This window comes from Eulemur rufifrons, chromosome 10 (assembly GCF_041146395.1).
Source record: "Eulemur rufifrons isolate Redbay chromosome 10, OSU_ERuf_1, whole genome shotgun sequence".
In the NCBI taxonomy this organism is placed as follows: domain Eukaryota; kingdom Metazoa; phylum Chordata; class Mammalia; order Primates; family Lemuridae; genus Eulemur; species Eulemur rufifrons.
The window spans coordinates 31,367,532-31,480,135 of NC_090992.1; the positions used below are offsets into that span (position 1 = coordinate 31,367,532).

The 112,604-nt window shown below is 46.7% G+C and overlaps 4 protein-coding genes and 1 non-coding gene across 6 annotated transcripts; 2 read left to right on the forward strand and 3 right to left on the reverse strand.

Annotated features, from left to right (window-relative positions):
• Positions 1 to 17,306: 17,306 nt before the first annotated feature.
• CSF1R (colony stimulating factor 1 receptor) lies at positions 17,307 to 42,878 on the forward strand. Its single transcript, XM_069483931.1, has 21 exons — positions 17,307 to 17,512; positions 21,282 to 21,539; positions 21,982 to 22,266; positions 24,009 to 24,145; positions 24,836 to 24,995; positions 27,651 to 27,837; positions 29,039 to 29,154; positions 29,298 to 29,418; positions 29,527 to 29,717; positions 31,107 to 31,222; positions 35,143 to 35,269; positions 35,382 to 35,486; positions 35,976 to 36,086; positions 36,627 to 36,789; positions 38,851 to 38,942; positions 39,050 to 39,147; positions 40,142 to 40,264; positions 40,335 to 40,446; positions 41,171 to 41,270; positions 41,727 to 41,835; positions 41,931 to 42,878. Exons 1-21 carry the CDS (start codon positions 17,455 to 17,457, stop codon positions 42,063 to 42,065), a joined length of 2,904 nt encoding a protein of 967 aa, XP_069340032.1. The 5' UTR covers positions 17,307 to 17,454; the 3' UTR covers positions 42,066 to 42,878.
• A 166-nt stretch (positions 42,879 to 43,044) lies between these two features.
• Positions 43,045 to 89,783, reverse strand: HMGXB3 (HMG-box containing 3). Of its 2 annotated transcripts, XM_069483932.1 has the most exons (20): positions 89,351 to 89,783; positions 86,246 to 86,384; positions 85,136 to 85,310; positions 81,204 to 81,701; positions 79,650 to 79,748; positions 77,970 to 78,101; positions 72,905 to 73,320; positions 70,779 to 70,954; positions 70,554 to 70,651; positions 67,685 to 67,783; positions 65,744 to 65,893; positions 59,497 to 59,798; positions 58,981 to 59,108; positions 55,320 to 55,451; positions 54,229 to 54,413; positions 49,947 to 50,166; positions 48,578 to 48,711; positions 47,711 to 47,827; positions 45,880 to 46,089; positions 43,045 to 44,434 (listed from the first exon to the last, which is right to left on the reverse strand). In XM_069483932.1, exons 2-20 carry the CDS (start codon positions 86,380 to 86,382, stop codon positions 43,970 to 43,972), a joined length of 3,873 nt encoding a protein of 1,290 aa, XP_069340033.1. In that variant the 5' UTR covers positions 86,383 to 86,384; positions 89,351 to 89,783; the 3' UTR covers positions 43,045 to 43,969. The 2 variants fall into 2 exon arrangements, with proteins under 2 accessions (XP_069340033.1, XP_069340034.1); XM_069483933.1 differs by lacking the exon at positions 81,204 to 81,701 and having other exon boundaries at positions 89,351 to 89,782.
• Positions 57,408 to 57,511, reverse strand: LOC138393291 (U6 spliceosomal RNA). The gene has a single exon (XR_011235121.1). It is a non-coding gene; the product is annotated as a U6 spliceosomal RNA (small nuclear RNA).
• A 207-nt stretch (positions 89,784 to 89,990) lies between the features above and the next one.
• On the forward strand, positions 89,991 to 95,435 carry TIGD6 (tigger transposable element derived 6). The gene is made up of 2 exons (XM_069483934.1): positions 89,991 to 90,049; positions 93,778 to 95,435. Exon 2 carries the CDS (start codon positions 93,861 to 93,863, stop codon positions 95,433 to 95,435), a length of 1,575 nt encoding a protein of 524 aa, XP_069340035.1. The 5' UTR covers positions 89,991 to 90,049; positions 93,778 to 93,860.
• An 8,508-nt stretch (positions 95,436 to 103,943) lies between these two features.
• On the reverse strand, positions 103,944 to 110,163 carry SLC26A2 (solute carrier family 26 member 2). The gene is made up of 3 exons (XM_069484376.1): positions 110,102 to 110,163; positions 107,357 to 108,080; positions 103,944 to 105,473 (listed from the first exon to the last, which is right to left on the reverse strand). Exons 2-3 carry the CDS (start codon positions 108,053 to 108,055, stop codon positions 103,953 to 103,955), a joined length of 2,220 nt encoding a protein of 739 aa, XP_069340477.1. The 5' UTR covers positions 108,056 to 108,080; positions 110,102 to 110,163; the 3' UTR covers positions 103,944 to 103,952.
• Positions 110,164 to 112,604: the final 2,441 nt, after the last annotated feature.

The window sequence follows — 112,604 nt, forward strand, 5'->3', positions numbered from 1 at the left end:
GCCAGCATGGGCCAGCGTTCTGGTCTCCGCTAGCCAGCCTGGTGCTGGCCATGGGCTGTCCTGCCAAGCCCAGGCCTGTGGGACACAGGGTCATGGGCGATAGAGCTGCTAGGGGAAGGGGGCAGAGTACAAGGGTCTCAGACCCAGGATGGGGCTTCCTGGGCCCTGTGGGAGGGTTACTTGAGGTGGACCCGGCGTCAGCCTGAGATCCAGCACCTACTCCGTGTGCGTCCGGACCAGCCCTTCCTCTCTCTGAGCTGGGGAAGGGGCATCTCTGTTTGGATCGGTGGGCACCTTCTTTTGGAGCCACAGGCTTCCCTGGACTGCCTCCAGGAGTCTGGGGCTGTGGCCACCAGTGGGGACAGGAGCAGAGCCGCGGGGCAGCTCTGACTCACAGGCCCAGCCACCAACTCAGGGGCAGCTGAGCCACACCAGGGAAAACCCCAGTGGCTGCAGGGCCTGGCCACACAAAGCCCACCTCCTGCGGGGGCTGGCTTCTGACAAGGCCCAGAGCCTGTGACCTCTGCTCCTCCCGCTGTGGCAGGCGTTGAGGAATGCCATGCCCAGCTCTGCCCTGTAAAGAGAAAAAACAGCCCACATTCCAGACAGGGATTGTGCTTGCTCCTGGGAAAGCCTCTGTCTGGAGGTCAAGAGGCCTCGGCTGCTCCCTGCGGGACCTTGGGTGGAGGACACCACAGCAGGCCTCCGTTGCCCCAGGGGTCAAGGGAGCTAACGATGCCACGGAGAGACAAGGGGTGATAAAGCTCCGGCTGGCGCTTACCCAACAGTTGCCACGAGCCAGGGCTGTCTTGTCGCTTTGCACACCTTTTCTCGTTGTACCCTCACGTCAATCCTATGAGCCAAGCCCTGCTGTCGTCCCACGTTACGAGTGGGGTTCCGACGTGACTTGCACAGGATCATCTAGTCGGTGTGGCGGGGACGGGGGAGCAGCCTGGGCCGGGCTGACTCCCAAGTGAGCACTCGGGGTGCTGAGGTGCCCACCCCACATAGCAGAGCCAGGGAGTGGGGGAGCCTGGGACGCAACTCCTGGCTTTTCTGGTGCCGTGTGTCCCCGAGAGAAAGAGTAGGAAAGGGGTGGGTGAGAGGGAAGAGCTAGATAAAATAACAGTAAGTCATTCGGGTGCGTGCTTGGCCTCTGGGGGCGCTGAGCAGAGCGGGTGCGAGGGGCTGGGGTAATCGCAGGTCGGCCCGGCTGGGCTCCGGCCCCCCAGCCTCCCAACCCGGGCCGGCCTAGGGAACATGGGTGAGCCGGGATTTTCCTCCCAGACAGATGAGCCACTTGTGCCACCCAGTCCTGCCATCTCATTCTCAGCCAGGGTCCTTGTTCCTGGAAAAACAGGGACAGACGGCAGGAGCTCTTCCTGCGGGGGCCTCACTCACCAGCCCCGTCCACCGCTCGTCTGAATTAGGGCACTGTCTCTACGAGGCCTCTGTATTTTAGCAATATTGGTCAGTTTTACAGCAATCAAAATTTAATTTTACCAGGCGTTAGGATATTTCCTTATGAATTTGAACATGCCGTTTGCTTCTAGTTTGTGTAACTGTAAATTCAAGTGAACCTCACAGATTGGCTTAGGCAAGTGGCTACTGTGTAATTAATTAGCAGTGATTCCACCTTACTGAAGTCCTGTGAGCTGAGAAAAGTAATTTTTATCAAAGTATTTATGTAATAGACACCTGTATTTTTAAAATTTATTGCCAAAAATATAATATAGAAAGTCCCTCACAGCTTAGACCCTCACAACAGACCTGGGAGAGGAGCAAGGGAAGGTCGGCCCAGGTGAGGAAGGCGGGCTCAGAGCCTAAGTGGCTTACCCATGGTCACACACAGGGAGCTATTGTCTGCCAGCCTGGAGTCCCTGCCACCACCTTCCCCGGGAGTGTCCAGGTCCAGCTCCTGACTCAGAGGGGCAGCAGGCTGAGCCTGGGGCCTCAGGGTGTGGCTCCTGAAGTTCCCTGCATGGGCGTCCCTGGGGTTCTGAGGACACTCTGGGCCATGAGAGTTTCCCAAGCTCAGAATAAAATCTGCCACAGCTGTTTAGGGACCTGGTAAGGGGGCCCTGGCCTGGCGCAGGGACTCGGGGACATCACAGAAGCCAGGCTGTCTCCCTGCGACCCCCTCCCCCCCCACACCCCAGCTGGCTCATCCTCCCCCTCCCTCCCTGTCCCCTCCTTGGCAGGCAGGTCTGCCCTCCCCAGCAGCCCCTACACCCCTCCCCTCCTGACGGGCCTCAGGGCAGCCCACCCCTGGCCCGGCTCCCTTCACAGTGCCGTAGTCTCTGGTTTGGGGTTTTGAGGGCAATCGTGGGAAGGAACTAGAAAAGTCACAGACATGGGGAAGTAACAGAGCTTCTGGAAAATCACAGAATTCTGAGTGCTTGTTTCCCTCTCTGAAGGGACAAGATGGAAGCTTCCATGTCTGAAAGTTTCTCTTCTTCATTCTCGATCTTCCTGAAGCACAGCGACGATCTTGGCTCTCCCTTGCTCATGCACCCTCAGTGGCTCCCCAGGGCCTGCCAAAGTGCAGGCTCCTTCCTGTGATCTTCAGGGACCTCCCTGACCTGATTTCAACCTCTCCTGCTTCCTCTCCCAGCCGCCCCTGCGTGGGCCATGAGCTTCTGGGCCTCTGGACCTCTGTTGGTGCTGTCCTCGCCACCTAGAAGGCCCAGCCCTCTGGCTAAAGGTCAAAGTCTTGCTCAAGTCCAGCATAAGCTACCTCCTCCAAGAAGCCTTCCTGATTCCTCAGCTGAAAGTGATTTCTCTTCCCAGTCCTTTGTGCCGCTTATGGGCCCTCACGTCTGTTCAGCACCCTTAGCCTCTGATGCCCTGTGCGTGCTCCTGCCTCCAGGCCTTTGCTGTGCTGTTTCTCCTTCTTGGAACACTCCCTCCTCCTCCCTGCACCTCCCCCCAGCTCCTTCTCATCCTTCTCGCTCCTTCTCAGTCCACATAGAGCCTTCCTTGACTCCTCTCTTCTGTGCTCCCAGGACATCCTGCAATAGCCCCAGTGGCCTGGTTCCTCTCCTGGCTTCACCAACAGACTGTGAGTTCCAGAAGGGAGGGACCACGCCTGTCCTTTCACCACCATGTCCCCAAGGCCAGGGACAATGCTTGAGCTGCATGAGCTTCACTTGCATTATTGTCTCTCTGGATCCAAGCCACCAGCCCCGTCCCCACTTTACAGATGAAGCAATGAGGCCGCGAGAGACCAGGGAGTGGTCACAGGGCTAGGAGTAGGGAATGAATTCCTGGTTTGTCTGGCTCCAAAGCCCAGGCTCTTCCCCTCTACCCTTGACCCTCGTGAGAGCCCCAGCCAATGATGAAGGCCAGTGGTTGAACTTGTGGGCTCTGGGTTCCTGGGTTCAAAACCCAGCTCTGCCAGTTACCAGTTGTGTGACACTGGGCAGGTCATTTACCATCTCTGAGCCTGTCTTTCCTCATCTGTAATGTGGGATAATTACAGCTGTCCCCGAAGGTGGCTGTGAGGGTCAATGAGATGATCTGTGCAAAGAGCTCAGTCCAGTGGCTGGCACAAGGAGCATGCCCAAGGGACAGAATGTCTCAGAAGAGTCCCCCTTCCTGCCCCTGTGTTAGTGCCATTATTAACAGCACCCCTTTCAGTCTTGGAGGTCCCCGTTTGGATGATAAATCACGCCAATGTCCATAGATGTCAGGCATCATCGGCTGCACCGCAGTCCTGCCACTCAGCTACTTGTCTCCCCTGCACGGGGACGTGAGGGCCCTGCCTGCCGGGAAGAGCTCAGAGCCTGGGCCCAGAACAAGGCCTGACAGATGAAGCATTCGCCAAATGAACTGCTGAGAGTGGAGAGTTCCTCACACTCTCCCTTCTTTCGGTGGTCGGTTTACACATCTATTCATGCGTCGGACATTGGCTGAGCTCCCATCTGCCGGGCAGGGCCAAGTGCTGGGAGGTGGGGAGAAGACCCGAGGGTGTCAGGCCCTGCAGGGAGCTCCTGCTAGGGGTCAGAGCAACATTATGAAAATAACTACCTCATCACGGGGCTTGTGCCAACAGTGAGAAGTGCCTGGAAGCTCAGGGGGCCATGAGAGCGCATAAGACAGGGACGCAGTCAGGCGAAGAGGGGCGTACGGTCCAGATGGAGGCAGGAGCATGTGGAACAGCAAGGAAGAGCGTGGTGTGTGCAGGAGGGGACGGTATAGCATTCAATACGGCAGGGAGGGCGGGAGGAGAGAAAAGAGGAGGCAGAGGTCAGACAGCACAGGCTCCTACATGCCCTGCCACAGGGTGTGGGCTTGATCCGCACTGGGCTGGGCTAGTGGATGGGAGCAAATACTCCATGGGACTCCAATTCAGACTCTAGAACTCATCTAATCCTCAACCCTAGGTGTGGCCTGGGGTCACAGTGGGACCAGCTGCCAAACTGCCATGGTGCTGGGTTCCTGGCTTCTGGCTTGGGCCCCCTCCGCTCCCTGGTCCCAGCGTGTGGGCTGCAGCTGGAATGGAGTGGGCAGGAGGGTAGGGGCTAAGCTGTACCTGACATGGGGTCTGGAGGTCCCAAGGGCCAGGAGCCAGGCAGGGAGACGAGGACCAGCCTCTCAGTATGTGCATAAACGTGACATGGCTCACACATTTGCTCCAGAATTTCCTAATCCTTGGGCTGACATGGAAACCCTTCTCAAAGTTCCTTTGCTACCGGAAGGGGTAATGCCAATCTGGGATCCCTGTTCATCACTGTGGCTTCCCCCCCACTGAGCCCAGGGCACCTCCACCCCCTGTCCACTGGTAGTTGGTACACTCGCTGCTGGGAGACCAGGGTGCCCCTGTGCAGAGTGGCGGTCACCAGCATGGGCTCTGCAGCCAGGCTGCCTGGTTCTAAACTCAGCTCTGTCATGTGCTAGCTCTGGGACCTCAGGCAAGTGACCCAACCTCTCTGGGCTTTGGTGTTCTCATCCACAAAGCTCGGGGGGTGGGGGTGGGAGTGGATAATTAATAGAACCAGCTTCATGGGTTAAGAACTTTAAATGAGATAGCTAAGCAAAGAGCTTGGCACGGTGCCTGGCACATAAAGAGCATTCAAAAAATACTGGGCTCCACATGCCATAGCCCCAGGAGGGCAGAGCACCGTCCTGCCCACAGGGCTTTGGGGTACAGCATTCATTCATTGACTCGTTCAAAGTCAGAGGAGCAGAATGGTTGGGTCTACCACAGGCACGGGAGGCAGAAATATTGCCACCAGCTGTGCGATCTCAGGCAAGTGATTTAACTTCTCTGAGCCTTGGTTTCCTCTTCAGTGAAACAGAGCTAATAAGCACACCTAACTCTAAGGTTGAGGATTCAATGAGAAAACTCCCGAGAGCACTTGGCACGCTGCCTGGCACATAGTGAGCACCTGGTAAACCTTTAAGACCTCCCACCCAAGGAAAGTGCTGGAATGAAGGTGAGCCCAGGAGGCCTGGGATACACAGGAAGACACCTGCCCATCCTGCAGGGACAGGGAGGCGTCCTGGAGGTGGAGAGTCTGAAGGAGCTGTAGGAGTTAGCTGGGTGGACAGAAATGACCAGGTGAGCAGCATCCTCTGATCTTGGGGACAGAGACAAGTCCTGCCAAGGTGGCCTAGGCCACCCCTCAGGGCCACAGTGGCCTCCGCCCCCCTTGCCAGCCACACCCCTCCTCCCCCTAAGTGTGCTCCACCAGAGAGGGGCTCCTGCAGCCTGGGTCAGGGACTTGGTGAGAACTGCACGAAAGCCGTGCACCCCATCCCAAGACCAAACGCGAACTTTGCATCCGTGTTAAGGGTTCTCAGGTTTCCTTGAGGCCATCCAGGGGCTTTCAAGGGCAGCAGCCTCAGCTGTGAGCAAGCAAGAGAATCTCCTAGAGATCTTGTTACCTGCTCAGGTTCCACCTCCCACGCCTAATTCAGCAGGCTGGGCTGGTTCTAGAATCTGCATTTTAACAGGTACCCCCGCGATTCTGAGGATGGGGTCCCTGAACTGTTCTTGGAGGTACAACCTTCTAGAGGCCTCCAGACCACTAAGAACCCAAGGCCTATAGGATGAAGCCTGCACACCCAGCCAGGTGGTCAGGAACCCTCTGCACTTGACCCTCACCCCCTCCCTTCTTCTCCCATCTCTGCTCCACCCCTTCACACTCTGGTTGGCCCCAGGGAGCCCTGACGTCACCCCGCTGCGTCATGCTATTCCCTGTCTTACAATTGCTGCCTGGAGGATTTCTGCTCCTCCTGCAAGGCCCAGCTCTAATGCCACTGCCCTGGAAGCCCTCATAGACTCTCCATCCTCCAGTCCCCCGTGGCATCTGATTGTGCCCATGTCACCACGCTTGCCTCCAAATGCATTGGGCCTTAAGAAGTTAATATCGCATGGAGGACCCCGCCTAAGTTGAAGATCTGATGAGAGTGAGGATGACCAGATGCACTTGGAAACCATGTCCCAGGAGGACTGCTAAGGGACCAGAGCGCTCACCCTGGAGAAGTGGTACCTCTGGAGACCACAGGGACTGTCCATATGGCTGGAGGCCTGCCGAGGGACAGGGAACAGAGCTGTCTGGGGGTCCATGGGAGCGACAGGCAGGTGCCACAGGGAGGCAGATCTGGTCCCCAACAGGGAAGCATGAGCTGCTGCTTCCGATGACAAAAGGATGCTCTGAGGGGTGCGGGGAATGGCATTGGCCAGATAACACAGGTAGCAGGAAGTGGTGACCAGCTACCCGGGCCTGAGACCCTGAAAATCCTGATTCTGCTCTTGGTCTTCCCCAAAGTAGCCGTGGGACTCGAGATAAGTCACTAACCCTTCCTGACCTTCCTTTTTCTTATCTACACAGTGGAGATAGTATGTACTTCACTGATCCCTATGACCTGGGCCTGTGTGAGAAAATGGAAATGAAAGTGCCTTGTAAACAATAAATGGTTCAGCCTTCCTAGCAAGACATGAAACCCGGAAGTCAGAAATGTAAATACCAACAGATTTGACTCCATGCAGAGTAAAAACTTTGTGTGAATATAGACACTCAAAGAACATTAAAAGAGAAGTGGCACCCTGGTAGAAAATATTTTCAATATGGATGGTAATAGGGTTAGTAGACATCATACAGATTATAGATGGTCCCAACAAATCAATGAATGAAAGACAAAAAACAAATAGAAAAATGGACAAAGGATATCTGTAGAAGAAATATCAATAGCCAATACATACATGGAAAAAAAAAATGTTCATTTCACCACTAATCCAGGAAATGCATATTAAAACTTCACTGAACTAACATTTTTTCTAGCAGTTTGGGAACAGGTTTTTTTGTTTGTTTATTTTTGTTTTTTGAGACAAGGTCTTGCTCTGTTGCCCCAAGCTTTAGAGTGCAGTGGCGTCCTCAGAGCTCACTGCAACCTCGAACTCCTGGGCTCAAGCCATCCTCTTGCCTCAGCCTCCCGAGTAGCTGGGACTACAGGCGCTCACCATCACACCCGGCTAATGTTTCTATTTTTTGTACAGATGGAGTCTCGCTGTTGCTCAGGCTGATCTTGAACTCCTGATCTCAAGCGATCCTCTTGCCTCGGCCTCCCAGAGTGCCAGGATTACAGGCGTGAGCCACCGCGCCCAGCCTGGTAAGTGTGTTAAGTATATTTTTAACTATATAGGAAATTGCCAAACTGATTTCCAAAGCTGGCATTTTGCATCCCCACTAGCAATCTATATATATACACGAGAGTTCTAGTTGCTTGTCCCCTCATCCTTGTCAGAACTTGAAATTGTCAGGTTTTCTGTGTTTTGGTTTGAGACGTTCCAGTAAGTATGCAGTGGTATTTCATTGTGGTTTTAATATGTATTTTCCCAAATATTGATGTTGAGTATGTTTGGATGTACTTATTTGCCATCTGTATATCTTCCTTGTTCAAATACTTTGCTCATTTTTATTGAAGTATTTCTTTTCTTACTGTGTTTTGAAAGTTCTTTATGTACTCTGGTACACACCAGGATTCAGAGCGACGGGAAATCTCAGTAAGTGTGTAAATTGACGCAGCTGCTTGAGAAAACAGTTTAGCATTGTTTACTTAAGTTGAAAATATGCATATTTTATAATTCAACAAATTCCACTTCCTGGCAGGCACACATACGGTAGAAATGTGTACACGTGTGTACCAAGATACATAGCAGCGTTTGTCATTACAGCCTCAAACTGGAAACTACCTAAATATCCAACAATAATAGAATGGATAAGGTCCTTTATAAGATAGGTGATACCAAATATTTCCTCCTGGGCTGTGGTTTGTTTTTTAATCATCTCTTTAAAAGAGTAGAAGTTTTAAATTTTGATGAAACCAAACTTATCAATTTTTTTTGCTTGTTTTTTTCCCTTTTTTTTTTTTTTTGCACACAAAGTCCCTCAGTAAAACCAGCTTATCAATTTTTTTTCCTTTGTGGATCATATGGATATTTTCAGTATTGTGTTTAAGAAATCTTTCCCTAACCCTCGAGGTCACAAGATCAAATCTTTTCTCTATTTCTTGTAGTAGTTATATAGTTTTACATTTGATCTGTGATTCATTTTGAGATAATTTTTGTGTCAGGTTTAAGGTATAGATCGAGAATTTTTGTTTCTTTGATTTTGATTTTTTGCTTTTTCGTATGGATACCCAATTGCTCCAGCACCGTTTTTGGAAAGGCTATTCTTTCTTCATTGAATTACCTTTGCAGCTTTGTCAAAAATTAATTGGCCACATATGTCCAGGTCTATCTCTGGACTCTGTTCTGTTCTATCGATGTACATGTCTATCCTTTCTCCAGGACCATACTGTAGCTTTGTAGGAGTCTGTAAACCAGGTAGTGTGAGTCTTCCAACTTTGTACTTCTCTTCTTCAGTTATTTTGATGATTCTAATTCCTTTGTGTTTCCATGTAAATTTTAGAATCAGCTTGTCAATTTCTACAAAAATTCCTGCAGGGATTTTGGTTGGAATTTTGTTGAATCTGTAGATTAAGTTGGGGGAGAACTGACATGCTTAACAATATTGAGTCTTCCAACCCACAGACATGGTCTATCTCATCGTATATTTAGGTCATCTTCAATTTCTTTTGCACACAGTATGCAGATCTTGCACATACTTAGTATGATATATAATAAGTATTTCATGGTTTTTTTCAGTGCTATGGAAAATAGGACTTTAGAAAAAGTAAATTTCAGTTTTAATTTAATTGATTTTTGTATATTGACCTTGTATCCTATGATCTTGCCAAACTTATTAGTTCTAGTAACTTTTTTTTTAATTTTTTTTTTTTTTTTTTTTTTTGAGACAGAGTCTCCCTCTGTTGCCCAGGCTAGAGTGCCATGGTGTCAGCCTTGCTCACAGCAACCTCAAACTCCTGGGCTCAAGCAATCCTCCTGCCTCAGCCTCCTGAGTAGCTTGGGACTACAGGCATACACCACCATGCCCAGCTAATTTTTTCTATATATATTTTTAGTTGTCCAGATAATTTCTTTCTATTTTTAGTAGAGATGGGGTCTCGCTCTTGCTCAGGCTGGTCTCCAACTCCTGACCTGGAGTGATACTCCCGCCTTGGCCTCCCAGAGTGCTAGGATTACAGGCATGAGCCCCCACACCCAGCCTAGTTCTTAGTAACTTTTTTGTGGATTCTATGGCATTTTCTATAAGACGATCATTTCATTTCCAAATAGAGACAGTTTTATTTCTTCTTTTAAAATCTGTATGTCTTTATTTCTTTCTCTTGCCTTACTACAGTGTCTAGGATCTCCAGTACAATGTTGAATAGCAGAGTAGACATCCTTGCCTTGTTTCTCATCTTAGAGGGAAAGCTTCACCATTAACTATAAGGCTAGCTCTAGGTTTTTCCAGATGCCCTTTCTCGTATCCAGGAAGTTTGCTTTAGAAATGGACGTTGAATTTTGTCAAGGCATTTTTCTGCATCTGTTGAGATGCTTATATGGTTTTCCTTTAATCTGTTGATATGGTAAATTATATTGCTTGATTTTTGAATGTTGAACCAACCTTTAATTCCTGTAATAAATACGTTTGGGCCTGATGTATTATTCTTTTTATATATTCTTAGATTTGATTTGCTAAGAATTTTTACATCTATGTTTATAAAGGATATTGGTCTGTATTTTATTTTCTTCTAATGTCCTGTGTGCTCACCATACCAGGATAGTGCTGGTATCATACAGTGAGTTAACAAGTGGTATTTCCTGTTCTGAAAAAGTTTGTGTTGGATTTGTATTATTATTTCCTGATTGGTAGAATTCACCAGCACAACCACCTGGGCCTGGAGGGAAGTTTTCTGTTAGAAGGTTTTTAACTAATAGTTTAGTCTGTTAAATAAATATGGGACTGTTCATATTATCTATTTCTTCTTGAGTGAGATTTGGAAGTTTGTGTTTTTTAAAGAATTTGTCTATTTTATCTAATTTACTGAATTTATGGGTATAGAATTGTTCATAGCATTCCCTAATTACCCTTTGAATATTGGTAGAGTTGGTATTGATGTCTACTCTTTTGTTCCTGATATTTGTAATTTGTGTCTTTCTTTTTTTTTTTCTTGGTAAATTTTATTATTTTTTTTTTAATAAAACAAATTTTGAGGCCGGGCACGGTGGTTCACACCTGTAATCCTAGCACACTGGGAGGCCGAGGTGGGCGGATCGTTTGAGCTCAGGAGTTCGAGACCAGCCTGAGCAAGAGCGAGACCCCATCTCTACTAAAAATAGAAAGAAATTATATGGACAGCTAAAAATATATATAGAAAAAATTAGCCAGGCATGGTGGTGCATGCCTGTAGTCCCAACTACTCGGGAGGCTGAGACAGGAAGATCACTTGAGCTCAGGAGTTTGAGGTTGCTGTGAGCTAGGCTGACGCCACGGCACTCACTCTAGCCTGGGCAACAAAGTGAGACTCTGTCTCAAAAAAAAAAAACAAACAAATTTTGGTTTTATTGACTTTCTCTAATTTTTATGTTCTGGGTTTCACTGATTTCTGCTCTTTATTTCCTTCCTTATGGTTGATTTAGGATAAATTCATTCTTTTTCTAGTTTCTTAATGTGGAGGCTTAGATCATTGATTTCTTTTTTTCATTCAATTCAAAATATTTTCTAATTTCCCTTGTGATTTCCTCTTTGACTCATAGGTTGTTTATAAGTGTTTTGTTCAATTTCTAGATATCTTTCTGTTAATGATTTTAAGCTTAATCCTGTTGTGGTGTAAAAAAATACTTTAATTACTAAAAAATACAAAATTTAATTATTTAAACATTTTAAGACTTATTTTATGGCCCAGAATATGGTCCATGTTGGCAAATGTTCCATACACCCTTGAGAGGATTGTGTATTCTGCTATTATTAGGTAGATAAATCATAATTAGGTCAAATAGGTTTATAGTTTTGTTCAATTTTCTCTATCCTTACTGATTTTCTCCCTGCTTGTACTACTGGAGAGGAGTGTTGTACGAGCTTTGTACATCTCTTCTTTCAGTTCTATCAGTTTTGTTTCATGCAGTTTGAAGCTCTGTTCTAAGGTGCATATACATTTAGGATTGTTTTATCCTCTAATTAATTGATTTCTTTGTCATTATCTGATGTCCCTCATTATACCTAGAAATATTTCTTGTTCTGAAATCCACTTTGTGCGATATAACTATAGCTACTCCAGCTTTCTGGATTTTGTTTTTAGTTTTATTTTATTTTTGATTGATGCATAATAATTGTGCTTATTTATGGAGTACAGTGTGATGTTTTAATACACATATACATTGTGTTACGGCCACATCAGGGTAACTAGCACATCCATCACCTCAAACATTTATCATTTCTTTGTGGTGAGAACATTCACAATCCTCTCTTCTGGCTACTTTGAAGTGTACAATAAATTATTGATTATAGTCACCCTGCTGTGCAGTAGAACACCAGAAAGTACTCCTCCCATCTAACTATGCCATTGTGCCTGTCCGGCTTTCCTTTGATTACTGTTTACATGGAATTCTTTTTCCATCTTTTTACTTTTACCCTATCTATGTCTTTATATTTAAAATGGGTGTCTTGTAAACAGATAACAGTTGGGTTTTGACTTTTTTTGATCCAATCAGACAATTTTTGTCTTTTAATTGATATATTTAGACTGCTTACATTTAAGATAATAATTGATACAGTTGGATTAAAATTTACTGTCTTGTTAGATATTTTCTACTTGTTTCATCTGGCCTTCTTTCCTTTCTACTCCTTGTCTATCTGCCTTTGGATTGATTATGTTTTATGACTCCATTTTATTTCCAGCATGGCTTATAACTTATACTTCCTACCTCCTTTAAAAAATTATAGTGGTTATCCTAGTTTTTACAACCTATGTTTTAAATTAATCCAAGTATACCTTAAAATGATATAATATTGCTTTAAATATAGTATAAGGACCTCACAATAGTACACGGCTCATCTTTCCCTCCCATCTATTGTACAGTAGTTCCTCCTACCCTTTTGCCTGAAGAACTTCCCTTAATTTTTTTTTTTTTTTTTTTTTTGTAATGCTGATGTGATGGCAATGAATTCTCTCGGGTTTTGTTTGCCTAAGAAAGTCATAATTAGCCCTCCTTTTTTATTTTGAGCTAAAATTCACATAACATAAAATTAACCATTAACCATTTCAAAGTGTACAATTCAGTGGCATTTAGTACTTTCACAATGTTGTACAAGCATCACCTCCATCTAGTTCCAAGACATTTTCATCAACCAAGCACAAACCCCAGACCCACTGAGCAGACACTCCCCACTTCCCCTCCCCACAGTCCCTGCTGTCTGTCTCTGTGGAGTTGCCTTTTTTGGTGTTTCATATAAATGAAGTCATACAAAATATGACATTTCACTTAACACAACGTTTTCAAGATTCATCCACATTGTGTAGGTTTCAGCAGGTACTTCATTTCTTTTTGTGGCTAAAGAATCTTCCATTGTATGGAAATACCACATTTTGTTTATCCATTCATCAACTGTTTCTACCTTTTGGCTGCTGTGAATAGTGCTGCATTGAACATTTATGTGCCAGTGTTTGTTTGAGTCCCTGTTTTCTATTCTTTTGGTTATACCTAGACGTAAAATTTCTGAGTCATATGGTATTCTGTGTTTAAATTTTTGAAGAACTGTCAAACTGATTACCATAGCAGCCGCATCATTTTACATTTCCACTAGCAATGTACAAGGATTCCAATTTTTTTACATCCTCACCAACACTTGTTTGTTTTTCTTTTTCTGTTTTTTTTTTATTATTATTTATTTGTTTTTAGATACAGGGTCTTGCACTGTTGCCTAGTCTGGAGCGTGGTGGCACGATCGTAGCTCACTGAAACCTTGAACTCCTGGGCTCAAACAATCCTCTTGCCTCAGCCTCCTGATAGCTGGGACTACAGGTGTGCACCACCACGCCTGGCTAATTTTGTTTTCTTTTTTGGTAGAGATGAGTCTCGCTATGTTGTTTAGGCTGTTCTTGAACTGCTGGCCTCAACTGATTCTCCCACCTTGGCCTCCCAAAGTGCTAGGATTACAGGCATGAGCCACTGTGCTTGGCCACCAACACTTGTTATTTTCTGATTTTTTAAATTATGGCCAACCTAGAAGATGTGAAGTCGTGTCTCATTGTGGTTTTGATTTGCACTTCCTTAATGACTAATGGTGTTGAGTATCTTTTCATGTGCTTCTTGGCCAATTGTATATCTCCTCTAAAGAAATATCTATTCAATTTTTTTTGCTCATTTTTAAATTAAGTTGTTTGTTTTTGTGTTTTTGAGTTGTATATTTATTCTGGATACATAGCCCTTATCGGATACATGATTTGCAAATGTTTTCTTCCATTCTGTGTGTTGTCTTTTCATTCTTTTGACAGTATCCTTTGAGGCACAAAAATGTTTAATTTTGATGAAGTCCAATTTACCTATTTTTCTTGGATTGTTTATGCTTTTGGTGACATATCCAAGAAATCATTTCCAAGTCCAAGCTCATGAATATTACTTCTATGTTTTCTTCTAAGAGTTTAATAGTTTTAGCTTTTATATTTAGGTCTTTGATTCATTTTGAGTTCATTTTTGTATATGGTGTAAAATAAGAGTCCAACTTCATTCTTCTGCATGTGGAAGAATGCAGTTCTTTTAACACTATTTGTTGAAAAGTCCAGTCATTCCCCGTTGAATAGTTTTGTCACCTAGTTGAATATCAACTGCCCATAGATGTGAGGGTTTACTTCTTGACTTTCAATTTGATTCCATTGATCCATATATCTATCCTTAGGCCAATACCATACTGTTTTGATTTCTGTAGGTCTGTAGTAAGCTTTGAAATTGGGAAGTGTGACCCCTCCAACTTTGTTCTTCTTTCTCAAGATTGTTTTGGCTATTCAGTGTCTCACAAAATTCCATATGAATTTGAGAATCAGCTTTTCTATTTCTGGAAAAAAAAAAAAAAGGCTACTGGGATTTTGATAGAGACTGCACTGAATCTATAGATCACTCTGGGGAGTACTGCCATCTTAACAATATTGAATCTTCCGATCCATGAAAACGAGATGTCTTTTCGTTGATTAAGGTCTTTCTTTCAGCAGTGTTTTGTGGTTTTCAATGTATAAGTCTTGCCCCTCCTTGGTTAAATTTATTCCCAAGCATTTTATTATTTTTGATGCTATTGCAAATAAAATTGTTTTCTTGATCTCCTTATTAGATAATTGCTGATATATAGAAATACAGTTTAGTATTACATGTTGATCTTGTATCCTGAAGCTTTATTGAATTCATTTATTTGCTCTAATAGTTGGTTTTTGTGGCTCTTTTGGGATTTTTCTTTATAGGATGACATCATCTGTGAGTAGAGATAGTTTTATTTCTTCCTTTTTAATTTGGATGACTTTTATTTCTTTTTCGCGCTGATTGCTCTGGCGAGGACTTTCAGCACAACACCAAACAGAAGTGGCAAGAGCAGGCATCATGCCCTGGTCCTGATCTAAAGGGGGAAGCTTTCAGTCTTCTACCATCGCGTTAGCCGTGTTTTTTCATATGTGTCTTTAATCAGGTTGAGACTTTTCCGTTTTATCCCTAGTCTGTTGGTGTTTTTTTAATCATGAAAGTATGCTGGATTTTGTCAAACGATTTTTCTGCATCAACTGAGATGATCATGTGAGACTTTTTTTCATTCTGTTATATTAATGTGACATATTACATTGATTGTCATGTGTTGAACCACCTCTGCATTTCTGAGATAAATCCTATTTCATCATAGTGTATAATCCTTCTAATATGCTGTTGGATTTGGTTTGCTAGACTGTTGCTGAGGATTTTTGCATCTATCTCCATGCATCTATATTGGGCTGTAGTTTTCTTTTCTTGCAATGTATTTGTCTAGCTTTGGCATCAGGAAAATGCTGGCCTCGTAGAATGAGTTGGGAAGTGTGCCCTCATCTATTTTCTGGAAGAGTTTGCGAAGGATTAGTGTTCATTCTTCTTTAAATGTTTGGTAGAATTCACTAGCGAAGCCATCTGGTCTTGGGCTTTTTCTTTGTTGGGAGGTTTTTGATCACTGATTAAATCTCTTTAGTTGTTGCAGGTCTATTCAGATTTTCTATTTCTTCTTGAGTCTATTTTGGTTGGTATTCATGAATACTAAAGGTTTAAAACACTTTCCTGAAAAAGAAAGTATACACACACACACACACACACACACACACACACACCTGAGTACATGGGAAGAATGATCATTTTCCTGGATCAATGATATATCGGGATTTTTCAGTTTCAAGAAGTTGCTTTATAGCCATGTTATTTAGAGATAAGAAAGAAAATATTAAAGAGACTCAACGAAAAGGGGTAAAAGCAATTGTCTCCAGGAAAGGAGGAACTAAAGGAACACCATTTTTTTTTAAAGAATTATGGAAGAACAATTAAAGTCTTTGTAAAAATGAATGAATAAATAATTTATCCATGAAAGACAGTTCTATAACCAGACTGCTTGGATCCAAATCCCACCTCCACCATTTGGTAGCTGTGTGACCATGGGCAAGTTCCACAGTTTTTGATTTCCTTGAGCTTCAGTTTTCTCAACTGCAAAATGAGAATGATGACAGTATCCACCACATAAATTTTTGCAGGAACCAAAGGAGCCGGTGAATGTCAAGGGCTTGGCTAGTGAGTGTCCTGTAAATGGAAGTTCTTGCCATGATTATCAGGCTCTCCCAGACTAACCTGCATATAGGAAAAACTCAAACTCGGTCTCTCCTACCCTCACAGCACAAAATACTTCTGACACCAAGTAATCAACCAGTTCTCCAGCTTGTGCAGCAGACACTAGCTGGGTGGCCTCCAATTCAATCCTAACACGATCTACCTGGAGACAGCATCAGATCCCACAGGTTGAGGGCTCAGTCCCACAAGACTGCCCCCCACTTCTGGTGCCAACTGCAAACCCTAGGTTGTTTCTCCTATGCTTCTGATGCACCAGCTAGAAATCAGGGTTCCTCTCCCTGACACTGCCTCGGGTTTCATTAATTTGCTAGACTGGCTCACAGAACTCAGGGAAACGCTTCACTTACTTTTACTGCTTTATTATAAAGGATATTACAAAAGATGCAGATGAATAGATATGTGGGAAGGGATGCGGAGCTTCCGTGCCCTCCACCACCCTCTTGGAACCTGCACGCTACGCGTTCAGCTACCCGGAAGCTCTCCCAGTCTCGTCCTTTTGGGTTTTTATGGAGCCTTCGTTACATAGGCACGATTGATTAAATCATTGGCCACTGATGCTGAGCTTAATCTTCATCCCTTTCCCCCTCCCAGGAGGTTAGCAAGGTGGAGCTGGAAGCCCTAATCCTCTAACCCTACCTGGGTCTTTCCAGCGCCCAGCTCCCACCCTGAAGCTACCTAGCGGATGCCAGCTACCGGTCAACTCATTAGCATAGAAGAAGACATTTATTGCCTTAGAGATTCCAAGGATTTCAGGAATTGCAAGCTAGGAAACATATATTTCACAATATCACACAATGTAACTTCTCTTCGGGCTCAGCCAGAGCTGTCTGGTCACTCTGGAGACCCCGTTTGGGCTACCACCTGCCTGCCTGCTCTTGCACATGTCTGTCCTCCCAGGGCCCCTTGGAAGTGGCTTCAGAAGGCCCCCAAACTTAGCCAGCTCCCTCCAGGCTCAGGCTGGCCCTGCCCCAGACTCAGACCCCTCCCTCTGGGGGCCAAGGCTTTGTTTTCTTCTAAAGACCCAAGATTTCCAAACTCTGTGGTTGCCTTGCCTAGTTAAAAGGGGAAGGAGAGGATCAGCCCAAGGAGGAGGAAGAGGAAAACAAGACAAACAGCCAGTGCAGCGAGAGGAACGTGTATCCCGTGTCCCGATCCCTGCGGGGCCAGTAGCTGGAAGCTGGGTGCCCTGGCCAAGCTCCGGCCCTGCACCAACCTGCCGCCTGCCCATGAAGGTCATGGATCCAGGGGTCCTGCTACTCCTGCTGGTGGCCGCAGCTTGGCATGGTAAGAACAGAACAGGGGATGGGGGGCTTTGGTGGAGGTGCGACAGAGGGGGCCCCTGTGAAGGACTCTGTGAGCCCCTGCCCCTCACTGGTGTCCCCACTCTGTGCTTCCATCTCCCCAGCACTGGACTGCAGGTTTGGAGAGGCCATGGAGGGAAAAGACAGTGTGGATGGGGTGGAACTAGCCTGGCCAGGGCTGTGGATCTGTCCCAGACTCTCCGTGTGTCCTGAAAAAGCCCCCGGTACTCTCAGGGCTTCAGTGTCCTCCTCTACTCAGCAGCAGGTGCTGCAGGCGGCGAGGGACTAGACTAGAGCAACACTTGTCTACTTTCCTGTGCACACAGGCTACCTGGGGATCTTGTTACAATGCAGATTCTGACTCACAGGTCTCAGGTGTGACCTGAGAACTTCTAGGAGATGTGAGATGCCGGTGCTGCTGGTCTAGACCTTCCCGCGGTAGGGAGGCCCAGGAGAGCCCTGATGGCTCTGCCAGATCTGACAGCCTGTGACACAGTGATTCTAGGTAGGACCTGAGTCCGAAAGGCCTGAAGGGGCAGTGGTCCTTCCTTGGAAGCTTGAGTAAGGGGTCGGAGGGAGAGATCAGAGGTCGGCCTCTCTGATCTAGAGCTCAGGAGAGGGGAATTGGGGAGGAGAGAGCTATAAGGCCAGGGGGAGGCCAGGGAGGGTTCTCTCAGCCAGAGCCCTGCTAGACAAAGGCTTTTGGGTCTCAGGAGGCCCCTAGGAAGCAGGAGCGGCTGCAGAAATTCCGTCTAGGAGGGTGCCTGGCCAGAGGTGAGGGGCTGGTGTGCTTGGCTTGTTGGCCCAACAAACACATCTCATGCTCTGTTGCCGGGTTATTCGGAGGGCCCTTGGGGGCAGATGGGCAGGAAGGGCGGCCTCACTCCAGCCTCCTCGCGGGAGGACCCTGGGAGTTGGCATATCTGATCCGTGAGGAGGAGGTGGCTCACTGAAGGTCTTTTTCTGGCCTGGCCAATCCCACTGGGCTTGAGTGTTTGGTCTTTTTATTGAGATGCAACTTACATACAGTAGAAAGCACAGAATCTTAAGTGTACAGTTCAGTGTGCACACTTGCATATGCACCATCCCAATTAAGACAGAGACTATTCCCCGCACCCCAGAAAGTTCCATAGGTTTGATCTCACTACCTTGTCCCGTCCTCACACCCAGACCTGCCTGTGGGCATTGTGTGTGTGTGTGTGTTGGAGGGGGGTGTCCAGTGTCCTGCCCCTGGGGAAAGAAGAGATGGAGGGGTGGCAAGCTAAGTTTTCAGCCCAGCAGACCACAGGTGATCGGGTGAGGGGCCACTGTGAGGGGCTCGGGGTTGGTACTGGGGCGCCCTAGAGACAGGGAGAGGCTCACTTCTCCCTGTCGTTGCAAGGAGGCCCTGGACTGAGAAGGGGCCATGTCCTGGGCTTCGGTGTGCAGTGTGTGTGCGTGTGTGTGTGTGTGTGTGTGTGTGTGTTAGGGGAGAAGACCGGCGATTGGGGCACATCCCGGGAGCGGATGGTGGAGGGGTCTGTAAGGCGAGTGGGAGGGGTGGGGCATGGGGAGAATTTGGGAGCTGAGACGAGAGAGGTGAAGAATGGACAGGCACAAAAGGGGATCTTGGTCAATGTTCATCAAGCCTGAGCAGGCCGCCTTCCCGCTAGCCAGGCCAGCAGCGGGGAGCTGGCCGGGGAAGTTGAGTGTCAGCCCTATCCTGCATGCATATCTGGGGCAGTAGGACAGGACAAAACAGGACAGATGCCTCCCCCGACCACATTTCCTGGAGGCCAAGGCAGGGGTAGAGGGACAGGCGGGAAGAGGGGCAGGGGGAAGCCCCAGTGAGGCCAGGCTGGTATGGAAAAGGAACACAGCGCAGAGCCACAGTGTGCAAGACTGGGGATGTCACAGTCGTAGCCCATGAAAGGTTAAAATCTTTAGATACCAATCGGCCCAGAGGGATATCAGAAATGGCGCAGATGAAGCAGCAGCCCAGGGCAGGAGCAGCCCTGCTCAGCATCTCCCTGCATCCTCAGCAGACGTCTCAGGTGGGAACCAATCACTCCTGTCCCACCACAGAGCCGCCTGAGGCTCAAAGGGGTGAAGCAACCAACCCAAGAAGCAAGTTGCAAACCCACGTTGGTGTGAGCCCACACTCCAGGCTGCTTCCTGCAATCAAACCCCGGCCCGGGGCCCAGGATTGCTACAGCAGTGATAGGGCAGCGCCAGCTCTGCTGAGATTTGCTGAAAGGGTGTTAGAAACGACACTTGTCCCCTTTCCTGGAGGTTGTGCTGCATAAACGGCGTGGGCCTTGGCAGTAGTCACGGCTCTCTCTATCCCTGCTGCTGATCAGACGTTCAGGCAGAGGGGCTGCACATTTCGGAGGGGCACAAAGCCAGAGCATAAATCAAGCCATCCTGGAAGCATCTGTGAGAGGAAACCTTTCCAACGCTGGGCTCTCTGGTTTGGGGGGAGGGGGCAGCGGATGGAGGAATTCCCATTTCAGGAGCTATCGTAGAGAACAGTGGAGAAGCTCTGAATTCACGGGAAGCCCTTGGGGCTGGCCTGTCCCTGTGCCCCCATCACCAGGAACAGGAAGGGCCAGAGCAGAGGGGTGGGACTAGCCAAGGTCAGCCTGGGCGTCAGTGGCAGAGCCAGGCCCAGCAGGTGGTACTCCCTCTCCTGGGCTCTGGCGCCCGCTAGGGAGCAGCGGCCAGGAGGGCCGAGAAGCAGAAGTGAGAACATCCCTGGTAGAAGGGCCGCAGGCCGAGCGGAAACCGGGGGCTGAGCCCGGTGCCAGCAGTGTGTTTCCGCCCACGCAGGCTGGGGGGTGCCTGGCAGCCCCTCTGAGGCTTGAGTCAGCTCTCACTTCCCTCCTTTGCCCCTATTTTGGGCCCTGGAAAAATGCTGACGCTGCAGAGGCAACGGGCCTTCTTCCCGGAGGGCCTGGCAGGGGTTTCGAGTTCTCTTTTCTCCTTCAAGAAAATTTTCCTTAAAAGAGATTGGCTCCCCAGTAAACGCAGCAGTGTGGGGGTGCAGGGGTGGGCTGCCAGTAGGCCCAGTAAATAAACATAATGGCTAATCCTTACTTATTTGGTGACAGGCGATATTGTAAAGACTTACCATGCATTTAAACTGCCTAGCATACCAGTGAGTGGGTACAATTATTGTTCCTGTCTTATAGGTGGGGAAACTGAGGCACAGTGCCTCTGAACCATCCCCCTGTGCTATAGACCAGACGTCCAGTGGTGGGAGTGGGCACAACAGGAGACTCTTGGAACCTCTCTAACTCTGCTGAGATCCTAGCTCCCTTTTCTTCTTTCCCTATGAATTAAGTCAGAGGACTTGGCCATGAACATTCCATTCATTTGTTTCTTCATTTGCATGTTTGAGCCCTGCTTTGAGCCAGGCGCTGGGCTCAGGGCGAGGGATACAGCCCACTTCGTACACAGGGTTGAAGGAGTCCACTCCTGGGGAGAAGAATGATGTGAGGGTGAAGGGAAGACTGAGGGAGGATGCTGGGGACCAGTGGGACAGAAGCCAAGCAAGCTCCCAGCCGTCTGTTTCCGAGGGGGATTTCCTGGGCATCAGAGACGTCAGTTCATCCGCTGGCAGGTTTAGGGCTGGAAGTGGAGCAAATGACCAGAGGGGCAGGGGCTTGTTCAAGGTGACCCCCGGCACCAGCACCACCCATCTCAGAGTGAGGGGACAGCCCAGGGGGGGCACACTAGGTCTCACTTCTGTCTGCCATCCCTGCCCCCACCAGGTCAAGGGGTCCCAGTGATAGAGCCCAGTGGCCCTGAGCTGGTGGTGGAGCCAGGTGCGACGGTGACCCTGCGATGTGTGGGCAATGGCAGTGTGGAATGGGATGGCCCCCTTTCCCCCCACTGGACCCTGGCTCCTGAAGCCCCCAGCAGTGTCCTGACCACAAACAACGCCACCTTCCAAAACACGGGGACCTATCGCTGCACGGAGCCTGGAGACCCCCTGGGGGGCAGCGCCACCATCCACCTCTACGTCAAAGGTGAGGACTCTGAGCCTCCTCCAAGAGGCCTGGCCCGGCAGGCCCCCCTACGGGCAGGAGGGCTGGGCCCCGACATCCACAGTCTAACAAACCAGCTCTGCCTTTACTCCGTGCTGCCCACGAGCAGGGACCTGTGGCAGAGCCTCCCATTTAACGCAGTCCCCACAGCAGCCCTGTGAGGGGGGTGCCGTTATCAATATGCTTGTGCCGCAGAGACTCAGAGAGGTTGCCAAGGTCACGCAGCATCACGCAGTGGGACCAGACTGGAGCCCAGGCGCACAGGACTCCAGAGTCCCCCTCTGAAGCATCCGCTGCAGTGCCCTGGGATGGCGTGACCTCAGGCGAATGACCAGCCTTTCTGAGCCTCCTGTCACCAGTGTCCAGGGGACCCTTGGCCCGGTGGAGGGAAGGCAGTTGTAACTCTGTGCCCCCTCTACCCCAGACCCTCAGCGGCCCTGGAACGTGGTAGCAGAGGAGGTGACGGTGTTCGAGGACCAGGATGCGCTGCTGCCCTGCCTGCTCACCGACCCCGCGCTGGGGGCGGGCGTCTCGCTGATGCGTGGTCGTGGCCGGCCCCCCAGGCGCCAAACCAGCTATTCCTTCTCGCTCTGGCGCGGCTTCACCATCCACAAGGCCTCGTACCTGGATAACGATTACTACCAATGCACTGCCCTGGTGGGCGGCAGGAAGGTGACGTCCGTGGGCATCCAGCTCAACGTGCTGAAAGGTGTGCGGGGCGGGGAGGGACCACCGGGCCCGGAGGGCAGGGACAGAGGTCTGGCAGCCGTGCGGGCAGCCACTGGGGACCGGGCCTGACGGGAGGTAGCAGGATGTCCTCCTCTCACGTCCTCCCTCCAAGCCATCCATGGGGCAAGGCGGGCAAGGTGCTGGGCAGGGAGACAGGCCACGTGCAGCAAGTAACTCAGGGGGCGAGGTCATGTCAGACCATCAGACACACGGGAAAGGACGGTAACCAAGGTAACCAAAGGGCGTGTGGGGTGGGGGAGCCCTGCTGAGAGGGAGATGTTTTATTCGCGCTACAATGCGGGTGGCGTGAAGGAGGCGGCTACGCAGAGATCTGCGTCAGCAGTGGGCACAGCAAGCACAAGCGGTCGGGGGTGGGGGACAGCTCCGGGGGTGGAAGGAAGGCTGCCACGGTCTCATGCCACTCAGGGACAGCCTAGGGCTGGGCACTGGGCACCTGGGGCACGGGGTGGAGCCAAGAGGTGGCGGAGGTACACGGGGTGGCTCTGGCTGTGGCCCGGTGGTGGCAGTGGGGGTGGTGGGATCTCACCCTGCTGGAACTCTGGTTTCTGCGAGGACTGGTGGGAGCAACAGGGCCCCGGGCTGAGGACCTGGGCTTGAGACAGGGATCGGCCCCTGTAGCAGGGCCAGGGTCAGAGTGGGGCAGCTGGCCCAATGGCCCTGGGACCTGAGGCTGCCAAATCTGCCCAGGAGGTCAAAGGACCCCAGATGTGTGAGCAGAGGAGGCTATTGGGGCTCCTTCCCTGGGGCTTCCTCCCGCGGAGCCCTGGGTCGGCTGAGGGCCAAGAGTCCCAGGCCCTAGCTCTGCCATGACCCCCTCAGTGACCTTGAAGGGAGTCCTTGCATGTCTCTTGGCCTTGGGAACCTGGATTAGATCGACTTTCAACAGCAGCAACAGGCGCAAATGTTAACTCAATGCCCACTGTGCGTGTGGATAGCGCCGCGTGGATTTCACATTCTACAGGAAAGTCAGACCACGGGGAAAGTACATGCAAATTGCAATGAGCAAGAAACCAAGCTCGGGAAAGCTGGGGGGAAGGGGGGGTGTCAGGGATTGGGGAGCTGGTGAGGCTAATTCAGCTAAGCTGGTCACAGAAGGCCTCTCGGAGGAATTTTTGAGCTAAAGATCTGAAGGACGAGAAGAGCTACTCGTGCAAAGACTGGGAGGAAAGTCCTCCAGGAGGGAGGGGCGTGCAAAGGCCCTGTGGCGGGAACGAAAGCCAGTGTGGCCGCAGAGCAGCAAACAGAGGGTGGGGGTTGGGGGACTGCTGGAGGGCTCAGTAACAGGTCAGGGGCATGGAAGAGACCTTGGCTTTTATTCTGCGTGATGGGAAGCCACTGATGTTCACACAGGAGAGAGGCTTGATCCAGTTTATATTTGTAAGAGGTCGCTTTGCTGCTGTGAGGAGTCTAGGTTGGGGGGGGCGGGGCAGAGGGGAGGCGGGGAGGCCTTCAAGGTGGCTGCTGCAGAAGTCCAGAGTGGAGAACGGTGGTGGACCGGGCAGGGTGGGGGTGATGGAGAACGTGGGCCTCCCAAGGCTCTCTAGGAGGCAGGACTTGCTGTGGGGGAAACGGAGGCATCAAGGCTGCCTCCCAGGACTGGGCGGGGGCGTGGAGGGGACCCCGGCCTGTAGCCCGGCCCATGGCAGGGGGTGGAGTGCCAGCTTCAGCCTGGGTGTTCAGGACTCCCTCCCCTGGCTTCAGTCATTCCAGGGCCACCAGCCTTGACCCTGGAGCCTGTGGAGCTGGTGCGGATTCAAGGGGAGGCTGCCCAGATCGTGTGCTCAGCCAGCAACATCGAGGTTGAATTTGATGTCTCCCTCCAGCACAACGACACCAAGGTCAGTCCCTGGAGGGACAGCAAGAGGAGGTCTGCCCATCCTCCCAGCACACCAGGCCCTGCAGGGTGCAGCCCCCAGCCCCACTCCAAACTGGCTGTCTGGGCAGAGGGCCCAGCGCAGGGCCAGAGAGGGGAGCTGACTCGCCCAAGGTCTCCCTGCCAGGCTGTAGCTGCTCCAGAGCCAGGACTCAGGCTCATGCTGCTGAACCCTGGGAAAGAGGGTGGGGGCAGGTGGTACTCTGTCCCCTTGACCCATGACCTTTGCCCCAGCCTATAGACAAGAGCCAGATGGGAGCTCACTTCTGACTTAGCAAGGGGTTCCTAGGCCACCTATGAAGCCCAGGAATATAAGGCCTATTTCAGAAAAACTTTGGGGGAGAGGGAGGAGGAGGGAGTATGCCCATGAGGGGATCATGCTAGGCTGCTTCTAAGAACCGCGCCCACTGCGCCCACAGCGTGCCAGGCACAGCCCTAAGCCACTGGCTGCATATCTCATTTACCCCCCGCTTCAGCCTCCGGGGCAGGGAACCAGTATTAGTCCCATTTTACAGATGAAGAAACTGAGGCCCCGAGTTCAGTCCCCTGCCCAAGGACAGGCAGATAGCAATCGTTAAATGCCGAGGATTTGAACCCAGATCTTTCTAATCCCTAAACAACCTTGGTATACCACCTCCATTCCTTCTGGCTGCAGCTCGAGATCTCTGAACAATCCGACTTTCGTGATGAACACTACCAAAAAGTCCTGACCCTCAACCTCAATCAAGTAGACTTCCAACATGCCGGCAACTACTCCTGCAAGGCCACCAATGCGCAGGGCACCCACTCCACCTCCATGGTCTTCCGGGTGGTAGGTGAGCATCAGCGTGGTGGGGGAGGGTCGGTAGGGATCCCGGGGGTGGGTGCAGAGGGGGTTTGGGAAGGAGGAAGTGATGTCAGGGAAGGAGACACTGCTAAGGACACCACTTCCACTGGAGAACCTTCCCGCGCCCTCTCCCAGCACCCTCTCCCAGCACCCTCTCTCCCTCCCTGGCTCCTACACTGCGTTGCCATGTTTCATCTTAGCACCATTTTTTTGTTTGTTTGGGGATTGGGGTCCAGCAGCTCCCCACTGGATTGCGTTTGTTCACTCATTCATTCATTCCTCATGGACACATGAAGAGACTGTAATCACCCCGTGTGACCCTGGGGGAAGTGCAGGGTTCCCGGGAACGCTGAAGGGGTCCCCCAGCCCGGGCTTGGAGAGGTGGCCTCTAAGCTGGGTCAGGAAGAGTGAAGGTGGTTAGCTGAGCAGAAGGGTGGGAGAGGATGGGGAACGGCACTTCTGGCAGAGGGGACGATATATGCAAGGCCCAAAGGCTCTCTTTCGAGCACAGAGTACTTGAGACGCGGAAAGAATCTGTACGTCACAGGGACGTGGAGTGGTGTGAGGAGTGGCCACAGGGGAGCAGAGACGAGCCAGGAGCCAGGGATACAGGCGTCGTACAGTGAGGGGGTATTTGATCTCATCCTATCGGGGGGTCATTGAAGGTCTCAGAGAGGAGAGTGACGGCATCAGATTGCACAGCGGAGACACTGCGTGGTGGTCGGGAGCACACACGCCCAGGCCACACTCCAACCTGGCTCCACCAGGGACTAGCAGGTTGCTTAACCCCCCATGCCTCAGTTTCCCTACCTGCACAATGGGGATATTAACAGTAACTGGCTTCACATGTGTGTGTACACACACATATATAAGAAGTGCCTAGAACAGGGCCTGGCGCAGAGGAAACGCTGCCTACACTGCACCAGGAGATGGTATCTGAGAAGGCTCAGTGAGGTGCTGCGAAGATCGGGCCTGAGACGAAGGGATGAGGAAGACAGAGGAGCTGAGGACGACCTTCAGGTCTCTGGCTGCGGAGACTGGGGTGGCCGCAGTGGCAGTCCCTGGACTGGAGCCCCGGGGGCAAGGCAGGAGCTCTTCAGGGTGCGAGCAGGCTCTGGGTCATTTCAGTCTCCTGTGACCAGAGGAAGGACAACAAGATGATGCTAGAATAGAAGCCTTTCCCCTGAAAGCTGGCAGACCAGCTGGAGGGAGCAGGCAGCTCCCCGAGGGGAGAGGCAGAGGCGCGCAGCAGCCAGACACGCTGCCCGATGAGTGTGTAGTCGGGAAGGGCAACAGGAGTCCAGAGGAGCGAGAGCTTCCTGTGGGCTGGGGTGGTAGGTGCAGACTCCCTGGTGGGGATAGTCTTTGAAGGATGAGGAGGCTTTACATAGAAGAGAGGAAGAGGATGGGGTTCCTGGTGGAGGAAATGGCTTGAGCAAAACCTCCAAGGTTGGAATGACCATGGTGTGTTCAGGGATGCTAGGAGACCCAGATGGGTAGAGCACTGAGAGAGAGAGAGAGAGAAGAGGGGAGATGGCTGGATGAGCACAGTGAGACCTGATTTGACCAAGAACAGTCTTGAATGCCAAGCTAAATAATGGAGGCAATGGGGAGCCGCAGGGGGCTTTTGCACAGGCATATGACGGGGTAGAAGAGCGAATTTTAGATTTCATAGAATTAAGTACAGAGAGGAGCCCTTAGGGATCGTCTAGGGCTTTTTGCAGAGCCCTGGGGTTTTAAGAAAGCATCTTGGGGACTCCCAGGAAAGGCCTGGAGAGGCTGAATGAATGGAGGTTCTTGCCACGATTCCTTTGCCTGAGGTTCAACCAGAGCAGCTTGATTCTAATTCATGCAGTATTTCATTAGATGAAACAACTAACAAACCCCAGCTCAAACTGGCCTAATCGGAAGGAGAATTTTTTGGTCCTATACTAAAAGGCCCGTGGCTATCTGCTTCAGGGACAGTTGGATCCAGGTGTCCAGACGATGCAGGCAAAAATCTGTTGCTGCCCAACTCCCAGCTCTACTTATTTCCTTTGGGGCTAGTCCCCCGGAAAGCTGTCCCCTCGTGGGAGTCCTAGTGGCACCAGGCTTGGCAAGGCCAGTGAAATGAAAGCTTCTATTTTCCCACACTTCCAACAAAAACCACGGGATTGAATGCTATAGACTCAAGGACTCACATGCCCAGCCCAGGAGGACAGATACTGACGGGCTGGCCTGGGCGACATGCCGACTCCAGAGCCGCATATGGAAGCCACACGGACTGACTTATTACTAGAAGGGAAATGGATGAGGGCATGTGAAAAAACAACAGATTTTTTTTTTTTTTTATAGCCAAACATTTTTCAAAAAGTTAGAAAATCACAGATAAATTCAGTCTCTTCATTCTACAAATAAGGAGATGGAGGCCCAAAGCGGGGTAGGAATTTGCCTGGGTTCTCCCAGGACTGGGTGAGAAGAGTTTTGACCCCGGGCTCCTGAGGCAGGTGGTGGGAAGAGGGGTGTCGGAGGCCCAGTGTTGGCTGGAGGTGGGGACTGCAGGTGGCACATCATAGGTGTTCAGGGACTGGATCAATGGGCAGATGAGCAAATAAACCAGGACATCTTCCACTAATGCCAGATGCCCCTGTGCTCTGCTTTCCAGACAGTGCCTATTTGAACTTGATCTCTGAGCAGAACCTCCTCCAGGAGGTGACGGTGGGTGATAAGCTCGACCTCAAAGTCAAGGTGGAGGCCTACCCAGGCCTGCAGGGTTTTAACTGGACCTACCTGGGACCCTTCTCTGACCACCAGCCCAAGCTTGATTTTGTCACCATCAAGGACACATACAGGTACCACCTACTGGCTCCCGTCCGCACAGCCCCACAGCCAGCTGGGGGTGCTTCAGCAGGAATCAGGACACAGGTCATGTCCCAACCTTGCTGTGTGACCTGGAGCGAGTCCCTTCCCCTTTCTGGGCTTCACCGTCCCTGACTACGCAGACATCAGTCATCTGTGTGTGAGACTGGGATCCCACTGGGTGACCCCTCTGTCCCACATCCTTGGGAGGTCCAGCGTCTCCTCCAGAATTCTACCACTTCCTGGGAGTGCGTGTTCTCGCGGGCCCACAAAGATGCTCCAGCTCATTTGTCCTCCTCCTTTGCGGCTGATCCAAATGTAGAGACCACCAATACTGTGGATTTTAGCCTACTAGTAGCTGCAGACATTTTGCAAGCAAGATCGGGTAATTTGGTACAATTTTTTTCAGAACTTATCTATTACCTAAACAATACATGTTCATTATGGACAAATTATAAAATGGAGATTAAGAAAAGAACAAAACAAAAAAAAATTCCCTGGAATCAGCCAAGGATAACTTTTGTTGCTAGTATCTGCCTCCAGGCCTTTTCTGTGATAAAGGGTACCCTTAAACTGAGTGGCTACCATGAGTCAGATTCTGTGTCAAACACCCTAAGCACACACCCCTTTAATCTTCAGGCCAAGCTGTGAATTAATAACCATCAGTATCACCCTGACAGCAAAGGAAGTAGAGGATCAGAGAGGTTAGGTACTTGTCTAAAGTCACACAGCCAAGAAATGGCGGCACCAGGACTTGAACCCCAGTCTCTATAGCAACACAGCTTAGAACCCAGCGCCCCGTATCCTGCCTCTTGTCCCTCTCACAACCCCTCTTGGCAGGGAGGGCACTTTAGGGATTTTCAGCAGGGATTGCTGCTCTCGTGAAAGCTTAGTCCGGTGACGATGCTGAAAGGAGGGGACTTGTGGTGCTCCCAGCAACTCACAGACATCACCTCTACTAAACGTCAGAATGAACCACTTTCAGATTAAAAAACAATCAAGGAAGTAGGGTTGGTGGTTTTCCCGTGTCTCAGTGGCACCCTGACTGACTGTTGGCCCAGCCAACGCCTCTGGGCTCTGGACAGTTTCCCAAAAATAAAGCAAATCCCTCTAAGGTTGTCGTCTGAGCCTCGCTGTCCTGGCGGGGGCCGTGACAGGCTGGGGCTCACCAGACTGCCTGCTTCTCCCCTGCAGGTACACCTCCACCCTCTCCCTGCCCCGCCTGAAGCCCTCCGAGGCTGGCCGCTACTCCTTCATGGCCAGGAACCCCGGTGGCTGGAGTGCTCTGACTTTTGAGCTCACCCTTCGATGTGAGTGATGGGATGGGGCTTGGGGTGGGGTCCCTGGGGCTGCCCAGAGAGGTGGGCTGGACAGGGGTGGGGGTGTTCTGGGAGAGGTTGCAGGGGAGCAGGCTCAGTGCAGGGTGGTCAGGAGAGGGGACTCTCCTCCTCAGATCCCCCAGAGGTAAGAGTCACGTGGACCTTGATCAATGGCTCTCGTGCCCTGCTCTGTGAAGCCTCCGGGTACCCCCAGCCCAACGTGACGTGGCTGCAGTGCAGGAGCCACACCGACAGGTAGGGGTCTCTGCCCACTTCCCTCACCCGGGCTGGGCACCCCCGGAGTGGGAGGGGCATGCCGGTGCCGGGGACCCCGAAAATCTGAGCCACATTCTGCTCTTCCAGGTGTGATGAGGCCCAAGTGCTGCAGGTGTGGGAGGACTCGCACCCCCAAGTCGTGAGCCAGGAGCCCTTCCACAAGGTGACTGTGCAGAGCCTGCTGCCCATCGGGACGTTGGAGCACAACAGGACGTACGAGTGCAGGGCCCACAACAGCGTGGGCAACAGCTCCCACGCCTTCAGGCCCATCGCTGCAGGTGAGCGGAGCCCTCCACCCCTCCAGGCGGGATGGGAGGCGGTCCTGGAACCTGCGCACCCCCCAGGGAGCCAAGGCCAGATCCCCACTGGAGCAGATCCCAGCAGTACTGAGTTCCACCTCTCAGGGCGACTCCAGGCCCCCGCCCCATAACGAGAAGGTCCCAGAAGGCACCGAGAAGGGGCAGAGGAGCAGAGGGAGGTAGACATGGGGTCCAGAGAGAAAGCAGCAGGAGGCACGCTGGCCCTGCTCTTGTCCCTGCACTCGAACTCATTCCTTAATTCACAAGGACATGCAGGCGTGTGGCGTACACGCTGCGAGCTGGCATGTGCTCGGTGCAGGGGACCAGTGGCTCTGCGGAGCTTCGAACAAACACAGTCCAGCCCCAGCCCAGGGCCAGTCGTGACAGCCCACAGCACCCCCAGGCCTTTAGGGACTAGGCTCCAGCACCCACTGCGTGCCCTGCTGAGGCTCTCTGGGCCTGGAGAGGACAGAGCATCCCGTGGGCTCTGCCTAGCTCAGAGGTGGTCACTGCTGTGCCCCAGCTGCTGGCCTTGGAGCAGCTGCCCGCGGCTGCACTCGGCTCTGCTGCTGGGGTGTGTATCATAAGTAACAAGGCCAACGTTCTATTGACTGCTCCCGCTGTGCCGGGCACCGTGCCACGCTCTGTACAGGCATCACCGCAATTAACTCTTACACACCCAGGAGCCAGGTACTATTTTCCTTCCCATTTTCGGGTGATAAAATCCGAGGCTTAGAGAGAAGTCATAGGTTCAATGTCACACACTTCCTAAGTGGCAGAGGTGAGATTTGACTTCAGACCCAAGCGTCTTGATCTGAGCAAGGGGGTGGAAATTATGTCCTGCAAAACACGTCACGAGGCTAGGGTTACACATCCGGGGAAGAGGAGACCAGGAGCCATGAGCCTGGCTTTCAGACCCTCAGATGGCTGTGTGGCTCCAAAGGGCACGTGGGGAAGCTGCCGGGAAACGCCGTGGAGACAGCTCTCAGTACAGCCTCTAGAAGGCCTTTCTGATCGAGCTTCCTGGATGTTTAGGGGATGAGCCCCCCGTCACTGGGGGTGTGTATGCAAGCAATGGCTGGGCACTAGGCTGGGCTGCTGCAGAGGGGTTTCCTGCCCTGGCAGGAGGTGACTGCATGACCCGAGAGTCCCCTAGCCACAGAAGGCTCTGATTCTAGACAGGATTTGGGGCTGTCCTCCCTGCCTCTCTTGGGGGGAGGGGCTGCCGGAGGGGCTCTCTGAGGCTCCAGGGGCTTCCGGCAAGGGGATGCTTCATTCAGTCAGCACCGCTGTGTTCAGGCAGCGCGCTGGCCTGATCTCAGCGGAGATCCCGTCTGTCTGCTCACTCCTCTGCCTCGCCCCTTCCAGGAGCCCGCACACTTCCCCCCGACGAGTTCCTCTTCACGCCAGTGGTGGTCGCCTGCTTGTCCGTCATGGCCTTGCTGCTGCTGCTGCTCTTGCTGCTCTTGTACAAGTACAAGCAGGTGAGCCAGAGCTGGGGCCGGAGTGGGGCAGCCCTGTGCCTGAGTGAGCCAGGTGCAGGCTGGCACCACCAGGCTGCACGGATCCACCCCTCTGCCCCCTCACACACTCATTACATCAGTCGGTCAGTCAGTCAATCAGCTAACAGCTCTTTAGTGGGTGCCTATGGTACGCCAGCGTGGGCCAGGTACTGGGTGGCCTCTCACATTCTACCAAACATGAGAAGGCAGCTCTCATGGCAGCCCCCAAGAAAACAGGACCCCAGGTCAAGACCTCAGGGATCGAGGCCCAGCTTTGACACTGTTTTGTCCTGTGACCTTGGCTGATTCACTACCCTCTCCGGGCCTCAGTTTCCCCTCCTGTACAATGGGACTAGGACACTTTAACAGCCCCTTCTCCGCTGATATTCCAAGAGCCCACTGTCTAGATTAAGAGCCCGGGACTGGGAGTTCAATGGATCTGGGTCCAAATCCTGCCTCTGCCAGTCTCTGGCTACGGGACGATGGGAAAGGTGGTGTCTCTAAGCCTGTTTCTCCATGTGTAAAATGGGGTTAGTAATGGCACCAGGCTGTCATGCAGATTCCATGGCACGATGCATTAGAGGACTTGGCAGGTGCAGGCAGTGCCCAGCGATGGAGCCCAGGCCCAGGAGGAAGTTGATTGGGGAACCAAACTTAGCTCGTGTCTCTTGCGACTGGAGGTGGGTCTGACGTTGGGCATCTCCATGACTACACACCCAAAGTGGTTGTTGGGCCCTGCTCACCCACCTCCAGGGACAAGACCTCATTCACCCTCGTGGCCACCCGTTCCTTCTCTGAGCAGCTCAGACTCCAGCAGAATTCTTCCTTATATGGCACTGAACGCTGCCTCCCTGGGCCCTGCGGGGATCCCAGAGGAGGGCCAGGTCCCCTGCAGTCCTTTCTGCCTTGGGCTGCCCGCCCCCCTTGGCTGTGGGTTAGGAACACCGTTTTCTCTCTCCATGGGACCATTTTTGGAACACGTACTCCCAGTCACCAACTCATTTCCTGTCCAGGAAATGCGGCTGCCCCTTATCCCAAGCAAGGCCAAGAGAAGACCTGCAGCCTTGGGCTGGCCTCTTCCCCAACACCCATGTGCAGACCCTTTAGCTGCCCCAGCTGAGCTGTCCGCCCATGGGACAAGACTGTGAGGGCCGAGATGGCCATGCCCCGCCGCAGGCCTGCAGTGCAGTCCTCCCGGGCCTCGCCCCACGCGGTTCTGAGCCCCACTGCCCAGGCCTGGGGAAAGGAGCACGCCATCCGGGAAGGCTTGTTTGTGCCTCAGGGCTGAGTCATCACCTTTCTGTCCCCAGAGAGACCACAAGGGGGGCCACGGGGGAAGAGAAAGGGCAGGAGTCAGCGGCTCCTCCAGAGCAGGAGGCCCACTGGGGAGTGGGCGCGGCAGGGAGGCCCTGGAGAGACCCGGATTCTGGGGCCAGGGCTGAGCTCTGGGGATGGACAGGAGGGACCCCCCAAAGTTTCCAGGAGGGATCGCTCGGGTCTCCGCTTTTCTGAGATAGAGAACATCTGCCTGCCCAGAACCAGCAGGCCTCGATGGGGAGGGCGGCCAGGGCTTTGGTGTCTCCATGTCCACTTCGGTGCCCAGGGCGCAAGTCCTGGGTGGGCATGGGGCTTGGGCCCATTGCAAGGAATGAGGAGATGACGTACATCGAGCGTCTGGCCCAGTGCCCTACTCACAGGAAGTGCTCAGCAAGCTATCATCATATCACTCCTACGTTACTGGGAAGTCTGGCCCGTCCCACCCCCTCACCAATGGCCGTCCTTCAGAAGAGAGGCTCCCTCCGGGTAGACGGCAGCCTCCCTTGTCCCCCAGGAGGTTGCCCAGCGAGCAGGGAGGTCGGTGGGGATGCCCGAGGCAGGCGGGAGGGAGCTCAGGACTCCTCCAGGTTCGGGAGTCTAGGAGTCAGAGATCCGAGATTCCAGCCAAACCTCTTCCTCCTTGATCCCCCTTCCTCTCAACAATGTCCCCAACGCAGCTGGGGTGGCAGTGAGGGGTGGCGCTAACTCAGCCAGCTGCAGAGGGACAGAGAAAGGAGAAGTGGTGAGGAGAAGAAACAGCCTTGGCCGCAGAGGCTCGCTGGACATGGAAGTGGCCAGGAAAGGCCAAAGAATCCCCTCCTCGCCCGCCATCTCTGTCTCCTGGGTTGGGAAGGCACCACACGCAGGGTTTCACTCCTCGGAGACTCAGGGGGTCTTTCCCTACGTCCCAACCTATAACACGGATGTTCCTAAGTTTATTTGAAGTCTGCCCTTCTGAATCAGAGCCCAGAAGTTCTTCTTTATGCCAAACTACAGTCTTTTCTCCTTACCTACCATCTAGATTCTAGAAGTTCTTCCTGGTGGCTATCTGAAAGCTTTTCTCTTAGCCTGGCAAGACTTGCAGCCATAGGCCACCCTGCAGCTGCCCACACTCCTTTTAGCTCACGAGCTCGGGTGCCCAGGGAAGGAGCCCAGCTGCAGGGACAGCCGTGCTGGTCCCTGTCCCCAAGGCCTGACCGGAAAGAGAGTTGGTCTGCTGACCCAAGGCCTCAGTGTCCTCCACCGCCCTGGCCCAGCTTCCACTTTCCCCCTCAACTTGGTCTTCCATCAGCACTTCTCATGGGCAACCCTTGGCATGATGCCCCCCGTGCAGCTGCCCCCTGGGCAGGAAACAGAGGCAGCCACTCCTTCTCCCCAGATCCCGGGGCTCTGCCAGGTCCTGGCCATCCAGAAGCTCACTGTCTAGTGGGCAGGCATGCGCGCGCGCGCGCTCGCTCTCTCTCTCTCTCTCCAGCGTAAGGTCAGATGGCTACTCACCTGCTTCCAACCCTCAGGGCCTCTGGAAGGAAATCCACTCGCCTTATCACAGCCTTCAAGACCTCCTGCCTCTGGAACCTCCCCCTTCACCTCCCTCTAGCCAGGCAGGCCACCTTCCTGTAGCTCAAACTTGCCAGAACGCTTCCCAGGCAAGGCTGCAGCGTGTGTGTGCCGTGCCCGGGAAATTCTCCCTCCGAAGGACGCGTGGCCGGCTTCCCGGGGGCCTCTCCTGACTCACTCCTACCTAACACTCTCTATCCCTTTATCCTGCTTTATTTTTTCCACAGCACTATTTGCAAATGTCCTACATATATATGTATTTGAGTTTAATGCCTCCCAGCCACTATAATGCAAACTCCATGGGGACAGGGACTGAATTGACAGCGCCTGACGCAAACAGGAAACTATTTGGACGGGACCATTATCCAGCCTTAAAAAGGAAGGCAATTCTGACTCACGCTGCAACGTGAATGAACCTTGAAGACGTTATGCGAGGTGAAACAAGACAGTCGTAAAAGACAAGTACTCTGAGATGCCACGCCTAGGAAGGACACAGGGCAGGGAGATTCAGAGAGAGAGCAGAAGCACGGTTGTCAGTGGCGGGGCGGAGGACAGAATGGGGAATTGTTCTTCGCCAGGTACAGAGTTGCAGTTTTGCAAGATGAAAAGAGCTCTGCAAATTGGTTGCACAACACTGTGACTGTCCTTACTGCTGCCCAAATATACACTTAAAAGTGGTTGAGAAGGTGAATTTTATGTCATGTATGTTTCATCATCATTAAACATAAAACAAAAAGTATTTGGATGGGAAAATGGGTGGGTGGATAGACGGATGGATCTCAAGTTCCACCCTCCCTTCTGGCTCGGGAATTATCAGAGCTGTCAATGCCCTCAGAGGTTATCCTGTCCCCCTCAGAGGTTATCCTGTCCAAGGCCTTCAGTGCACAGACGGGGAAACTGAAGGGTTTGCAGAAGGGAAGGTCACACAGTAAGGTGGAGTCCAGCAGTGACACGCTCTCGGTGCCACGTTCATGAGACATCATGACCCTCTTAGACCCAGTTGCCACATGCTGCTGCTTCTCCTGCAGAAGCCCAAGTACCAGGTCCGCTGGAAGATCATCGAGAGCTACGAAGGCAACAGCTACACCTTCATCGACCCCACGCAGCTGCCCTACAACGAGAAGTGGGAGTTCCCCCGCAACAACCTGCAGTTCGGTGAGCCGGGGCCTCAGCGCCCCCGCGCCCTTCTCTCACGGGGCTGGCAGGGCTGCAGGGAGCTCTGAGCCCCTAGAAAGAGGCTGTGTGTGTGTGTGTGTGTGTGTGGCAGGTAAGACCCTCGGAGCCGGTGCCTTCGGGAAGGTGGTAGAGGCCACGGCCTTTGGTCTGGGCAAGGAAGATGCTGTCCTGAAGGTGGCTGTGAAGATGCTGAAGTGTGAGTGAGGGAAGTGGCGGAGGGAGGGGACGGGAGCTGTGTGTGCTGGGGCTGGGCTGGCCCTGTCGCAAGTGGCATCGCCCATATCTCAGCCTGTTGGAGCCCGGGGCACAGAGCTGGGGCTGGGGTGAGGACTTGGCCATTCTTGCGGGCTCCAGCCTTCTCTGACTCCTGGTTCCGAGGAGGTCTAGGCTGACCTCTGGGTGTGGAGGGGCACCCAAGGAGGCTGGGGTGCACAGAGGCCACCAGCCACAGCCTGGTCACAGTTTGGCCTTCTGCCACCCTGAGACCAGCCCAGTGACAGGCCCATCCCTCCTCTCTCCCTCCCTAATTCCCATCTGTGTCTGCATTTCTCCTCCCTCTTTTGGCCGGGTCTCTGGGTACCCCCTGCTTGCTCCCTTGGGCCTCTGCATTTGGCCCCTATCTATCTATGTGGCTCTCTGCATCCCGCCCTCTCCCATCTGTGGGACCTGTGGCCCCATCTCCCAGCCACGGCTCATGCTGACGAAAAGGAGGCGCTCATGTCAGAACTGAAGATCATGAGTCACCTGGGCCAGCACGAGAACATCGTCAACCTCCTGGGAGCCTGCACCCACGGAGGTGAGTGCCCAGCAGGGACCGGGCCCAAGGTCCTGGGCCAGACTCCTGGACCAGTCAGGAGGTGCTTGTGGCTGGTGCGGAGAGTTCTGCAGAGCTCCACCAGGGGTCCTCAGCCGTGAGCATCAGAGGAGGAGATAAAAGGGCAAAGTCCTGGGCCCTGTTTCCAGGGAGCCTGACTCTGGGTCTGGAGCGAAGCCCCCCAGCAAAGATGCTTGGACACTCACCGCAGGGTCCGCAGAGGTGCCCCAGGGTTTTCTGGGACTGCCAGTGCCCCCATCGTCTTCACCTATAGCAGCTTTGGCCTATACGGAGCTGCCAGATTCCTTTAAACAAAGAATTCTTGGGCTGAATTTCTTTTTTGAAGTTCTTCTGCTTTAAACAGATGGGGCTGCTGAGGCAGGAGAAACTTGCTCCGAGAGCAGGCTTAGAACGCAGTACGCCGTGTCCCGGGCCAGGGCCCTCACTGCCCCCAGCCCCGTGTTCCCGTCCACGTGGGAAGCACTCACCACCGCCCTCACCCCACAACCCTGGCTGCTCTAGGCCCCGTCCTGGTCATCACTGAGTACTGCTGCTACGGGGACCTGCTCAACTTTCTGCGAAGGAAGGCTGAGGCCATGCTGGCACCCAGCCTGAGTCTGGGCCCGGACCCTGAGGGGGGCACCGGCTACAAGAACATCCAGCTGGAGAAGAAATATGTGCGCAGGTAGGACCCCGGCAAACGACAAGGAGGCCAGGCCTGGGAGGCGGGGCCCCAGGTCTGTCTGCGAAGCCAGCTCGGGGCTGGGTGGCCCTCACTGCCCCGCTGTGCCGTGGGAAGTAGCCACCCCAGGTATTACACGCAACTGTTTTCCTACTACCGATTCCCATTGTTCAACAAATATTTGAGCAACTCCTATGGTCTGGGAGTGTGGAGGGCAAAGACAGGCAGCCTCCAGTCTGGCGGAGACGTGTTAATGAAATCACCACCTAATGTGTATAAAAGATCAACCAAGATCTGTGCCCGGAGCCCTAGCCAGAGTGGGGCAAATTTGGGGGACAATCGCCCCTGTTCCTCCCATAGCACGTACTGCTGGGGGCTGCAGGGCACTGGTTCCACTCAGGAGTAGCCAACAGCAATTCCCCTCATCACCATAGAGAAGTGCGGACAGTCTGTCAGAGAGGAGGCAGACAGCAGGACCGTGCCAGGTCTTTGGTCCACTTGGGCCTCAGTTTCCCCAGGCAAGCCATCAGAGTGTTGAACCTCTCCGGGTCTTTCCGGCTCTGTTGTTCTGTGATGCTGTGATTCCTGGAAGCCATCCAGAGGCAGATGGACAGAGCCACATGGGGAACCAGAGAGAGGAAGTAGAAAGTCTCAAGTTACACATGAGTCAGGGCCAGAGGCAGAGCGGGGACTAGAATTCTGCTCTCTTGACTTCCCGGCGGGTACTCACCTCACCACGCTGCTGTCCTGGAGGCCTCCATCTTGAGGGCTTGTGGGGCCCCAAAGCCAGACTGCGAGGGGCCAGGACAGGATCAGAACGAGAAGGGTGTACGTTGTGCCTTTATGCTAGATACTTCAGCTGCCAAGCCTACAAAGGCAAAAGGGGAAGGAGGCCATCTCTCTTCACCCAGTGTCCTCAGAAACGGGGGCCTGGCAGGGTCTGCTTCCTCCGCTGATCTCTGGCACCCCTCTGAGAGGGGGCACACGCTGGGCCTCTGCAGGCTGGAGCCGTACCCAGAGTGGGATAATTTCGAGGACAAATGGCACGTGAACCAATCCGACCAGTGAGATCCCAAGCTATGTTAATAAAAGTATAGTATCTAGAACAAAAGTATAGTTTCTAGGGAAGGGATGGTTTTGCCATGGTCAGATTGTAAATAAATACTAGGTTCCCTTTCTGGGAACATGAGCGTATGGACGTTGTCAAGGCGCACCTCTCTAACGCAGAGGGAGCAGGGGGGAGGAGGGCAGGCGGGGGAGAGAAGTCGGATCTGGCTGCAAGGTCAGGAGCAGGAGTGGCTATTCAGTCTGGAGCGGTGCTTCTCAAAGTCTCCTGCCACGCAAAATGCAGGCTCATAGACATCACCTGGGGGCTGTCAGAAATGCACCATCTCAGGCCCACCCACCCAGACCAGCTTATTCAGAATCTGCACTTTAACATGAATTACAGTTAAAGAAATTTAGGAAGTTTAGGAAGTACCTCTCTAGACCAGTGGGCCCCGACCTGGCTGCACATTGGAATTACCTGGAGAGGCTTAAAACTGAATATGTTTTGCCCCTGTTGTTTCTGATGTAATTGGTCTGGTGCTAAAAGCTCCCCAGGTGACTTTCATGTGAAGCCAGGGGTGAGAGCCACTGTCCAGAGAAGAGAGGACTCAGAAGGGGCCCTAGAACATGCTCAAAGTCCAGCAGGGCTGTTACGGAAAAGAGGGAGCCAGCTGCCCTGTGGCCCTTAAGGGTAGGAAGGACCAGGAGGAGGAAAATCCCAGGGACAGATTGACACTAGGAACAGTGAAGAACTTTCTACAAGGCAGAACTGCCCAAAGAATATGGAGGGGGTTGTAGCTCCCTTACTAGGGATGGCCAAGCAGAGATCCATGATCACTCAGACAGAATGCGGCAGGGGGTTTCTATCAGAAAGGGGTGCTCGAGTGGATCTTGAGGTCCCTACCCTTCCCTGCTGAGTGGCTAGGAGAGTTCGTAGGGGGGCAGGAGGCAAGGCCTGAGCTGGGCAGTGCAGTGTTGGGGACTGACCACCCTCCACCAACCCTCTCTCCTGTGTAGGGACAGTGGCTTCTCCAGCCAGGGTGTGGACACCTATGTGGAGATGAGACCTGTCTCCACTTCCTCTTCAAACAACTCCTTCTCTGAGCAAGGTGAGGAGGCCCCAGGGCCAGGGGAGAAGAGAAGGGCTGCGGTGGCACCGGCGCCAGGGAGCAGCAGGGGCATGGCAGGGTTGCCCTGACACCTCTCCCCACCCTAGACCTGGACAAGGAGGACGGACGGCCACTGGAGCTCGGAGACCTGCTCCACTTCTCCAGCCAAGTGGCCCAGGGCATGGCCTTCCTCGCTTCTAAGAATGTGAGTGGGAGCCGGTCCCAGCCTGTGGCTGCCCAGGTCTCTGGTAGGGGAGGCTGGATGAGTGAGGTGGAGGAGGAGGAGGAGGAGGAAAGGGGAGCGTGTGAGGGGGCAGGGGAGGAGCGAGTGCAAGAGAACAAGCGGGCAGCAGCCTTGAGGGGCTTCAGGGGTGAGTGGGAGAAAGCTGTGCCCAGAGCGCAGCCTTCAGGAGGGTGGCAGCCCCGTGCTGGGTGCCCCTGTCCCCAGTGTGCTGATGGCTGAGAAGGCACCAGCTCCAAGAACAGGCCTTATTCATTTGTATTTTTACTCCACAGTGTGAAAGAGACAACAGTTGTGTCCCCTCCTGAAGCAGCCTGGTGGGGATGACAGAACCTTCCTCGTAGAGTTGGGAGGATGTCAGACAGCTATAAAATACACTCCCAGGGAATGGGAGCTCTTGCTACCCTCCCTAGAACAGCCTTGGGAGTCAACCATTTGATTGTTGGCTCTGCCACTTGCTGTGTGTGTGTGACTTTGAGCAGCTATTTAAATTCTCTGAGGCTCCATTTCCACACCTATAAAAATGGGCATAACCACAGAACTGTTTGAGGGTAAAATAGGGTCACAATGTGTGCAAATGCTTCGGGAAGCACCGGGCACAGTAAGGCCCAGAGCTGGCAGCTGCTGTTAGTGCGGACCAGAGACTGCTCGCAGCACGGGCTCACCAGCACGGGCTCACCGCCTCTGGGGCCTGAGCAGACTGCCGGGCAAAGGGCGAGAAGGGCCACGGCAGCTCAGGGTGATGGGGGTTTCTAAGCATTACGTTGTCAGACCACACCACATTTTCTCAGACCCTGGGCCCTGGTAGACGTATGGACAGGAGCTCATGGTGAAGGACCAACACTGCCGTCCACTCCTCAGCAGGGATCCCAAGGCTGCCTGGGGCCCTCCCTGCTCCTCGCCTTGGGCTCAGGTAGAGGAGGGGCCGACTAACCCTGCAGAGCTTTCCCTTCCTTAGTGCATCCACCGGGACGTGGCAGCCCGCAACGTGCTGCTGACCAATGGGCATGTGGCCAAGATCGGGGACTTTGGGCTGGCTAGGGACATCATGAACGACTCCAACTACATCGTCAAGGGCAATGTGAGTGCGTGGGCCGGGCTGGGGAGGGGGCAGAGTCAGGGCCCAAAGTGACTGAGGACTGCCGTGCTAGGCCCGCCTGCCTGTGAAGTGGATGGCCCCAGAGAGCATCTTCGACTGTGTCTACACGGTGCAGAGCGACGTCTGGTCCTACGGCATCCTCCTCTGGGAGATCTTCTCTCTTGGTGAGACACTGGGCCCAGTCCAGGCCCAGCCTGGGACTGACTCCTCTTACCCTATTGGTGTCTTGTACCCCACAGAGGAATCTGGTCAAGGGTGCCCCTGTGCCCAGGACAGAGCAAGGAGTGCTGGGAGTGAAGGGATGGGCAAGGGTTCTCAAAACTCAGTGCTGCAGCTCCCACGTGGGCTGGGCAGGCCCCCTCTCCCCGCATGCATTCCTCTCTGGGCCCTTCCCTCATGTCTCTGCTCGAGCAGTTGCTGCTACCCAGAACGCTGTTACCCTCCTGTGTCTGAAACCTACAAACCCTTGAAAATGCAGCTTAAGTTATCTACCAGCTCCCATTTCCTGAGGCCTAGGCACAGGGACTAGTGTTAAGTCCTTGAATGCAAATGCACTGCTTTAACCACCTCAGGAGGTGCCAGGCTCATCGTCCCACTTTAATGACACACAACTGAAGCTGTGGTCTTCACGATCCCAAAGCCTGTGCTGCAATTCTTGCTAAGGTGTGATAACGCCTGGCTCGGGGCGCTCTCCTGCCTAAAGCCTAAGCCCGTTGCACAGTGCCAGGCGCACAGTGAGCACTGGATAGCAGTAGCTGCTGTTCCAGTGTCACAGTCCAGGTGGGACACCGTGCGCTCAGCCTCACGGAGACGTGTGTGGGAATGTGGGAAGGGGTAGGGGAAGGTAAGCAACGAGCGTGGCCTCTCACATGATCTTGACCTTTGCAGGGCTGAACCCCTACCCTGGCATCCTGGTGAACAGCAAGTTCTACAAACTGGTGAAGGACGGATACCAAATGGCCCAGCCTGCATTTGCCCCAAAGAACATGTGAGCCAAAGGGTCCCAGGGAGGGAAGAGGATACCCAGGCTTTGGCTGTCCAAATGCTCCAGGGCCAGGCTTCATCTCCCCAACTGGGGACTCCAAAATAAGCCCCTTTTATAGAATTCAGGATGTCCACTGGCTTCCCAGGTAGCATGAGAGATGTTCTGAGAAGGCTCTTAACCGGGACTGGTCCCAGACTCACATAGACTTTTAACTCAGATTATTACTACAGTGACCTTTAGGGTACCACATGGCCTCATGTGTCAAAATGGGGTTAATGAAAGTACTCTTCTCCAAAGGTTACTATAAGGATTAAATGATAATGCATGCCAAGGTTTACACTAAACTCACTTTTGGCTAGGTCTGCAGACCTCTCTGCTGAGTAGGTCTTTCTGGGGGTGGGGGATAATGGTCCCCAGACCTGGGGAGCCATACATGGGCAGCCTCTGTCCTGTCTCCAGATACAGCATCATGCAGGCCTGCTGGGCCCTGGAGCCCACCCACAGACCCACCTTCCAGCAGATCTGCTTCCTCCTTCAGGAGCAGGCCCAAGGGAACAGGAGAGAACGGGTGAGTGGGGCGTGGCTCAGGGTGGGTGGCTGGTTAAGCAGGCTGGCTGGGCCTGATGATCAGAACCAATGGTGCCTGGTCTCTTCCACCCTCAGGACTATGCCAATCTGCCCAGCAGCAGCAGTAGCAGCGAGCCCGAGGAAGAGAGCTCAAGTGAGCACCTGGCCTGCTGTGAGCAAGGGGACGTTGCCCAGCCCTTGCTGCAGCCCAACAACTACCAGTTCTGCTAAGGAGGCGATGGCAGGGAGCACCGCTCTCCGCTCCTCCCAGCTTCAACTCCTCCATGGATGGGGCAACATGGGGAGAACATACAAACTCTGCCCTTGGTCATTTCACTCAACAGCTCGGCCCACCTCTGAAACTTGGGAAGGTGAGGGATCCAGGGAGGTCAGAGAGGACCCCACTCCCCAAGCCTGGGCCATCACTGCCAGTCAAGGGCTAGGGGCTGCGCCCCGCCCTCCCTCCCCCCACCCCACTGTCCTCGTGGTGTTGGCCCCATGTTTGCTATGCCAATCGGTAGAACTCCCAGCTCACTCTTAACCTTGTTCCCACTTCCAAGACCTCCTTCCCTGATTCTTTTGTGTCTCAACGGAAACGGATTGATCTTATGCCTGTGAGGTTCCCAGGAGCAGCCCTGGTGTTGAGAAAACAAGGCTCCTTGGGGGCCAGACAGACTGGCAGAGAAGCAGGATCCCCTCTCTGAGAGGAGCAGCAGGAGTGGACAGGTGCTCACACTTAGCTCGGGCCCCTTGCAGCAGGGTGGCTCCTTCGTAAGAATCTGACAGGACCTAGTCTCTGTCCTATACCCTTCTTCCCGCCACAGCCCCACCCCACCCTGGATCTGGTACTGCTATAATGAGCCAAGTGGCAGCTAAACGTTAGGGGTGTTCTGCCCAGGCCCTTGTCATTCTGGGTTGGAAGGTAGGGGACCTTGGCATGTGGCTGGCCACACCAAGCAAGCAGCACGCACTCCCCCAAGCTGACTCATCGTTACTAACAGTCACGCTGTGGGATGTCTCTGTACACATTAAACTAACAGCATTAACTCAGCCGGCCTCTGGTTCTTTGCGCCACGCAAGTGCCTGCAAATTCCCTAGGACTTCCTTGCATCCCTCCATGTGAGGGGACGAGCCAAGCACTGCTGGAGCTCGACCACACTGTGCCCCACACAAGGAGCATGGAACTGACTCTTGCTTCACCAAAACCAGGTAATTTAATAAACTTTATTCTTGTCAGGGGAAGAGGGAGGGGAAAAAAGCCACCTACTCCACTCCTCTCAATAAATTAAATAATGCATGGCCAATTCCCAGGCCCTAAGCAAGCCCTGGGCACTTGAGCCAGTCCTGCTGTTTCCTTACGGCCCAGTCTGCTTCCCCTTCACAGAAGGGAGTTTATCCTGCTGCTGCCAGGCTATGTCATGACCACAGGCCACATCCCCTCTGTGGAGAGGGTCCCAGGGCCCAGAGAGGATGTCAAGTGCAGCAGCAGTGGCCAGGGAAAGGAGAAGGGGATTTCTTCAAAGCTCAGGGCAGGGAGGACAGTCCTGGAAGAGAGCTGTGGCTGACTGTTCCTCCCTCCTCAGCTTCCCCAGATGTGGGCGCGGGAAGAGCAGGAAGGAAATGCATTCCTCCTTTGGGGAGGATCAAGAGCCCAAGGGTACCCCTAGAACTAACGAGGCCACCAAGGCCCCTGTCAAAGGCAACAGGCTAAGGAATTCATGGGCTGTGGGGCTGAAACCCGGGTTCCACAGGGCAGAAGAGACCTCAGCCGCCTTCCCGCCCCATGCCAGGGCTCCTGCCTTAGCCCACCCCGACTTCCACCTGGACCTGCAGCAGGCCCCGGGGAGCCACCACCTTCCCCTCAGCCTCCTGTCCCTCCGTTAAGCATACCCCATCCCCTAAGTGCTCTCTCAGGACGAGGAAGCAGTTTCCTGGTCTCACTCCTGACCCCCGGAGGTGAGAAGCAAGGACTCTGGGCCCCACCATGCTCAGGAAATGGAAGCTCTTTGGTCAGTCCCAGCAGTCAGAGGCCCCATGGGGGACCCTGTCTGTAGGTTCCCCGGATAGCTGTGCCTCAGGCAAGGGCCTTACTATGGCTTGAGAGAGACAGTGCAGTCCCTGTACAATAGCCTGGCTTAGTCTGTCACCACGGCCACCTCCTCTTCCTCACCCTCCTCCTCTGTCTCTGTCTTGATCTGAGCAACCCCAAGGCGGTAGAGGTTGTCACGAATGACCACCTCACCAGGCTGGCAGGTCTGCACAATGTCGTGGATTTGCCGGTTAACAATCTCACGGCTGGTGAGGAAGTCCATGAGGCGGTTATAGAGGTAATAGTGGGTGGCATTGTCAAAGGCAATGGGCCGCTGGCGGACACTGTTTGGTTTGCTGTCCACGATGGAGGCCAGGATGGCTGCGTAGGGTGCCAATTCAGGGCACAGGGCCAAGGAGTGGTGCCTAGCGCTGGGGTCACCAGGGCTGGGCTGTCCTGCATGAACAATGCGCCGTGTGGCAGTCTTGGTGACAGGGTGCTGGACAGAGTGCTCAGCTTCTGTCATGTCCACGGTATAATGCTGGTCCAAGAGCTCTGGGCAGGACACGCTCTAGAAGAGAGATGGGGAAGCCACTTTGACAAGAGGGACTGACTAAGGTAGAACCTGTGTGGTGGATGAGAATGAACTCTGTGGGCTCAGCCAGCCCTGTTTAAATCCTAGTGTCATCATGCACTGTATCTCCTGGGCCAGGCCACCTCCCTCCTCCTCTGTGCCTCCCTTTCATGTGAGAACAGGGACGGTAACTGTGGCCACCTCCCAGAGCAGGTGTTGGATTACTCGGGCTGCTATTACTGCATCTAGTCAATTCAGGCTGGGGGATGCAGGGAGGCAGAAGGGTCTGGCTCTGACTGAGGTTAAGACACCTTTCTGGGCCGGGCACGGTGGCTCATGCCTATAATCCTAGCACTCCGGGAGGCTGAGGTGGGTGAATCGTTTGAGCTCAGGAGTTCAAGACCAGCCTGAACAAGAGCGAGACCTCGTCTCTACTAAAAATAGAAAGAAATTATATGGACAACTAAAAATATATATAGAAAAAATTAGCCAGGCATGGTGGCGCATGCCTGTAGTCCCAGCTACTCGGGAGGCTGAGGCAGGAGGATCGCTTGAGCCCAGGAGTTTGAGGTTGCTGTGAGCTAGGCTGACGCCACGGCACTCTAGCCCAGGCAATAGAGTGAGACTCTGTCTCAGAAAAAAAAAAAAAAAAAAAAAGACACCTTTCTGGAGTCCCTGGCACAAGTTCACAGAGCCAGTGAGCCCCAGGGAGTGATGACAATAATCTCCCCTCCAAGGCAACGCCAGAGGTCTTCACCTCTGACAGTGCATCCTAACCAGGGCACTCACTTCCCTTCTTCCTAATTACCAGTCTAACATCTCTTCCAGCAAAGGCTAAAGGCTATGCACCCCTGGTAAGAAACAGAGCCTGGTACAATGTACCAAGACACAGAGACAAAGGCTCTGCCACTAATCTGCCGTGTGACTCTGGACAAGTCCACTTCCCTCTCTGGGCCTTAGTTACCCCTTTTAATAGAAGGAAAGGGTTGCACAAGTCAGTATTTTCTAAACCACTGTGCCTTAAGAGCATCACTGGCATGCCATGCGGTATATTCACGGCCAAACCTAAGACAGGGTGCATTAAACTGTGTACTCCAGAGCTGGATGGGGCCTTTAACACGTCAGCTTGCAGACCGACTCCCAAAGTGGCAGTTTTCTAGGCTTATCTGGAAGGCAACTTTTTTTTTTTTTTTTTTTAAACACAGATACCTATGTCTAGGATACCCTGGGCACATTATATAACATGCTGTGGCCTCATACACATGCGTGTGCGGGTTGGTCAGTAAAAATTTATGGAGTAAATCCTGGTTCCAAAGCATTAAGACAAAACATTGGTGGAGCAAAAAGGAACGCTAGACCCAGGAGGCCCCCCACAAAGAACCAAAGGGGCGAGACATGGTCAGCCTGAGGAATTCATTCCGGTTCCTCAAGAGGCAACTCACCACAGGCGGCTCCATGGGGCTAGAGAAACAGCCCTGGTTCCTCCCCCACATCTGCTTGGTCAGCTCTGGGTAGCAGAGGTCGGCACACAGGGCCACTGGTGTGGCCATATCTACCACATACACAGGCGGCCAATGGCGGGAGGAAGCTAGTAGATCCACGTGGTCTCGGGCACTTTCACCCCGCACAAGATACTTGGAGCCACAGACCACCTGGGAGATGAAAGGCCAGCGCAGGGATAAGCAGCCAATCCGCAGACAGACTGTGTACATAGTCCTCACTCACTCCTTCCCAAAAAGACGAACAATCAGGTTCGTGACTGAAGCCATGGCCATCCTGCCAGAGCCCATGACATTCTGCTCCTCTCCTACTTCTGACCCTCAATGAAGCTGCTATCTCGTCCTTGCCCTCCTGAGAGAAGAGCTAAAACAGTCTGTCTTCAATTTAGGCTGAAAGGCGCCACAGACCATCTCCTCTAAACCCCACTCCCTGCACACCGCCCTACCAAGCATCCTCTACTGCTTCCCAAGACCAGCTGCACAGCACCAGCAGCTAAGAGCTGGTTAAAAATGGAGATTCTTGAGTCCCAACCCAACTGTAAGGAATTAGGATCTCTGGAGTGATCTGCATTTCGTGCAAGCTTCCCACCAGACCCTGGTGTGCGTGCTTCCCAGATGGGGACCCCTGACGTGGTCTGGTAACCAACCCCACTGACAGGGCCCCCAAGCACCCTTTCACTGCTGAACAGCTCTGGGTACACTGGAGAATTCTGCCTTCACACTCACTTTGCTGTCACCTTCAAGTGATGCCACTCCCAGCGCAGCCCCAAAACCTATAGCTCTCACGCACCTGTGTTGTCAATGGCTCCTCATCATGATCCCCAGGTACATGAATATAATCCTCCCAAGTGGGCTCTCATCTGCCCAAGGGAGAGGCATCAAGCACCTCCCGCAGACATAGCTTTTGTTACAGCTGATAACCTGATTCCCTTCCTACCGCCAGCTCACCCTGCTGACTCACACACCTCAGCAAAGTGAAGGCTCTGCTAAGCCGAAGCCATTCTGTACTGAAGTGGGTTTTCCATCCCAGTATCCTCCTGGGCCCATTCTGTCACTGAGTACACAATCTGTCCCAGAGCTAACCCAGTGCCACACTGTCCACACCCTTCCACAGACATGTGATCTTCCTAAAACCAAAATCAGACCATGTCATCAACCCTATTCAAAACTGTCCAAAAAGGTCCCTCATCACTCTCAGAATAAAATTCAAACTGTTACTTTGGTCTAGAAAACTCTACGTGATCTGGCCTCTGGGGAGCCTCCCAACCTGTCTCTTCCTGACTCACCATGCTTCTCCACTCAGGGCCTCAGTGGTCCCTCCTTCCCCAGCTCACAACTGGGGCTGTTCCCTATCCTTCAGGTCGCAGGCGTCTCTGCCTACCTCCTAGACAGCAGTTTCCTCCCTCTTACTTTCTATCTCAGGCCCCTATCAGGTTCCTGCAGAGCTTCCATCACAAGCTGTGGTGACTTTATTTCCCCTCTAAAGTATGAGGTTAACTAGGGAGGAATGACACCTTTGTCGCTCACCTTTGTACCCCTCACAGCTGATGCAGGGCCCAGCACGTGGTAGGGTGCTTAATAAACACTCACTGATGCAAGACTCAGGCTCCCTCCCTAGCCCAAGGAGTGGCACCTGGCCTATGGGCGGCCACTCCCACAGGCTGCCCAGCGACCTAAGTCTCACACCAGAGGAATGAGCTGGCTCAATCAGATTCTCTGTGTGGGCAGTCTGACATCACCAAATTCACCCCAAGGTCCCCCGTTATCCTTTTACCTGATGGGGGCACACCTTGTAGATTTTACCGCCTGTGAAATGAGGTGGGGGCTGTCTAGCTCTGGCTCCATTCTGTACAGATTCGTAGAGGGCCAATAAGGAGAAGCAGAGCTGGTCCTGGGATGGAAGGACAAGATTAAAAACACAGGGGTGAATGCTAAGGGACTAGGTCTGGTGCTCAGCATCAACTGCTCACTTCAATACCCAAAAAAAAGAACAAACTGCCAGGGCCAGAGGGGGCCTTGGAGCCTCACTAGCCCAACCTCCTCTAGGTACTAGATGCCCCAGAAGCATAAGGTCACAGACACAGCCAGCCAGACTGGTCAAGCTGCCAGACTCTGTGGCCCAAGTCCTTTTACTGTTTATATGGTAGAGAAATCTTCAAAGAGGAAGAGGTGAATCTCAACTTGAAGGAAGCAGGATAATTTCAATAGCACAGAAATATGAGGGAAAGTAAATAACGTATGGATAAAACACATATACACAGACACACTCTGTATGCAACAGCAGCCGCTTTCTAAGGGCTTGGACGGGGGACAACCAGACACCGTGTAAAGTGCACTCCTTATAACCCCCTCATGGGGTTGGTATTTTCCATTTTACAGATGAGGAAAACAAAGCTCAAAATCAGGCAGTTCCAAGGTCACACGCAGTGAGGGAGTGTCTAGCCCGCCTTCCTCAGGAGGAGCTGACTGGAGGCCAGGCCTCACGTGCATGTCACGATCTGGCTGCTGGCCACCTCCTAGGCCTGACTGCCAGCACCCTATGGCAGGTGCCCAGTCAAGGTGTGCATATCCCTGCCCAGAAAAGCAGACCCGCCGGCCTGTTCCCAGAGCCCCGATCTCCACCACTGCCCCCGGCACTCACCTTGGAGGCTTCCGTCCGGACGGGGATGCCGCACTGCGCCAGCAGGTGCCGCAGCTCCTCCTCGCTGTAGGAGCCGATCTCCTCAAGCTTACAGGCGCCCTCCTGGAGCAGCCTCACCAAGGCGCTGCCACTGCCTGCAAGAGAAACGGCGCCGATGGGGGCGGTGCTGCCGCCAGCCGGCAAGGGCCTTGGTAGGCCCTGACGCTGAGGATGAGAACAGGGGTGGGCTGCACTGGGCCCCACCCTGGGAGCTGGCAGAGGAGGGACTCAAGGCAGGTCTATGCCTTCTGCAGACACTTGGTCTCTCAGAACTGGCCTTCTGCCCCGGACCATCTCAGTGAGATATCCTGCAGGCAGCCACTGCAAAGAACCTTAAAATGAGTCAGCTTTTAATCCAAATTCTTCTAAAGTTTCTCAGAACCAAGATCGCAGATGCTTATCACACCGTAACAATAAAAGGAGCAAGAGCTCTCATTTTAAAAACGCTCTCTATACACTATGCTCCTGAACCTGACTAAATCGAGAGAACTACGTAGGGACCTTACTGTAGCAAATATGAGGTAGGACCTCAATTTAATGTCAGGAAGCACCAGTTGAGAACCAGTGAATCACAATGTATTAAGTACTTACAACGTCAATTTAGCAGGTCATGTTCAGAATTTTTAAAATAAAATAAAACAGAAAATAAAGTGTATTGCACTTGGTAAAGAAAAGTATTGTTCTGTGAATGCTGTTTCAGTTATAGATACACAGGTGCACATATATGGATATCATTCAGGGTCATGATGCAAAACGTATTTCTTGCTGAGTTGCAATTTTAAAAAAAAGTAGAAGGCTCTCACTCTACCTGTATTAGCTCACTTAATCTTCACCACCACCTCGGAGGTGGGTAATCATTATCATGCCCTCTTTGTAAATGCAGTAACAGAGGCTCAGGGCAATGAAGGGATTTTCCAGAAGTCGTCACACAGCTACCAAGTGGCATAGCTGGGAATCAAACTCAAGTTATTAGAAAACTATGCTCCTAATAGCCAGTCCAGGGCTTCTCAATGCATAACACAGAAGCCATCTGCAAAACCATCTGTAAGACCCATTTTGAAGGCAAATTCCTTGGCGTCCCCCTACTCTTTCTCAATGGAAATCTTTGGGGTTGGAGCCTTACCGTCAGCACTTTTTGCAGGATTTCCCTACTCACCACATCAAGTGCATCCCCGGCTGACAGTGAGCTGTGTGTCCCTCTACGGGATTTTGTCACAGGCTGTTATCTTTCTAGAAGTCCTCCATGTGTGTGCCTGTCTTGCTGTAGACAATGTCCCAGACTCTTGGCTGAGCCCTTCCCTGACCCCAGTCAGCCAACAGGTGGCCTTACCAGGTACTGGCTGCACATCCAGGTTTTTGTCTTTCTCGGTGTTGACGACCACAGCTCCTCTCATGAGTGGTGGGAAGAAAGGGGCAATAACAGAGGCATCGAACTTGGTGATAGGGATGCTGGCAGGAAACGCCACCTGCTCAATCACCTCTGTTTCCATCGTGGCCCAAAAGTCCTCCACGTTTACCTCACTAGAGCCCAAGAATTCAGGCCAGGTGAACTAAAAGGTCAGGATAAAGAAGGTCAAACTGCAGGAGGCACAGAATATTAGCAACACAATAGTCTTTACCCCTGCACTACACACACAGGGAAAGCAAGGCTCGGCAAAGGGACGGAGTCTGATGGTCATGCACCGCTTAGGGTGCCCCTGAATTTGACAGCTTTGTACCCAACTGCCCCTTGGCCACATTTTTCTCCCACACCACAGTACTCTCCCAGACATGAGTAGTTCCTCAGTCCCTTCTGCCTGTACACCTTTATTCATGTCATTTGCCCTGTCTTGCAAGCAAAGGGGAGCTACCATCTGAGTACCTGTTACGTGCCAGGTATTTTCTAATTCACTGCTAAGAAACAACTCTGGGGGATGTCTGAGGTGAGACTACTAGAGTAAGGGACAGAATAAGAATGGGAACATAGGTCTAGTTCAAAAGCCCAAGTCATTACTCCCTATAAGTGGCTGGCAAGAATAATCAGAATTCTGTTTAGTGAAATTCCAGCTGTTTTCCAAGGCCCTATGGATTCCTCACCTCCTCCGGAAAGTACTCCCAGACCTTGTCATCACAGCTATTTCCTCTACCTGGTAAAGCACTGACTTATCTATCATTGGCATCTAGCACTGTGTTATTTGATTTTTCTTCTTTCAATGTTCTCTCATATGGTCCTCAACATGTGACCCTGGGCCGGGAGCGGTGGCTCACGCCTGTAATCCTAGCACTCTGGGAGGCCGAGGTGGGCGGATCGTTTGAGCTCAGGAGTTCGAGACCAGCCTGAGCAAGAGCGAGACCCCATCTCTACTAAAAATAGAAAGAAATTATATGAACAGCTAAAAATATATATAGAAAAAATTAGCCGGGCATGGTGGTGCGTGCCTGTAGTCCCAGCTACTCGGGAGGCTGAGGCAGTAGGATCGCTTGAGCTCAGGAGTTTGAGGTTGCTGTGAGCTAGGCTGACGCCACGGCACTCACTCTAGCCTGGGCAACAGAGTGAGACTCTGTCTCAAAAAAAACAAAAACAAAAACAAAACATGTGACCCTGATCCTACTACCTTGATCAGAGCCATATGGGTTACTTTGAAGAAATGTAGGCTGGGCACAGTGCCTCACACCTGTAATCCTAGCACTTTGGGAGGCCGAGGCAGGAGGACTGCTTGAGGCCAGGAGTTCAAGACCAGGCTGAGCAACACAGTGAGACCCCATCTCTAAAAAAGTAAAATTTTTTTTTAAATTTAAAAAAATAAAAAATTAGCCAAATACCTGGGCCACATCTTAATCTATATCAACTAAATCCCTAAGTTTGCATTTTAGAAAGTTTCCCTAGGTGAATGGTTCTCAAAGGGTGGTCCCTGGGCAAGCAGCATGAGCATCACAGGCAAATTTGTTAGAATGCTATTTCTTGGCCTCCCCTCTAGATCTTCTGAGTCTCATATGACTCTTAGCAGTGGATCACTCGGCTCATGTGTCCACGAAGAACGCAGCTAGCTGCGAGAATTAAAATTAAAAAAAAAAAAAAAAAAAAGATCTTCTGAGTCAGAAACCCTGTGAACAGGGCCCCGCAAGCCCTCCACTTTAAAAAGTGTGAGAACTGCTGCCCTGTGTCATTCGCATGCCCACTAAAGTCTGAGAACCGCCGCTCCCCAAAAAGCCATCTCCCTGCATCTCATTCCTCCTTCTCCACCTCGCAGGGTGCTCGGCGCGTGCTGTGAGCACACGGCACACCTGAGGAAATGGGGCCACTGAGCCCATCCTCTCCACAAGGAGCAAGGGGACAGGAAATGCCATCTGAGCACACAAACTGACCAGAGGGGCCTCCTCTCTCCGTCCCCGAGGGGAGAGGCCCACAAGCCTCTCCATGGACAACAGCACAGTTTTGTTCAGTAACTTCCTGTTTTAGTTCACAGACTTTAGGATACCCCTCCCCCCCACATCACTCTCCACACACAAAAGAAGAGAATAAATAAAGTCCAGGTCTGTAAGAAAGGAGTCCCCAGTACCAGAGAAGGGAAGAAACATGTAAAAGAGTGAAGGGAACGCTAACTCCGCCCTGTGACAGAGGAGCCTTGATTGGGACAAGTCAGGTGCCAAGCAGGACTAAGAGACGTGACCTTTGCAGGAAGGCAGGCCGCTGTGTGTTCTGGAAACCAGAAACTCACTACGGCCAGACGTGATTAGAAAAACCAGAGCTTGGAGTCCCAGGAGGTACTGGTGAGCACGGCAGTGCTTGGGAGTACAGGCTCTGGAGTCAGCCAGCCAGATCGAGCAAAGTCACTCTCAGCCCCACCCCTCCCTAGGTGGGCTTGGGCAAGCCCCCCCCTCCGGCCTCAGTGTCTGTCTATAAAAACTTCACAGGGCTGTGGTGAGAATTAGTCATAGAGTAAAGCACTGAGGACAGAGTAAGAACGTGGCACAAGTAATAAAACACTCAATTAATCTTAGCTGCATTATAAATATGACCATTAGGTAAGCAGATGTGAATGAGTCTAGAAATAGCCTCTTGGTGAGATAACACACAAAAGAAAAGGGTTTGTTTGTTTGTTAATTGGGAAGAAAAGACAGGACTGCACTATTAAACCCCTAATACGTCTAGCTAGCCGTGCCAATACACATGAAAGCAGCTCTTTAGAGGTTCATGCCTGCCCCAGCAGTGAGCACACAAGATGCAGGCCCAGTGCCTACCGTCACTTCACATCCCAGTCCTCTTGTTCAGTATGACAGAGTTCAGGGACAGAAACTATACCCCTGAGCAACTAGCGTACTCAAAGGGCACTCCAGGCCTGCAGAGTGCAGACCAGACCTCTTGGCATGATCATGGATTTAAAAAAAAAAAAAAAAAAAAAAAAAACCTCTATAGAAGGTTAAGGAAGATTCCCTACTATTCTCAGTTTGTAAAAGAGTTTTATCATAAATGGGTGATGAATCATACTGAAGGCTTTTTCTTTTTTATACCTAATGCTGTAGTCATATAGGTTTTCTCCTCTAATCTGTTAAGTAGTGAATTACATTAACATATTTCCTACTGTTGAAACAACCTTGCTTTCCTAGGATAAACTTGGTCATGATGCATTACTTTACTCATTGTTAGGTCTGATTTGCTATTATCCTATTCAGGACTTTGGCATCTATATTCATTAGGACAATCAGTCCCAATTTCTTCTGTTATATTAAATGTCTGGTCTTGTTTTGAAGTTCTATGGCCTTAATACAAATGAATTGGGGAAAATACTCACTTTTTGGCCATTCTTCTCCTATGATTAGAATCTTACATTTCTTGGATATTTGCTACAATTAATCCATGAAGCCATCTTTATTTGGCTGTTATCTGTGTGTGAAAACTTTTTAGTTCAGAACCTAAGTCAGCTCAGATCACTCTTTTCCTCCAACCCCATTTTGCTCTGTGTAAGTACTTAAAATGAACCAAGCGACCCTAGGTAGGGTCCAGCCTTCCCGCAGCCTCTGGACCTAACGCATCCTACCACTCCCGCCGTCACCCACACACTCCAGCCACACTGGTCTCCTTGCTGCTCCTCAGTCGCGCCTAGCAAGCCTGCCTCAGACCCTGTTCTTGCTGCTCCCTCTGCCTGGAATGTTCCTCCCCAAAGCTATATGGGTTTCAGCTCTCTACTCAAACGCCACTGTGTGAGAGAACTTCTCTGACTGCCCTCTATAAAACAGGAATGCCCTTTTCCACCACATTGCTCTCTTGTCCTCACCCAGCTTCACTGTGCTTCACACCACTTATTACTCCCTGAAAAATATTTGTTTCCTGTCTCCCCCAAACCAGAATGTGAGTTTCATAAGGAGAGAAACTTTGGGGGGTTTTACTGCTATCTCCCAGGTATCTAAAAAGTACATTTAATTCATGCTCAATACATTTGTTGAATAAGCAAATGCCTCTATCTCCACCTGGCTTTTCTTAGATGAAACCTTGGGCTATGGTAGGAAAAAGCCACTCGCCTTACCTGGATAGGACTGGAGCTATCTACCCCTGGGGATACCATGCAGGAAGGTGGCTGCCACAGTGAGATGAGAGCTCTGAAGGTCACCCACAGTGGCTGAGGGACACTCACCTCCACACTCTTCAGTGCCAGCACGTTCTCTTCACTTCTCTGAGCCATTTCCACTTTGGGGGCCACACCACAGATCCCACAGATCATGTCGTTGTAGTCTCGGACAGTGAGGCACTCAAAAGCCCAATAACCATTGCACAGCAGCTCCTGCAGCTGATTCAGCTCCTCCGAGGTCAGGGTCTTCTCTGGAAAGAGAGCAAGAGTACTGAGAAGGTCAAAGAAAATGATCCTGAAGCCACTAGGGATGAGCCAGCGGCCCACAGGAACAGCCATTCTGCAAGACTGATTATGCTCTAAAAACACCCAAGAGTACTAACTATTCCAAGGGTCAGGCACCTGGCCTTCCAGTACTCAGATGGGCAATTCCAATCACAGTCATAGCTGCCTTGTACTAAGTATCTACTAGGTATTAGATGCTGTGCTGAGAGTGTTGAATACCTATCTAATTCTCACATGAATTTAATTCTTTATGAATCAAAAGCTATTACTATCCCCATTTTATAACTGGAGAAACAGAGGCACAGAAAATAATTTGCTTAAAATCACACTGCCACTAAGTGGCAGAGCCAAGACTTAGGCCTGCGTGACTCTAGCACCTTTGCTCTATTCTATCTGTCCTCACGGTAAGCAAGGTACAGGGGGACTGAAGCCTGTAGGAATGGGGTGGGAAAAGCACAAACAGAAGTAAAGAGAGGAAGGGGAAAACATTCCTAGATAATAAGGAGGCAGGGCCCCACACTCAGGTCTCAGCACAAACCTGGGGACTGGTAGCAGACAGCCAGGAGCTGTGGATTCAGAATGAGTCTGACACGCAGTGGGGCTACATCTACCTACCACTAAACGACGTGCTTCTAAAGTCAGGTATAATCCCTTGCTATGGGCCCCTGGATACACAGAAAGACTCATGCTTTCCAAAGATACTTTGGCAATTATAAAAATTCAAAAGGAAGCATGTATTAGGAAGTCAAGAATACCACCTTTTCAAAACATCAGACTCTTCCCCAAAATGACTCTTTCAACCAAAGTCCATCACTGAAAATTTCCAGGGAGCTTAGGCCTAACCTTGGGAAAGAGAGGAAGACAACCTTTACCTGTCTGCTCCTGCACCGACTTCAGAACAACACTGACAGACACCTTGGGGTCCTCTCCCAGCTTGATCTGGTTTCTGATTGCAAAAAGCAAGTCCAAGCTTACTAGCAGCTTGTTTCCCACATTAAAGAGACCTGTTGGTTAAAAAGAGGCAATAAGGTAATTCATGTAACATCATACACAACGGCAAAACGTAGAACACAAACTAGCCAGGTGGTGGTGCACGCCTGTAGTCCCAGTTACATGGGAGGATTGCCTGAGCCCAGTAGTTCAAGACCAGCCTGGGAAAAATAGACCCTGTCTCTTAAAAAATAAACAAATGCCCACCAATAGGAGTACAGTTAATTAAATTATGGTGCATTCATAAAAAACTACTTATCATTAAAAGGAATAAAGTGGTTGCTAAATTGACCAAAGTTGTTAATAAAGTGGACTAACTGTTCTGACACAGTTGTCCATAATACATCATTAAATGAAAAAAGCAAATAATAAAATATGTACAGATTTCTTCTCCTCTCCCCCAATAAAAAGAGAAGTACTTCCCTACCACCCAGAGTTCAATCCTCAGGATCAAAGGTGTCACTCTTCCTCTACACCTCATACCACTGCATCTGGGGAACCACCAGGAGCATCCTCTGGCCCAGGAATGGGCAGGGGATATAATAAAAGCTATAAAATCACCTCTACATCAAATCCTAGAATTAAAAAAATCGGAAGAATGATTGCATATATGTATGTATGTATGTATTTGAGACAGGGTCTCACTCTATTGTCCAGGACAGAGTGCAGTGGGACAATCATAGCTCACTTGACCTCAAACTCCTGGGCTCAAGCAGTCCTCCTGCCTCAGCCTCCCAAGTAGCTAGGACTACAGGGGAGTGCCACCATGCCCAGCTAATTTTTCATTTTTTGTTTCTTTAAGAGATGGAGTCTTTGTTATGTTGCCCAGGCTGAGAAGAATTTAAATGCAATCAATTTAAGACAAATAAAAGGAGATGATTTTACATTTGCACAAAATATAATGCATAAAAATCTGCACAAAAGCAAATTTTGGAATATGTGTTCTCAGTAAAGAAGGGTACAGAGGAGTGCAAAGGCTGAAACCATAAGGGAGATCAAAGCTTAATAAAAAGCTTTAAAAAAAATTAAAACAAAAAGCAAAAAAACCTTGGTGTCCCCAAAATTACCATATGCAAATTTGAAACACAACTGATAAACTGAGAGAAACTCTGTCAACAAAAAGAAAAGCCCAAAAGAATGGAAATGTTCACAAAAGAAATTCAGGAAAGAAAACACTAAGGACCATAAATAATAACAATAATAATTAAAGAAATATAACGAATTAATAAATGATACACCAGTTTTTACCTATCAAATCAGCAAACTTTAAAAAATTGTAATACTAATCTATAAAAGGCTTCTAGCTAATAAGAATTTAACAAGGTCACTGGATACAAAGTCAACAGAACTCAATCATATGTCTGTATTAGCAATGAACAGTTAGAAATTGAACCATTTCATTTAGCACTGAAAAAATGAAATACCTAGATATAAATCTAGCAAAATATGTGCAGGACCTATATGCTGAAAACTATAAAAACTGATGAGAGAAATGAAAGAAAATCTTCTAAAATGGAAAAAAGACCAGAATGGTGGATCAGAAGAGTTAACATTTTTAAGTATGTCAAATTTCCCAAACTGATGCATAGATTCAACAAAATCCCAGCTAAAATTCTACCAGGATTTTATAGATACTGACAAGCTGACTCTAAAATTTACATGGAAACACAATAGTACAAAAATAGCCAAAACAATTCAGGAAGAATAAGGTTGTAGGACTTATAATTCCTGATTATAAAATTTACACTTCTGGTGAAAATTAATTCAAGATAAATCATAGACCTAAATGTGAACCATAAAATTTAAAAACCTTTTTTCTTTTTTTTGCCCTGCACATCTTGAACATTTATTAGCATTAAACAAGACCTTTCCCTTTCCCTACACCAGGAAGCCACACCCTCAGAGTTCCAAGCCCGCGAAGCAGGGTCCCTCTGCCCCATTTCTGCAAAAAACCTCTCAGGTCTTAGCAGAAAAATATGGAATGCTTCACGAATTTGGGTGTCATCCTTGTGCAAAAGTCACACTAATCTTCTCAATACCGTTCTAATTCTTAGTATATGTGCTGCCGAAGCGAGTGTTTTTTTCTTTTTTTTACATTCCCTTCTTTTCATAGGTGTTGACATAAAAGTTTAAAACTTTTAGAAGGACTTGTATCAAGAAAATAAAAAGAAATCTCAAAACTCAAATGGAAAAACACAATTCAACGGACCAAAGATGTGAACAGACACTTCACCAAAGACGACATACAGAAACACATACATCATTACTCACTAGGGAGATAAAAATTAAAATTACAATGAAATGACACTACACACACCTATTGGAATGGCTGAAAAACACAATACTGAGTGCTGGCATGCAGAGAAAATTCGAACTCTCACTGTTAGAGAGAATACAAAATGGTACAGCCACTGTCATAAGTGGTTTGGCAGCTTCTTATAAAATTAAACATATTCTTACCATACAACCCAGCAATCTGACTCCTAGGTATTTACCCAAGAGAAATGAAAACATGTTCACGCAAAAGCCTGTAAACAAATGTTTGTACCAGCTCTGTTTGCAACTGCCAAACGCTGGTAGCAAACCAAATATCTTTCAGTGGGCAAGGAGATAAACTGTAGTACAGCCACATGATGGAAAGCTACTCAACAATAAAAAGGAACAACTCAATGATAAACATACCATGGATGAATCTCAAAGGATTATGCTTACTGAAAGAAGTCAGACTCAAGAGGTTATATACTATTATTGCATTTACATGACACTCTGGAAAACAGAAAACTATAGGGATAAGGAAGAGATCAAATGGCTACCAGATGTTAGGCAGGAGGGGTGGGTTTAACTACAAAAGAATAGTACAAGAAAATGTTTTGGGGTGATGGAACTGTTCTACATGTTGTTTGTGGTGGCAGTTACACAACTTGGTGCATCTGTCAGAACTCACAGAATTGAACAAAGTAAATTTTACTATATATGTAAATTTTAAAATAAATTATAGCCCAGGTATGGTGGCTCATGCCTGTAATCCCAGCACTTTGGGAGGCCAAGGTGGAAGAATGGCTTGAGTCCAGGAGTTCGAGACCAGCCTGGGAAACATAGTGAGATTCCATCTCTACCCAAAAAAAAAAAAAAAAAAAAAGCCGCGAATGGTAGCACACACCCGCAGTCCCAGCTACTTGGAAAGTTGAGGCAGGAGGATCACTTGAGCCCAGGAGTATGAGCCTGCAGTGAGCTATGATGATGCCACTTCAATCCAGCCTGGGTTACAGAGCAAGATCCTATCTCTATCAATCCATCAAAACATACAAATAAAATAAAAAGTTTTAAAAATTAACTTTGTTTTAAAGGTCCCAGATAAAAGTCCTAACACTGAGAGATAAATGTCATTTCCTGAGCTGGGACATCCAGGAGGAAGATCCTCTCTTCCTCAGAGGCCCCATCCGAGAGAAAATCCAGTGCTCAAAGGACCAGAGGTCTGACCCACGCAGGCAATTCTCAAGCCTGCTTTGGGGTGCTCTGAGGGAAGAAAAGGTCGACACTGACCTGTGTAGATGTCCATGAAGCTGTGCAGGGCCAGACAATGGGGGTTCAGACACATCTTCACCTGGGCAGTCACAGTCTGCAGCCGGCTTGCTGTAAGCAGCCAGCACTCCTGAGGCCCAGCCAGGGAGCTGGTACCGAAAACATCACCAACGAAAACAGAAGGGAAATCAACCTCTATGTAGATCAATGGCAAAATTCTCAAGATTTAAAGCAAGTGGTAAATAACTCTGAATTTATGACATAATTTAACCAATCTCATTGAGCTTCCAAACCCAAACATTATGCTAGGCAGTCTGGATGTAAACTAAATCATAAGCTGGTGATAACTTTCAGGGATTTCAATAGAAATGACAATTACTGATTATTATTATTTTACTTTTAGCAATTGGAGAGGTAAAGGAAGCCTAAAAAAAGCAGAGAATAACATCTTCAAAGGTTATATATAGCTTTAAAGTTGTCTTGAGGAAAGGGCCAAGTGGGATGGGACAGCTAGGGGCAGAGTTAAGGCGTGCTTACTTTTGTCCCCCTTTGAATAATGGGCTGCTACAGAGAAGGCACTGCGTGGATGGAAACTCATAATAATTCGACCAAGAAGTCTGCTCGATGGTCACCGCCTCCTCACTCACGTTGGACAGGATAAGTCGAGAGCTGTTGAGTTCATGAATCAAGGCAAAGACCTCGGCCAGCTCTGACTCACTCTCGGGAATCTGCAAGACTTTGCGCAGCAGCTGCAGCGTGGACTGGCGCTGGATCTCCTTCTGGGCCACACTCAGGGGCTCTGTGGCATTCGGCACATCTGGGAGTGGTGAGCTTGCCTCCTGGGAAGAGAGTGGATTGATCAACAAGTACCCAGGGCAGAAAGAGCCAGCCTCGGGCCAAAATAATGAAAAGTCTGTGAGCAGATGGGGCTTGTGACTGAGAGGTAAGAAACCTAGGTTCCTGCCTGGCTCCACTAATAACTCTGCGTGACTAAACGCTGCTGCTTTCTCTCCCTGGGGCTCAGTTCTTCACAGGTTGAGCATCCCTAATCTGAAACGCTCCAAAATCCAAAATTTTCTCAGCACCAGTATGACACTCCAGGGAAATACACATTGGAGCATTTCAGATTTTGGATTTTTTGGATTAGGGATGCTTAACTGGTATGTATTTGGCAGATATTCCAAAATGTGGAAAAAAAAATCCGAAAATCCCAAACACTTCTGGTCTTAAGCATTTTAGATAAGGATACTTCACCTGTACTAGTAAAACCAGAGAATTACATACACCTTTTGGTGATGGATTCAATAGTTAGCTCCCATTCATATGGGAGGATAACAGACCTGGGTTTTAGTTCTGGATATGCCACTTAACACTCTAGATGTGATACCTAAGGCAATTTACTTAATCTTTTTTGAGCCTCAATTTCCTCATCTGTGAAATGGGGCATAAAAATACTAGTAATCTCCTAGAACTGAGATTAAGAGAGATATTGCAAGTAAAACACATAGCATGATGCTTGTGATGCAATGAAATCTCTATGAATAGTAATTTTGATACATAAATAATTATCTGTTCTGCTTAAATATTTGTCTTTAATTCTCCAGGGTACAAGGGGATTTTATACACCAGTAAGATACGTCCAGGAACAATGTTCTCAAATACTTGCTAAAAACACGTCCTTCTCAAGGTCCCTTTTCAATGGAGGTTCCTCCCTGATCCTTTTTACCAATGGGGCACATAAATCACTCCCTCCTTTGTGTTCCCTGAGAGCACAACTTTACTGCAGAATTCATTACCTTATAGCTGTCAAACCACTGTCCTCCCTCTTCAGTGAGGATACAGTGCATGCTTACTTACTGATTCCCAACATCGGCACGAGGCCAGGGGCACACAAAAGATGCTGACAAGTATGTGCTGGACATATTATATGTTGCTTTGTAGAAGTTAATTGCTTAATGCTATAGTTTGGATGTGTGTCCCCTCCAAATCTCATGTTGAAATTTGGTCCCCAGTGCTGGAGGCGGGGCCTAATGGGAGTTGTTTGGGTCATAGGGGCAGATTCCCTCACGAACACATTAATGCCCTGAGGAGTAAGGAGTTCTCACTCTATCAGTTCCTGAGAGTCGGTTGTTAAAAAGAGCCTGGACCTCCCCCAACCCTTGCTTCCTCTCTTGCCCTGTAATCTCTGCACGTGACAGAGCCCCTTCACCCTCCACCAGGAGTAGAAGCAGCCTGAGGCCCTCTCAGAAAGCAGATGCTGGTGCCATCTTCTTTAAACCTCTTTTCTTTATAAATTGCCCAGCCTCAGGTATATTTTTATTGCAACACAAAACGGACACTTAGTAACAAGAAGGAGCTTTTGATTAACTCTGCATACCTGTGACAACTTTTGTCTGTAATAGTTAAGTTACTTATCTTTCTCCCCCACTAGACTGTAAGTTCCTTAAGAGGAGAGGCTATGTCCTACGCATCTCTGGAAGCCTGGCCCATAATGGGCATTCAGTACATGCTAGACGAAAGAATGAATGAACGAACGAACGAATGGCTGCAGAAGAGCTGACACTAGAACGAGCTGCCCTGAAGCTGTGTGTTCCCAGCCATGACTTACGTTGAACATGAGCTAGAACACTACTTGGCAGGAACAGTGCCCCTTTGCCTCTGAGCCAGAGAAGAGAGAGAGAAAAGAATGAAGACTATTCCAGCTCAGAGATATCGTGGTCTTAACTACAAATAGCTGGAGACAAACTGCATAGGAAATGTTTGGTCACCAGGGGGCTCCAAAGGGCAATATATGCAAGGGCTCCTGGGTTTCTGACCAGTTTTGTGGGAAACAAAAACATACACTTTACTTCTCCAAACTTTAGGAGATCCGAGGGTGAGGCAATGTCTGACGATAAGAGAAGGTCTGAATAGAAGGGTCCTGGGAGTGGGCAGCTATCAGTTAGCCAAAGAGAGAGGAATATAAATAAGAGTGGGATTTAACATCAATTGGCAAGAGATCCCCAACAATTCCTACCTAATGAGGAAAGTTAAGTCACTTCATCATCCTAGATTGAGGAAGTGCTCCATTTCCCTACTGCAAACCTCACAAATAGCTAAAATGAAATGGAAAGAGAAAGGAATACTCAGAGCATCTACCTATATAAAAAAGTCAACTCCATCCCATAATTATAGATCGCCACACATCGCGGGCAAGTTCCAAGGTTAGAAGGTGTGGGGAAAACAGATATACCTGCCGTAGAAGAGATTATGGTCTCATAGGAAATTAAGAGAAGCAGTCAGTATGGGGTATGATCAATACGTGGAAAGAGGAGCACCTTGAACTCATGGAAAATCCAGGAAGAAAGCTCACTTCCTGCAGAGGGCTTCCAGCAGAGCAAGAGAATCCAATGGAAGCTATGGGCCCATTTTGCATGCAATTTGGGGGGTTTATAGACCCCATGACTCAATTCTGAGTCTTCTCTAGGGCTCCTGGGTTCTCAGAGTAAAATGCCCAGATCCAATCCACCTTGCCTGCTTTCTTTTACCAATGGGGAAACTGAAACTCAGGAAGCTCCCAGCTCAGGGTCACTTCCAGCCAGATCTCTCAATTCCTAGTCCTGGTGTTTTCTTCACTAAGCCATCAGTGCCACACACTTTCTCACAAGGACCACAACCTCAGAACACTACCTCAAGCACCGAAACAGATCTGGAGACTGGGGATGAGATTCGTCACCAGAAAGGCCCCTCTTCACATGTAAAGAAAGAGCTTGAAGCAGTTTTCCCCATCTCTCTGGCCCTGTTCACTCCCAACCCCCCCTAAGTCTCCCTCCTGAAATAACCTACCTGTAGGCCTCTCCCTGGCTCAAGGATATTGGGTCCCCACTGACTAAAGAACAAACTGCCCAGCCTGGCATCCAAGACCTTCCATGATGTGGTTCCGACATGCTTTTCAGGTCTTATTTTCCTAACTACTGCCCCGCCCCCCCACACCTTCTCCTCCAGCCAAATGGAACACTTCATTTTTGCTCACGCTAGTCCTTACGTATGGCACGCCTTCCCCTTCCAGCCAAATCCTGCCCATCTGTCAAGTGCCAAGGTCCATCTCAGATCCTGATATGTTCTGTGTGCCACCCCCTCTCCCTGCAAGGCAGATCAGTGATATTTCTCTTCTTACCCTCATTTCAGTCTTTTCCCTTGCTGCCTCAAATGCTGTCACTTTCTGTTCACCTTAAAATACTCGTGTGGAAATTCTGAGGACCTCTGAAAATACCCATTTTTCCTGGTTCTAATAATAATTTTTAAAAGAGCCCTAAGGAGCCAAATGAAATGTAGCTTGGTCCAACTTCAACTTCAGAGAGCAGGTTTGCCAAGACTACTAGAAGTAAAGCTTTGTGATTAGCCAAAAGCTTTGCAGGGAAACTGAAAGGAAAGTGGCGATCTAATCTACAAAGTCTTGGGGTTAGCGTTCCCTGTTTACCCAAAGAATAAATCAACTTACAGGTCCTGTGCCAGGCCTCAGAGCTAAGAGGATGCAACCGTTTCACCCCTCTCTTCTTCTGAATCCTATTTAAGGCCTGTGCTACGATTCTCTTCAGTGAATGAACTCTTGGTTCTTCGAGATCAAGCAAGGTACCTGGTCAAACCCCTCCCCTTGGCAATGGGGACAAGGAGGCCCAGAAAGAGGAAGGCACTTGCACAGCTTTGGAACTTACAGCCTGCTCCCAGTTCTGATGGTCTAAATATTAGGTCATTAAATATGAAATGTCTGATTTCGAATCAAAAGTGTAGTTTAGGCCGGGCACGGTGGCTCACGCCTGTAATCCTAGCACTCTGGGAGGCCGAGGCGGGTGGATCGCTCAAGGTCAGGAGTTCGAGACCAGCCTGAGCAAGAGCGAGACCCCGTCTCTACTAAAAATAGAAAGAAATTATATGGACAACTAAAAATATATATACAGAAAAATTAGCCGGGCATAGTGGCGCATGCCTGTAGTCCTAGCTACTCGGGAGGCTGAGGCAGGAGGATTGCTTGAGCCCAGGAGTTTGAGGTTGCTGTGAGCTAGGCTGACGCCACGGCACTCACTCTAGCCTGGGCAACAAAGTGAGACTCTGTCTCAAAAAAAAAAAAAAAAAAAAAAAAAAGTGTAGTTTATATCGCAAACAAGAAGCAGTAATCAAAGTATGTGCCTGAACTGTCAACACAGTTTTGTCATCTTAACAGTAGCTTGTTTATGCCAGCAGCAAAGAAGCCTGGAGAACAAGTGGTGACAAAATTGCAAAAGGTATTTTCCATGGCTTGTTGAGAATTGAATATTTTTCCTATAAGAAGTGGTCCAAAGCGTGGAAGAAGTGGGAGTCAGTTGGTGCAAGGTCTGCTGAATACGGTGGATGACAGAGAGTTTCCAAGTCCAGCCTCTGTAGTTTGAGCAGCATTGTTTGTGCGACATATGGTCAAGTGTTATCTTTCGAGAGGATTGGCCTGTCTCTATTGACCAATATTGGCTGCTTAATCGCAAACATCTTCATCATTTTGTCCAACTGGTTGCAGCAGACTTCTGCTGTAATCGAATGACCAGGTTTCATGAAGCTGTAGTGGATAATACCAGTGCTATGCCACCAAACAGATATCATTAGCTTTTTTTAGATGAATATTCGGTTTTAGACTGTGTTTTGGCACTTCATCTTTATCCAACCACTGTGCTGGATGCTTGTGATTGTCAAAAAGAATCCATTTTTCATCATACGTAAAAATAGTGTGGAAATGTTTTGCCTTTATGACGTGACAGCAAAGAAAGGCAAGCTTCAAGACAATTTCTCTGCTGACACTTGTTTAATTCATGCAGAACCCATCTATCCAGCTTCTTTTCCTTGCTGACTTGTTTCAAATGGTCCAAAATTGTTGGAATAGTAACATCAAATCTTGCTGGTAATTTACAGAGGTAGAGATGGATTCGCTTCCACTACAGCTTTCAGCTCATCATTATCATCATTATCACTATCTATCTGATGGTCCATGTGGCTCATTTTCAAGAACAAAACTTCTCAAACCATCAACATACTGTGCATTCATTAGCCACATCCTTTCCACACACTTGATATTTCAAGCTGTCTGTGTTGCATTGGTTCCACGATGGAACTCATATTCGAAAATAACACAAATTTTTGACATACCCATGGTTCCACAAAAATTGCTCTAAAAAAACTTTGAAAGATAATCAGAAGCTGGCCAGGTGCGGTGGCTCACGCCTGTAATCCCAGCACTCTGGGAGGCCGAGGCGGGTGGATCGTTTGAGCTCAGGAGTTCAAGACCAGCCTGAGCAAGAGCGAGACCCCGTCTCTACAAAAAAAAAAAAAAAACCCAGAAAGAAATTATCTGAATAACTAAAAATACATAGAAAAAATTAGCCGGGCATGGTGGCGCATGCCTGTAGTCCCAGCTACTCGGGAGGCTGAGGCAGAAGTATTGCTTGAACCCAGGAGTTTGAGGTTGCTGTGAGCTAGGCTGACGCCACAGCACTCTAGCCTGGGCAACACAGTGAGACTCTGTCTCAAAAAAAAAAGATAATCACATGCCAAAATGTGTTTGAAAGACTGAGGATGTACCTTTACAATAAAAATTAAACAAGTGTCAAAGTGAAATGTCAGAGATAACAACTTTCAAACTTAGTACTTAAGGAAACCGGACATTTCATACTTAATAACCTAAGACTATCATGTATTAAAAAATCCTTTCATTTCCACTAAAACAGGTTTGCTAACGGAGCCCAACCCAAGGCTAGGGTTTATGCTTGGGGAAGGAACTCACGACAGCCTTGGTGGTTTTCTCAGTTCGGTCTTTGGCAAGGTTAAAACCACAGCTGGGGCAGATCCGAGGTTTGTGCCGGTTGGTGTAGACATAGCTACAAGAGGGATTCTTGCACTTTCCCCGACCTCTTGATGTAGCCAGGCCCAAGTCCTAAAAAGACAAGACCAGCATTCAATTGTACAAAAGTTAAACCTATACAGAATCCAGAACCAAGATGAACAGCTGCCACTAAATCAGAAAAGAGTGGCAATTCCAAGTCAGATTTAGCCTAACTTATAAAGAGCCTTGAAGCAAGATCTCTTTTCTGCAATTAACCCTTTTCAATTTAATACAGGCCGTATAATTTCGGCAAACCCAGTTCTTTCCTATCTGTGAAACAAGAGAGGTGACTCTCAAAGGTCTGGAATTCAAACACGTTCAGGGTGCAGGCAGTTGGCAAAGTAAAGCAGGTCTATGTGAACAAGGAGTACTAGATACTGGGGTGAACTAAAGATTTCAAGCCCTGCCTAAAGACAAAGTGTGACTTCTGGACTATTTAAGGTCAAAACTCAAGCCTCTAAGCTCCTGTGATAAGTTACTGTCTAATCAGCCAAACAGAGGTGCTGGGCAGTTCCCACAAGATGGTAAATCTAGTGGCCCCCTGTAGCCAAAAGGAGTAGAGAGTGACAGAATGTAGGGCATGGAGAAGGTAGTGATTATAATTAGGTCATTGGAAAAAGAAGTCCAAGCAAATCCCCAGGATAAGAGGTACAGCCTCCTCGGGGATCAGGCCAGGCTAGGCATTAACTCACCCTACTGTGCTATCTTGTTCACCAGTGAATCCCCAGCACAGAGCTTGGCACATGACAGGTACTCCACAAATATTTTTTGAATGAATGAATGACCCTTTCTTAAACCTGTCTGCCATCATAAGGTGAGAAGTTTTTAAAAATCTAGCTGCTCTCTCAGAATCTGTTCATCTTAATCATATCAGCCAGAGAAATTATCAAAAGATGTCTGGCTGGTTGATAATTTAAGGATCAACAGAATTAGAGAATGTGAAGAGTGATATAAGCCCCAAAGATATCCAAACCAAGGCAACATTTTACAGACGGTGAAACTGAAGACCAGAGAAGGCAAAGCCTTGCAAGGGGCATATGGCATGCCAGTGGCAGAGCCAGCACTACTGCTGGACTTCCACTGTCTAGAATTTATTCCACTGCTCTGTGCTCCTTACCCTGCAAACGATGATTCTCAAAGTCACACATTCATTGACTGGAACGTTAATATGTGTTATATTAAAAATAAAAGGGGGGGTCCAAAAACCCTTGTGGGGAATGCTAGGCTAAACAAAATAAGTTGCTTTACTAAAGTATTTCTCAAACCCTACAAGACGCTAGTATAAACGGTGCGGTAGCTCACACTTATAATCCCAGCTGAGACTGGGGCAGGAGGATCACTAGAGCCCAGGAGCTCAGGACCAGCCTGAGCAATATAGTAACATCCTATCCCAAACAAGAAAAAAAAAAAAAAAAAGACAATGAAAAAAGAAATAAGATATTAATATTAAATGTGACTTTGTTTTAGCGAGGAAAATGCAACATTGCCTAAACTTACCTGTCGAATACACTTCCCAGGCCAAAAGGTTCAAAGACTGTTGAATGCTAAATCTGGACCGAATTTTTATCTCTGACAACTCTCAATAAAAATACACTAATCTTAGCTGGCCTACACTTCATAAATGTCACCTGGGGGAAAAAAAAATCAAAACAACCTAGCAGATTCACCCAGTAGCTATCTTTGTATCAGGGATGGGATGTTCAGCATTGATGATCTATATATACTTGACCTTGATCTCACTCCCAGCTACCACCAACCCTTCTCCCCTCAGCCTCCTACTCACCCTCAACCACAAAATCAAAACCACCTCCATGCCAACCCATCTCCTGGCTGTACACTTACCAGTGTGACAGTGCAGCTGTACTTATATGGAGGAAATATATCGGGCTTGACTTCTACAACTTTCACCTGAGGTGTCCTGTTGGATGGGCCACTTGGTAGCTGTGGATCAGAACAAGTTATTTAGTGCTTTTGAATCTCAGCCAAACTCCTGAGGTCCTGTGTCCCGAAGCAACTTGAGGAAAGAGTTTCCTGGGGCATCTGTAGAGTTATGCTTCAAATGAGCCCTCTGGATTGCCACTTGGCAGTCATTAGCCCACCAAAGGCTGAGTGTCATGGTCAAGTCCAGAACTTGCCACACTCTTCTGTGCAGCTTCTAACACCGTGTATTAGAAACACCATGAATCAGGTTTACAACTATTAATACTATCAAGTGACAAAAGCATTTAAGAGCTATATACACAAATAGACGGTTGGATGACGCTAGCACAGAAAGAAGTCTTAAAAACTATTCACTGATATGTCACAGGGTGAAGAGGGTGATAGTTGTTTCTCTCCTTTTACCACTATCTATAAAATTTTCAAATGTTTTATAAGAAATGTGTGTGTGTGCGTGTGTGTGTATATAATAACACTAAGAAAGAAAGAGCCAGGCTTGGTAGTTCACACCTGTAATCCCAGCACTTTGGGGGGCCTAGGGAGGAGGACTGCTTGAGGCCAGGAGTTCAAGACCAGCCTTGGCAATACAGCAAGACCCTGTCTCTACAAAAAATAAGAAAAATAAGCTGGGCAGGTGCACACCTATAGTCCCAGCTATGCAAGAGCCTGATCAGGAGGATCGCTTGAGCTTAGGAATTCAAGGCTATAGTGAGCTATGATCCTATCACTGCACTCCAGCCAGGCAACAGAGCAAGACCTTGTTTCTAAAAAAAAATAAATTTTAAAAATTTAAAAAGGAAAGAAAGTATTCTAAATTTAAATTATTCTGTAATAGTGAATTTAAGTCTATTTCAGAATGTAAGATTTCACGTACCTGTTAATTCATATAAACGAAGAAAAAAGCTTGTGGTTTTTAATAAATACCCAATGTTGCCAATCAAAAGGAAAATATTACAGAGAAGACTTGGAGTTTACCCAAGTGAACAGAGTGTACATGAAGGGAACCTAAGGGCTAGAAATTTACAAAACCATTGAAGCTGACTAGACACCTTTCTTCTATAACAAAAGAACACACATACGTCCAGAGCTGCCACCATATCTGAGTAGCAAACGAAACAGCTCTCAAAGTAAAAGGCAGTTGATATTCATGTCAGGGCCAATTTAGAACTGTCAAAGAAAGGAAATTACCTTACAAAGAGCACATGGCAAGGGATATGGCAGACCAATTTTCCTATTCCAACCTGATCCAAGTTGAAACAGGAAAGAATTTTCAAACTATGGGCCACTAATGCCACCATAACCAGCAATTTGCAAACAGGAAATGGGAAATACCAAAGTGACTACATACAATGGCACAATTCCATTAAAATTTTAATGTGTATTGTTAACTTGGCTGGTATAAAAATGTGCTTGTGGCCGGGCGCGGTGGCTCACGCCTGTAATCCTAGCACTCTGGGAGGCCGAGGTGGGCGGATCGTTTGAGCTCAGGAGTTCGAGACCAGCCTGAGCAAGAGCGAGACCCCATCTCTACTAAAAATAGAAAGAAATTATATGGACAGCTAAAAAAAATATATATATATAGAAAAAATTAGCCGGGCATGGTGGTGCATGCCTGTAGTCCCAGCTACTCGGGAGGCTGAGACAGGAGGATCGCTTGAGCTCAGGAGTTTGAGGTTGCTGTGAGCTAGGCTGACGCCACGGCACTCACTCTAGCCTGGGCAACAGAGTGAGACTCTGTCTCAAAAAAAAAAAAAAAAAAAAAAAAAAAAAATGTGCTTGTTACTGAGGGTCAAGTTTGAAAAATGCTGACTTGGGGGAATTTTGATAGTAATGATTTAGCCACATACGACCAAAAAAAAAAAAAAAAAAAAAAAGCTTAAACAAAATCTTAAGAATAAATATGTTTGAACACATGGAATTTTGATACCTGGAAAATCTTTAATAGCTGTATCATGAAATCAAATATATATAGGCCATAAACTGGTATATCGAGTAAGAACCACATTTTTGGTTTAAGAAATTATATTAAAAAATAAACACACATAAATTCAGAAAAAGAGCTATAAGGTGAAAGAGTACACACCAGGTTGTCAATGTTAGTTCTGGGTGGCAGGATCACAAGGGACTTGATTTCTTTCTCTTTTACTTGAATTTTCTGTATTTTCTACAAAAATCATGCATTTATTTTTAAAAGAAGGCTAAAGAGACATGACAACTAAATGCAATATCTGATCCTAGACTGGATCCTATACTAGAGGGGGAAAATGCTATATATAAAGAACATAACTGGAGAAAACTGACAAAACTGGAATGTGAATGGGAGATTAAAGGTATGCATCAATGTTTCAGTAAAAAAAAAAATCCCTATTCTTAGGAAATACACAAAGAAGCATTAAGGAGTAAAAGGGCCATGTAACTTACCCTTAAATTATGTGTATTTTATACACATACATACACAAATGGTGGAGGGGGGCCACAAGCAAAAATGATAAAGCAAAATGGGCTAATACATTAACAATGGATCACTCTGGGTAAAGAGTATGTGGGTGTCAAGTTTTTTTCTACATTATAAACTATTTCTAAACAAAAGCCTTAAAATATGCATTCATTTTATAAAAAGAAACTTAAAAATCATTCATGTTAACCTCCTCCTAGAGGTCTACCAGTGTGTAAGAATTGGAGTCTGCCACTATAGGGGTTTGCCTATAACTTTATACATTAAACGAAAACAGGCAGACCTGCAAACACCTCCCCTTCTGGGGATGGGTCTTACCTTCACCTCACCAGTGCTAGATGGCTGCTGGATGGGTTGGCCCAGCTGCTTCAGTGTGCTTGGCTTTAGGCCACAAGTCTTCACAGCGGGAGTCTTATCTGAGAGAACCAGGAGCCAAACTGGTGACTGAAGTGCATTCAGAGTCACCCATCCCCACTCTCAATCCCCACTCCTGCCCACTTCCCAGCAGACAGCCCCTCCTCCCAGGTCTGTCCCAGCCCTTACCACTCAGGGAAAAGGCCTGCCTAGCCCTGGGCAGGCCCATGCCGCTGCCTCGCCCCACATTAACTGGGGCTGGCAGGATTGCTCTCATGGGTCTTGCTGCAGCCAGTAATGAGGACTTGCCCCGTGCTCTGCCTTTAAGCTCTGGATTTCTGGGCCCAGAGGTGAGAAGGTCAACCCTGAAAAAAATGAGGAAAATCTCCTGGAAATTCTGGACCAAGGGAAGAAAACCAAAATGCAGTCTCCAAATAGCACTTTATTAGAGAACAGTAAAGTGTTTAAACTATCAAACTTTAGACAGATTGAGTTCAAATTCAACCATCAAATAGCTATGTGGCCCTGGGAAGTAATTTCACTCTTCTGTTAACCCCAAGTTTCAAATATGTAAAATGAGATAGTAATTACTTATACTTTATGGGGTCATTACAAAGACACAAAAGTGTAAAACAGTGTGTAATGCCTACAGTACATGATGCCAACAGCGACTGTAGTTATAACATCTAATCTGCCTCTAATTACAGCAAGTACTTAAAGTGTATCCGCCTCCCACATGAGGGCAGCTTAGAGACCCTGGAGAACAAAGTCCATGTTATCTTTATCTTTGCAGCACCAATGTTGAACACAGGGCCTACAAGAGAAGCCTCAATAAACCTTTGCTAAACTGTTTCATGTGTCCCAAACAAAAGGTCTAAAATGCACAGCTTCATCTTTTAAGTATATAAAACCATTTCCAAAGTATATTGTTAAATAAATTTTTTAAAAAAGCTAAATGTAAAAGTATGTATGTTATGCTACCATTTGTATTTAAAAAGTGGAAAAAAATCATATGCACACACATATTTGTATGTGTTTAAAATTATCTCTAGAAACATAGAAAGTTGGGAATATTAACTGTATCTGGGAAATGATGACTGAAGGGACAGAAAGATTTTTGCATACATATTCCTTATCCCTCTTGAGTTTGAATCATGTGAATTTACTTCCTATTTGACAATAAAAATTCTAAAATCATAATAACATAAACCAGAATTTCTAAACCTTGGTACTAAGGGTTGAGTATCCCTTATCTGAAATGCATAGGACCAGAAGTTTATTTCAAATTTTTTTGGATTGTGGAATATTTGCATTATATTTACCAAAAATATACCCAAAAATCCAAAATCCTCCAACATGCATTTCCTTTGAGGATCATGTCAGTGCTCAGATTTTGGAGCATTTTGGATTTCAGATTTTTGTATTAGAGATACTCAACCTATATAAACATTTTGGGCCAGATAATTCCTTGATGTGGGAGGCTATCCTGTATAGGATGTTTAGCATCCCTCTAGATCTCCACCCTCTAGATGCCAGTAGCACCCCTTCCCCAGTTATGATAACCAAAAATGTCTCTAAGCATTGCCAAAATGTCCCCTGGGGGCAAATTGTTCCCAGTTGAGAGCCACTAACACGAACAGAATAAGGGCCTTCAGTTACAAGAACAAAACTGCCTCTAGGAAGGCTTACATGTAGAATCCCATTAATCTTTTAAGGAGGAAAAGATAACTCAAACTTATTGACTTCCTCGTATTTGAAAAGTGCTGGGTTGCAAGCTTTACTTTCAGTCTGTACAGTCAAAGGAGAATAAGATTTTTTTAATACCCAACTCAAGATTTTTCAGAGGAGTGAAATGAAGTCAAGGGCTACGAAGTAAATATATGCCCAAGGTCAAACCAAAGCCAAGGACAGTAACAGCCAAAACTGACTTCTCTGATCACCAGGCCAGACTCTTTCTATAGGACACTTTAATAGGGCTTCTCTTTCTAAATCCAGTATCCAGAGTTCGTAAGTCATAGTTATAACACTGCCCAAAGCCTGTACCAGCAAGACTCTAATAACTGCTTTAGGGAGATTGACAAGAGATGTACAAGTAATCTGACAGCAGTGCAGGGACAGCAGAGTATAAGGGGAAAGGTAAATCATTACATATCTCTAGGCCCTGGTTCTGTATCTCTAAAACAGGAACCACTAGCTGGGCTCTGCTGCCTCTCTTGGGCATGCCGTTAGGAACGTGGAATAAAACAAAAACATGAGGCATTTGCAAAGCTGCTATCCTAAATACAGCCCTATAATATATACATATATCGACTTACCCTGTAGGTTTTTTAGGAGCAGGGAGTGAACTGGAGGTGCTAGTCCCCTCAGCTGGTGGTATGTCTGCTCCAGGACTGTCATTCTCAGTTGTCCCCAGAGTAACCTCAGGCTGCATACCACTTTTGACGACCGGCGTCTTAGTGACTGCTATACCACAATTCCCAGGAGTTTCCTTGACCAAAATATGGGCGTCGGAGATGATCACTTCCTCCCACTCATTGTCCTTGCCCACTTCTCTTGGAGGAGCTACACTTAGGAGCTGGCTTACAGCTTCTGAATTCTCCAGAGTCAGTTTAGAGGCATTTTCCTTAGAGGAATTTTGCTCAGTGGTGACAGGCTGCTGGCTTCTCTTAACCACAGAGCCTCTGGAAGAGACACCAGGAGCCAATTCTACTTTGACTTTGGCTGGCTTCTCCTAGAAAAATAAGAATATCTTTCATGCATAAAGCATTTTACAGCTGACAATAACACTCACGAACAGTCATTAATTTGACCATCTTATTAATAACATATGAGCAACAGACAAGGAAACTGAGGTCTGTACAAACAAAAAGACTAACTTAAGTTCCTAAATATAAAATTGGCCTAAATCTAAGTCTTCTGACTACAGGTTCCTTACACTATAGTATTAAATGCTTGGATTAGGATAAAGATGTTGTCCTCCTAACAAATTCATCATTGACAGGTCTTTTCCGGTTTTAAACAAATGTTGGCATTTTTCGGCTTAACTTTTCATTGATTATTCAGAAGTCTGCTTCTCTATATCTAGAAAGAAGCTGACAGACATACTGCCATACAGGGCCTAACAGTCCTAAATTGTTAACCTTGGTGGTCCTTTTATGAGATTCAGTTAATCCCAATGTGGTCACAATCTCACATGGATAGACTCAGTTTCCCAACTCCTTTAGGAAAAACCCGACCTTTTGTCCCAGATTCTTTCAGGTGAGTCTTAAGAATGACTTACACATATGCCACATACTTTGTGCTGGGTCAAATTAACTCATACAAATTAATTATGTGTTAGAAAATAGCAGCTGCTATCTCAGATTGATCTATTTTTAAAAAGTCCTTGGTACCTTAGCTTTCATTCAATCAGCACTGCTGTGGAAATAACAGTATTATTTATATACATTAATACATTTGAACACACATTTAAAAAATTTTTTTAAAGCAGTGGTTGACGCTGGAATAGGTTTCAGAAAGGTTTTTTTCTTTCCCTGTGTATTGTGAAAGGCACTGTAAACTAAGAGACATAAAATATAAAAGCCAGGTTCTGTCTGGGTTGAGCTCCACTCTTAGTTATATAGTCTAAGGGCAGCTTCAACTGAATCCTCATTTCCCCATTATGAAATAACAGAGGATTGGGCTCTCAGTGTTCGTCAACAGAAGAAAGCAAGCACTGTGGGCAACCCAGTTCTTCACTGGGCAGGACCTTTCCTATACACTGTAGGAAATGCAGCATCTGCAGCTAAAGTTATCACTCAAAACCCCACATTTCCAAAGCCATCTAGGTGGTATACTACCCCTAGTTAAGCACCAATAACAGATAACCTCTAAGAGCTCTCCAGTAAAAGCATTCTCAGATTCTAACACACAATATCCCCTTAGAATGAGTAAACATGGAGAAAAATTCCAAATACACTACACAGAGCTAATTTATCATTGGAGAGGGAAAATTCAGCAGAAAAACAGGAGATTGAACTCATTTTTTGACATCTTTGAGCAAAGCACTGCCTACTAAGTAGGCTATTTTAGACAAATATTGTTGCAGGAAGATTGTAACTTACTCTGAGCAAAAACCTCTACCCAATGATCTCACATTTCCTTAACTTAGCCTACTCATTTTAGATGTTACTTTCTTTCAAGAGGGAAGGTAAATACAACTAGCTGTCTGCTCAAACAGACCTCAATTACTGCCATCAGAAAGCCCACAAGAATGAAGCCTTGAGCTAAACAGCATTATACGCTTTCTTTTGTTCTATCCAACTCATTGGGAACTATGCCACACATTTCAGCTAATTTTAGCCAGTATGAACTCTAGAACAATACAAGAAAAGGTGAGTCATTTCCTGACTGACACAAACACATTTGGAGCTTTTAGAAAGGATTTATATTTGCTACCTCAAAAATCAGAACTCAAGAAATCTTAGATTCTGCAGCTAAACAGCAAAGCAATGCCCAAGAAGTATGGTTTAGTAGAAGAGGCGCTGGGATAGCTGGATGAACTTAGCCAAGTCACTCCTCTTGAATCTATTTTTCCTTAGCTAGAAACTTAGAAGCTAGCTAGCTGATAACCAAAGTCATTTTTATCTTTAAAATTCTAAGTGCACTGATATTAAAATGTTACCTGTTTTCCTTCTCACACTCATTCTGTTTCTATGAAATTTTGAAATCGCAGTATCTACTTCTCCCTCCCCCCCCCACCTCCAACTTGAACAGAAGTGCAGTATCTACTCTTTACATGGTAATTCTTGCAAAAAACACTAGGAAGGAAAATTCAGACTTAGTAAACTGTCAAAATGGGGACAAGTAACTAAGAAAAAAATTCTTTTCAGGCCATGAGCTTGATCTTAAGGAAGAGAACCATGGCTCAATAGTTATTTCAAAGGGGGGTGGGAAACACACATATAAGAAACATAAAGGAAAGCCAAAGTAAAAACAGAGCCTGAAGGAGACACAAGCCCACCATGATCACTTACACCCTTCCATACACAATTATTGGAAATAAGGTCACTTAATACACCTGCTTTCCATTGCTGAAGAGGCACCAAGGAGGATTCTGACTACCATCCAACTCAATCTCCCTACTGCAACTGAAGTGCATTTTTGGGGAATAGAGAGGGAATAAATTAATGGCTTCACAGACACACACCAGAGAAGATGGGCACAAAGGGCACAAGGAACTCAGCAAAAGTCCTGGCCGGGCACCGTGGCTCAAGCCTGTAATCCTAGCACTCTGGGAGGTCAAGGCAGGAGGATCGCTTGAGGTCAGGAGTTCAAGACCAGCCTGAGCAAGAGTGAGAGCCCCCGTCTCTACTAAAAATAGAAAAAAGTATCCAGGATGCACTTGGCCATAGTCCCAGCTGTTCAGGAGGCTGAAACAGGAGGATCGCTTGAGCCCAGGAACCAGAAGTTGCAGTGAGCTATGACGACACCACTGCACTCTAGCCAGGATGACAGAGAAATATTGTCTCTAAAAAAAAAAAAACAGGCCGGGCGCGGTGGCTCACGCCTGTAATCCTAGCACTCTGGGAGGCCGAGGTGGACGGATCGTTTGAGCTCAGGAGTTCGAGACCAGCCTGAGCAAGAGCGAGACCCCATCTCTACTAAAAATAGAAAGAAATTATATGGACAGCTAAAAATATATATAGAAAAAATTAGCCGGGCATGGTGGTGCATGCCTGTAGTCCCAGCTACTCGGGAGGCTGAGACAGGAGGATCGCTTGAGCTCAGGAGTTTGAGGTTGCTGTGAGCTAGGCTAACGCCACGGCACTCACTCTAGCCAGGGCAACAAAGCCAGACTCTGTCTCAAAAAAAAAAAAAAAAAAAAAAAACAAACCCTAAAACCAAACAAAAAATTTCCTGAGTGACACTAGCACTAGGTCTTCCTGACTCTAGAAGTGGTAATATGAAGAGCAACAGTAGAGATAATAATTGTATTGTTGTCAATTATGATGACAGCAGAGAACATTCATTGAGGATTTCCTATGTACCAGAACCTGTACCATTAACTCTACATGGATAATCTTATTTGACTCTCTAACCACCCTAATGAGGTAGGTACTACTATAAACTTCCATTTATAGATGAGAGAAAACCTAAATCAAGGAATAGAGATATAAAATGACTTGCCCAAGATTACAGTTAAAAACGTGGGAAGCAAGCATCTGAACCAAGGAAGCTGATTCCAGAATTATATTAATTATTATCCTGTCTCCTGGAATTGGTGCTTCTTTAAACTTACCCAGAGGCCAAAACATTCATCCAGAGGGCAAAAGTCACCATCCCAGTATTTCTCAAAGAGATGTACCGTGGAAATTGCCCCAGAGGAATTTAAAGGTATGCTGCTATACAAGTTTTCTCTACACAAATATGTTTCGATCATGCTGAGTTAAACATATGACAATCGCAATCCTATCCTACACAATTTTCACTAAAATAATGCTTTCTTTTCTACCTATCCAAATTCTATTGATTCTTCGAAACCATCTCCTCTATAAAGCTTTCCCTGTCTATTTCAGTCCTTATGAACATATGTCCTCTCTAAATTAACTGAGAATTTACTGCCTTTCCACTCATTTTAGCCCTAAAAATTTATAGTTTCATATAAAAACATATTTTTATCTAGTTAGTGGCAAGCATATAACAGGTAACAACATGCACTGAACTGAACTCAAGAGGAGCATAGCTGTGATGCTCATTCATTCATTTACGGAGCATCTTCTACCAGCAAAGGCTGTGGGGGATACAAAGGTCATTAAGGAGTTCACAACCTGACAAATGGAAACACTGTTAAATGGTGATGACTGCTAAACAAAAGCACTAAAGACACATATAAAGTCATTCACCCTTCCCTAAGGAAACCTAGGGGTGTTTCATGGAGTAACCAACATTTACAATGAACCATGGTTATGCACTCACATCAGACATAAAATAACCAACTAGTTTGTTTACCAAGGAGGGGGGAGGAGATGACTAAATTAATATGGGATTTATGAAGCAATTAAAGATAATATTTTTGAAGAATGTTTGATGGCATGATATGTTAAATGGAAAAAAGCAAAATACAGAACTTATTTTATTCACAGAAAAAGACTGGAAGAAAATACACCAAAATATTAACTAATAATGGCTTTCCTTTGGATGGTATATGATTATGGATAACATTCTATTTTTCTCTCCTTCTTTATTTTTTAAACAAACTGTTTAAAGAATGAAAATCATTTACTTTTCTAGTCAGAAGATAAAAATAAACATTAACTTTTTAAAAGTCACCTGTTCCTAAGGGCAACAGGAAGCCCACTTTGTGGGGCTTCTGAAGCAGCAACGGCCAATGGACCTTACCTTTGGGATCCACTTCCCTCCTAGGAAGTTACCACAGGTAGGGCACTTAGGTGGTTTGTGCCTGGTGACATATGTAAAGGAACAACCTGGGCTGGTGCATGTCCCATGGCCCCGGCGGGTGTATGTAGTGGTCTGTAAAGAACGAGTATGTCAAAATCAACACCACAATCCAACTTCTCCCATACCCTGATGGCCATTATGATCATAACAATACCATGAGGATACCAGCTTATAGAAGGATAGCCAATGCATGGTATCATAAAAGGTCAGAGTTGGAAAGGCCCTAAGGTACAACGAATTCACTTTTTAGAAGTGGAGAATCTGGGTTCAAATGAGGAAAGACAGCTGCTCAAGATTACACAGTTAGGTATCAGAACAACAAAGAAAGTAAAGTTGCTATGGCAATACCACAAATTGCTAAATACTTTACCGGTATCTCATTTAATATTCTCAGCAAGGCTATTAAGTGCATATTAATACTACTGAGGTTCAGAGTTAAATGCTTTGCCTCAAATCATCACTCAAGGTCAGGGCCAGACCTTGAACCCAGATCGCTCTGATTCTTAGTCCAAGATCTCTCCTATGCACCCAGTTGCACCCTCTGGATCTGAATACGTTAAAGAATTTGTTTCATCTTCATTCTTGTTAGTTAAAAATCAGAGCCGGGTGCCCTGGCTCACACCTGTAGTCCCAGCGACTTGGAGGCTGAGGCAGGAGGATCACTTGAGCCCAGGAGTTCGAGGCTACAGTGAGCTATGATCATACCACTGCACTCAAGCTTGGGTGACAGAGTGAGACCTCATCTCTTAAAAACAACACAAACCAGAGAACACAGGATCTAGAATTCAGATATATAAAAATAGACTCACAGTCACTGAAACAATGAGCAAAATCCAGCAGAGAAATCCCCGGACACGCAACAGAATTTAGTTATTTGCATATGAATATATTCAGCCACTGGCTTTTACCACCTCCACTGATCTCTCTTTGAGCAAAATGTGCTACAATGGATTATTACATTTTAGCTACAAACAGAAACTACTCATTTATTAGCCATGTTCCACATCTAGATTAATGCTGGAAAAAAACTTTTCCCTCTCAGATGTGTTCTGGAACTTATGAATGTATACTCAGTTATTAATCCCAGCTTCCCTAGCCTGGCCAAAAAGCAAAACCTCCCTTGGGGAAACCAAACTGCCATTAGCTTCCTCTGCCAGGAATCCTAAGGAAAACGCAATTACGATAGTGGTACCAAATCAAGGATGAGTGTGAAGTGGTGTAGCACCAAGGAAAGAGCCAGGCCTTGGGTTCCAACTTTGCCACCAACACAATGAATGATGACCTAAGGGTAAGGCACCTTAACTCTTGGGCCCTAGGTTTTCTTCTCTGGTCTTCCTATTTCACAGGTGTGTCTTGATGAGTACATGAGGTAAGGAATGAGGAAACCTTCATTCAGTAAATTCTAAAAGATTCTACAGCCTTGTGAAAGACTATTGTATATAATTTACGGGAAGTTCAGGGCTCCTGTGGAGCTCCCAGGTAAAAACACATGGAGCAGATAATCCGAGAGAGCTTTGCCAGTCCCAGTGCCCCAAGGTTCTAAGACTTTTAGAAATCCGCTTAGAAGAGAATGCTTATGAAAGCCCTAATTGCCATCTACTCCCCACACACAGTACTGACCAGTTTGATGGAGGTGGGGTTCTCCACAACCGAGTAGGCAGGCACAGGCAACATGATGAATTGTGTGGCTGGTGCAGAGGAGCTACTCTCACTGGAATCCTGTGGGCAATGGAGGGAAAGACAGTTTCACTGAAACAGAGTGAAGAACGCTCAGGACCATCCACAACACGGGAAGACTAGATCAAGTCCACTAACCATAGACAACATACTTATCCAATCAAAAGAAATAAATCTGCAATTATCTAAAAATAAAAAACTTAATGAAGAACAAAGAAAGGCCAAGCATGGTGATTCACACCTGTAATTCTAGCTACTTGAGAGGCCGGGGTAGGAGAATGGCTTTAGGCCAGGAATTCAAGACCAGCCTAGGCAACACAGCAAGACTTAGTCTCTAAAATTTAAAAAAAATTAGCTGGGCATGGTGGTACATGTGCCTGTAGTCCCAGCTATGTAGGAGACTGAGGTGGGAGGATCCCTTGAGCCCAGGAGTTTGAGGCTGCAGTAAGCTGTGATCATACCACTGCACTCCAGCCTGAGCAACAGAATGAGATCTCGTCACTTAAAAAATTTAAAAAAAAAATTTTTTTTAATGAACAAAGAAAGATAAAGAAAACTATTACCACAGGGAAATGTGCTATCCTCATGATATAGATGAGAAAACAGAGGCTTTGAGACTTAGGACTCCCAAGATCCATAAGTAGTTGTGATAGAATCCAATTCTGACCCTGTCAAATGTTCTCAGTCCCCTATTAATCTGCCTTAACCAGGCCAGTGGCATGCTTCATTCATTCGCAAACAGCACTGAGGCAACAAATAATAAAAAGGATTTAGGCCTGAGACAGATTCCTTTGCAGGGGTACCCTCTCTCTGCTGCCCAGGCCATAGCACGCTGGTTCTTTTAACCTGACCAGAAAAACTTATGTCTCTCTGATGATGCTACTCTATCCAGAATAATAGAGGGGAGGCCATACACTAGGGCATGGTGGCAGTTTCCCCACTTCCAGGGGACCAGTTGTAGGATCACTGAAACTGCTGCTTTCCTCTCAACTAAGCATGATACTTCGGTCACTGGAAAGAGACATGCCCCTTCTTAGATATTAGTCCCACCAACCTGGCCTTGAAGAGAACGTCTTTCTTCCTACCCCATCTGTGCTCAGAAAGACGGCTCGAAAATTCTCCTAACACAGTTCAAGGTACCATTGTTTGCTAAAACATTCTTCAGGGAACATAAAATCCTAACCAATACTACTAGCTTGACTCATGGATAATGCAAATACCATTTTCAGCTCTCCTGCTAATGTAGCTTAATTAAGTACCACACCACTTCGTGTGAAGAAAATTCTGGCTAAGCTAGGCAAAGAGAAGTTGGTAAGAGTGCCTGAGAAATTGCAGTGAACTTTAGAGTAAGCCCAAGGGCAAGAAACACTCGAGAGAACTGCAATCCCACCAGAAGCGTCACACTAGCACTGTGAATTACCACTGCTCCAGAAGCAAACTGCATGGTACTGCCTTTTTGTATCTTCAGGTAAAGACATCGGTACCAAAGCTACTTACCCTCATTACTGTTACCACTGACACACTCTCCCCGATCTGGGGGTGAGGCAGAGCCAGGCTTCCAGTGGGGAGGTCTGGTGAGCCGTTCACTAAGGTTTCTTCGATCACCAGGCTTGTCTGGTAAGGTTGGTGGCTCTCCTCTACCTCCAGGGGAGCCCCTTCTAGGAGCACATCCTGGCTGAGGATCTCTGAGGTGGCAATCTCCTGGACAGCACCTGGCTGGGTAAGGGTTCCCACCTCCTCAGCCAAGGCCTCCACAGCCAGGCACTGCTCTGCCATGCCTGCATGGCTGGGCACTGTCTCCGGGGCAATGCTGGACACAAGAGGAGGTCCTTTGGGGGACACCTGGTTCTGAGCCACACACAGCTCTAGCTGAGGGCAGCTCCGGTCCTCCTGCAGGCTGCTCTTCGGGATGATGATGTAATCTGAGCGGGGTAGGATCTTGCGGAAACCTGGGATGTCCGGAACCACAGCAGTCAGTGCAGAGAGCTTAGAGTTCTGCGGATAAGGAAACCAGGAAGGGAGAGACAAGCAGAGATAAATGGACTAAGACCACATGGATATATAGTTATTAGCTCATTTTTTTTCTATAAAAGGGACCTGAACCACTCTACTCTCTGGACCTAACTCAGATAGGGTCAGCCACTGTCAACGGCAATGTCATCTTCATTTGAATCACACTTTAGCCAATGTAGCTTACTTGCTCAATCACAAAGGAAACTGAGAGCCGGGCGTGGTGGCTCACGCCTGTAATCCTAGCACTCTGGGAGGCTGAGGCGGGTGGATCACTGGAGCTCAGGAGTTCGAGACCAGCCTGAGCAAGAGCGAGACCCCGTCTCTACTAAAAATAGAAAGAAATTATCTGGCCAACTAAAAATATATATAGAAAAAATTAGCCGGGCATGGTGGCTCATGCCTGTAGTCCCAGCTACTTGGGAGGCTGAGGCAGTAGGATTGCTTAAGCCCAGGAGTTTGAGGTTGCTGTGAGCTAGGCCGATGCCATGGCACTCACTCTAGCCCGGGCAACAGAGCGAGACTCTGTCTCAAAAAAAAAAAAAAAAAAACAAAACAAAGGAAACTGAGAACATGGATTGAACTCTGGAAAGGGCACTGATCTTGGCATGTGAAACGGCGAGCTGGAACCCAAGGTGTGGCATAGTCTTGAGCAAATCCTTTCCCTTCTTTAGGACTCAACTGCCCCATCCATAAAACAAGGGAGCTGAATCTGGCAATTTATGAGTTCCTTCTGAGCTCTGATACTTTAGGATTCCAAAGTAGCATCAGATTCAAACACCAGGATGTATTTTAAAAAACTCCCCCCCAAAACCATAAAATACCAGTCAACAGGCTAAGTTTGAACTGAAGGCAGCAAGTAAGGATTCTGACCTCACTGCTTTCTCCCAGACTTACAAAGAGGATGAACAGATCACAAAACCAAGAAGGCTTCATGAGAAGGCTTTGTGAAAAAAGAAACATATACAAAAGAGGATACCTGATAAGGTCCTGAATATATTAAAGGGAAAAAAAAAAGAATATGAATATTAACACTGATCTAGTATCTTCAGGTTTAGAAAATGTTTTTGAATGCATTATATAATTTTACTTTAAAAATAACAATACTAAATTAGATGCTACTATTATTCCCATTTAACAAATGAGGAAATTGAGAATAAAGCTCAGGGAGATAAACTTTCCCAAAACACAAAATCAGTTGGTAAAGCTGGGACTGGACTCCAGGCCAGGTCTTCTAAGGATGAAAGCTGAAACACAAACCCTGCATGGTTAACTGGCATCAAGAAAAAGTCATTTTTGTTTTTTCAAGTTAAACTGAAAGTCATCCAATAAGAAAAATGCAAAAGTTCAAAGTGAATCGTTAAGTGAAAACTGAAATTAAATGGGAAAAAAAAATTTCAGAAGCACCTTTTAAAGGAACACTAAAGTCAGTTACAGAAGGATCCTTAAATAAATCAAAAGCAAGAAGTCGATGAGACTACTTAAGGCACAAAGGAAGCACTCAGAAATGAAGTTAAAAGCAGCACTCAGATGAAACACAAAAGCATCTCCCTGAAGATGGTAGGGGGAGAAAAAAAAGAAACACGAAAGCAGACAGACCAAATCCTTTATGGAGCCTTTATTGGAGAGGTAATGGGGAAATGACATTCTCAAGTGACCCTCTGAAGCAGACAGGCTGGAGAACGAGACTAAATGGTGGTAAATACACATAGGATGGTCCGGACTTAACAAACCCAAGCACAGAGAAACCAGTGGCCTGGATGACATTTGTTTTATGGACTGGAAGGCATAACACTGGAACCATGGTTCCTGCACTTGACAGGAGACCTGCCACAAGGGCTTTGACAGGCTCCCGAGGTATATAGGCAGGAGGGTCTCACCTTCACACCAAGCAATCTGGGAGAGATCAAATAAAGCTTCACCCAGTCTTGGTATGTTCCCAATGCTCAATAATGCCACCTTTCCTTATTATATGGTCACTGGATATTTAATCTACTAAAAGATGATTATCTACTGACCAAGTCAGTATGTGCCAAGCACTCAGTGAGGTGGTTTACATTATCTATTTTAGGCAGTATTAGTAGATATGATTTGTATTTTACAAATGAGGAAACCAAGACTGAAAAGTTAAATGATTCTTCCAAAGTCATTCAGCTAGTTATTATCAGAGTTAATATTCATGCTCTTGGTGGCAATGGTAGAGATAGTGGTAGATAGAAATCAGGATATGGATAAGGAAGAATCACTGAGGATGATTTAAACTTTTTTAGTCTTCGTAAGGATCTACATTAGTGTCTAGTTTTAAAAACCAAATCACTCTAAGAGTAGGTAACATTTTCTTTATCCTGGATAAAAAGCTTGCTGATTTTATAATGTGGAAACCAAAGAGAACAGGTATTCTTTTCTTAGACTCCACTTCCCTCCCCTACAGGGATTATTTCCCAGACTGTTTATAAACAAGTCATCTAGCAGAGGGAGTACAGTGGCATCTCCAAGACTGTAGGTGACACAAAGCTATTCTAGGAAGAGGAATGCCAAGCCAGTAACTGCAAAATAGTCTAAATGGCAGCAGCAGATAGGCTCTAGTAAGGGAAAATACAGCCTGTTCTGCTATAACATAGTTGTGTTCCTGAGGCATCTCTGCTCTACTTTATCAAAAAAGAAGTTAGAGACAATTGTTTCAATTGAAAAAGGCAATTAAGGTTAAACTGCCTTTTGATTGTTTTTCCTGCAGGAGTTTCAGTTTAAATAATTATCAGCATATTTTGTTATTTTGAACTAAAATGACAAAACGGCTGACAAACATAAATCTAAATGCTTCCTTGCTAGTTCTTTAATCCAAACACTCAAAGCCTCAGTTTGCTCCATCATCTTTGGCTTTAACCTTGCATTTCTGCTTCTACCATAGTTCACAACTGCCAGTAGTAACAAAAGAACGTGGCACTGTATTTCACAAGCAGCTGCATCCACCTCTAAACATGCAAATATAATTCCTGATTATGACTGATAGAACAACACAATTAATTACATTACATCTGTAATATGAAATTTCATGGTGTAGGAGAAATGCCTATATAAGCTGCTGTATTAAAGTTACTCTATTAAAGCTACTATATTAAAGGTACTACTAACTACCCACAAGAATAAGAAGCTCCTAGCTATGTTAAAATTCAGAAAAAGAACCTAAGGCTTACTGCAGAGAACTCAGAAAATGTCAGCTCAATGTACTGCTACAACCAAAGAGGACAAGAGAGTAAGGGCATCATCGAAATGGAAACAGGCAATACCAGACTCAAGAAAGATAAAATGACAAGTTTTCCCAAGAAAAGAAAAGGCAATAGGAGAACAGGTGGGTTGGTCTCCCCAAGGCCTTCACCGTTGAACCAATGGAAAAAGTAGCTGGAAAAAAAATTACTTACAGGATCCAAACCTTCTTTCTCTAGTTTGGCTTTCTCCAAGTAGTAACTTCTCTCGGCCACGCTGAGAAGCCTCCAACTTTCACTAATCTTCTTATTGATCTCAGACTGAGGAAGGTGGGGGAGCTCCTGCTGCACTTTCAGGTAGATGTCGTAATAGTACAGAAGATAAGCAGACCTGAGGAAGCAAGGACTTCTTCAGGCTTTCCCTTATACAACCAGGTAAGTACTACAATGTTAGGGTTTGGATAGTCAAGAGGCTGATACAAAACACAGCTTCTCATTTCAAAGCATTTATCTAAATATGGACTGAAATTCAAGCAAAGAAATTGAAATAACAACCCCAGATGGTATTTGGGAGGGCAAAATGAATGGTAAAGACAGCAAGTGGCTTGCTGTTTTCCCTTCAGAAACCTGGAAGCAAAGGCTCATCTGGTTTACCTTCCCACAGACCCTTTTTCTGCAGGAACAATTGGCTTTTTAAACTCAATATATGTAAAGAAAGATACAAGTGTCCTCTCACTCCACTCTCAGGGAAAGCTTACTACTCAGGGGGCTGATTACCCAAAATGGTTATCATTCACAGTCTTTATTCATCTACCCAGGCTTTGGGCATCGAACTGGTCAACAGCAACTCCCCAAGGCTGAGAGAGGAAAGCAAAAAGAATTATCAAAATGACCCAATGCTGGTAGCTTCAGCAAGAAATCTGGAGTGATCACAGTCAAGAGGGACGTTAGAGCTACAATGTGGATATTCTGTATAGGTATCACTGGTGCTATCTTCTAATTCTGTAATTAATGCCTTGTTTTAAATATTTAAATAACAATGGCATAATAAAAAATAATGTAGCTCTTTTGTACACAGCTTCTACCATCTCTGTATGGTGTGATTTCCTGTGACAACCCAGAAACAAAGTCTGGCCAGGAATGGCAAATGCTGGCATAATCTGGCCACTTCCCACTCCCCATCTCTCTCTTCCCCCACCTCACTCTGAGACTTCAACAATTATACTCTTTCCCCGAGAATCTTAAAGTCCTGTGTGAAGACCTCAACAGTTTTCCAAGCAGCTTCTGTTTATAAATGTCAGCAGCAACCGAAACGTGTTGTCTAACCTGGGTTTCTTGGCCTTTTCTCCATGTATTTTATACTTTTTCTTCTTCTTGGGTGGCCCAGGGGCAGTATAACAGTAGGCTTCCTCAATTTCCTCCATCACGACAGTTACCTCAGTACCATCATATGATGCATCCATGGCTAGAAGAGAGGAAAGGCAAACACAAAGTTTCAAGAATCTACCCTAAAACAGGCAGCAGCCTCCTGGATCCCTTACCTCTGCCAGGGCCTCAAAGCTTAGCCATCAACAGATAAGAAGCACCTGGGGTACTAGTCAGATGTTCTGGCCCCTCCCTCATATATTTCATCACCTGAAGCAAATCGCTTCACCAATTCATTCAAACATGTAATAAGTGCCTATATGTAAGAGATTTCTTTACACTCTGCTGGCCTGTGCAATTTTGGGAAGGTCCTTCAGCTGCTTCAGGTTGAGTTCTCTCTCTTATATATTAAAAAAGAGACATGTCACCCACCTTCCCATAGATTTATAATGGTAAGACTCAAAGGATATAACACACACACACACACACACACACACACGCAGCTCTATTTAAGAGTAGTCAAGCACTATACAAATAAAAAGGTTCATTTTATATTAAAGATGATTATCTGTGGCTGAGATGCTTAACAACTTGCCCAAGACCAGCAGGCCCACATAGGGACTTGGAAGATGGGTTTTTAATTCAAAAATTCAACTCCGGGCTGAGCGAGGTGGCTTTATGCTTATAATCCTAGCACTTTAAGGTGGGAGGACTGTTTGAGGCTGGAGTTCAAGACCAGCCTGAGCAAGAGCAAAACCCCATCTCTACAAAAAATAGAAAAATTAACCAGGCATGGTGGTATTCACCTATAGTCCCAGCTATTCAGGAGGCTGAGGCAGAAGAACTGCTTGAGCCCAGGAGTTTGAGGCTGCAGTGAGCCACAACGCTACTACACTCTAGCCTGGGAAAAAGAGCAAGACCCTGTCTCAAAAAAAACCAAACAAATAAAAAAAACAACTCTGGGCCTTCCTTCATTATGCCATACTGTTACCCATCTCTACTGGCAATGCTCTGAACCAGCACTATTTAGTAAACTCTGTGATGACAGACATGTTCTACACCTGTGCTATCCAATATAGTAGCCATCAGCCACATATGGCTTGAAATACGGCTAGTGTGACTGAAGAACTGAGTTAGTTTTAATTGTGATTAACTTAAATAGTCACATATGGCTAATGGCTATGGCCAGAACAGGTCTAAACAGTAACCAGACAGACTGATATTAGCTCTCATGTGCTGGCCTATAAAAGACAGAGTCTACTAACAGCTTTTAGGTCTATGAAGGAAAGGCATTAAAAAACTTAATGACTAATTCAAGAAGGGCTAGTTTGTTTGTGACCAAGTTCTAAGTTGGAGTTTTACTGCAAGACTCAATCCTTGGCTGGGTGTGGTGTCTCATGCCTGTAATCCTAGCACTCTGGGAGGCCGTGGTAGGAGGATTCCTTGAGGTCAGGAGTTCGAGACCAGCCCGAGCAAGAGTGAGACCCCCCCCCCCAGCCCCATCTCTACTAAAAATAGAAAAAATTAGCTGGGTGTGGTGATGCACACCTGTAGTCCCAGCTACTCGGGAGGCTGAGGCAGAAGGATTGCTTAAGCCCAGAAGTTCGAGGTGGCAGTGAGCTCTGATGACGTCCCTGCACTCTACCTGGGGCGACAGAGTAAGACTGTCTCAAAAAAAAAAAAAAAAAAACCAAAACCAAACCAACGTCGATCCTTGGAGAAAGAAAGGTTCCCAGAAACCGCTTGAATTTTATGAGAAGAAAATAACATAGTTGCTCCTGAAAATCTGTCAGAAGGGAATTTAGGATTCTGAGAAGAGGGAGTTGTGGTAGTTAAACACAGGAATATGTGTAGTACAAAGCCCACTCACATCTCATTTAGACCTCACTCCACAAGTTACAAGACGTGGATCCACATCTAAACTCTAAACATGATCTCAGACAAGTCTATTCCACACCCTAAATTTCAGTTGTTTCTACTGTGAGATGAAGAGGATAAACTTAGTGGCTCCTAACCTTTTGGGAGGCAAGAATTCTTTTGATGATATTATGAAAGCTTAGAACTTTCCCCTAGGAACTGCAAACACACAGTATTTCACCTATGATTTTAAAGATACACTCCAAGTTAAGCACACAGTATTCCTAAAGTTCTTTCTCATTCTGTGTCATCTCTAAATGATTCCTCTTTCCATTATAAAAGAAAAGAAAAAAACACTTACATTCTAACTGTCATAGCGCAACCCAGGAAGAGAACAGTCTGCAACTTGGCTGGGTAAGCAATAGCCTGATAAAGGATAATGGAAGCTGGAGTCCAAATTAAGGCTATGTGGGGACTGTGCTCTTTTGCCCTTAATTGACTTCTCAGCCCTTGAGAGCCTTGTGGAGAAAAACAGTAACTGCAGGAGAGCATCTATAAAGAATGGCAGATAGGGTTTTAGCACCTGGAGCAAAACAAGTTAGGAAGCAAAGTCATTAGAACTACCTTGGGTTGGGGGCAGGAAAAGACTACCCTGTCCTAAGCCTGGGTCCAAGTTTGTTTTCAGATCCTAGACCTCAGTACAGCAATGAAAAGAACGGACAACATAAAGGTTAAAACCAAGGATTCTTTCAAGCCAGCTATGGCTTGTTAAAAAGCAAGAAAGAAAAAGAAAATCAAGGGCTCTGAAGGGCAGAAGATCTGGGTTCTAGTTAAGGCTACATTGCTTAACAGCACCAGCACGGAGCTCTATGACCGTAAGCAATCTACCTACCCTCTCTACGTTTCAGTTTTCTTATCTGTAAAACAGAGTTAAGGGTAGTATTTGAAATATGCGAGACACTTTGTACAATCAGGTCCTTCTCGGAACCTCATGAGATGGCCTTTGACGGCTCAGCCATGGGCTACGGTTTGACTCTGGCTAGCTCCTCTCCCTCTCTGAGTCTCGAATGTCCTACACCGATAGAGGAAGGAGAACACTAAGGTCCTACTTTGTCAAAGAGGCAACAGAGGCTCAGAGAGCCGCAGCACCCAGCTTGAGGTCGCCCAGCGGGTCGATGGTGCGGCGTGGCCCTCGAGGGCGGGACTTACCCAGAGCAACGTACAAGCCGCGCGGCTCACATTCCCGGAGGCGCCCAGCCCTGGGGCTCGACGAGGGAGCTGGCGGGTGCACTTGCGCTCCCCGCTGTCGGCGAGAAGCGGCTCCAATCGTGACAGCGGCAACAAGGAAGTGGAGGCGAGGGCTCGCGCGCGCATCCCGGGGGCTGGAGGAGCCCTGGCCCCGCGGCCCCGCCCGGAGACACACGGTGCGGAGTCGCGACAGCCCCTCTCGCTCCCCCTCCTTGGAGTCACGATATGGGGTCGTGAAGGGCAAGTGTAAGAGCACAGGTTCGTTCCGCAGGCTCCTCACAGACGCCTGCCGAGGGCCCCGGGGGTCAAGCCCCGGGGAGCTCGAGGAAGACAGCAAGAAGACGGGTGTCACCACGGCACAGGTTCCGAGGCGGCAGCAGCACACCGCTGATCGCCAGGGAGACCCGTCCCAGCGGCCCTCGCGGCGCACCGGAAGCGGCCAGCGGCGCGTGACTGCGTACGACCCCACGCGCAAGCGCAAAGGCCCAGGCCCAGCTGGAGGGCGGCCCGTAGCTAGTGCATAAAGGCTTGGAGTGGGGCTGCTAAGGCGAATGGACTGCTTCCGGTGAGAGGTCCCGGGCGGAGGAGGAGGAAGCTGTGGCTGCGGGCGGTGGGAGGCCCCGGCGGCTCAGCCCCCGGGCACTGCTGTGAGGCGTTCAGGTAACAGGGGCGGGGCTGTGCCGAGCGTGAGGGGTCAAGGCCCCGCCTCACCTCTCCGAGCCACGTCGGGCGCTGGAGAGCACAGCACCACCCTTTCCGCAGCTCGGCATCCAAGGCCTGACTCCAGTGTGTCCCCGCTCATTCAGGGTAGGGCTCATACTTAGTGCTGTTAATACATCAAGCCCCCCTCCTCACTCCAGTGTTCTGCCCTCAATCCGTCTCTACCACTGCTCCACGGATAGTAATGGTAGTGAGTTCCTGGAGTGACTGAAGCTGAGCTGAATGACTGTGGAGAAGCTCCGAAATCAGAGATTGGATTGTCCTTCCTGTCGGTGTCACAGATTGTCCACATTTGTACAAGTTCCTATACGACCTTCACTGTATTGCAAATATTTCCAATCTGCCTACATCTCTCCATCTATCACTGTCACCAGCTTCCACTTAGCCACCATCGTTTGTCCGGACTGATGCAGTTCTGCCCACTTCACTGTTGTCCTTCAGCAGTCTATTCTCCACGAAGCAGCCAGATTGATCTTTTTACACTGTAAGTCCGATAGGTCACTTCCTGCTTAAAACCCTCCAGTGTCTCATTCACTTAGAATAAAGTTCAAACTTATCAGTTTGATTAAGACTTTGTCTGGGCCGGGCGCGGTGGCTCACGCCTGTAATCCTAGCACTCTGGGAGGCCGAGGTGGGCGGATCGTTTGAGCTCAGGAGTTCGAGACCAGCCTGAGCAAGAGCGAGACCCCATCTCTACTAAAAATAGAAAGAAATTATACGGACAGCTAAAAATATATATAGAAAAAATTAGCCGGGCATGGTGGCGCATGCCTGTAGTCCCAACTACTCGGGAGGCTGAGACAGGAGGATCCCTTGAGCTCAGGAGTTTGAGGTTGCTGTGAGCTAGGCTGACGCCACGGCACTCACTCTAGCCTGGGCAACAGAGTGAGACTCTGTCTCAAAAAAAAAAAAAAAAAAAGACTTTGTCTGGTTTGGCTCTTGCTTCATTCTCTTTCCACGTATTCTCTCAGTATGGGTTCTCAGAACAAGCTATATAGCATTCCCTAATGTTTGGAGCACTGGCTGTGTTATGAGCCTTTGTGGGTTTGAATCCCAACCCTGCCACAAATAAGTTGTATTAAGCCTGTAAGGTGCTTAACAAATCATGTTTTTGCAGTAGATCCTTCCATCTCAGTAAATGGCACCACCATGCACTGGATTCCTTAGCACTCAAACTAGAAATCTGGGTGTTAGCCTTGATTCTTCCTTCAGCTCACATTCCCGTCCATCAGCAAGGCTCTCCAAAACATAGGCCCAAACTAACTACTTCCTGCCATCTCCTCTATTACTACTCAAATCCAAGCCACCATTATCTCTTGTCTGGACTCCCACTTTTTCTGTGATACTCTTCAGTTGTTTACACAGCAGTCATCTCCTTCTCTTTGCTTAAAATCCTTCAGTAGCTTCCTGTTGCACCCAAATAACATCCAAACTATATATGGCCTACTAGGCTAGCCTGCTTTTGTCTTCAGATACAGTGCTACTGCTTAGGAAAATGGATTTTTCCCATTAGGTTCTCCACCCTGCAACCAAAGGACTCTTTTTAAAGTGTAAATCTGATCATGTCATTCCAAAAAAACCCAAAAAACCTCCAAAGGCTTCTTAATACCCCAGGATCAAGCTAGAATCCTAACGAGGACTTTCTGTGATTTGGTCCTTTCTTTCCTCTCCAATGACTTACTTTTTCCTTACCATGACATTTTCTTTTCTATAGTACTTCATTACCTTCAATAGTACATATTTCCTTACGTTTCATGAACTCCTATTTGTTTATTCTTTGATAGGAGTAACCCCATTTGATTAGCCACACTTCTGTGTCCCCATAGTACCTCTGTTATAGTGCTTCACACACCCTAATGTTTGTCTTCCCTGCTTCCCTGGTAAGTTCCTCAATAGTGGGCACTATGCTCCATTCATCTCTGTATGGCTGGCATCAAGCACAGTGCTTGAAACACAGAGGATGCCATGAATGAACAGACAGATGTGTGGAGGTAGTGGTAAAAATCTGCCCTTGAAAATGGACAGCATAAATTCACAGCAGCTTTCTTGTCCCTTGAGGACTCTCATGATAAAATGCCTAAGGCGGCAATTACCAAAACTGCTACTGCTGAATAGTACTTTGTTTGACTAGCCTCGGGGGGCAGGTGGGTTGTTTGTTTATTTGAAATTCTTAATCCTTCTAGACAGGACAGACAGACCACAACACTCCAAATACTTTATCCCTGTTTAACTCACTTATGCTACCATTCTGGCACGTAAAGGCATTTGAGTTTGGAACACCTATCTAGGGTCCAGTATTTTCATCTGGAAGGGACTTTAGGGATCATGGTTTACAACCATGGACATACCAGAATCGTTCTGAGAGCTTTTCAAAAATATGTTTTCCTTATAGAGAGTCTCATTCAGTCAGTCCTAAGTTAGGCCTGCATGTCAGAATCTGATATGCCCCCCTGGTTGAGTCTAACCCCTTCATTTTAAAATGAGAAAACAGGCCCAGAGAGGGACTATACCTTCCCATCACTCCAGCCATCATGTCTCACCCAAATTATCGGCAACAGCATCCTAATATTGGTCTCTTTGCCTCTTTGATTCATTTTCCACCAAACAGCTATAGCGATCCTTTTAAAAATACAAAACAGAGCATGACCCTCCCTTGCCCAAAAATATTCAGTGGATTTCTGCTGCACTCAAAATAAAATACCAACTCTTTCCTGTAGCATCTTTGGATGGTCTAGCTCTCCACCTTTGTCATTAACACTTGGAGTCATGCAGATATTTCAGTTCCCTAAATACCTCAAGCTCTTTTTTCTACATTTTAGATTTTGCTGATGCTTTGTCCTTTGCTGGACTGCCCTTTCCCCTATTCTTCATGGAATCTCAGCTTAAATGCTATCTTCTAAGGCCATTCCTGACTACTTTTTGTAAATAGATCTTCCCCTTTTATTCCGTATTATAGTCTTTATTTCTTTTACAGCACATAGCATATTCTGTAATATCTATGTGTTTACTTATTATCTCCCCCACCACACTATATTTCTTAAGAGTAGGGACCTTGACTTTGTGGTCCATTATTGCATCTTTACCACTTGGCCACTGTAAATGAATGTGTGGCTACCAGAAACATCTTCCCACAATGAAAATCTTTCCAAGCCAGATGGTGGTAGAGCTTTGAAGATCTCATTTTGGTGGAATTTCAAGCAGGACCATGGACTGGCAGAAAAAGCACTAATCTAAGTTCAGAAATTTAGGCTGTATGAACCTGGGTTGGCTCCTTCGAGGAGCCTCAGTTTCTATATCCATAAAACAGATAATAACTCCTTGAATTTATATAGTGCATTGCTATTTGCAAAGCTCCTTTACCACCTTTTATTTCAATCTATTCTCATAGTAGGCAGAGCAGACATTGTTATTGCCATTTTTAAGGAGGCTCAGAAAGTTTAAGTGAACTAGATTATCTATACGATCCCTTCTTATAGATACAGAATGCTTCAGATATTCTGAGTCTTCCTAAGTAGTCTCTACAAAAAGTCAGTAGTATGAATCCTGTCTCCTTTTGACTTTGACCTTATGTTATCATTTCCAATAGGATTTTTAAACATCTGAACCCATCTTTTAGGGGGAATCCATTATCTTTGGTTCCTGATAGGTATTCCATTTTGTCTTCTCAGTTTTCTACACTTGTGGCAAAACAAGCTGAGAGGAGGAACAGAGACAGCCCTGTTAGTTGTGGCCCAGCCCTCGTTCCCCGGAAATGGCAAACAAGGGCAACAGGAAACGTCGGCAGTTCTCCCTGGAGGAGAAAATGAAAGTTGTGGAAGCTGTAGACTCAGGCAAGAGGAAAGGTGACGTGGCAAAAGAGTTCGGTATCACTCCTTCCACTCTGTCTACATTCTTAAAGGATCGTGCCAAATTTGAAGAAAAGGTCCGGGAGGCATCTGTGGGACCCCAGCGGAAAAGGATGAGGAATGCTCTCTATGATGACATTGATAAGGCTGTTTTTGCTTGGTTTCAAGAAATCCATGCCAAAAACATTCTTGTGACTGGTTCTGTCATTCGGAAGAAAGCACTAAACTTGGCCAATATGCTTGGCTATGACAATTTTCAAGCAAGTGTGGGCTGGTTGAACAGATTTAGAGATCGCCACGGAATTGCTTTGAAAGCAGTCTGCAAAGAGGATAGTGACAGGTTAATGAATGGTCTAGGCATAGATAAGGTTAATGAGTGGCATGCAGGGGAAATTATAAAACTGATTGCTGACTACAGCCCAGATGATATCTTTAATGCTGATGAGACAGGAGTATTTTTCCAATTGCTTCCCCAGCACACACTTGCTGCTAAAGGGGACCATTGTAGAGGGGGCAAGAAAGCAAAGCAGCGGTTGACAGCACTCTTTTGTTGCAATGCTTCAGGGACTGAAAAAATGAGACCATTGATTGTTGGTAGGTCAGCCAGCCCACACTGCCTCAAGAACGTCCGTTCCCTCCCTTGTGATTACCGAGCCAACCAGTGGGCATGGATGACGAGGGATCTGTTTAATGAGTGGCTGATGCAAGTGGATGCCAGGATGAAGCAGGCAGAACGCCGGATCCTCCTGCTCATCGACAACTGCTCTGCTCACAACATGCTTCCACGCTTGGAAAGGATTCAGGTGGGATATCTGCCCTCAAACTGTACTGCTGTCCTGCAGCCACTAAATCTTGGGATAATTCACACCATAAAAGTGCTATACAGGAGTCACCTTCTAAAACAAATCCTCCTCAAGATCAACAGTAGTGAGGATCAAGAAAAGGTAGACATGAAGCAGGCCATCGACATGATTGCTGCAGCTTGGTGGTCAGTCAAGCAGTCCACAGTGGTGAGATGTTGGCAGAAGGCAGGCATCATCCCTATGGAATTCACAGACTCTGATGAAGAAATAGCAGCCAGTGAACCAGACATTGCCATCGAAAAGTTGTGGCACACAGTGGCTATTGCCACCTGTGTCCCAAATGAAGTAAATTTCCAGGACTTCGTCACTGCAGATGATGATCTCATCGTCTCCCAGGAGCTGACGGAGACAGAGATCATCCAGGATATGGTGGCTGGTGAAAATACTGGTGAAGCTGGAAGTGAAGATGAAGGGGAGGTATCTTTACCAGAGCAGTCAAAAATCGCCATCACAGAGGCCATCTCAAGTGTACAGAAACTTAGACAGTTCCTTTCCACTTGTGTAGGTGTTCCTGATGCCATTTTTGGACAGCTAAATGGCATAGATGAATATTTAATGAAAAGAGTGACACAAACTCTTGTTGATTCCAAAATTACAGATTTCCTCCAAACAAAATAATGCAGGAATTAACTGCCATTTTTACTTTAGAAAATGTAGTTTATAAGAATAAAGATTACTTTAGATAGGATATTGAATTACTTTAAGTAAAGCAATATTATTATGACAACATTCCAGTACTCTTAAATAACTAGGAAATTTCCTTGAGTGGAACTTGACTAATATCTATGTTCTCTCACTCTCTTTTTTAAGAGACAGAGGTCTCTTGCTATGTTGCCCAGGTCGGTCTCAAACTTTGCCTGAGGCAATCCTCCTGCCTCTGCTTCCGGAGTATCTGAGATTATAGGCACACACCACTGAGCCCAGCTACCATGTTCTCTTTTGATTAACCCAATGGTTTTCAAACTTGCCTGTGCATTAGGATCACTTGTGAAAAATTCCAAAGCCCAGGCCATATCCCACACCAATTAAATGACAATCTCTGGTGATGGGTCATAGTCATTAGTTTGGAAGCTCCCCAGGTGATCCATGTGCAGGCAAGCTTGGAAACTATTGGATCGACCACAGGAGAATCAAGTACACTATGGACCTGGATCCAGCTTCTTCCCAATATGTCTAGTTAAGTGGTTTCCAAACTTTAGCTCACATCAGAATCACTTGGAAGGCTTGTTAAAACCTGGATCCCACCCCCTGAGTTTCTGATTCAGTAAGTCTTAGGTGGAATCCAAGAATTTGCATTTCTAACATGTTCCCAGCTGAGGTGATACAGATGCAGTCCACGGTCCATACTTTGAAAACCACTGGTCTAGCTGAATTTTCTAGCACTTTTTTCTTCATCTAGCCATCCAAATACTCCCCATCACTAATTGTTAAAAAAAAAAAAGGTGTGGGGGGGGAGGTGAGGATCATCTTTTCTGTTGATTTGCCTGAAGCACAAGATTTTTATTTATTTATTTTTTTGAGATAGTGTCTTGCTATGTCATCCAGGTTGGACTACAGTGGCTATTCAAAGGCAGGATCAGAGCTCACGGCAGCCTCAAGCTCCTGGCCTCAAAGGATCCTCCTGCCTCAGCTTGCTGAGTAGGTGGGACTACAAGCATGATCCTATTGACATTAGGTGTTTTTGTTTGGTACTTTGTTTTTTAAGCTAAAAGAAGTTAATATTATCCCTTCTTGGTCTGTTCTCATCAGACCCTCTGTGGCTTCTCCCTGCCTCTTGGGTCACTCCAACCCCACCTGAGTGGCAACTCTACTTCTGCCCCAGCTGACTAATCCTCTCTGTAGGCCAACATGCTAGGATTGAGCACTACCTCAATTGTGTTGTCATGAGGATAAAATGCACATCTGGCACAGACTAAGTGTTCTGTGAATGCTATCTATTGTCATTACTATCCACCCTCTTTTGGAACTTAAACCAGTACCATCTAGAGTCAAGAACCTGCCTCACTAACCTCTACTTCACTAACAGACCTCGAGGTTCAGCATTCCAGAGCCACCAGCCTGATCAATAAATGTTAGCTCAAGTTTTCTTTGCCCTGTTACCAAGATGGGCTCTTTCATTCAAAAGGAAGGAAGCTAAGATTTACTGATTGCCTATTATATGTCAAGCACTGTCTACTTAGCGTTTAATCTTTCTAGGAAGTTATAATAGAAAAACACAAATAGGCTCAGATAATTTAATTCCAAGGTTGCAGATCTATTAAACGCTGTTTGTGCTACGTGAAGCCATAGTTCTTTAAAGTGAAATGTGGTAGCATATTCTGGCCACCAGAGGGCACAGGGGGACTACACAGGGAGACAGTTTAGCCAGCTAAAACCTTTGGAACAGTCCCTTGTAATTTTTCTGATGTGGTAGAGATTGACAAGGAAGACAAGGAAAGAAGGAAAAGACATAGGATGTGGGACTTGTTCAAACAACTAACCTAAAAATAACTTGATCTGAAACTAAAGAACTTAAGCAGTGGTGCTAAGTGAAGAAAGAGGCCAAGGACACAGCATCGAAAGGCCAAGGTGGCTGAAGGAGATGCTAGAGAATGACCGTGAGTGTACCTCACAGGGTTCTGGATCCCAGGTCCTGTTCGCACAGGATGGTAAAACTGGAAGGGCCCTTTGTCTATGCGGTCCAGCTCCTTCACTCCGTGGGGTGGGGGCAGAATACGCAGGGTTACGGCAAGAGAACTGTCCTTACCTGTACCCACACTCCCACTGCTTCCCACGCTGAGACAGTCAAAGGGGAGGACGTTCCAGGAGAGGCTTCATGGCTGGTACGAGGAGAGGGTAGTGCCACAGTTATTCCCTACAAAGTCGTGTGCTGCACTTAGGAATTCCACTCTCAGTTCTCTCACAGTCATCATAAGGTGTTAGCTGCTATTTCCTGATGGGAAAAATGTGGCCCAAAGGTCACTTGCCCAAATTCAGAGTTAGGACAGTGGTAAAACATGAGCCAGAACTGCCTTTTCTGATTCTAATATGGTACAGAATAGGAGCCACACAATGTGAGAACTGGGTCTTCAAGCAATCTAGTCGTCCCCTCATCACTGAGGGAAAGACTTGAGTCCCTGAAAGATTAACTGACTCACTTAAGATCACAAAGCAAAAAGAAAAGAATTGGATTTCTTAATGCCTTATGTCTTTGAGGATAGATCCTTTTGTTACAGTTGGGAAAAATTAATGACTGAATCACTCTCCCAGTGTAAAGAGAGGATATTTTAAAACTCACTGGTACCTAGATACGTTTTAGTCAGAAGTGTCCTTGCACTTAAATAATGTAGATACAGAGTAATATTTTTATTAGAGTAACAATTTATTAGCAGACAAAAGAAATGGCACCTCTAGATCTCAACATACATATAGGATCTTATATAATAAACAGCACAAACATATCATTCCAGAAAAGGATCTGCTATTAACCAACTCCCTCTTCCCTCCAATAGGTTGCAATCCATCCATAACTCATCCTCACTCGTAAGAGGGTTAAGCAATGATTTACATGAAATAACATCAAGGCACTTGCTTTAATTAAAAAATACAGTATAAAACATGTCCCTAAAAGTCATCAGACTTGAATAATTTTTAAAAAGGCAATCTACATTTTTGGTGAATAGACAAGACTGAGAATCTAAATTCATTCACTTGTCACCCTGATGTTGTCTTGATTTGTATACAAAGTTGCAAAGGAGACCCCAAAACAAGGTAACATGTTACATAGATTAGTATGTTCACAAGCACTCATTTCTGAGGAAAAGAAGCCATAGCAGCATCAGTACTCAAACCATAATTTCTCCACTGATGTGCATTGAAAATAGATTCCAAGTATCTTATTATTTCAGGGATGGAGCATGGGGTAAGAGAAGAAAACCTCTCCAAAAGAGTTTATTAAAGCTTCAGTTAAAAGACCTTTCTAGCTTAGGCTGCTTATCTGTAGGTTTACAAACATAGTATCTCCAATAAAGGCATTTAGTGTCCTTCATTATTCCAGTTTTCAGAACTCACTAAGATAAAAAATAACCCCCCCCCCAAAAATCCACTATTTAGTATGATGCTTATTTTACTTTCTAACTGCATTTAACATTTTACTTTAAAATTTCAGTTGTGCTTTTTTTTTTAAAAGTCCTTATTAGGATAAAAATTACCTTATAAAAATAAATCTCCCCCCACTCCCACATCTAAATTCTCCATCTTTATAAATGACTAATTTAAAAAAAAACTTAAAAATTTACCTTTAATATGCAATATTTCAATAGCATTTTTTTAATGCATACGCTATAATTAACAAACCAGCTGGTGTATTATTTTGTCCTGTTCCATTATAATTTTCATTCTTGTAATTAGCACCCAAATTAATGATTCCATTCAGGATCATCTAAAATCTTTATACAAAAAAAAAAAAAAAAAAGATCAGATTAATCAGAGCCTAACAGCTTTCTAGATCCAACTTCATTCTTTTTACAGTTTGAGCCAAGTGTCAAATAAGGCATCACTAGAGTAGGTAAAGAAAACATTGGTGGGGGTTGGGGAAAGAAACACTAAAGAACAGAAAAATTAAGCAAAGTCTAAATCCCATCAGTTGGATCTTTACTATTTCACTGTGGAATTTTTCCCTGGACAGACCAGGAGCATCACTGCCTCCTGCTCAGATTGCAGTCAAGGTCCAATCCAACATTCTCCACAAAGCACCTCCCTAAGTGCCCCAGTGTGGCTCACTCAGAGAGTTACAAATAGCCCATCTACTGGGTTTAGTACCATAGTCCCAGCACCTGGCTGGGATCCTAGATTTCTGGACAGGTCCTCAGAAGTATGTGAGGTAATGTCTACATTGATGCAAAGAGAACCTATGACTCATTATCTATAATACTACATGGAGGAAAACAATCCATTAAGAACATTAATAAGGATCACAGAGCTCAAGCTTATCATTGTAACTTCAAGACTCAAATTTAAGTTCCCAAGAAATGCACTGCAGCCTGTTTCTTACTTTTATATTAAGATCAGGGCAAACCCTGACAACTGTTCTTAAATGACAAATTACTAAGAGAATACTCCTGCAAAGAATTACCGTTCTTATTAAAATGTAGTCATTAGCATTAGAATAGCCTAATGAACTCATCTAACACCCTGATAGGTTTTTAAAGTTCACCATTTACCATATGTAGATCTAACAACAAATTTTGAATTCAATGTCTATTATTGCTTAAAACCTAAGTCAGACTAACTAAATCTCACCTTGTTTTTCTTTGGTCCTACTTAAAAAAAATCAGTCAGACACCTGTCAGTTTCATTACCATCAGAGGCACAGATAGTACTGTAGTCGCTCAGTTTAGACTTAGATTCTTTTAACAATTCCTTTTTTAGAGAAGGGGTCTCACTGTGTTGCCCAGGCTGGACTCAAACTCCTGGGCTCAAGTGATCTTCCCACCAGAGCCCCTGGAGTAGCTGGGACTACAGACGTACCACCGTGCCTGGCTCAGTCACTCAGTTTAGATGGAAGACACAATGTTCCAGAAAAGGACAACCCAGTCTTTTGCCACAACTCTGACTACCATGTGCTCCTCAGCTCTTTCAGCTTTGGTGAATCTGTGACTCTCCCCTTGTACAGAGAATCCAATTCTGACCTTGTTCTCAGAGGTGTGGCTCCTAATCCCAATTGCCCTACAATTGTGTGGGCCTAACCAGGGATTGGATCCTATTCAACTGGGTTCCCCTCTTTTCCCCCTCCACTAGTCAGATATAGTCTTTTCAATGGTCTATTTCCTTCACTCCTCTACAATGTTTTCCTTAGTCTACCTGTGTGTTGGCACACTCTACTACCCTGGTCGTAACAAATTTAAAAACACATAAGGTTGTAAAAGTTTTAGACATCAAGAGTATACACGTGGGAGCCTGAGGTATGAGGATTGCTAGGAGTTCGAGACCAGCCTGAGCAAGAGTAAGACCCCGTCTCTACAAAAAATAGAAAAATTAGCTGGGCGTGGTGGTATGCACCTGTAGTCCCAGCTATTCAGGAGGCTGAGGCAGGAGGATCACTTGAGCCCAGGAGGTTGCAGTGAGCTATGATGATGCCACTGTACTCTAGCCCAGGTGACAGAGCGAGACTCTGTCTCAAAAATAAATAAATAAATAAAAGTATACATACCATGTTTCAATTAACACTTTAAGATCTTCAGAATTTTGTGTATTTGCCAATAAGCACTGAGAAAATGCTTCATTTACACTCTAAAGTTTAGAGTAAGCAAGATATTTTTTGTATCAATACAGCATTTAAAATATCACCTAATGAACAAAGTTCAAGCCTTTGGTCAAGAAAGCAAATGAAAACATGAGTTTTCTGTGGTGAATTAGGCTTTGGTTCCAGGTTTGATTATGTTCAATATCAGCAATCAGAAAAATTTTAACAATGAAAGTACAGGCAACCTCACTCCAAGCAAAGAGGATCAATTGTAAATTCTAGTGAAATCGTAAATGTTTTTACAAATGGCTACTAAAAGAATCTCTTGTTTGGGTGGGACAAGTATAAACCAGAACATAATTCAAGAATTTGCTAAATGCATGCGTAAAGTTCCAGAATTGTTTAAATTCACATATGGACAGAAGCATCAGGTAAAGGTCTGATCCTTTTACTCCATCCTTCTAAGGGATGTTCCAAATTCTTTAGACTGAAATTTTTTTGCTGTGCTGGTGTTGGTTGAATTATAATGCTGTCTTAAACATGTACTCATTACTCTATCTCAGGGTATTTGATATTTATAATAGTCTCAACTCAAACCTGGCTTGGAGGAAGGGCAAAAAGGATTAAAAACAAATGACTGACCAAGATACTATGATTTTGCTATTACTCAGAAGGCTGGATAGAGGGGGCAAATATTGGCTAAAAACAAACAAACAAAAAAGCACACATACAAGCAGAAGTTAACATTTCTGAAATTCTAGACCTAAGTTCTAAAAGGATGTAAAAATTCAGGATACTGTTATATTTAATCATAATACCAATCACAAAAAAGACAGAAATCGGATTTTCTACTAAGAAACTGCTTTGTTGTGATGATGGAAAGGTATTTTCCATGTAAACAAATGGGAGAGCTCTACCAATAGAAAAGCCACACTGGCAGTTTAGAGAGCCAACAAGAAAAAATTACATATATCTATATATAGATATAATATATATACATATTAAACATGTACATATTTAATATGTTTAAAAGCATCCTACTCCCATAGATCCCTACACATAGGGTTTGCTCCTCATAAATATTTAAAATTGTTTAGAGTACAGGAACAGGTTAAAAATGATTTTGCACTTTTGCAATTATTATTTTGTTCGTTTTAAAAGACTTGGCTCCAGCCTGAGCAAGACTGAGACCCAGCCTCTACTAAAATTAGCTGGATGTGGTGGCACGCACCTGTAGTTCCAGCTACTTGGGAGGCTGAGGCAGGAGGATCACTTGAGACCAGGAATGTGAGGTTGCAGTGAACTATGATGATGCCACTGCACTCTAGCCAGGGTGACAGAGTGAGACCCTGTCTCAAAAAAAAAAAAAAAAAAAAAAAAAAAAAAAAGACTTGGCTCAATGTTTCATAGATTAGTCTCCTATTCCTAACTTTGGAGAACCTGTGTTTTCCTCCTTACCTGTCAAGGTCCAAATACAGAACTGCAAGCTTTCCATGTAAGATACCCTTGCTTTTCAAAAGAAGCTATTCCTCAATTCACAACCTAAGGTCAGTTATCAGAAATAATATACCCATAGAACTTGGGTTTTATGAATGTGACACTTCTAAATCCTCTTGCATAATAATTTTAGATGGTGTGAAAAGTTAAAAGCTGTCACTATCATCAGTATTTACTGTACATCAACAGGATATATGGCAGTAAGCATCAGCTTTGTTTTCACTAAAACATCTACAAATTAATTATTGATATCCTTTTGGAAGCACTCTATCACTTCTGTGCATGCTTTTCCATTGGTTCCAATAAACTTTTCTTGCAGGGTAAAGATGAACAGCAGCTTCTATTTGAGAAAGCAGCTTCTAAGGCCAATCCCCAGCAGACCCTTGCTAAAATGCCATGGAGAGGGGAAAAACCCCAATTCACTGCAAAGTAAAACAATTCTTAAGGGAAACCATCAACCATTCCTTTTTGCAATCTGTCCTTGACAATTTGCCTCAAGCTCATTTAAAATGCTATTAGGAAACTGCTGACTGGCAAGATTGTCACTGATAATCAAAAATACCAATTTAGGACAGATGTCATGGGAACCACACTAGGGTAACTAAAATAGAGCTTAATGGTGGAGAAATTCTCAGAAGCAAGGACAGAGATCACAGAAAAGACAAGGGAAGACTCCCATTGTTTTTTCTGATGTTGAAGAGCTCTTTGATTACCTATTTACCCTAAACAAAAAGGTATGACTAGAAACTTCAAATGTATTACAACAGGTGTTCTGTTCAATGTCAGGCTGCTGTCAGGATGTTACAAACCTGCTCAGCCACTAGACTCCTGATGAGACTGTGCCCATAGTTTCCTGCCTTAAGGAAAGGAACGGTGCTTTCCTACTAACAGCCAGAGATCTTACTGCCATCTGGGCAGCAAAGATTGGGAACAGAGAAGCATAAGAACGAACTTGTCTAGGTATGACCTTGTGCTCCAAAAGCTTCTTGACCTGTGAGTACAAGAGCAGGGACCACACTCTTTCCCTGCCTCCTTTCCCTCCCTCCCTATCCATAGAGTCATGTAAAAGAAGCACTTCTAATGCAAATCCCAACTTCACCCCTTTACCTCTTGGAGAAGGAGGAGTCCAAATGCATAGCTCCCTAAATCAGGATGGTAATTAAGTTTTGGAGCTACTCTACAGTTGAATACTTCCTATCTGCAAGAAAGCTTGAAACCACACTATTTTCTTCTTTTTGATTCTGTCCGACTGTAAGTTCTGCTGCATTTGGGTATATGCAAAGGCCATTAGCTTCAAAGGAAGAACAATGTCTAGCCAATAGGTTAAAATTTCAAGTGTGCAAGTGGAAGCTGAAAATGTTGTACACTTTGAAATTTTAACCTACTAGCTAAACATTATTCTTCCTTCTACTTTCTCAATCACTAGAAAGACTCAGACCATTAGGAACACATATTCCTTTCTCATTTTGAGATCCTACTGCAAAAGCCATCGCTTCGTACACACTATAGAAGAGAAGGTTTTCTTCTTCCTTTCTGCAATATTCTCCCCTGGTCAGGGAATCCCTCACAGAGGGATTACACTGAGCCAGCAGAACCTGGATTCCAATGGCTTTATAATCTCTGCGAACTTCTTTCAGAGTATGGATCCCTGCTGTATCTAAAAACTGTATTGCACTGCAGTCGATCACTATCGTATGCAGCTCCAAGGGAGCATGGGAAAGTTGCACTGAAACTTCATCCTGAAGTCCACTCAGAGTCACTGTTTCCTCTTTTATCTTTCTCTTTGCTGCCTTTCTCTGAGCTGCCTTTATTAAAACAGGGTTGACAGTTTTTTTGTATAAAGCAGATTTAAAGCATTCTTTGTTTATGTAGTAAAGAGGGGCTACAAAGCGGAAAATCTTGATGCCTTGCTTAGTCTGAAGGTTCTTGTAAGCAGACGTAGATTCAAAGATTTCAGATTCTTCCACCAAGCCAAGCAATGAATTCTTTGGCTTCTGAGTGCGGAGGATGACAGAAAACATGGAAAAACAAACCCCAACCAGCAGGCCTAATTCAGTACTTAGCAGTGCAGAGGACAGCATGGTAACAAACCAGATAACCGTATCCATTCTGCTAACCCTCCACATCTTAGGCAGATCCCTAAACTTACGAAGGGCTCCCCGGAGATTTATAATCGTGATCACACCAAGGACACTTTTCTGAAGGGAATAGAATAAAGGAGCTATTACCAGGAGGACCAATAAAAGAACCAGGGCTGTGACCACACCAGAAAGCTGAGTTTGACAGCCTGTTGATTCTTTGACCAATGTCTTTGCAAGAGCTGCGCTGGTAGTAAAACAGTGGAAGAAGGAAGGGATGATATTGCAAAAGCCAATCGCATACATTTCCTGATTCGCTCTGACTGTATAACCATGTTTCTTGGCAAACATCTCTGAAAGTGATACAGTGATGGCAAAACCAATGACAGAAATAGCTATAGCATCTATAGCTACGTTAGGAATTAGTTTCCAGTCTGGTGCTTTGGGTGGCATGAACCCAGTGGGAATATGTCCAGCAACACTGGAATTATAATTCTCATTTAGTTTTCCAAAATGAGAGGCTAATGTGGCTGCCACAACGACAATCAGTTCGATGGGAATCGGTGCCTTAAGCTTGGACTTGAAGTGCTCATTGAGTTCTTTGGTTGGCACAAGTACCAAAAGGCACAAGAGGCTGGTGATGAGATCACAGAGATTGGTCTTATGAATGTTCTTGAAGATATGTATCCAGGTAGTGATGAGTGAGCCCACGCCATTACTCCGAGGGAGGCTGAGCCCAAGGAGATACTTGGCCTGAGACGTAAGAATGGTGAAGGAGGCACCAGTGACAAATCCACTCAGCAAGGCATCGGAGAGGTAGACAGAAACAAAGCCCACTTGAAAGAAGCCCATCGCTACCTGGAAGAAAGGACATACAAGTATTAAATACAGGCCGGGCGCGGTGGCTCACGCCTGTAATCCTAGCACTCTGGGAGGCCGAGGCGGGTGGATCGCTTGAGGTCAGGAGTTCAAGACCAGCCTGAGCAAGAGCGAGACCCCATCTCTACTAAAAATAGAAAGAAATTATATGGCCAACTAAAAATCTATATAGAAAAAATTAGCTGGGCATGGTGGCGCATGCCTGTAGTCCCAGCTACTCGGGAGGCTGAGGCAGTAGGATTGCTTAAGCCCAGGAGTTTGAGGTTGCTGTGAGCTAGGCTGACGCCACAGCACTCATTCTAGCCAGGGCAACAAAGCGACACTCTGTCTAAAAAAAAAAAAGTATTAAATACAAATGGAAAAGGACTTCTAAATTTCATATTACCCTGATGTTTCCTACATGGAGACATACCATCAGAGCATCACAGAATGTCAGAACTAGAACAAACACAATCGTACGTCAATCTTCTCAATTAACAAAGAAAGGAAACTGATGTTTAAAGGGCTCAGCAACTTGCCCAAGATCACGCTGTTACTTGCTAGCCCAGGTGAGACAGGAACTCAGGATTTCTACCTTCTCATACCTTGAATAATGTTCAGACATCTTTCAAAAAGAAAAAAAGTTCTCAAGGATCCACCAGAAAACTTCAAATTGGAAAAATTCTTCTAATTAAGAAACTATGTATTTTCTTTAAATTATAAATCATTACTCTAAGAATGAAGTTTTAACTGGAAAAACAAAAAATTAGATTCACATCAAAATAGAATCACACTTTAAAAATTATTGTAGAACTCCCTTATTTCTTTTTTTACTTTTGTCTTTTATCCTTTCCTCATTTTTGTATTTTTTAGTTTTTTTGTTTTATTTGATTGTCACTTATCTTCTTTCATTTGATTTTGATTCTTAGGCTTTTTTTTTTTTTCTTCTAACAAAAATGTCATTCAAAATAGAACTCACTTTAATCTAACCTCATACTGTTTACATCCAGTATATATGTGCTTATACCATACCACCTCCCATATTAATAACAATTCTACATCCTCAAAGACACAAATTTTTTATTTTTTCCTCTTCCCAGTAATTTCTGAGAATGCTATTATACCTTCCTCCTTCCTGGTGAGGAATACTAACAAAAAAGCAAAAACAGACTATGAGAAGTACAACTCATCTGCATAACACCTTCACTCTCCCTCCCCATCTCATCCAAACACCAAATAATGTGAGCTGCTCTTCTCCTTCCCATGTTGGTTCCAAATGCCTGTGATAGAAAAGCAGTTTAATGCTGGCACTGACTCCTGGATGCCAAAAGGCAGAGGCATAATGATAATGGCAGATTAGTGGGTTCTATAAAAGACCCAACAAAAATTTCATTTCTAATCCTTTCTCCTTGCTGATGATATGACATTTGTAGTCCTCAACTTTTTCCCTCCCTCCCCAATAATCCAAGAGAACTACTATCTTTAGTAAGAGTCACTCACTAAAGCAGTGATTCTAAAGGAAGGTAGAGGGCATTTATAATTTAAAAAACTCTTGCATTCCTCCTCTCCCAACTCCCATTATGTTATCCTCTTGCCAACTCTGCCAATAACCAACCACAAATAATTTCAAGCAAAGCCAAGGTTTTCTGACATGTAAAATCAAGGAGTTGTACTAAGTGGTCTGAGGTCCAGAGAACCAGCCTTATCTTACTTTTGGAGTCAGATGAGGGTTTAAATTTTGGCTTACCCTTCATGTATCCTGAGCACTCAATAAATGATAGCTTTAATTACTATGATCCCTAAGATCCCTTACAGATAGATAGGAGATTTCATGCATAGTGATTACTTTTCCAGAAACAACCAATTATTCCATTGTTTCTTACCTGATAAACTCCAGCCATAAAGGTTACAGTGCTGCCAACTGTAATTGCATAGCAACTTTTGTCACATATCGTATCTGATGTCTGATTTAATAATGTGCTCCCATTTGAAAACACTCCTAAAGAAGGCGCAATACGGGCAGTGTCATAGCCAGCTTTGTGTACTTCTCGGTCAACTACCTCACCAATCATAAGGCACAGTACTCCAAAAATGCCCACGGAGATGTGACGCGAGGTACCCAATAGGAAATAAATGATGCTAGCAAAAAAAGATGTGTACAGACCATAGATAGGCTCTTGGCCAGCTAACAGGGAATAAGCAATGGACTGGGGCACCAATAAGATGCCCACAATCAAGCCAGACATCAAATCCCCTAAAATATTTTTCTTTAGATTGTATTTTGGGAGCCACTGAAAAACAGGAAAGAAACCAACAACTGTATTTTTGGCTTTGGTTGGGCTGCACTGGCAATTCTTCTGCAGCTTTGTGATGACAAACTCCTTGAAGTTAGTATTTGCTTTCTCTTGACGCTCTATGTGGATCCTAGAATAAGGTCTGCATTGATCATTGGTTTCAAATTGTTTTAAGTCAGTACTTGATTCCTTTTGAGGCTCCAGATGGATCCCAGATGAAGGATTGTCATTTCCTTCAGCAGAGTCCCTGGGTGAAAGGTCATGTTGCTCTTCACTTTCTGAAGACATTTCTGGAGATAGATGGCTCAGCTTCCTACCCGAGAGAAAATACCAGTGTTAACCAATAAAGTAATTCTCAGGGCTCACATATACTAACAGTTCTACTTGTCATTCAGGAGTGTTAAGAGCAATTCAGTCGGGGGGGGGGGGGGGTAGGTATCCTATATCCATTTTCCTTAATTCAGCCTCATTTGTCTTGGTCAGGAAACAAAAAGACCAAAACCAGACCATAAACAGCTAAACCAAAGCAAATAATGGGTTGGGTACAGGACTTCCCAAGAGTATAAACCATTAAGGATTCTTCTCCGTATCTGCTGGCTCCCCCTGCAGTTTTTCCTCCAGAAAACATATCAGAGCAGCCTATCTCCTTTCCATATGCTACCAGTGGTCTTTTTCCCAAGTTTTTCACCTCTCGGGGATATTGCAAAATAGAATCCAGTCTCAAACCTTCACCCCTACCTCCCAGTCCGTGAAACAAGGAAGATGGTCCATTTATTTAAACATTTTTTTCAGTCCCTTTTTAAACAAAAAGCTAAACGTTGAGGATAAAAAGAAAGAAAAAGTAGGCAAAGAGTATAGATAAATGTTTTTGGCAATATAAAGAAACTAGGGCAGAATGCATTTGGGTCTTTGAACAGAGCTCCCTTGCTTGGCAGGAAAGAGGAGAGAGAAGCTGATAAGAGGGTATGGAAGCTTAACAAATGTCAAGAGCATGGGGAGGGTTGATGGGGCAAGTGTCGTCAGAAGGCTATAGAAGGTTTTGGTCTATTCCATTGTGTCCTAGTATGGAGTCATCTGCCCTGTGGGCAGGGCCCACGTTCATGCAAAGAGAATTTACTATTCTAAGTACACATTCTGAAAATTCAGGCTGAAGAGAGAAATAATGTTGCCCTGTACCTCCCTTGGAGGATATACAGGTGGTCCTACACCTCTGGTTCCTAAGCTATAGAACTAACACCCTAAGAACTACCACGAGAAACTATAGGAAAACAAAGGTTAAAATAATCAAAAAGAGACAAAGGACAACAACAGAAAATAAGTCTCATAACAGGAGTAAAAGAAGAAGAAAAAGAACCGGGTTCTCAAAGGAGTAGAGTGTAACTTGTATACCAAATAATTCACAAATTAGTGCCTTTGCACAAGCTGTTTTGTTTTTTTTTTTTCCTTTTCTCAGAATGGCCATCCACCTCTCTCCCTGTTAAGATCCCTCCACCCCTTTTTTTTTTGGAGATATGGTCTCACTCTGTTGCCAGGGCTAGAGTGCAGTGGTACAGTGGCATCATCATCGCCCACTGCAACCTCAAACTCCTGGGCTCAAGCAATCCTCCTGCCTCAGCCTCCCACAGAGCTAGGACTACAGGCAGGTACCACCACACCCAGCTAATTTTTCTATTTTCTGTAGAGACCAGGTCTCCCTATGTTGCTCAGGCTAGTCTCAGGACGCCTGGCCTCAAGCAATCCTCCTGCTTCAGCCACCCAAAGTGGTAGGGTAACAGGTGTGAGCCACCACGTCCGGCCCCTAATCATTTTTTAAACCCAGTTAAAATACTACCTTTTCTACCAAGCACTAACCAATCTCCCTTAGCCCAAATGAAACACTACACCCTCTGTGTCCCATGGCATTTTGTACCTCCATTACAGTGCTAACCACACTCTTGTATTAATTAAGTAGGAGTCTCTCCAGCTCCGTGTTCATCAGTGTAACCATCGCTGAATGTGATACAGTAACTCTGAGCTAGCAGGCTTATAAAACATTTGAATGAATGAAAGAACAAATCAACAAATTTGGGACTTTGGCCAGACAGACAGAAAATATATTAGATGAAGGACTCAGGAAGTTTCCTGTTTTAGAACTGACAGAAAACTGGGCCCTTGTAAGGTTTTATAAAGCTAACATTACGGAGGTGCCACAACCCAGGACCCACAACCTATTCAAGAAGATGAGATATATAAAAGCAACCCACATTTGTTTAAATTGAACAATAGTAAAATAACAGTTATTTTGATGGCTTTGTGAAGTAGATAAAGAAAAAACAGACTGAGATGACCACTGACCCTGAGAAAGTCAGTCAGCTCGGTGGACACACCCAGCAGTTCTTCATTCCTCGAAGCAGCCGATCTGAAACTCTCTTCCCACTTCCTGCTTCCTTCAGGTAGCTTGAGCACACATCTGTCCTATTTTGGAGAAGCTCTTGGTGATTTCTGGGTCCAAAGGCTTTTCTAAACCTAAGACATGCAAAAGAGGCATAAGAAAAAATGAACCAAATCCCAATTTTGCCCTCTATGGCTACATAGACTATATGCTGCCTAGAAGAAACACACTTAAGTATAAAGACACAAATAGGTTAAAATTGTAATAAAAGGATGAGAAAAGATATACTATACTAACACTCATCAAAAGAAAGCTGGAATTGGCTAGATATGGTGGCTCATGCTTATAATCCCAGTACTTTGGGAAGCCAAGGCAAGAGGACTGATTGAGGCCAGAGTTCAAGACCAGCCTGGGCAACATAACAAAATTCCATCTCTACAAAAAGGTTTTGTTTTTTGACATAGGGTCTTGCTGTGTCACCTGGCCAGAGCATCATACCTCACTGCAACGTCAAACTCCTGGGCTCAAGCGATCCTCTTGCCTCAGCCTCCCAAGCTGCTGGTACTACAGGTGCACGCTCCCACATCTGGCTAATTTTTCTTTCTTTCTTTCTTTTTTTTTTTTTTTTTTTGTAGGGACAGGATCTGCCTCTTCCTCATGCTGGTCTCGAACTCCTGGCCTCAAGTAATCCTCCCACCTCGGCCTCACAAAGTGCTAGGATTACAGGCATGAGCCACTGCGCCCAGCACAAAAAGTTTTTTTTAAAAATTAGCCCGACATGGTGGTGTGCACCTATAGTCCTAGCTACTCAGGAGGCAGAGCCAGGAGGATCCCTTGAGCCCAGGAGAGTTCAAGATTGTGGTGGGTTATGATCAGGCCATTGCACTCCAGCCTGGGAGACAGAATGAGATCCTGTCTCTTAAAAAAATTAAAAAATAAAAAGGCTGGGTGCAATGGATCATGCCTGTAATCGTAGCACTTTGAGGCAGGAGGATTCCTTGAGGCCAGGAGTTTGAGACCAGCCTGAGCAAAAGCAAGACCTTGTCTCTACTAAAAATAGAAAAATCAGCCAGGAGTGGTGGCTCACCCCTGTCGTCCCAGCTACTCAGGGGGCTGAGGCAGGAGGAGCACTTGAGCCCAGGAGTTTGAGGTTGCAGTGAGTTATGATGACACCACTGCACTCTAGCCCGGGAGACAGACAGAGACCCTTTCCCCCACCCCCCCCCAAAAAAAACAAGCAAGTAAGCTGGAATAGCTATATTAATATTAGATGAAAGAGATTTCAGGAAAAAGTATATTACTAGGGATAAAGAAGGTAATTTCATGATGATAATAGGGTTAATTCATCAAGAAAACTTAACAATAGCAATCCTTATTGTCTGTGCACCTAAGAACATAGCTCCAAAATACATGAAACAAAAACTGATAAAACTGCAACAAGAAATAGAGATATCTATGACCACTATCAGAAAATTCAATGGCCTTCTCTTAACATTGATAGAACAAGACAGAAAATCTGTAAAGATTTAGAAGATTTAAATAATGCTATAGGTCAACTGGACTTAACATATATACAACATTCCACCCAACAACAGCAAAATACACATTTTCGTCAAGTGCATATGGAAGGAACATTTACCAAGGTAAACCATAAATTCTCCATAAATTTAAAATCATCCAATTCATACAAAATATGTTCTCTGACCTCAATGGAATTAAATTAGAAACCAGTAACAGAAAAGTATCTGGAAAATCCACAAATATTTGAAAAGTAAGTAACATACTTCTGAATAACCCAGGAGTCAAAGATGACTTCAAAAGAGAAATGAGCTTTATTTGTAACAGCCCCAAACTGGAAACAACCCAAATGTTCAGGTGAATAGATACACTGTACTACATTTATACCAGAACATTACTTAGTAATAGAAAGGAATAAACTAATGATACAACACTGATGAATGCAGAATAATTTTGCCAGATGAAATAATTTTGCCAGTGAAAGCCAGATGAAAAAAAAGAGTACATACTGTATAATTCTATTTACGTAAAACTCTAGAAAATGTAACTAACCTATAATGACAGAAAGCAGATCTTGGGATAGGGAGTAAGGAGGGATAGGAGGGAGAGACTACAAAGGGGCACAAGGAAACTTTTGGGAGTGATGCATACATTCACTATCTTGATTGTGGTGACAGTTTTATATAAATAGTACACTTTAAATATGGACAGCTTATTTTATGTAAATTATACCACAATAAAGCTATAAAAATCTAATTTGTATCTGAAGAGAGTAAGACTAGTTTGAATACACCCTATTACATAATTATTATTATTTTTTTAAGAGACAGGGTCCTGGCATGTTGCCCAGGCTGGAGTACACCGGCTATTCACAGGTGCGATCACAGCACACAGTTACAGCCTTGAACTCCTGGGCTCAAGCAATCCTCCTGCCTCAGCCTTCCAACT

Excerpts from the sequence above, each read along its gene's own strand:
- HMGXB3 (XM_069483932.1), bottom strand. The coding sequence starts at position 86,382 with ATGGATGCATCATATGATGGTACTGAGGTAACTGTCGTGATGGAGGAA. Across the intron at positions 70,955-72,904 it reads GCTCCTAAAAAACCTACAGG|GGTTGACCTTCTCACCTCTG; the intron begins GTAAGTCGATAT and ends CATTTTTTTCAG. Across the intron at positions 50,167-54,228 it reads TGGCACTGAAGAGTGTGGAG|TTCACCTGGCCTGAATTCTT; the intron begins GTGAGTGTCCCT and ends CTGACCTTTTAG.
- CSF1R (XM_069483931.1), top strand. The coding sequence starts at position 17,455 with ATGAAGGTCATGGATCCAGGGGTCCTGCTACTCCTGCTGGTGGCCGCA. Across the intron at positions 35,487-35,975 it reads GGCTGTGAAGATGCTGAAGT|CCACGGCTCATGCTGACGAA; the intron begins GTGAGTGAGGGA and ends CCCATCTCCCAG. Across the intron at positions 39,148-40,141 it reads CCTTCCTCGCTTCTAAGAAT|TGCATCCACCGGGACGTGGC; the intron begins GTGAGTGGGAGC and ends TCCCTTCCTTAG.
- TIGD6 (XM_069483934.1), top strand. The coding sequence starts at position 93,861 with ATGGCAAACAAGGGCAACAGGAAACGTCGGCAGTTCTCCCTGGAGGAG.
- SLC26A2 (XM_069484376.1), bottom strand. The coding sequence starts at position 108,055 with ATGTCTTCAGAAAGTGAAGAGCAACATGACCTTTCACCCAGGGACTCT. Across the intron at positions 105,474-107,356 it reads TTATGGCTGGAGTTTATCAG|GTAGCGATGGGCTTCTTTCA; the intron begins GTAAGAAACAAT and ends CCTTTCTTCCAG.